The 144,179-nt window shown below is 39.8% G+C and overlaps 1 long non-coding RNA gene and 1 other non-coding gene across 3 annotated transcripts; both read left to right on the top strand.

The window, feature by feature from the left end:
* The first annotated feature begins 38,196 nt into the window (after positions 1-38,196).
* Positions 38,197-134,310, top strand: LOC115601568. Of its 2 annotated transcripts, XR_003989397.1 has the most exons (4): positions 38,197-38,207; positions 49,913-50,054; positions 130,605-130,668; positions 134,222-134,310. It is a non-coding gene; the product is annotated as an uncharacterized LOC115601568 (long non-coding RNA). The 2 variants fall into 2 exon arrangements; XR_003989396.1 differs by lacking the exon at positions 38,197-38,207 and having other exon boundaries at positions 49,874-50,054.
* TRNAI-AAU lies at positions 49,706-49,779 on the top strand. Its single transcript has one exon. It is a non-coding gene; the product is annotated as a tRNA-Ile (tRNA).
* Positions 134,311-144,179: the final 9,869 nt, after the last annotated feature.

The raw sequence follows: 144,179 nt of genomic DNA, 5'->3' as shown, positions 1-144,179 counted from the left end.
TCAAGCTAAAAAAAGTTTTACTGTGCATTATTTTTCCTTTGAACCCTCTCCACTTGCGTTATGACAGGTTTTGTTTTATCCTTTACATATCCCTTCAATAACTGTCATAATGTCATTCACTTTTTGTGTAGGTCTGAACAGACCAGTTGTTTCTCTTAGGATTCTGATCTATAACTTTCTTAAAGTATTCAAAGCAGACAGACACAATATGAAAGCAAAGACTTTACGCAGCACTGAGAAAGTAGTACTTCATGTATTTCACAGACTATCCTCTTGCTTATGTATTGTGGTACCTTGTGTGTCTTTTGTACTAGCTCAACCTTGCTGAATTGCACTTATTTTATAATCCCCTATAATCCTTCTACTTTTTTATGCTGAATCGCTACTTTGGTTTTCTTTACTGGTCAATTTTCAACTCTTTCTATAAGCATCTTCACTATCATTTTTAATGCAAATTTCTGTCCAGCATGGTCAATGAAATCCTTCCTTTCTGTGCATTTTGAATGCATATACTATATTTGATTTCATCCATCTGACTTGGAGGTGGTTTTATGCCTTCTTATTTAGGTCTTCGAGATCTTCAGTTCAATTGACTTTAATAAGCAGGTCTTAAAGCTGACCTGCTCAAAATAAACAGACTGTAATTATGAGCTGGGGTAGTCTCACCTTTAATTTGAGTTTGTTTGACTCATACAGTCCTTTTCTATATGACAATGCCCTTATCATTTAACAGTCTATATTATATTGTCTTTTATTGGTTTGGTGACTGGTCAGTAAGGAAGTTTTTCTGCTGCCAATCTGGTAAGTCTAGGCCATAGAATCTTAGAATCATAGAATATTTAGGGTTGTAAAGGACCTTAAGATCATCTAGTTCCAACCCCCCTGCCATGGGCAAGGGCGCCTCATGCTAGACCATGTCGCCCAAGGCTCTGTCCAACCTGGCCTTGAACATTGCCAGGGATGGAGCATTTACCGCTTCTTTGGGCAACCTGTTCCAGTGCCTCACCACCCTCACAGTAAAGAACTTCTTCCTTACATCTGACCTGAACTTCCCCTGTTTAAGTTTAAACCTGTTATCCCTTGTCCTGTCGCTGCAGTCCCTGATGAAGAATCCCTCTCCGACATCCTTGTAGGCCCCCTTCAGATACTGGAAGGTCCTTCTGTTGACCACAGGGTTTACTTTTTGGCCTACTTTAGGGATTTTCTTGGTTGGGTTTGTGTAACAGTCTGCTGCTACAAGATGTGTTTAGGTAATTGCTGATTTGTAACACCTTCTCTGACACTCCCCACTGAAAATGACAATGTGCTGTAGGTGTGGTCATTGGCTTTGCATTTGGGTTGCTTTTTGCCATGCTTGGGTGAAAGGGAGTCCTAAGGATGGTCAGGCCTGGCTGCAGGGTCTGAGTTGGGTGTCTTGGGGTGCTCCAGGGAATGGGGAATAAAGCAGGGAGGAAGACCCCGTGCTGAGGGCTTGCTCTTGATTTAGAAGCAATTACCATATTCTGGCATTCAGCAGTCACTTTGGGTTCACCTGTAACTGTGGAAGCTGCTGTCCTGGTGGGGCTCAGGAGAGATGCAAATCTCAAGTGAGACAGTAATCTATCAAGTCATCTTTGCTTTTAAAACGATGCTATAGTTTATATTCAGAATATTGCATCTTTTCCAACTTTGAACCTTTCTCTCTCCTCTCCCACCAACTTTTATCACTGGAAAAAAAGAAGGAGAAAGCGTTAATACACCTACAGTAGTGGTGATCAGATTTTTGCTGATACAGCCAACCTTTTGTGCAGCTTTGCAGCTGTCATGAGGAAACTTGGCTATTTGAAATCATCTGGAGAGTGAAATGGGACTTTGTTAGAAAAGAGACACTTAGCCATTGATTTAATCGTCTTTTTTTTTTTTTTCTTTTTTTTAATCAGATACAAGGATACCCAGATATTTTAAATTCCCTTTTATTGAGGAATTGATGTGTAACACTTTGATTTTGCTTGGTCTCTTATTGAATGAAAACTTGCTGGGTCGTATTTACATGAATTGGATAACTTTTGAAAGGGAAAGCTCAGCTTTTGTCTTTTGTGTGTATAAGATCTGATTCTTTGCTTTCTTTTTTTCAGCTCTTTGAGCACTAAAGATTTACATATTCCCTGCTATGTATCTGAAAACTAGCCAGAGATTCTTCTAGATTTTCAAGTTGGTTTTGCGCTGTTTGTAAGATTTTCTTGGAAGAAATCAGACATATCTTGTTTCTTCATTACTTTTTAATATATATTCTTTCAGTATCTCCACATATATTCCTCTGGTTTTGGAGATATGAGGCCATTATCATGCTATTTAAAAATTTCTAAACATAAGATCCTCCAAGATTTTCAGAACAAAGCATGTTCAACTGTGACCCCTTGGATTGGTGAGCTATAGTGCAGCCAGAGCATTGAAATGTCATACAGAAAGAATATATATTGTAAGTTTATTTTCCCTTATGTGTTACTAGCAAATTGAATAACATTTTTCCTACTAAAATATGGCTTCCTCAGTAGGTAGGATTAAGCGCTATTATGAAACACCTATGTTTAGGAGGAGGGGAAACTACTATAAAGCAAAACCAAGCTGAAACAGACCTTGGCCCAGACTGTTTCCTGGGATGCTCTTTGGTGCTTGTGAATTCTGACTCTTCTCCTGGCTGTAATGTGATGCTTCTCTGTTGCGTGACAGCTTCAGCTTTCTGCCTGAATGATCTCATCACACACATGCACAAAGAGCCAAAAATGACAAAATGAAAACCCTCATATTGCTTATCTGCCCATCTTCTTGGTGAGGAGAAACTCATAATGTCTGTGCAGAACTTCAGACATAAAAAATGCTACATAAATGCTTAGCATTATTACGATGAACAGAGAGAAGGCTGAGAATGGGATATGATTGCTATGTATAAATACATTAAGGAAGTAAACTTTATAAAGAGAAGAGATATTTAAGGTAGAGGACAATGCTGGTGCAAGAGGAAACAGATGTAAGAGGGCCATGAATAAATATAGGCTGGAAATGAGAAGAAGGCTTTGCTTAGAGCAATGCAGCAACCTTCAAGACAGAGGCACAAGGTCAAAAGCTTTCCTGGTTTTAAGATGGAGTTTCAGGTGTTAGAATTGTATGCTGTGGTTGCTTGCCCAGAAGGAAACTGAAAGTTTGGGAAATCATTTCCATTGCTCACCTGACAGACCAGAAAAATCTTTGGCTATAACTAGGTATCCTTCAGAAGGTCTCACCCCTCCCGGTCTGGTCACAGCCTGCAATTTTCCTCCCTCTGAAAGAATATAAAGAAATAGAGTGTGAACTTGTTTTGTTTCCCCAAAGAAAACCTGTTCATCCTTGCTTTGGACCAACTTGTACCTTCTATCCAAGGATAGTATCTCTTTGTATCATCTTATCTATAAATATTCTGCAAGAGCCAAGGTATAGCTTGCTGGAGAAGGGTTACGGAAGCATTAGGAAAATTTAATTTACATACCAGTGCAACTTGCTGCTAGAATGCTCATTCCTGTGATCTTAAAACTCCTGGCTTGTGCAGGCAGGGAAATGGGGAAGGAAGGCTATGCAAAGGGCAGACAAATGTAAATGAAGTTTGGCTAAATATTCAAGTCAAAGCAGTTGTTTTGCCTCCAAGTGCAAAGAGTGAGGATGCTGTTCACTCTATGAACCACCTGAGATGACTTGGATTTTTGCATAGGAACTTGGGTTTCTCAAGACCTACAGGAAAAATATAAGACAGTGAACAAAAAGAGCCACATAGCAGTCAGCAGGATATTCCAGTTGGCTGACTTGAGTTATATAGCACAAGTAGCAGAGTGGAGGGGTTGGTTTTTCATCAGTTGAACGAAAAGGTTCTCCAGAGGCAGTTCACAGCAGGAACATAACTCCACTGCTGTAAAAACAGCCCTGTGGGACTACCTAGCCAGGCTGGGAATATAATAGGGCAGAGGCAAAAATTCTCAGAATTTGTTATTTGGAATTTAGAATTTTGATTAAGCCCAACTAATAGTAATTTCAGTGTCTGGAAGTTTCTGTCACCTGTTGTTAAGAAAGGTCTCAAACATTAAAGGTGGAAGTCATCTGCTACAAACTTTACAGCTAAGCACCATTCTGGGCAGTTGGATTAGGGTTGTGTGCTGCATAATATATGTGTAGAAAGGAGACAGAATTACTATTTGTGGAAACATAAGCTTACTGATAATTGCACTCGCTCTATGCTATTAATTAGAAGCTAAACAATGATAATGCTGTTGCCAATGATAGCTAAGTCTACAACCTTGTTTTTCTGGATACTAACATCAGGAAACAGAAGTCTTTCCCATTTGCCATGGTATAGCAAAGGCAGAAAGACTCTGAGACTTGCAGCTCCAAAGAATAAAAATGTGCAAAGAGCCCTGTGTTCAAGTTGGCCTCTAATTTATATTAATGTACTAAGAAGGCCCTGGTGGATAATTTGCCTCCAAAAGGCAGTCATTGATGTCACCTTGTGCCAGAGAGAGAGCAATAAGGCACTGCACTGATCCATATTGGCTGTAGGCTAATACTCAGAGCTTGGTTTTGAGGTGAAAGCAGTCCTAGGATTCCAGTTCTTGGATGATGAATCTCAACTGTTCTTGTGAGACATGTGCCATAACTCAAAGGAAATATTTCTGGCTGTGATCTTCATATTTTGACCATGAAAATGGCACGCTATGTATGTTTCTTTGGTGATAAACTCAGCCTGATGCTTTGTGTTGCTAATGTGCTGGAAAGCAGTTGCAATGATCTGTGGATTGGGGCCAGCACTTCTTGATGGGAATAGAACTACCTGGAGGAAGCCTGGGCCCTCACACATCGTTTAAAAAGTGGATAGCAGATGTCTGTTATGTACAGCCTGCTCTCCTATGTTCAGTATTTCCCTACAGAAAGTAGTTGCTAAAGGTTATTTCAAAGTAACAAGCATGGGTTAGGGAAGGATAGATTTTTTGGTAATATATGAGGAACTTCATGATGTGAAGTTAGAAAACCAATGAATATTGTCATCCTAAATGAGTTTGATCTCTGTCAAACAAAGCCATCTCCCACAAAATTGTGTAATTCTGCAAAAGAAATGGTGCTCTATTAGTTCTCATATTCCACCCTGATCCTGAAAGCTTAACCATTTTCATTTATGGCTCTTCTGTTTCACGTGTATTTTGTCAGATTTCAAATCACAGCTGACTTACTGCTGCCTACATCAATAACAGTGGTGATTTCTGTGGAACAGTATTTCCCAGATCTTTTAAACCTCCCTGAAGTACGTTTCATGAAACACTTTTCTGTGTTTATATAACTGATTGGATCATTATAAAATGGAGAGATGATTAAAAAAGACATGGGAAAAAAACACTGTTTCTGCATCTACGTTTGCAGTGGTGTTTTAACCAGGAAGCACTTGAGCACTGTATCAACTGGGCAATCTCTTCTCAATGCATCATAAATAGTCTTTGGCTAATATATTGCTTCTATTGGTTTCATGTATGTGAATAGCACAGACCATCAGTGGACTGAGAAAGCCCCCAATAAATTAGACAAAAGTAATGAAATGTATCTATATTAGGATACAGAAAGCCAGAGAGGCTAGCACTCAGCTCCCTGCTTGTTTTCATACAGTATCAAGTACAAATTAAACTGTACGTCTATTTCTAGACATGTAATCCTCTGGATAGTAAGGATTATTAGCTTTGGAGATATGTCTACATAAAAAATGGTAGTGTGAGAAGAACACTTTCCTGGTGGTGATTAAACTGGAGTACATGTACCCCGGTCCCTGGCAGGATTACAGTAGCCCTACTGAAGACAATGCTGCCACATCTTCATGCTTCCTGCAACTTATATTAGCTGGGTTAAATCTACCATGTGACATGTTCATAGCCTGTGCCTCAAGCCTGCTTTTGTCAGCTGCAAATAGAGATGCTGTGATTGTAAAACAGGAGGAAACCTTACCAGAAGCAAATGTGTGTCCACCCCCAAAATGGGTTGCCACTGCTGCCCCTTCTTTGCACATCTCATGCAAGGCATGGCCACTGCAAAGACAAATCACTGGTCTTTCCTGAATATCAAGATTGCTTGTCAGATTAAATTTTGTTGGCTGAAAAAAACCCAAACCAATCTCCAGGGGATAAGCTTTTGCTCTGCAGAAATTTGTCCTTTAACTGCCCTTTTTAAGTGGGAGGTTTGGATTACTGCTTCTGTTAGAGGTAACATACAGGACTGGAAAGGAGATTTCATAGTTAATTGAGTGCCATTCCTGGCTAATGCAAGCATTGTATTGCATGATCTCCTTCACTGCAAGACTGTATGTTAAAACCAGCTTTCTTGTCCCTCTTCTTCCCACCAAAAACCTCATCTAATTCTCGAGTCTGTATTTTTCAAGCCCAAGTAATACAATTTAAAGCATGTACTCATTCTTTCTTGGGTGAACTCTTGATTTTAGCCTAACTAATGTAGAGTATAAAAATCATGCTCCTTTCAGCCTTCCTATTTCAAGTCTCTTCCAGACTTTTCACCAAAAATAGGTTCTTCATTCCTTTGATGATCCCTGTAATTCTTCCTTGTACCTCTTCCATTTAAAATTTTATTTCTTCAAATAGCAAGCATCCTTCCCCACCTCTACAAAAGCAGCTCTTGTTTATGCATGCTAGGATGGCATTTGATTTTTTCACAACACACTCATGTTAGTGGCTCATAGCCCTCCTACAATCAGCAAGTGGAGACAAGTCTTCCTCCTTCTTAGCCATTTCCAAGGGAGGAACATTCAGACTATAAGAAAATTTATTGCTGTTAGTCCCAAAGATTGTGATCCTTCAGTTTGTACTTTCAGGTTTCTTTCCATTTTATTAACCTAATCTTCAATGTTATCCATTTCTTTGTGTACTGTAGTCTAGCTTTTATCTGCACAGAAAACACTTTCCATTTGTGAGCTATGTTATTTTTTCATCAATGTTTTCCTAATGTTTATTCCCTGATCACTACTGACTTTTATAAAGTTATACGAAGTTGGGTGAAAGCTGATTCTTGAGGAATCATTTATAATCTCCTTTCAGCCATAAACATTCCCTTTCAAAAAGTACACTTTGTATCTGACTTGAGACAGCTTCTCATCCTCACAATTTCTCTGCTAATCCCCATTTCTTCCTGTTTTACTAATAATTCCCTGTGTGTTATCATAGGCTTCACTGAAGTTAAGACAGATGCGATCAATCACATCCTTTGTCTAGAATGTAGGTTATCTAGCCAAAGAAATGTATGAGGTTAATCTGGTACAATCTACTTTTGTTAAGCCCCTGCTGTATTTTATGCCATTTTCATTTGACCTCTATGTCTTTAATTATCTTTTCCCTTAAAAGCCGTTCTGAAGCTTTGCATACCACTGAAGTCAGAATTCAAGGACTGTGGTTACCCACATTCCTTCTTTCCTGCTGGCTAACCTCTTCCTAAATACAAGCACTATGTTTTCTAGTCATCTGTCTTATGGTAAGTATTGCTAGATAAGCAAGAAGTTGCAGGTTGCAGTAGCGTATTTCTGGTTTGAGCCTTTTATACATTAGGGAATTCTTGCACAAATGAAAAAAAAACCCACAGAAGTGTAGTGAATAAAGGACTAGAAGTAGGACATTTTTCATGCCTCCTTTGGCTGAGAAAAGGAGTGTGGGGAGAGATAGGTGGTGGAACTGCTCCCTGGAAAGTGATTTAGGCTGGTGCATTGCAGCTATGCCAGATCTCACTTTGTTGTTAACTATCTTAATAAGGAAATTACCTGACTGCCCAACCAGGGATGAAGCTAAACCGAGGTAATCTTCCATCCATGACACAGTGGAGGATGCTCTTCAGCAAGGGATGTTGCTGGGCTGCTGACACTGTTAACTAAAAGTACAGAAGAATATTTAAACTAGAACCCAGAAAAGATCATGCAGGTATGGGACTATGGGGACAACCCCCAGAGCATCTCCAAAAACACTGTCAAAATTGCAAAGAATAGGGAAGGCAGATCAGGTTGGTCAAACATCAGCTGATAGGAGAATGAGCAATGATATTTCCAAATATGTGGATGATACAAGGGGTTTTTTTTGGTTAGTCAAAACTGTGCTTATGGTGAGGAATTCGAAAAAGTGCTGCCTACAATATTCAGTAGGTGAAAAAAGTGGCAGATGAGCTTCACTGTAGATAAATGTAGGGTGATGCAGTTAGAGAGAAATAATCTAAACTGCACTTACGCAGTGCTGAGCATTTAACTGGTAGTTACAACTGAGGCAAAAGATCTTGGAGTTGTCCTTGACAGTCCTCTAAAATCACTGTGTGGATGTGCTGGCAGCCAAAGAATCAGCACAATGTTGGGTATCAGTAAGATTGTACTCAGAGCAAACCAGAACACATTATTTTGCTCTTCTATAAAACCTTGATGCATCTTTTGAGTAGTTTGTGTGATTCAGGTCTCCACAACTTAAGAAGGACATAGTGGGTATAGAAAAGATACTAGGAAGAGCAACCAACTAAGAACATGAAGAAACTGCTTTATGGAGAGAAACTCAAAAGACTGGGATTTCCCAGGCTAGATTGAGGACTGAAGGGAATATGATGGTTGTTTGCGATATCACAGATTGATTAAGGTAATGCAAAATCAGGACCAGACCTAGGGGGTTTATTCTGAGGTCTAGGTCTCTTGACTGCTTAGACCAGACCTTGTCTAGAGCAAGACTTGAACAAGGAGTATGCATTAAAACTAGGAGAAATTGGTTTAAAATAGATTAAAGGGAACTAATTTTTATACTTCAGAGAATTAATTTCTGAATCTCTTGAAACAGGAGGCTGTGGAGGCAGATCACGTCAGTGGGCTCAGAAGAGAAATGCACAAATTCATGGACATGTAGTTAGGTCCATAAAGTGATGTAATGAATATAGTCAGGGATGTACCCCCTAACATCTTCAGTTCAAGAGTTGTGGAAGCTGCAGGAGTATGAGGAAAATAAATAGCTAAATAGCGGCTTCTCTTGCTGCTATTGGAGAGCACTGGGCTAGAAGGTCTGACTCAACAGTGCTTCCCCTATGCTCTTTGTGTTGCAGATGCCCCTGACAGCATGGGATGTGGTGCTGTAAGCAGACCTGTGAATGGAAAAACGCTGTCTCTCAAAAGGGTTCACAGTCATCTTCCAAGAGGATTCATCCCTATTCCAGTGAGAACCCTTGAATATTGCCCAGTCCTCTGCCAACATATCTTTCTTGACTTGTTCTTAGCTAAGATTCTGTATTATTTGGCTCTTCCTGGAGATTAGAGCTACTCCTTTTCCAGTTTTCCAGCCTGCATGGGCTATCCCTCTCACCAAGAAGAAAAATGAAACTAAATATATACACACACATATGTGCACACATAAGAAAGGCTAGAAGTGTGTTCATTTAAACTGAATATTTTTGAGTGACTTTGGTTGAGGGTATGTGTAAAGGCAGTTATTTATTTGATTGAAATCCTCATTAACTTAAAAGCTCTCCCTCTTAGTAAGTCCCTCACCTTTATAAACTCCATTAGCTTTGTGTGTTTTGGGTAGTGAGGAATGTTTGCAGAGACAGAGAAATTATAGGTTATTTTCCATTTCCTTTCAATTTGTTTTTACCTGAGGGAGAATCTACCATTATGTGGCCAAGTAAGAAAAGATACAACTGTACATACAAGCTCTTTTCAAGATAACAGGATATTTTGTTTCTTGCTTTTGTCTGACCTCAGTACCAGCCTTTTCCAGTTTGTTCTTAACAAATATCTGTGCATATGAATGCAGAGGGCTGTTGCAATGTCTGTTACGAGCTCACCGATAGAGGCCTCCAGAGATTTCAGCTTTGCACAGAGAAGCATTATTTCTGAACAGGGCAGTGCTGGCAGGGAAACTGGACATGCTGATGCAATTAACAACACTGTAGGATTACGGACAATATTTGTACTGTTCACAAGTATTTGGCCTTAGCAGGAGGTGAAGCCTTTAAGGAAAAAGAAAACCAGGCTGAACTGAACAAGGAGGGGGAAGGATACCTTTGAAGCTGTAACTCAGAGTAAGTGTAAAAACAGAACAGGAATTCTGATAGTCCTAGATAAATAAGATTTGTAGCTTAAATAACTCAAAATATTGAACACCAGTTAAGACATTCCCAGCGGTAAAAAGCAGTGGAACACAAATGTACTAAATTGAGCAAGACAGTAAGGGACATTACACCACTCTCAGATGGAACAACTCAACATCTGCTTTTTCAGGAAGAGGGTGGCCTTTAGTGGAACATCCTGATGAGATGTGTGCTCCTGCCTAGATGAGAGCTTCTAGCAGTCAGTCATCCCCCTCCATGCTTCATTAGCAGCCTAACATGCTGAAAGATCGGAGGCAAGAGACAATGAACCCCTCTCTGGAAGACATATTTTAGTCTTTTTAAAGTCAATTATCTCATTAGCCTCAGAGTATGCAAAACTTACAAGGAGAATTGGGAAAGAGGAGTGCTTCCAGCTCAGCTAATGACTGAATCCTGCCTTTGCCATCAAAGAACACCCAACAAGGTGGCCCTGCTCTGTCTTGCAAGAGGTAGCCTGGAACTGAGTGCTTCTCTGTCCTGTGTTAGGTGCCCAGGCTAACACAGCCTGCAAAGTACCAAACAGTTCAAATTCAGGGAATTATATTCATAAAAGTATTTGTGGTTTACATAGAGTATCTCTCTTTAAATAAAGTACTTATTAAGACACTTTCTTCACCCCTTTGTAGTTACAAAATGTCCCTAACATCTTTAATACAAAGTAAGCAGAACAGCTTGTAATTTAAGATCAAAACTTATATATGAATGAAATGAGTATTTTACAAAAACAACTCCAAACTACCCAGCTTCACTATACTGTAAATTGTAGTATTTGGCACCATTACTTCAGTGCTGTGTTAAAATGATGAAAGGCTTATAAGATCAGAACATGGTGATTGATATGGAATTCAGTTTATCTGCCTTAGAAGATGTGATGAAATGAAGATTTGTATGTGTACAACTTTTGATTTATCTTTGAAATTAGAGGCTTTCCTATGCATATCAGGGTTACATAGCAGACTGGTTTGAATGCAGCGTTCTTAATTGCACTATTGGTCCAGTTGTGTTCTATGTCTGTATTGAATTAGACTGCAAAAAGTAGGGTGTGTGCGTAAGTCTGCAGTAAGATAGATTTGCTCCATTTACTCCTGGGAAACAGGTTTCCCATTTCCCTCCTATCCCACTGTGAAATTAGTTAGTAGATCCCTGAGTATATTGCTGAAAAATATGGACTTCTAGTAGGGATCTGTGCTCCCATGGTTCCAAATCAGTATGTCTTTGATGAGGGGACTGGAAGATGATTAAAAGAAGCTGTGACTGATGTTGTTCCAGGGAATTTTTGTCCTTTTCTTTTGTACTAGGCGCAAGATGATTTTGTGGTGGTAATGAGGCAGACAGGAATATGGATACAGTTGTGTGTACCCCAAAGAGAGAAGTGAGCTGGAGAGAAGTGTTGATTAGCCTCCCAGTGGTCTATAGGCTTGTGTGAAGCAAGGTGGTGCAGTGGCTTTTTACAGTCCCTTTGCACCCCTTTCAAATTCTCTCTGCACTCCATAGAACCATAGATCTGGGAAAGCAGTATTTTGCAGGTTAGGACTGCATCAAGGGAAGAGAAGGGGGATGCACAGAGTTCATAACATTTTTCCCTGCTGAAGTCATAGAGCTCACTGCCATGGTACTCTCTCCCAACAGGACAACTCAGGTCTATGATGCAAAGCCTTTGCTCAAAGCCTCAGGATTCGAAGGTGGTTTTCCAAGACCTTATGACCTTGCATTTGCAGTTTAATCCATAGAATCAGTTGGCTCCTGATGATCAAATTTCTCTATATTCAAAGTATGGGAAAAGGTACACATGAAGATATGTCTGCATTAGAGGACAGCACAATGCAACAGGAACAGATCTGTAGAGTCAGACAGCTGCTCCTGGGTGCCCAAAGTCAGCCTTACATGCCTGTTGGTGACTTTAAACTCAGTCTAGCTCTAGCCTGCCTGTTGATCCAATGTGCATTCATAGATAGGCCATGCCAGATGCACTTCAGGGGTGTACCTTTTGGTTTGGCCTCATCTGTGGGGATCCAGTTTGCAACCTAGAGACCTCTGCAATGTGGGCTCAAATGCAGGAAAGGGAAATATTAGGAAAGGAACTTCAAAGCAATTTTCAACTAAAAACTCTCACTGGGTCCACTTTGAGCAGAAAGCCCAATGCCCATCCCAATCTGCTTTTCTCTTTAGCCTATGCATGCTGTTTGAACTGTGCACTATAGCCAGAACATTTCAGGAGAAGAAATAGGGAGTGGAGTAGAGGCAAAGAACTGATAATTAAATGATTGTCATAAATAAAACATAAGAATGAGCTACTATATTTAAATCTAGACTATTATTTTTCTTCCTGTTAGGAGTCTGGAATGAACTCTGCCAAAATATTAGGATTTCTAACTGACTTGTCATTCCCTCTAAGCCGTCTTTAAAATGGGTCAAAATGTAAATGTAGTATCTTGTACATGTAACGAAGTCTTCCTCCAGCAACTGATTCACTGACAGAAGAGTCTATTGCCTAGTTACAGCTAAAAGAAGATTATTCTGAACTTTCAGGGTAGAAATATATGCTTTCTGGCGCTGAAGACCCTGACTTTAACTCTCAGTGTTTATAACACTGCAAAAGGGGAAGTTGCAAAGTCGAATTTTCTGCTGTATAATCTGGTGCCACTGTACAGATTGACACCAGCTGAGGATAAGGGTCATAGGCTGGCATCATGTTTTGGCAGAAGTAGGGGTGTGGAGCTAACTCTGAGGAAATGAAGAAATTGGGGAGAAGCTGTTGTCACAGTTCATCTACCTGTGCTGCCATTTTGACTTGCACCTCTCTGAGGAACAAAACTGCAGTGATTAGGAATTTTGGTCAATCAGATGGCAATGTCCTTGGCTACTCATTGCACTTACCTTCTGGCATCTCTAAGGAGATGGTTCTGATCATGAGGCTATGGCTAGGGAGCAGAGGAAATACAGGGACCTCGCTTTGGAGAGCTTAGTATGCTTCAGCACAGTAAAGAAACGGAATAGCAGAAGCTTAATATTCTGTTAATTAAGTCTGCCTCCCAAACCAAGCACTCAAGAATTTTAGGGTTTTAGAAAAATGCTTGCACTTGCAACTTTTTTGAAAGCTGATCTTTGAAGACACTTCTTTGGTGGGTACCAGCTAATGCACAGAATTTAACAGAATTATCTCTGAGTATCATCAAGGGTGTCATTTATACTTTATAGGCATTTATACTTTGCACTGTAGTGTTTACCCAATATTCTGAAGATCTAAATAGCCTTAGGCATATTCTAAAATTTGGGCTTCTGATTTTTAGCCATAGATAACCAAGATCTCTTTTCTTCTCTAACCCACAAATGACAGGATTTTCTCCTTCCCCTTTTCTCTTTTGAGTCATCATAGCACATTAGACAGAACCTCTGTCCCATGCAGACCCTCTAGCACAGGTAGGTGACTTAACTGTCTGTAAAAGCTCTTTTTCAGCAGGCTTAAGATTGACGAGGTCACATCTTTGATTTAGTGAGGACTCTACAGTGCATCTGGGAAACTTGAGGCTAGTATCAATCCTACCTTGCCTTCAAAATTAATTGAAAAAGCACTTCACCAGTAGCTCGATGACTACCTTAGAACACACAGACTAAATTAAATGAGCCTGGGTTTCAGTCTGGATAGTCTCTGCCCATAGCTCCCATAAAATTTATGGACAGTAGTCTCAAAAAAAGGCAGTCTTCCTGAACCAACATTCACCTGTCCCTTGACATAATTTTAGCATATCTCTTTCTCTTGAAGTATGTTTAAGTTTGGATGTTTGCCGACACACTGTTGACAATCTTTCATATGCAAAGGGCTTTTGAGAAAGTATTATTGAAGGGTATGTTAAAAATTGCCCAGTGGCCAGAAAGCAGTCAGCTTACTTAAGTCTAAGTGAAACATAAACAGCCAGTTAGGGACTTCTGGAGATGATAAATAGTCTGTTTGGATCATTTTAAGAGATTCACTAAGCAGTGGCTTCTTCTCATAAATGCTAACAGTGCTAAAATCCAAAATGTCATCTGAATAAAATATTGTATATGGCCATCCTATTAGGTTAGCTATTGCCTTTAAGGAAGCCACATACCTCAAGGAGTATTAGAAAAGTCCTTTTTTTGTGTGTGTGTAAAATATGTTAGATCATCTTCAAGCAAAAATAGTTTAGTGATTAATATTCTGTCTTTCTAATTCTAGAGATGAAATCTGAAGCGAGCATTGAAATGGTCCACTGAAATTGTTAATAGCGTGCATGTGAGGAAACGATAGCAACTTTGTGCTAAATGGTACCTCTAAAATATAAAAAAAATAATGTTCTGGGCATAATTGTATTCCATTAGAGTGGATAGATGCCTGGCAACAAAGCTGAACAAATGTATACGTACTGAAAAAATAGTATCTTGATGGAAAAGGCTACTGTAATTTAGCTCAATCTGTGTATGCACAGATTTTGCTGGTGAACACAATGGGAGATGCTGAAGTTGAAACAAATTAAACTAGTTTACAGAAATGCATTTAGAGGAGCTGGGAGTAAGATACTTGACTTTCTGGAAGGTACTGATGCTCCCTTCAGCAAGAACAGCTGAACATATGTTCATAAGAGAGCATTATATGAACACCACTGAATAAAAAAATTATGCTTTGTTACTTTGATGCCCACTGGCAAAATATTAAGATAGGGTTGAGAGTGGGGGGGATTTGTAGGGTTTTTGTTTGGTTTTGATTTTTTTTGAGGTTATTACTTTCCCCTTCCTCCAAAGCATTAACTAAACCTGATAGTGTTCAACATGCCTAAAAAAGCCAGGCAAATGATGTTTCATTTTGGGGCCTTTCAAAATGGAAGCAATCCTTAAAATAGTTAACATGACATGAAATGTCACTGACTGTGGCATGGGCCTGGCTATTTTAACGCACATAACTTGAAATACGTACAAGAGCAAAGTTATGACCATGTGCGTGCAGGCAAAGTGGCAGCTCAACATTGGAGTAGATTCCTCTGTGTGTGCTATATGTGTTACCAAGTTCATGATATACATTGTAGAAGCAACACACTGTTCTGTGTAATAGGTTACAGGTCTCAGTTGCCAGTCTGTGTCCAGTCAACCTGTTGATAGATTTAATGCTGATGAGGAACGAGGCTGTGACAAAATGCTGTAAAAAAAGTGTAAGGACTTCACGCTGCCCCAGACAAAGGGCATGAGTGCTCATGCAGGAAACAAATTGTTAAATACGTCCCCCAACATGTGAGCACATGAAGTGTGAAGCTGTCATGACACACTGAGGCTACATTTCCTGCAAACCAGGGTTTGCCCTGAGGACCAGCACTGGAGGTCCCAGCTCTGTGGTGCAGCTGGAGGAGCAGTGGTGGGCTGGCGAGGGATTCCCCTGGGGACAGTGCCAGGTCCTTCAGTCATCACTTTACTTTAAGCAGATGAGTAACACTGTTCATTTCAATGCTTACAAGTTTAAAGCCAAGTATGTGCTTAATATTGTGTTTAATTAGAGGCTTAAAAGCACAGCTGTCTGCCTGCTTCTTATCTGTGCACACAGAGCATCTTAGCTGTTTAACTTGTGGATCCTGTGGCACAGCAGCCTGAACAGCTTGGTGATACTCTGGGGCTATTGGAGGGATGTGTGTGGCCTCAGATGTACATTCCCCTGGAGCACACAAATACATACTCGTGTGGAGAAATGTATCGCTCCTTCCCAGGCATTAGTTCTTCAATACTAAGATTCTGGATTCTTGTAAATTGCTTCAGATTCGAATGCAAGGGAGCAGAATGCTTAGAAACCTGGGTTACGTTTGCTCTAGGAGGGCCTCTGCGTCTGCACTGAGTAGACGGATGGTGTCCTCAATAAAATATGCTGTATTTCCTCTCATGATTATACAGCATATTTCTTCCTCAGGGGCTTTTCTACTTATGCTTGAAAAATCATTTTGCACAACTAAAGCACAGCTTGCTGCTGAACATTAGCCTCTTTTCAATTACAAGTTTGCTGTCACTGGACAGTTGAAGACAGAGAGGATCAATTCAGAGAACTCCCTATCTAGTTTTTCTGAGGTAGACCAGAGGAAGAAGGAAAAAAAACATCCCAAACCCCAGTCTTCTGGCAGCAGAAAGCAAGCAGAGTTTTGGCTGAATCAAGTTTCAAATGCTATTGATGAGAAATATTTGCATCCACCACAGAAACTTAGCATATTGTATAGTGTTTCAAAGGAATTGGCTGTGGCTTGGTGACCTCCAGAAGTATTTCCCTTCTTTTCTTCATAAGATGTTCTCAGTTTCCTATCTCCAGCTTCACAGCTGTAAGCTGGGTTTTTTTTATATTTCTGGCCAGGGGCTGCAGAGAGGCAAACATGAGACCAAATGTTCCCCAGAGCAAAGCTGTGACTGTGCCAAGTGCAGAGCCTTATGCTTCAGTAACATGGGAGTCCAGCTGAATGGCAGAGGCCAGGGGTGTAAGGGTCTTGAATAAAAGCAATGGCAAGAGGGAAAATTCAAGAAGGAAAAGGAAGAGGTGAGGTCAAGTGTAGCGTAATTAATGCAGAATTCCAAAGAGCTGCGTTTTGGGTTTTTCCCAAAATATTTATGACTCTCCACCCAGGTTTTGTTTTATAGAAATGGCTGAGGAATTGCTCTTCTTGCAAGCAAAATGACTTCTGGATTGATTCAATGTTCGTCCTCTAGTACCTTTCATGTGGCTGGTCCCACACCAAGACGACCAAATAACGCATACTCAAAGCAAAGAGATTGCAAATGTTTCAAGGACTGGAATAAGTGTGTGGAAATGCCTGTAAATAAGATATACAGTCACGGTATTTGGATTGGTTCACAAATTATTTGCAAGCAGGAAAAAAAAAAAGTATGAATATCATCACATAGTTTATTCACAAAATAAATAAATAAATGAAATAAATCATTTGACCGGCTCTGTTTCTCGACATAAGAGCTCAGTGGAAATGAAAGACGACTCTGTAGTTTTCATTGCTGAATTACAATAATTTTTTGAGCTTGACTGTGAAAGGAAAAAGCGAATGCTTAGATGTTGTTTGACCAGCAGCTGATGAATGCACTCTTTAGAATGTAAATAGTTTTTTTCCAACAACCAGAAATGTGTAAAATGTGAATAGACTTTATGTGCAACTTGATTAGACTCCTACTTGATCTCATGAGGTGTGGGGAGACACAATTAAACTAATGTAGTAATTGGATTGCCCCACCACCTTATAGCTCCCATAAGGCCTATTTCATCATGATAACTTTTGAAACTACAAAGACAAGAGAAAAATTATATTTGCTCATTAAGTAGTTGATGATGATTTGAAAGACCAGACCGGTCTACAAGAAATAGTCAATTTTTCAGTTCCCTGTAAAAATAAACACTCTAAAAGTATTTTCTTTAAAAAAAAATCTTTTAATGACAAATATAATCTGAAATAAAGATCAACTATAGACTAAATCTCCTGGAAAGATTTAGACATTTGATAACTCACTAGCATGCCTTGTCAAGCAGTCATTGATTGTGAGCATTAGCCAGAGGTATATAAACACTTATAAATATTGTATGCAGAAGACTAGCTGCACTTAGATTGATGATTAATAGGTCTGCTGTTGGTAATCTATGGCATCACTTTTGCATGAAGAAAGCAATTAGAAACACATTTCCGAATATCCCAGACAGACCTTAGATGATACACAGCATAAAATTGAAATCTTGAAGTACCTGCATACAGGAGTCTAACTTAAATATACAGATACAATCCTAGCATTTCCCATTGTAGTTATTAGGAAACTATCAAAGTTCTTAGGCTGAAAATGCAGTTTAGTTTTATCTTTACTTTCTGCATGATCCCTAAAGGTTGTTGGTGTTTTTTCCACTTTTGTTTCATTTTGATATAATTTTTATATACTATCCTGTGTTAAAAAATTAGAACAAAATCTATGGCACCTGTCTAACATTTGTAAGCAACAATACAATTATAAGCTAGTTATTATGTGGAGCTGGTGAGAACAGCATTGGTTAGGAAATGAACGAAGATTAAAGCAGCACCCTTTAAAGTGGTGAAACTCATCACCTTCTGTCCGCACCAATGTGGTCTGCCACCAGGCAGTTTTCCCCCAGTTCACCCCGAGGGGATCACTTGGGAAGCAAAGGTGCTTCTTCATCTGGAGGCATGCAGTTTTTCACACACCTGAGTGTGGGGTAGAGGCAGCGATGGGAGGGATGGAAGGCCCCCAGATGTGAAGGTACTTAGAGAGGGAAGGTTATACCGGCCAAGGACTCATGTGGCTTGGTAAGTAATATGGAGTTAAGTAATGCAGAGTTGGGTAGTGTGGGGCTGATGTTAAGGCGTGATTTCCTCTTTCAGAAGCCTTCTTAAACATCTTGTTTTCTGGAGTGGCAATGAAGATCAGTGGATTGCTGTCTGTGAGTATGTCAGCCAGCCACCCTCGCACTCTCAAGCTGTCACCTCTTGCTTAATTTTAGTCAAATTTGTCAGATAGGTAGAGACCACAAAATCCCACAAGATGCATGGTCTCGGGGTCACGTGGAGCCTGTGGGACCCACAGGTTCTCCTGCCAGCCAGTGGTCAATGAGGCTCAGGTGGGACATGTGTGCACTCATCCTCCCATGCTCTTTCCCTTGAGAGACCCGTGGGGATAGGGGAGAGCTGAAAGCAGCATCATGGGAGCTCAGGCAGTCCTGAAAGAATGAATGAAACAGGGATGCTTGTGGTGGAGGGAATCAGAGGGTAAGGAAGATGATGTGAATACATGTCTAAAGTAAACAAGGCTTTGCTATTTTCCCATGCATAGAGCTTCCTGACTGTATAAGAGAATTATTTGCATTGGTTTTTTATTTTTGGAAATAGGTGTTCAGGGTTTCTTTTTTTGTTATTTTAAGTTTCTCTTCACACATCTGTAATTTTGTAAAAGAAATTATGACTGCACTGTGACAGCATACTCAGAGATAGCATTTGGTATTATAGTTTTACCTGAGGGAGAATAATTATTAATGCATTTTAATTTTTTTTTTTTAATTAAGGAATTAACCCCTTCATAACTCCTCCAGTGAAGTTTGGGAAGGAAAAATGTATCTAATTTTGAGTTTCTCCATTTAGTTCATTAGAGAATAATGGAGTGCATGATTAAACCATAATTTTACATTAAACCCCAGTTTTGGAATCCTTTTGAAAGTAAGAAGGAAAAATCCTTTTTTCTGTCCTGCATTTTCTCCTGCTGATTGTCAGGCAAGAGGAGGTGTTTTCAGTCTTCATACAGTTTGGTTGTAAAGACTTCGAATTTCTGCATTAACCGCCACGGCATGCTGTCGATAAGGGGTCTGTCTTTGCTTTGTCTTGACACCTTTAAAACACAGGAACATTTGAACTCAGAAAATCTCCAAACTTGGCTAAAGGTCTGATTCAACTTTAGAGCACAAGATAATTCATGTCCAGTATAAAGTCATATCCTTAATCTATTGTACCTACAAATTGAAAGGGTCACCAAACCACCAGGAGATCTTTCGTAGCTGCAGTAGGTGCCACAAGTCCTCAATGCAAACAGTAGGCAAAAGTCTGATGTTAGATACAGAGAGAGAGGTTCAAACTTTCCTCTGAATTTCCTTACTTTTGTGCATCCAAGGTCAGAACCTTAATGTTATCTGAATAAATCATGTTTTGTGATTTAATAAAGCAATGCTAGAGGCTAAAGGTTGCCAATTGAGTTATTTTTAAAATGTCCTTTAACTTTCTGAGACTTTTGAGGATAGACTAACTTTTTTGTATGAGTAAAGTCATCAGGGATAGTGCTGGTCAGGAGATGATAAAACTTAGGATAGCATCTATTCACCCATTTAATTTTGCTGGTGTTCGCAACTGGGGTATGTAAATTAAATCTTCCATGTATTGTTCGGCAACTACTCAGAGCTAAAATGCTTAAAGAGCTCCGCTTCACTCAGACCTCCTGGTCAGCAAAGCCTGGTGGAAATGTCTGTGTAAAATGACAGCTGGGCCTTTCTAGAGCCTCCAAAAGGCAGCATTCCCTCTTTTCCCTTTCTGCAGCTAGTATTAAAAATCACATCAAGTAACAATTTCCCTTAATTTAACTTAGGATTTAAACCACACCTGATTATTAATGCCCTCCAGTTAGGCTCTTAAAGACCCAGGGAAGTAACAGGAACCTGGAAATCTTTCCTGGCTTAGTGTACTGCTGTTTGTGAGGTTGTAAGCCCATTTATTCTAGTTCTGTCGTATATTGGGAGCTCAATTTCCAGTTTTAGCTGTCCCCTCATGTAAGAAGACTGACTGCATTTTCTTTATCTCCATTTTATATTACACCATTGTACTTTATTGCACTATTTATTGCAAGCATCACCTATTCCTTTTGGCCTAGCTGGAGCGGCAGCCTCTTACAGCTGCTGCTACTTGTGCCATTCTTAGTTAAGACTCCACTGATCTCTTGGTTCATTGGCTTGTCCTTCCCAGAGAGTTCCCGTTCACAGTTCCCTGTTGAACAGAAATTGACCTGTGCTCTTTGGTGCCATACTACAATTCATTAGTGCTGAACAGAGATCAGAATCTCAATCTGTAGTTCCTATTCAATGTGTGCTTTAGTATTTTGATGTGATTTTCCATGCATTTGAGGATAATAGAAGTGGTATGGGGGAAAGGGACATAGGTGCTATCTTTCAACTTACGCTGTACTGAAAAGTGCTCTAACCTATTAAACTGTGGCCCATGATCAGAGATTACTTTTCCAGGCATAACAAATGGGAGTTTTATATCTGATTTTAGCCATCTAAAAATGAAGCATCACATCAAAGGTAACTGTTTATACTCTGTCTGTAGTCAATAGAGATAAAATAAAGATCAATTGCTACTGAGAGCAATTAATTCTACTTCCTTAGATAACTATCCTAGAATGATATGAAAATGATGAATCCTCTCAAAGTACCTAATTTTCTTCACATACTGGAGAAGGAACCTAAATACCTAGCTTAGACCAGCTACTCACTTTTGGATAGCTAATATTAAATTATATGAAACCCACTACGGGGTCTAATAACAATAGGATTTGGCAATCAACCTCTTTATTTGTAGAAACTTTTGGAGAGGCTGAATTGGAAATGAGATTCTTTTGTATAGGACAGTTGTTTTCCTATTTTTCAAGCATCCACATATGTGCCTGCTTTGCTCCAGGACATCATTTATTCCCCTACTGTCATGAAGGACTCAATTGGTTGACTTTGCAAAATACCTTTCTCTATGTCTCTCTTTTCTGAAGGTCAACATCTCCATTTATTTCAGTCTGATTTTTAGATCAGAATATGATGATGATATTGGTAATTTCTTTCTGTAGGTTCAACTGCCAGGTCATGACTGCCAGGTCAACTGCTAGGTTGACCTGGCAGTTGACACTCCTTTTGAAATTGAACTGAAAGAAAATAAATGGCCAGTGACTTGTATGCACTGCAGGTTTAAACTCAGCTCAGATTTTTGTCAAAGGTGAAATGTTTGTGCCTAGTGTTAGCTATTAAATCTTTGTCAAGTTTGCATGACTTTTATAACTCATACATTGCAGATGGAAAAATTAATCTTCCTATTTTAGGGAAGTAGGCTGTTTGCCAAGCCCATTTTGACAAAGACATTAAATTGTTTATAGTTGTTTCACCTCATCTGGGCTTTATGTAATGACTTAAAATTTTACACATGTGGACAAAGTCCCAGTCACCTTCTATGCTTGAGTGTAGGTCTGCTATTCAACCTGTGAGATGTAAATCAGTGGTCTCTGGTTTTGACCTTATCATTTTAGGAGGATTCTGACACTTCCTTGGTTGAAAGCATTTGTGGGAAAATTATTTATACATTCCCAGACTTACGGGACTTGAGATTTACAATTTTATGAGAGTATTCTGAGGAGGTCTTCGTGCTAAGTTTCTGAATTCTTACCTTGAGTCATTCATGCTGTTCTGTTTCTGCCATTTTTACATTCTCTCTGGTGGCTTTAGCATCCAACATTTTGAACATTCCTAGCATCTACCTGAAGTAAATAAATGCCTTTGCTATATTTTCTTTTTTCTTTCTTTTTTTTTGTTATTATTATTTTAAGTTATGAGTTAAACCCAAGCTTTTTGCAATCAGTTTTTCTGGGTGTTTTCTCCCAGTTTTAATCACCATCTGATCTCTTATCACGAGCTCAATTACCATGATTGCTAACTGCAATTGCAAGATTAGCTCTTTAGCCTTAAATCAGTCACAAAATCTTCCGGATTTTCACCTTCTGTTTGTTTAAAACTTCTCTCTGAACTATTTCACTTTTATGAGTAGTAACATCCTTCTCAGATTAGCCTCATTTGCCTGAGTTAACTGAAAACTATTAATTATTTTTTCTTTCAGAACTTGCTATTACCATAATTTTTCTTCTGGCTGTCGTCTTTTTGACTGATGCACCCTGTTTGCATGTAGAGAGAATGTAGTGAATTAATACATTTTGATAACTCAGGAAGATATTGAATTGCTTTCTACCAAGTGTGAGCCAAACTTAGAGTAGCCTTATGGCATACGGGCCTTCTCTGAGAGCCATATTGAAGCATAGTCTCCCCACAGTCTCATAGCCTTTTCTCTGATACTTGAGCGTAATTTTTTCATGGTGCAAGAAGAGGTAATCCTAGATAGTCAGCTTCACTGCTGCATGCATGATAACCAGATTACTTTTTTTCCCTTAGCTAGGTGGAGAAGTGTCATGTTACCAGCAGGTTTTGTAAAACTGGCAGAAGATCCCAAAACCTGCTTCAGCCATTAGCTATACTCCATGCATACAAACTTCCTACCTTTTACCATCTTGAGAGACCTGTTTCTATCTGTCCTTTCTTTTCTAATTGGTCTTGGTCTCTTAACCTCCCTTGGCCATCCAGCAACTAATCAGTGCAATTAGCCCCTGCCTCACAATGCTAAGTGTTAATATTGTCCAGCTGAATTCCTCAAAAATACCCGAGGAACCTGCAGAGGGAAAAAATAAAATAAAAATCAAAGACTGCAGTGACAATGGAGTATAAAAAATGGGGCTACAGAAAGACAGGACAGGAAATTTGTCACCACATGTTTATCCATATATCTGTGTGTAAAATGTAATTCCTTTCTACAAGCGATGGAGCAATCTAGCACAGACCAAGCAGAGAACTGAAAGCTTTACCTATGTTGGGATGGGCTTAAAAGCCTGGTAAAGGATTTATCATTACTTTAACAACTTTAAGTAAGGTAATAGCACAAAGGTTTCTCCCTTCTTCTCTTTTAATACTTCTTTGCAATTGCATAAATTTCATTAGCATATCTCCTTTCTATGAGATAAAATGTATAACATGTATGGAGAAACATCACATACATTTGGGAGATAAAGCCCAAGAACATATTACTTCCATTCAGTGCTTTGTGAAACTGAACCCTAACACTTTGAGGACCTTAGGCATGCAAGCTGCAGGAAGGAGCAAGATTTGTCATACACTCAGGACTGCACAATTGTTTTAATTTTCCTTGAAAGTAATAATTACAGTCAAGACAGCCAAACAAGCTCTTTCAAGACCACTTAAATTGAGTCAAGGTGAAAAAATCCAAAGGGGAATAATTCAGCTGGAGAAGGCCTACCACCAAACCCAAAATAACATACAAATTGTCTTAGGAAAGCACAATTGGCAAGTGTTCATTTGCTTATTTCATAAGCAACCTGTTCCAGAAATTCTTCAGTAGTATTTATATTTGAAACACTTGTATTACTTTTTACTTGTTTCCTCTACCTCTCTTTTTTCCATGGAAGTGACAGTATTTTCTTTGTCAAGCTTCAAGCAAAATATCTTAGCATCTGCTGGGACAAAAGGTATCTCAAGGAGCATCAATTCATTCGAGAGTAGACATAGGCTTTCTATTCTCTGTAGCTGATTTTTTATCCTTGTTGCTTATAAAATTTTAATATAGGTGAACAAATTCTGCAATAATTCAGAATAAACACCAAACAGGTTGCCAAATTTCCACATTAACCCTCATCCTGATCCCTCCTCCAGCTTTGACATCAGGTTATCTTCTATTTCTCCACTTTCCTCCTTCCTTACTACTGCTCAATGGGGCCGCGTCCAAGGTCTAGACCTCCTGGAGAAGGGTAAAACTGTAGTGCCATTTGTTTTAGGGGCCTGACAAAAAGTACTGAGCATGGTGACTTTGTACTTAGTAAGTTAAATGGAAGAAGTAGTAACACACGAGGATGCACGGATGGCTCTGTTGCTGTTCTGGGAGACCAGGCAAAATTCCTGTCTTGAATTTCTACTCAGATCTGAATGGAAAGTCAACACCTTAACTCCTTATAGGGTGAAATGAATGGGAAGTAAACACCACAGAGGCTAATACGAACTACCCATTCGGAATGGTGTGTGCATTACTGGGGATTATATTTATGTACCTACTCTTCCAAAGTCTCCCAGAAGTGAACAGAATCATAAAGTCTCCAAAAAGATTTACTGGACCACAAAAAAAGTGGTTGCTTGGCTGTGTCTTCTCATGCACTGAGCATTAATTTGATAGAACTCTGCTGGGGATAGGTGAGGAAGAAGACCAACCGCCTAACAGAGGGAATAAAAAACCATCACAACACTGCAATCACACCTCACTCTGTGTTACTATGCCCTGTGGAAAGAGCTGCAATTTTCTATTGCTCTCAGGTGCACTTGTTAAGGCCCTGAGGGCACTAGTAAGCCTTAATGACCCTAACCAGCCCCTCCTGGTGCTTCAAACCATGCCCAGGAGCCCTATTTAAGCCCAGCTCTGGGGCTTTGCTCTCTGTTTGGGCTTTGCTGGAGGAAGGCTGTTCTTCAGCTCTGTCCGTGTCTGTGGAGTATTTTGATCTGGGTTTTAGCCCATGGACTGACTTCTTGGCTTGACCTTGTCTGTCATTGCAGACCAGCTTGGTAATTGCTGGACCTGATCCTCATGCTGTTTTGTGGACTGGATTGCTACTTGATATCAGGGCTGCTTTATTGTTAGGTGATTGCCTTATGATCTAGACTCCTGGTTGGACTTGGCTGCTGCTGGACCTTCTTTTCATGGATACTTTGAAATTGGGCCTGGTCTGGTAGAGGCCTCTCTTCCAGCTGTGGGATTCCCTAGGTGCCCTGATCTGCTCTTGCTTACCCTGATGTGTGTGGAGATTCCTGCATGGCTTCCAAGCAGCATGGAGGATACTTTTCTGAGGATGAGCCTGTGGTGTGATGCCAGAGAGGGCATGCAGCCAGAAAGCAGTGAGTGTTGCATGTTCTTCCTCACAAATTACCTCGTTCACTGAGAACAGCTAGGCTTTCCTATGGCTTTTTCATGTATTTGTTTGCCTTCAGCAAAACATCTGGCTGCTGACTTATGAACTAACCTCTTACGCCTTTTTGAGGCACTAAAGTGAAGAGCTGGAGGTAAATGCCTGCTGTCTTAGGAACAAATAATGTCTGTTTTCCAAGTGCCGTGAAGTGCTGCCACAAAAGCAACACCACCAGGCAAAGCACATGCAGCTGGTGTGCCCTGTTCTCTGCTATACGTGTGACTTCACTTGGAAATGGCATTTGAATTGTAATGTTTTAGATCAAGCTTGTGGGGGGAGTCTTGCCAAGGCTGAGACAACTCCCAACTTGACTATGAGTTAACCAACTAATTGGATGCACAAGATGTACATTGAAAGAGGATAAGAGGCTTCTAAAACAGGAGGTGGAGAAAGAGCACTCCATTCAAAATCCATTAACAGGAGCTTCAGTCAACCTCAAGCAGTCATTTCTAATGCAGCTAAAGGAAGGTAGAAGTGTTGAGCTTTATCACTTTTGCTGGTAAGACTGTACTTTTTAAAGCAGTATGCTGAACGTATTTAAATGCTTCCATGTATATTTGCAAATATAACTTCTATTGATGCAACTCAAATGCATTTGAAAGCTATTTTGAGTGTCTGTGTGCTCTAGTGTTACTCAGGGTTGCTACCACTACCAAGTGCTAAAAGCCCTTCAGAATAAGACTGATCAGGAACTGAAGGGATACTAAAAGCAAATATTCAGATATTAATCAAACTTTCTACGTCTCAATAACTGAACAAGTACTGCTGTGAGTGCACAGCTACACATTACTGCACTTTCTGGGTTTGGCTTGGAAAAGATATCTTTGTATGGTGTGTGTCACCTTGGCTGAGCTGCAGATCTGCCAGAGCTGGTTGAACCTGTGATGCAGGTGCTACTCCATCTTTCAGCCTGGTGAGGTTTCTGTTACCTTGCTTCAGGGCAGTGAATCAATTTTTTTGTCTGGGAGGCTACAGCTGTGTGTAACCCTGCTTCTGTGCTGGCTGGGGAAGCAATGCCTTTTGGAAAGGAAGTGTATCTGTGTGGTGGTAATGATTACATTGCTAAAGAGGTGCTTAAGACTATATAGCAGTGATGCTAGATTTTATGTATTGAGACCCTTTGTTATATGTATATCATGTACTTAAAAAGCATGTCTTGTGATTATTTGTATATGTACAGTTGTATAAAGTTAGTCCTTGTTATATTAGGCTATTTTGTACTTCTGTATTAGTTCTAGATCACTTGGACCTTCTATTGAATTGATTTTTGGCACAGGTTCACAGGGTTGGTCATAAAACTGAGTTCTTCATAGGACTGGGGCTCCTGAAAATTTTTTTCTGGGTCTTTGTGCCCTCTAAGTGAGTGTAACCTGTACACAGCATGGTATTCGCAGTTTCCAGAACCAAGGGCTATAGGATTAGCCTATCAATTTATGAAGAGGGAGAGGAAAACCATACCCAACTGCTAGCTGTTTCTAGATATGGTTCTAACTGTGCAAGTAATTTGAAATTAACAATTTACTGAGCGCTTTTATTCCCCCCCCTCCTACAAGGGTCAGAAGCAGATTGTAATTTTCTTGAATTTAGTACCTGTCAGAGACTTTTACACAATTCAGTATTTGCTCCTTTTTCAGTCCATGGAGGGAAGCTGAGCAGTTTCCTTGACATTCAGCTTCTGAGCTGCATTTTTCCTTATCAGGAGAAAACCTTTAAATCACTCACAGACTAGTAGAAGATAAACAAATACGGCGTTTTCTTTTAATACTTAACTGTTGCACATATCACTTGAAAAGTTTGTGATCTCACTTTAAGAGACTTGCTAATCTCTCTGGGGGTGGCCGTTTTCCTCCCTGCATGGAGATGTTCCTGTAGGGTGAAAAGAGGGGAAATTCTAATGGGCTACAAAATGATCTCTCTAAATTCTTGATTGCTTTCAATTTTGAGTATGTAATATCTACTAGAGTTATTAATCTTATTTTATTCTCTTGCCATTTCTAGGTCTTCCTTGAAGATAGAGAGCTGAGTTAGAGCTTTTGCAAGATGTCATGCTAACTGTTGGGTGATTGTTTTTCATAAATACGTCTATGAGTTAGCTGAGTGCAAGAGTGGCTGCCTAGTTCCTTCCAGAGGGCAATGCAATGAAGTGCAGTATGTTCTAGGAAGCGTATGTGTAAGATGCGTGGATTTTAATGGCTGCTGCAGGAGAAGAATATGTTGTTGCTGTGGAAATGTGTTGCTGGGTTTCATATTTACTTTGGTGTGTTTTCATCTGGTGCAAGAAGGTTGTATGCTTGGAATAAGAATTTAGCAAAGCTGGAGAGACAGAAGTACAAATTCTAAGTACAAAAAAGCAGAACCTAATGGGTGGTACCTGTCAAATAATCTGTACTGGTCCCAGGTCAGGGTAGTGTGATGGTCAGGGCTCCTATGCATGAGCTTTCTAGAATGTAACATGCTCTATCTATCCTCTCCTGGCAATATGTTCTACTTTGGCTCTTGAAGTCTTAAATAGTTAAATGAGTACCTTTTTGAATTTTTTATCCAGTTATAGTGGATGATTAAATATAAAGCTGTTATCACTCTTCACCAGTCTTGCCTCTCAACACCATTATGGCCACAGCACTGCTATAAAACTTATTCCTTTTCTTTCACACCAGCTTCATGCTGGAGGAGTTACTGTCCCAGAGCCTGTATTAAGTCTATGCACAAAACATTGTCTGAACTGCTAGTACTAGTCACAGAAACTGAAATCATGAACTCTCCCCAGTGATGCTTAATCAAATCTGCCTCAAGGAAGCTGTGGTAGAAAAAACTAATGTTTGAGAGGAAAATTGAACTATGATGGGTTCTGAGGTGTATGGATAGTTTTAAGTTGTGGTTCCTGTAAAATGAAATAAATAAAACTATGTGCGTCATCCTTTCTATAAGGACTGTAATTAGATCCTTGCCTAGTTAATTTAAGTACTTGTGTGCCAAAGCTTTGTTGAGAAATGGGGAGGGGGGAGGTTCTATCTGTGTATCAGACAGTGGCCTTTAACATAAACCCTGCTATTTTGGTATGAATATTGGAGGCAGCAATCTTCAAATTTGCTTTCAGATGACATTTATGAGCTAAACTCAATCATTTATTTGTGGGAAGTTGACACTGAAAGAACTTGTCTTTAAACTAGAGTGGATACTTGGGAGACTTTTTTACATTAGAATACCTTTATAGGACGGATTTAGATGGGGAACCTGACAAGCTGCCCCAGCAGTACAAATCACTGGAATTTTTTGGTCCTTTTGTGCATATCTTATCACTTTAACATCACATCCACAAGTTATTGACTGTAGTAGGAGCCCTTGTTATTTATAAATGTATAGCCACATTTCAAGGGGGAAGGTTTATTATTTCTTTTTTGAAGAAGAAAAGCACTCTGATTTTTGTGTAATTTTGCATGCAGCCAGATCTTGGTATAAACTAGGGAAAAATCTTTTGTTTGAACTTTCTAGTGCTTATATTCAAATTTTTAATTAACTTTTCCTCTGTAATTCTCAATATGTTTCTATTGTAATTCTCAATATGTTTTGATAGCATTCAGGGAACAAAAGGTAAGGCTTACTGTGGCTAATTTAACACCTGTAAATTCCTGCAGATGAGCAAGGAAGGAATGCATAGCCTTTTGGGAGGGGGGGGGGGGGAACATAAGCCTTTTTATATAAAAGCAGTAGTTCAAATGCTGTTTAGATCGATTCATTAATTAGGAGTTGTATTTTCCATCTGTGCAATTATAAACAGATTAATTCATAACATTTTATTAAGGTAAAATACATTTTTTTTTGAAAGTCAAGTAGATAAGGCCAGGATTATTTCTGCACCTTTTCCATGTTCTTGTCTTCCTGTTTTATTTGGGGGATGGAAGAATTCTATCAAGTCTTCTTTTCTCTCTGAAATATTTATGGCCGTAAAAGAATTGTATATAGACCAGTTCAGTGAGGAACTGAAACGGATGTCTTAAATTTATGCACAGTTTCAGTGTCCTATTGAATATTTACTGTCCCATTTTTCCCAATATGGTGTATGAATTTCAAGTTAGTTGACCAAAATTGAATCACGTAGAAACCTGTGCAGAAGCCGGCCTTTGTATTTTGCAGTTTGAAATTTTTTCTTCTAATGGATTGTGCCTTGAAACTGATTTCAGAATGATTCGAACAAAGCTTAGATAATATCATTTTAAAGATATAAAAATCTTGAGAGAAGAAAAACTTGGAGGTTTAACTTCTGGTATGTGCAGGATGATTTTGCCATGAGGAGCAGGCTCTCTAGAAGGCTTGGAAGGACTTCATAAGGAATAGCTTTTGGCTCAGGAGTGGTTAAATAATGCAAACCCATAAAAGGTAAATGACACTGATCTTTCTGCACTGCAAGAATTTCTCTAAACTTAATTTGCTGTAGTTACAGGTGAAGAATCTGAGTATCAAGAGATGAAAGAGTTTAAAGAAGCATTTGGGAAATGAGCTCAGGAGGTTTTTTAGGGACACATGACAGAAGTGACCTGCATAAAGTTGTCTCCATGCCCAAGGTCCCATGTAATTGGTATATAATATTTGATAAATTTGTACATTTTGTATTTTTGTGAAATCTTTTGTTTGTGGTTTTTGCTTTAAATCTAAATGGCACTTTGCCTTGTGCAAGATGTCAGGTCACTAATGTTGCTATTCAAGACTGAAAAGACAGTGGCTGATGCTGCGCTGAAGTGAGACCTACTGGAGTTAGTGGTGGTAAATTGCAACAAGATTGTAGCTTTACAATCCTGATTTTAGGAAAACAGGAACATAGACCTAGCACAGTAACAACAGAGGTGCTAGAACAGAGAGCATTCTCAAGAGTTTCCAAAGATGTTACCAAACTTCCTTCTTTCAGATTTGGTGTTGGGAATGAACCCGCATTGCCTCAAGATAAAACCCCACAGTTTCTGTGCCCCCTGAATCGGGGGGGGAAGGGGGGGAAGTTCTGGTAACTTTATTGTATTGTGTTTTTTAATGGAGTTTACATGTAATTACATTTCTTTGGATGATACATATATAAGACTAGTACGTTCTGAAAGACTGGTGTTTACTGTGCCTTTACTGCTTTCTTTTCTGTCTTCCTGTTATTCATACTCATGCTTTTAAAAGAGAAAGTAAATCAATTGACTTCCGAAATAAGGGTATATTGCTTTAAAGTATCATCTCAGTATTCCCTGTTAGAAGTAACTATCATCTAATAATACTCTAATTTCCTAGCTTTAACTCTGGGCCTTCAGCTGATTTGCCTTGATTTTCCTGAGCATGCCACGAGTAGATAAGCTCTTAATGTATGTTAGGCTGGGGTTTTGCTGAAAGCATTTTTACATGGATGATATATGGGCAGAACCACATTCCTCTGCTTGAAAAGATCAGCTGTGAGACTGCTCCAGCTGGCAGGTCTGTTATCACGGCACTGGCCCAGTGCTCATGCTGGCAGGGTCTGCCACATTGATCCTAGGGCTGCTGCATGAGTGATTTATACAGCTATTGTACGGGAGTAGACATGCAAGTCATGGTGAGGATAGGAGTTCAGGTCATCTCTTTCTCCTTTGAGCAGCTGTTAATGCTGACGAAAAGTGAAAAAGCTTATGTTTGAGCAGTATTTTCAAAATAGGCATTCTTTCACATTTAAAGTGTTAAGAAATCATGTGGTTAGGGGTGTCAAAAAGTACTTCAGTTTTTGGTTGGGTTTTTTTGGTTTTTGTTGTTTTTGTTTTTGGTTTTTTGTGGTGGTATTTTTTTTTTTTTTTTTTTTAAGAAAGATTCTCTGAAGTTTTTCTGCATACTGAATGGCATTTTGAAAAGTCAAGTACAAATTGGAATTCATCAAAATGGGATTTTTTTTGGTTGACAACAAAATTTTATCCCTTATTACTTTCATCACTCTTATAGCTATCGCTTTCAAAAAAAAAAAAACAGGCAAGCTATTTCCAGAATTCCTACCCTGAACAATAAACTTGGTGTTACTGAAGGCAGCATGGCGTGGAAAATTTCCTATTGACACAGGCATTACTCTTCAAGATTATTCTGACACTTTTACTGCTTGTTAAATGTGGGAAGGGTAGGAGAAAGTGGAGAGCTTAGAGTGTGCACGTGTGTATGTATGCATGCATAATGCTATGTGTGACTGAAGTTAGATTTTTATGAGTCTCCAGAAATTTCAGCTCTTATTTTGAACAAAGGATTAGGAAGGTTCATAATTCTTCTGAATTGCGTATCTAAATCATTCACCTAACCTTTTTTAATTAACAAGAAGAGGGCTCCACAGTGTCTAAATCAGAAGGCTGAGTCTTATTTCTGCCAATTACTTGCATATGATTTGGGGGTGCTGTGTATTTTAATTTTTATCTTGCTGTAATACTGTCTTGATTCCCTGGAAGTGTGCTGACTAATCTTGGTAAGAGAAAAGCACTTCATGCCAGATGAGTGCAGGAACAGTTGGTATCAGGCTTTTCTGCACCAAAAATAAGTGATTAAAATGAGATAAGCACTTTTTAATGTATTTTCCATGTTAAAAGGAACAAAATCATAGGCAAATAGAAGTGCAAATTCCTGGGCAAATTAGATATGCTGTAAAACTTGTCTTCTGTGCTTTAACTTCTGTTCATTGTGATTTTTCAAAGTCAAATTGAACTACTTTACAAAAGCCAAACTTATGCTGTTCTAATCTGCACACTGTATGTTTAAACACCCTCTGTGGCTCATTACCCTGTAGGTTTAACAGTCCTGGAATTAATCGTGATGGCTCAGGAAAAAAATTGCCTTTTCCCCATTCCTGTGCCTGGTGCTGCAGCAGCAGCTCTAAAGTAGTGAAGGGACCTATGTGGGGAGGGTGATGCAGGTGATGTAGCTTTGGGGGTGCTGGTGCCAGAGAAAGAGATTACTCCCGCTGTCCTGTTAGACTTGTCAACTCGGCTGCTTGTGAGAGCAGTGCCTTTCTCATTTCAGTTAAAATGCAAAGGTTTGGCTAATCCAGCTTCTGTGCAGTTGAGTGGGCAGCCTGGGGGGGAAATGCTTTTCCAGTGTTCTTAACATTGAGCTCAATAGTTTTCTAGAGCCGTAATTGTTGCCACCACTGGCCTCCCTGGGGACAGACCTTGCATAGATGCTTGCCCATCCTTGCCCTGCTTAGCCAAGGCAGTGTGTGCTTTGGCCATGACTGTGTGGCTACTACTGCAGCATGTGTGCTGGCAATCCCCCTTGCCTGGGGGCTGGCCCTGATGACTGGGGGACAGCTGCGCCCCCTTGCTGCTTGGAGAGGTAATTAATGCCATGAACTTGGCTTGGGTAGGGCATGGACCCGTGACTACTGGGTCTCTCACCTAGTGTCTGGGAAAACTGCAAGTTAAATTCTCCTCTTCACAGTGCATGTGAGGTTGTTCATGTGCCTTGCTGAGGTTTATTTCTTATGAAACAACTGTTTCAAACAAGTCTAATTTACTATAGTTTCTCATTGTTTTGGTTGTGTGAGGTTTTGACAGGCAGAATGTAGTGCGTGCTGCTTCTAATCCTTTGAATGGTTTGATCTCACTTGTGCCCTAGGTCACTGTTGTAAATGCTCTTGCCTGAACCACAGAAATTCCTCATTTGCAGCCCTGTTATTCCAGATAGTCCTAAACCCAGTTTTCAGTACTAAGGCATATGTCACTTTCTGGTTTTGCATCTGCAATATATAGCTTTAATGCAAATTACTAAGCAGTCCCAATGTGCTCATACTCATTCATTAGTGCCATAAAAACCTTGAGATTTATTTAGTAAGTCTTGATATGCAGAATACTTTCATTTAAATGGAATTTAGATATAATTCTGAAATTATATCTAAAACTTTCAGCTATGAGCTTTAGAACTGTGTTTAAAATAACTTTGTCAAAGCATATTTGAGTTTTTATTGCTGTATTAAACCACTTTTTATTGTGTCATAAAACGCATAGGCAATATTTACACTTCCAAATATTTTAAATTTGTAACCAAGGCCTTTAGAAAAGATGAGATATTGGCATCACTCACTTCTGTGAGGTCTTGTTTCATGAGAATGCTGCTGTGTCATCCTCTCATTATCATGTGGATGTGTTTGCTGGAGTATACATAACATCTTGGTTAATGTATCTTCTGTGGGTAGAGAACTTATCTGATAGGCAGCCCCTAATGGAAGGCTTACCACGTGTTGCTGCTGCAGAGAGGCTCTGCTGGCCTACTTGTTGGGCTGGGGAATTGGAAATCAGGAGAGCAGGAGTCTCTTCATAGGGCTGTCAATGAGCTGTTTTTGTCTGACCTTGAATATTCTTGAAGAAGTCACTTAACTCCTCCAAGTTACTGTGCCTTTTTTTGTGAGAACAGGTAACAAGTTGCTTGAAATAACTACTCTTTTAAAAGTGTTTGGATACCTGTAGCTGAAAAATTCTGGCAACATATGCTATTAATGTGTATACTACTTTTCTGTATGATTTAGTTGTCCTTTGCATCAAAGAGGATATTTTTGATCATCGTTTTTTCCAGTAGGCATTGCTTATTAAGAATAATCCTAGGTATATTCCTTAGCAGTGTATAGAAATCCTTTACATGCTAAGAATGACATGCTTGTCTTGCTTGAATACCTGTGAATTGCTTTGGCAGAAGTACAACTTCACATTTTAAAAATATTTATTCCACATTGCCCTATTAATGTACCTTAGCATTGTTCCTCGGGGACTTGTTCTAGTACTGATGGGTAGTAGTCAAATTTCTGTGCTAGTGCAGTCTCTTGCATCAGCTGACTTGCTGACAAGCGTGCTATTTCTACAGGCATTTGACCTTTAAAAACTGGCCTTGGATCACTTAGCTGCTTCACATTCATTCCAAAATTGCTATGACACTTTAATGGGAATGAGCCTAATATTCAGGTTTTATTGTGAAGCCTATATGGAAGTAGGATGCAAAGTGCATATTGCCTACAACCAAATATTGGATGCTATAAGCCTCTCTCTCTGTGTTTACCAGTTGTTTTCGTTGCATTTTTCTTGGACCTTGGTGGATTGTTGCCAAATACAAGTACTGCTGCTTTTAGCAGAATTGTCATCTAGATTGATTGTTGGACCCAAGCTTGGTCAAGAAGTTTTACCTTTATGGGTTTGTTTTTGTTGGAAAGCCGAGTTGAGTTTTGAAACATAGTGAATAACCGTCCTTCCCTCTATCCTTTCCAACTTATCTGAGATCATAAAAGTACTCCTGTTGGAGTTGAAACCAAGTGATTTTTTGTTTTGCCTTTGTATTCTGTTAATTTTTTGTGCATACCTCAAACTGTGGAAGAAAATAGTGAAAGCTGCAATTTTTTTTAATATAAAAGTAAACCAAAATACTTTAATGCTATTGAAGTCCCACTTTCTCCATATAAAATAAATACATTCCTTAGAAATGTGTGAGGTTTTAACAAAATGATGGTTTTGATAGAACTGTTTGTTCAGTTTTTTAACTATTCGAGGGATAGCTTTGCAGGATTTGAACTGCAAGAGTGACTGATTTGAACACAGGTTATCCTGAACAACTGTATTTCAGCTCAGCAGCTCCCCTTGCTTCCCAAAGAGATGAACAAAGTTGATCATAAGGGAGATTCTCTTTTCTAAATAAGAAGAATAAAAAAACCCCCAAACCTCACAACCAAACACCTATGTCCTCTCTCGAGTTCCTAACACAGAAATTAAAGGCTCTTTTATACTAGGCTCCTGAATGAGAGAGCCAATTTCAAAGGCTTTATTTGGAGATTACTTGACAGCAGATTGAAGACTTCACATCTGGAGATAAAGCTTTAAGAAGTTCAGACCATTGACAAGTGCTTTTTGTGTAAATGAGCAAAGTAAATATCTGACTAAAAATGGTGGAAAACTCAGAAAAATTCAAAAAGAAATCAAAACATAAAAACCAGATACTTTTGTGAAGAGTATACTAACATCTGCTACATTGCTATGTTGGAAACAGTCATGTGGAACATCCTCTAGGCTGTCCAACCCTCTGCACAGCTAACATAATCTTCAGCCAAAGACTGTTCTATCCACACATGGGTTTTACAGATGAACAGTGTGTCTATGTGTCCTGGGTTGAAGAGCTGGAGTAAATATGGCACAGAACTTTCCTGAATGTTTCCAGATTTGTACATATTGTATGAGTTTATTAATACCTGAGTCCTCTACAGCACACTGTCATCCACTGTTAATGGCTCTTAAAGGAAGATGCTCTGATGCAGGTAGTGCTTGAGTATTGAGAGGTAATCATCTGCCCAAGGCCTTGAGCCCAGGTCTCTGTGTTTAGAGCTCTGTCAATACAGCTGCACAGCCTGTACCAATGGCATGAATGCTCTCTGCTTGCAAGGAAACATTCTACGAGGTTCACAGAAAACAAATCATTGAATAAGGTTTGAGATTAAAATGTGTAATTGTATGAGTTCCCAATAAGTGCCTGTGCTCAGGGGAGGAGGAGACATGTGCTGTTTGAGCTGGAATTTCCGACAGCGAATAAGAGCAACTATCTATTCAGGCAGAAGGTATGAGTAAATAGTAATTCATGGAGATCATTCCATAGATAATTTCTGAATAACAAAATTTATCTGAAAATCATGAGCTGTTCCTGCTCCATTCTGGCAGGAGGTGGGAAGGAATTCAATGAGTTGCATTATTTATGGCTTATTCATACAGCTCAGCCTGTGCTTCTAATATATATGCTCTGCATCTTTTATAGATGAAGGACTTCCTTCTGCAGGGCTGTGTATTGAGGAACTTTTAAAGCTGCTAAATTTAATTTAGGAATCAGGTGTATGTCTGTGTCCTCCTTTGTCTCTTCAGTCTCCATTAAAGCATACTTGCTTCTTTTTTTATTGCATTGATTGAAGTTTTTCACATAATTGAACAAAATCTGATGAGCTGAAAGGTGCTAAGGCAAGCATGCAGCTAGTGTGGTATGAGCCACATCTAACCAACTTCATCTTGTTTCAGTGGGGAGAAAAGTTTGCCTGGATTTCTCTTTGCAATGAAATATTAAAACTAGATACTTAATCCCACATTAGTGCATACTGTGGCCTTTCAGAAATTTTGTTATCATAACATCTTTGCCAGCTTATTGTCAGCCTACTGTACCCCTCAGCCTATTTCTATTCATAAGGCTAAAGCAGCAATGAAAATCCTAATGTTTTCGTGCTTGCTTATGAAGTAGCATGTTTTTCTTGTTTTAAGCAATTTTTTTCGGAGTAAACAACTATATCCGTTCTACATATGATGATGCAAAGTGAATATTTTTATGCTTATATTTCTTATCAGCATGTGCATATGTGGACTGAATAAAGGCAGGAATTTGCATGTCAAGTTACTGCTGTGCAGCTGTTGCCCTTTTCATGATGCACATGATTATTTTGAAAACACGAGTTCTTTCACAAGTACATCAAAGTTCTCTGCCAAGAAATGGTCACTTTTTTTCCCTCCACAATTAAATCAAGCCCACTGGTACCTGTATCCTGATTTATGTTTTACAAAATTATCCACATCCATTACATTTATATAGATTACTTCCTTCAAGATGCTTGCTTTCCCACTTTAAATCATACATTTGATTGAATTGTAACTAAAATAGAGTCGATTAAAATGCCTGTGATCAGTCAATTGCTCAATTCCCTGAGACGAATCACTTGCACGTCGCACTTCACTGAGCATCTCCTGTTGTTAGTAGATCTCAACTGTTTGAAAATTTTTTTTCTGTTACTTTTTTTTAGTTTGTTTGTTTGTTCCTTATTTTCTTGGGGCCTTTTTTTTCTGGTAAGATAGAACATTTCTATTCTCTTTGCTGAATTTTTTAACTCAAATCTGGCTGTGATAACACAAGCCTCTAGAAGCTGACAGTCCTACTTGTTAAAAATAATGTGCTTTTAAGAGCCTTCAGGTGTCATTCATTTAGAGTTATGCTTTTTTGAGGTTTTTGTTCCTGTAAACTTACAAGCTATTACAAATTTAAGAGCGTGGGCGTGTTGGTTGTTCTTGTCTTCTGATGGTCTCTTAAGCTAAGCGTGAGTCTTGAGAAGAAAATACAACCAGAGAAACAATATGATGGATTCCAGCAGAGACAAAGTCAACTTCATGTTTTGTGGCCTTATGTTTCTGGGAACAAGGTATTTCCATTGTGGATTTAGATGGAAATTATGTAGTTGGCCTCTCTGCTTTAAAAATTGCCACTTTTTATCTCAAATGTTATCTCTCTATAGCTGTGTGACTCCTTAATATCTGAGTAGTTCTCAGTATTCATTCATTTTCATGTTATTGGAGGTGGGGATGAGACATGAGGAAGGTCATACAGGTCCTGGTGATGGATCCACTGCAACATAGCCTTATGTACTTACCGTGTTATCTTTTATTTTCTCTAAATTTGACTCCAATTTTTGTTTCATCCTGTGTCATTGGAGGTGGTTACTTCAGCCCCAAATTATTTGCTGATGCAAACACTGAGATAAGCCTAGTGATGTAGGAACAAGCTTTGGCTACATATGAGTGCTTTAGGATACCCAAATGTGTATCTACTTCAGTGTGTTAGATTGGATGAAGGTGGGGCTTCTGCCAGTGTCTCCCAATTGTCCCTGCTGGAGAATCTATTTAGAAAAAGTGAACCAGCCTCTTGCAAGATGAAACTGAGCGAAGATGCTGGTGGTACACCTAGAGCACTTTAAAAGTTTATGGCTGCTCACTCTGCAAGACCATGCTAGGCATAGCATAAAGTAAAGGTTCTGGAGTTGCTGTAGAGTGGAAATTGCCCTCCAGCTGCTTGGCCTTCAGATCTGCCCCTGCTGTAATACTAGCTAATGAAATCTAAGTCAAGTCTGCCAATCCCTATAAGAGGCCTGCTTTAAAGGCACTTTCATTCTGATTTACTAATATTTCTATAATGCTTTTTTCAGTGAGACTGGGTTATACATGTATATGTTTCTACTCTTTGTGAGCACTAAAATGAACACCAGATTTTGGTTGGTTTGCACAAGGTCTTCAAGCATTTGTTGTTCATAGTGGCTGGAGTATGTTGATGGTCACTTGGTTTTGGTGCCTTTTATTTGGATGTGTTTAGAAGTCCTTACCATATGGAGGAAAGGTTAGTGCACTAGGTTTTCATGACATGGTTTGCTTGGGTCATCAAGCTTAAATGTTGTTCTCCCTCTTTATCTTCACATTTCCAGCTGGATAACAGAAATATTCTGAACAAGCAAGCTTTGACTAGAAAGCGCTTGGGTTCTAAGAAAACTTGCAAGACTTGGAGTTTTCAGACACTGCCCAGGATCCCTGGCACAAATGTAAATGTGAATAACAACTCAGTTGCAGTGAATGAATTCTTGTTAATAAACAGGCCTGGTTTGGGTTTTGTAAAAAACCCTCAGTTTTAGAGAGAGAATTTTACTGAAATGTAGGCAACAAGGGGTAACACTTTCAAAACAAATTTTAGTGCTGTCTGTGCAGGATGCTGCTAAGTACTAGGAAGTCTTAAAATCCCTTCCATTATTTCTCTCCTTCAAATCACTGTTAAATCTCTTAGAAGAAAAATGCCTCCAAATTACAGGGCTGTTGCACAAAGCAATAAGCTAGTTATTACTGTATTATTGTTTGGAGAAAAGAGGGTTACTTTTCTCTTATCCCTGTCTGATACTCCATATCATTAATTTCTGCTAGAAGAAGAAACCAGAAAGTGCCCAGTTCACACTTATCTTTTGTTTTAAATTAATTTGCTCTCTTTATTTTGTTTCAGTAGTTTATTTTCTCTTCATGCTGTTTCCATTAGGTTCCTTTACTACTTTCAGTGGGAGTGAACAGGATACCCAGAGAACTATGGAATTCAGAGGAAAAAATCTATAAAACCCAGGGTGTAGCTGAGCAGCATCAGTATTTTGCTTGATGGCAGTTGAGGAGTTCGTAGGATGCACAGAACTGGTAGCAGTATAGTACCTTGTGCAAAAGATCCTTTGGGAACTGGTATCTGCAAATAAGGCTTGCATGTGAAGTCTCCCTCTTTGAACAATCCTGTATCAGGACAAAGATACGTTAAGCCTACACTTGTGACTAATATAACCCAATCTTATAATACTGTGGTTAGAATAAGATGTATACACCAAGATGTAAACTTTTGCCAGTATCAATTTTTCACATTAGTTTCAAAGTAGGCTGTTAAGTATTTTAAAGCTTCATGCTCTGTCTTGCTCATGTACTTGCACCTATAACAGGTGGCAATTCACCTGGGTGATTTATATAAACGTGGTGGCTCCTGATGCATGAAAGGGGAAGTAAAGCAACACAGTATCTAATGAAACAGGATAGGAGGTGGCAACCTCTATGAACCTACTCCTGGAGTAAGGCTCTCTTTCTGCAGGGGGGGGTGGGGGTAGTTTTGGGGGGAAAAAGAATATAGAGAAATTTGGTCACTGGGAAGGGAGTCCTTGGAATATTATTCTGGGTAAGGGTCAGAGAAAAACTTTTGTTGACTAGTTTTGAAACCCCTAAAAAGCATGTCAAAATGTGCAGAGTCTAAGTCTACCTGTGCAAGAATCTAATGCCTTAGGGAAGAGTAAGGAGGGCAGAAATAAAAGAGAAAAAAAAAAAATCAACCCCAACTCTGCACTAAGCCACTGGAAGGGCCTTCTTTGCTTGAAACTTGATTGATGTAATTACATTTGTATCATTCAGTGCTGACCTGCTTTGCTGCATCAGGGTTTGTTTAAAAGATTTTAGCTTATATCCAGCTCTAAGCCAGTGGGCCCAGTGGTAGAATTGAGGATTATTAACAAAAGCAGACTACTTGGAGATCTGTACCTTTCAAATGAAATTAGAACTGACTACCAGCCTTGAAATGGACTGATTTTTTTTTTTTGATTTTTTTTTTTTTTTTTTTTTTTTTTTTTTTTTTTTTTTTTTTAGGCTTTGCATGTGTCTCAATACCATGTTTTAAAAATAGTTTGTCACCATATTCAGCAATTGCAGCTGAGCCTGGGGCTGGAACTAAATTTACCAATGTGCAGGGATCCATAATGCTGGCTGCTGAGGCTGGAGGGCAGTGCAGCACTTGTTTCTTGGCAAGCAATCATGTAAATAATCAGCAGGGTCCCAGAAGGTCATCCTCCTTCAAGTGTGGCCTAAAAGGCTTTTTGCTCTTTTCCTTTCCTCTGTTTGAATTGATCCTGTCCAACAGGGTCTGGCTTTGTACATAAATCCTTGCTAAGCTTTCAGTCTGCACTCTGGCTGTGCTAAGTTGTCTCATACCTGTTGGGATACGGAACTCAAAAGAGATTACTGGTTGGACAATGCTGATATTTTAGAGCTGTAATCTGAAACCAGGCTGCTCCAATGCTGTACTGACCACCATGTCTGTAACAGCCAGTTCAGGCTCTGCTGTATTGCTCCAGAATAGGAGCTGTAGTGGTTTGGCAGCACAGGGGACACAGATGAAATTTGTGCCTCTAAATTAGTTGGTCATGTCTGAAGAATCCTGCTCTGTTCCCAGTGCCAAATGACATGGAGAAAAGGTGGGCTGCTATGAGTTTGTGCTAGTTAAACTCTCTTCTACGTATTGAAGAATTTTTAAGAGTACATAAAATTCTTCCATGTTCACAAAACTGAAGTATCCTCCTCAAAATTTACCTGCCTGGGAAGATCTGGACCTTGATGTCATACTCTAATGGAAAAGAGCATCTAGGGAACTGGTTCAACTGTAAGTTCTCAGTTTCTTGGATCTTTACAATTTGGTGTATAAGTGGTTCTGTAATCAACAAAACTCAGGGATCCTTTTTCCTTCCCTTCTGTCCTATTAAGAAACCTTGTGTTTGGGTTTGCCAGTGCCTGGTACAGACTCTGGCCTTCCTTTAGTAGGATCAGGGTTAAGGTGTCTCTCTTCTACCTACTGATTAGTTTCGTAATGCATATAAGAAATGGACAACTCTCAGATCTCTATTCATTTGTCAACTTTATTGAAATACAGATGACAGTTTTGAATTTGAGCAAACAGTGAGTTCATAGGCAATGTGGTTATACATATGCTTGTCAGGTGAGCAAAAAATCCTTACAATAAGAATTTTTAATATTTGATCATAGATTAATAAAGGTACTAGGCTTCCTCTTTCACTTGACAAAAGAACTTTACAGTATGTGAAGGAGGAGGAACTACCTGTGTTCTTAAGGACCCTTTCTTAGTTGATTAGGCTTTGAAGAAAAGTGAGAGCTTTTATGTATAGATTTTGAATGGTTAGGTTTGGAAAGCTCTGATGGGCAACAGGAAGACATGTGAAATTCAATACATCATATCATTCTACAAATTGTCTTCCCAGGCCTGAGATGATGAAATGATGTTTATGTGCTTATGTTAATGTGATTTGCCCCCTCTCAACCCCCACTTCAAAGAGCAGTATTTCAAATAACATCTTGCAACTTAAAGCATTGTGTCCCCTCTGGACATGCTGGTTTCTAACTCTGAAACCAGCTAGAGAGAGCCAGGTGCAGCTTTGTGTGATCAGAATTGCTTTTCACTTTGTTCAGAGTAGGCTTTCACAGGATGAATGAATTCTTGACCTACTAATACTGGACGAAGCCTTCTTTTATTTGGGGAAGTAACATGACAACTTTCATATCCACTCAGATTAGATAGGCACTCTTACTCCAAGGTCACATCACAAAGGCATATACAGAATAAACTATGTGGTGTTCAATTTATCTATGTCAGGAGGACAAAAAAGGGAGCTGACCCTACTACAACTTCATCCAGTTATGCTTTCATGCCCAGGAACTGCTGTTCTGGTAATAAGACCCTTGTGCTCCTGACATAACAGCTGTCAGTGTGATTCTTCTCTAACCAGCCCCAAATGCTTTTTTTGAAGAGATGTAATGGCTTGATAGACCCGTATCAGGATGTGAACTGTGGAGTGACAGCATTTTGCTTTGCTTGAATGCCTGATTTTTTCTGAATACCTCCGCTGCTTCCTCTGCATAAATGGATATAGGAGATTTTAATATATGTGGTGGTTGCAAAAATTAATTGCTGTTATATGTAAAAATGGAGAGCCATGACAGTGATATAGACTTTGTGAAGGAAGCTGAGAACCTAGAAAGATAATGTTAGGTTAAAAAAAAAAAAAAAAACAAAAAAAAAACCCCACAACAAAAGCCTGAGAATAGACAGTTTCTACAGCTGCAGCTTTCATGAACAGTGCATGACATTAAGAAAACTAGCACAAAGTACACAAATATTTTGGTAGTTCTTTTTAAACATGTACATGTGACTTCTAGCACTCGGCTTCATAAACACTAACTGTAATTGCAGGTGGTATGTTGAACTGATTCCAAAACTAGTAAAAAACATACCAAAATATTAAAATGTCACCTATGGCAACAACCATGTGCAACTTTTTAGTCGTACAGAGGCATTTTGCATATCAGTGTTTCTTATTTGGAAATAGCTGTCTTCAGCTATGTCTTCAGGACATAGTAAGCTGAGATTACTTCTGTTATTTTTGACGGATTTTAGTGGATTTATTTTTGATGTGCATTCTTCTCTATATGAATGAAAGCTGAAATTCTTGTCTGGGTCCAGAATGGTGTCCTTCTGTTGCATTAACAAATGACAGCCTGATGGAGCGATAAGTAATTTATGAACTTGGGATATTGATTTTTTTTCTTCAGTGCTTATAGGAAATTATACACTTGTGGCTTCAAGAAATAATTGGCTCAATTTAATCGCATAAAAATTATAGTCCTTTTTAATTGTGTTCAAATGGAACTTTAATGACCACTGGGTGTGTTATAGAGCAGAAGAGAGGGTGTCTGCACAGACTGAAGAAAAAGGAGGGTCAAAAATGGTAGGGTTTACAGGTCTAACCAAAAAACCCCGACATTGAATTTTTTAGGTTGCAAAAAACCCATAAGATCATGGAGTCCAACCATCAACCTAGCACTGCCAACTCCACCACTAAACCATGTTCCTAAGCACCACATCTACATGTTTTAAACACCTCCAGGGATGGTGACTCAACCACTTCCCTGGGCAGTCTGCTCCAGTGATTGACAAACCTTTTGGTGAAGAATCTTTTGCTAATCTCCAATCTAAACCTCCCCTGGCACAACTTGAGGCCATTTCCTTGTCCTATCAGCTGTTGCCTGGAAGAAGAGACTAACACCCACCTTGCTACAACATGCTGTCAGGTAATCGTAGAGAGAAACAAGGTCCCCCCCGAGCTTTCTTTTCTCCAGGCCGAACAACCTCAGTTCCCTCAGCTGCTCCTCATAAGACTGCCAGCACACTGCTGGCTCATATTCAGCTGACTGTTAACCAGCAGTCCCAGTTCCCCCTTTTCTGCTGAGCAGCTTCCCAGCCACTCTTCCCCAAGCCTGTAGCCTTGCATGGGGTTGTTGTGACACAGGTGCAGGACCCAGGACTTGGCCTTGTTGACCCTCTTACAACTGGTCTCAGCCTGTTGATCCAGCCTGTCCTGATCCCTCTGCAGAGCCTTCCTACCCTCAAGCAGATCAACCCTCCTGCCCAGTTTGGTGTGGTCTGTAGGTTTACTGAGGGTGCATTCAATTCCCTCACCCAGATCATTGATAAAGGTATTAAACAGAACTGGCCCCAATACTGAGCCCTGGAGAACACCACTTGTGACCAGCCCCAACCGGATTTAACTCCATTTACCACCACTCTTGGGCCCAGCCAGCCAGTTTGTTACCCACTGAAGTATATACTTGTCCAAGCCATGAGCAGCCAGTTTCTCCAGGAGGATGCTGCGGGAAATGGTGTTGAAGGCTTTACTAAAGTCTAGGTAGACAATATCCACAGCCTTTCCCTCCTACGCTAAGCAGCTCATCTTGCTGTAGAAGGAGGCCAGGTTAGTCAAGCAGGACCTTCCTTTCACAAATCTCACAAAGTAGGAGAAAGAAGCAATTTCAGGAACTCCACCAAAAATACATTGGATTTTTATTTTTTTTTTTTTTTTTTTTAGGGAGGGAGAAACACCCTACTTTTTCAGGATATTCCATGGGTTTCTGACTGATTCTAACAGAAATATAAGTACCTTGTGAAACATACCTCCCTGAATATTTAAATTTAGAAGGAGATAAACTGTAAGGTTCTTCGGCACTCATTTCTTAAAAATAAATAAAAAATAATTAAGAATACTCATTGGCAAGCAGGTTTTAGTGAAATTCTATGGTACTCTGGCTTTTTAGCGTTTTAAGTTTTTTAGAAAGCCATTGGAAAACTGGCTTTACAAAGCAGATATTCTAGAGTGAGGTTTCAAGCCACTCTAGAGCAATAGTTAGATTCCATCTTCAAATTGTAAATTAATCCAAAATGTAAATGGATGAGTGTGGTTCGATCTAGCTTAAAGTTGTATTTTTTTAATTTTTTTTGTTTCCTGAATAAAAATGGTGAAAATCAAACTTATTTCTATCTGCAAAACAGTATTGCTTAAAGTGGATGTGAAGCTTATGTAGTATAATGTATTCTGCACATCCATAGCAGGAACAAAACAAATAGGCACTATTTAACAATGGAAAAGCTGCCAACAATTTCAGCACTAATAATGAGATTGTATTCATAATAACTCATACTGGTAATCCCTGTAATGATAACTGTAGGCTTAATGTGGCATGTTAAATGGTAAACTGATGCCTGGTGTTAGCTGGAGGCTGAGAGTTGCAGAGCATCTCAAAACATTTTCCAGGGCAACAAACTAGATCCAGGAACTGTGACACAGGCAAACAAGCAAATGTCTTTACACAGTATCTTCTACCACCAGCCTGGGTGCTGAAACAATGCTAGTAAGGCTTCAAACAAAAGTGCTGCCTGCTGGGGGGGTTAGCTGTATGTGCATAGCTATGCTATCTTAAGGGCATAGCCTGGTAAGGGGATATACTGGAAGTGGGTATTTCTTGGCTATGTGCCATAGAGCACGTCCGGGTTTTCTGAGAAATGTGAAGGACTTCTGGTGCCCATTGTACAGCTTACTCCTATGTCAGATCTGTGATAAATTTGGCCTTAAATAAGCATGTTGACAGCATGCAGACACTGCAAGACCAGCTTTCATAGCTGGTGAAACATTTTAGATAGCTGGAGGGGAGGGTTTTTTATTTTTCCTGAGACTTTGGAGTTTTCCTTGTCTGGTGTCCAACATGAAAGCTGTGAAATAAGTTTTGGTTGTTCTGTTCAAAGCATGACACTGCCACTGCTGCTTACCAGGAACTTATTGTGGTGGTTAATGCTAGATGTAATGTCCTTTTTCTAGTTGTGATTTCTAGATGTGAATCTGGAAGTTTCTAGTTCAAAACACTCATAATGGCTGGACAGGAATGGTCCTCTTGACTGTTTTATTTAAAGCTCACAGTAGCTATTATTAAAAATGCTATAAATATAGAATGCATGTACATCTACACTTCAACACATGTTTTATGACCGTTGAATGTTTACTTTATGATTGGGTAATAATAATTTTATTAAATATGACATTATGGGTGTTCTGTTTTGATGCACAGACATATGCAAATAACTTGCATTAGCATTTTTATGAGTGAGATTTCAATGGCAAGCTTATTAATAAATCCCTGGGTAGTGTTCAGGCTGATAACAGTAGTTCCCTGTACCCTTTTATTTGGGCAGCTAATGAATTTTTTTTTTTTCCCCTGGTTGTCAATTCTGAGTTGATGATATTAGAACAAACAGGACATGGCTGTGGAATGCCTAAAGCTATACTTTATTGTTAAATTGCTGGTTCAGAGCCATTTTGGGCTGGGTAGTGAGCAGTGACTGAAGATCACTTTGTCAGATGCCTTACTGGCCTACATGAAATAAGATCTTAATGGGTCCTGCAGCGCATTCACTCAGGAAGGGGCAGAGTCGGAGGAAGCCCATGAGTGTGCTCTGTTCTACTTTCTTCCTAAACATCTTGTTTTTCCTGGAAGATGATCTTGGTTTTATACACAGGCAAGGTTCATGATGTCACGGCCTGTGGTGCCATGTGCTATGTAATACAGGCTGGAGCACAGTGTGTGGGAGAAGTTGATATAATTTGGTAATACATTGCCAGTAAAAAGGAAAAGACAACACACTGAGGCATAGCTGTTGGGACTGCAGCTCAAAGCACAGCCAGTGCAGGTTGTGCTGGGAGGGCAGCTGGGAGCACAGAGCTGAGGCTGTGTTCTGTTCAGTGTGCTGCTTGCTGCCAATGCCAGTGATGTAACTATAGATGGCAGGGGAGAGGCCAGGGGCAGTGGTGCACTGTGGGGGGTTGCTGGGTGGCTTGTGGCAGGGGGGGAACAGGCAACTGAAGAGAAGATCTGAGGTGGAACTCAAGCACCCGGACCTTGTTCTTTCTTCAGTCTCCTGCTGTCCATGTTTTATTAAATATGAATGCTTTTGAGTCTTTGAAAATATATAATGGTAGGGTCATGAGGGGAATATTGTGGCAGATTTTCTAAATGTGCTGTAAAAGTCTAAAGTTGTTTAGATGTCTAGGTGAGGTCCTGAATTAGCAAACCCCTTAAAGCTGAGATCTGATTTAATGAAGTGCTTGTGAACACAATTCACTAACATCAATAGTGCTGAAAAATGCTTGCAAATGCTTTGCATGCACAATCTCTACATTTCATGATGTTACAGATATCTACTATATAGCCTGGTAGCTGTTTCTTATTCTAGGCTGGTTTGTTTCTTTAGTTTAGAGTATGGATCCCACACACTAGAGATAAACCAGAGTTTACTGTTCAATGAGAAAATTTTGTTTTTGTGGAGGCAGCATTGATCTCCTGGACTGTTACGTTATCTGTCACTGTCTAATCACAGAAAATGTGTTGCTTGTACAGCAGAGCCCAAATGAAACTCTTCTAAAAAGGTAGGATGCTATTCCTGTGTGTAGAAGTGGGTTTCAGAACAACAGGGTTTGGCATTTGGCATGTGGCGGATTAAACTTTGAGGAAAAAGACAAGCCTGCTTAACCTGGCTAGGAGGCAGTAGAAAGAAATACGTGAATGGCATAGAGTTTTTTCATGTCAGCATTGCATAACTGGGACGGATTTGATTACAAACCAGTGGTGGACAGCTGTGAATTAAGAGGCAATGTATTATTGCTTTCAGCTACTTCTGGGGATATTCTGGACAGAAAGACCAGAGAGATGATTAACCATGACCCTTGCTCTGTGGAGCAACTAACAAAAAAAAAATATAGAAATCGGCTGTTTCTTACTGAAAACCAGATTAAGAATCTGTGTGCCAGCCACACAAATGAAGGTCTGCTGTTCCTGTACCTGCCGCTTGTGCTCTATCAGTCGGGATACTACCCAGACTCCATACACATGCCCATGCTGCAGCTTGTTTGGGAATACTTTTCCTTTCTGTCCTTCCACTTTTCAGCTTTGTCTTAAGATTCTACATGTGGCTTTGCTGTTGAATGTTTGAGTGAATTTAGCCTAATGCAGGGTGACATTTCCCAGAAAATATAGTTGTGGTTATCGATATCCCAGAACATATGCGCTTCCTGGCAGTTGGCTGGTTGCTACTTCAAGGAGGTCAAATAGAAAAAGGGAAGGAGAAATGACAGTTTGGAGTCTCCTGCTTTCACACCTCCTCCTGTGCTCCCTTCTCTGCTTGTTTGAGAGCACCCTACAGCCTGAAGGATTTTCCTTGGCTGATGAAACAAGACCCTCAAGAGTGAAAGAGAGGACATAGGCTTTGTGGGAGTCTTCAGAGGTTAGCACTGGGATAATAAAGCTTGTTATCTACTATTTGACTACTGTCGCATATGTACTGTAATCTGGGGCCCCTTATATTTATTTTTTATTTTGTAATACTGTTGCCATTCTGTAGGGGTGAAGAGAAAGATCTCCAAGGTGGATAAAAGATGGTAACATAAACAGGAGATTCAGTTATACAGGGAGCAGCAGCAGCAGCTCCAAATCAAGGGATGGAGCTCAGGTATGCTAATGACTCTGTATATGCTGCTGCAAAAGGCAATGATGGTTGCAGTTACTGGGAGAGGGGAGTAAATGCTCCTCTCTACAGATGGAGACATGACTGAATGTGCTGCCGAGGATGGCAGGACTGGGAGGCAGAGATGTGAGGCTTGGGACAGCTGAAGAGGAATGGCATCTAAAATGATTTGATCGGTTGGCTCCTAGGGGTGAAGAATTTTATGACAAAGCTGAGCAAAGGTCTGGGAAATTTAGTGGATCTTTGAGGAAGGCACTAGTAGCAGATGGGCTAACAGCAATAAAGGTGAACTGATGGTGTGAGTCAAGCGAAAACAAATGTGCACAGGGGCACTGGCCACAAGGATGAGTATAGACTAGAAAAAACATCTCAGTGATCCTGAGTCAGTCTCTTTCATCCCAAGCTGTGATACAGCTAATCCTTAACTTTTGCTCTATAATGAACTGTGCCAAGAAGACCAAGCATTTGAAAAGCTTGATTTTTTTTTTTTTTTTTTTTTTTTTTTTTGTAAATTACAGTCTAAGCCAGGAAAATTAACTGTTTTTAAAACAGAAACGTTTGACTATGTAAGACAAAATAGGGATAAAAAGGGATAGTGAATAATTCTTTCCTGTCTTGTATCCTTCCAGGGAAGGTAAGTGCTTACAGGCTCAGGTTCATTCAACCCTATTGCTGGGTGAATTTCAGTAGATGCTGGTCAATCCTGCCTCGTCCCTGGTTCATCAGAGGACAATGGGTCTGCTCTTAGTCTCACTCCTGCTGCAGGCTGTGCTGAATTTTGCTCAGGTCATGGGATAATTCTGGAAGGAAGGAATTCCGGGAGGTGTCTTGCCCAAAACCCTGTTCAGAGAAGCATCTGCTGTGAGGGCAGGCATGGAGGCTGCTCCGGGCTTGGCCCAGGGTGCCTGGAAAACCTCCAAGGAGCCTGAGTGGCTTCACCCCGAAGCCTGTTCCGTTGCCTCCCTGGCCTTGGTGAGAAAAATTTTAATGCTGGTGTCCCTGCCCCAGGCTGGAAGCTCTGCTCCTCCCAGGCAGCACGAACACGCCCTGGCAGGCAGGGCTCTGTGGGCCTCTGTGACGAAGCATAGCCGGCGCCCCGGGCAGTGCACCCCCGAGCCCCGCGGAAGCGGCACTCGCCCGGAGGGGCAGCGGCATGCTTCTGCCAATAGTGATGGGCCGCGGCCCAGAAAGGATGTGCTCGGCGGGCCGGTTAGCTCAGTTGGTTAGAGCGTGGTGCTAATAACGCCAAGGTCGCGGGTTCGATCCCCGTACGGGCCATTGCTTTTATTTGTTCCGCCCAGAGAGGGAGGTGGCGTGGAGAAGGGCGCAAAAGAGAAACCGGTCCGGACGGGGCCGGGAAGTGAGCGGTGCCGTCGGCACCGGGTGCAGAGCCTCACCCTGGAACTTGCAGCTGCAGAGGCTTCCTGTTGTTTTTCGCCTCCCCTAAGGCGGAGAACAGAGCCCGGCCGGCGGACTGGGGAGAGGAGGGGAGGTGTGCGCCGGGAAAAGGCGAACGAGACGGCAGGAGTGTGTGCACTGGCAGGTGGCTTAAGGTGGGCTTCAGACTTGGGGGTTAGAGCTGAGCTGGGGAAAAACAAGCAACCGTGGGAGGTGGCATCGGTGACAGAGGAGCCGCAGAGGGCAAGGAGAAGGGGTTTGCGGGGAAAGGGCATTGGGGTCTGGGAGGAGGAAAGTGAAATAGTGGAAAATGCTGTGGGGGAAGAGAAAAAAACCAACAAAAAAAACATGTAGGTAGGAAGTGCACTCTGGAACATTTTAAAGTTTTTCATGGGACACCACCAAATATTCAGTGTCTTTTGCCCGAGAGCATCTTCTCATCTTGTGCTTCTTCGGTTAACCAGCATTAGGCCTGCAGAAAGCTTGTGGGATTTTAGATGATCCTCACTTGCCCTTCATCCTCACAGGTAACTAAAATTTCATATCGGGTCTTTAGCTCATTAGATTAGTAAAACTCTTTAATAGGTCTCTATTGTCAGAGGCTGGAACCAGTGATGCTGATGTGAGTGGGTTTTAGTTCTGGGTTTTTTTCATTTGGAGCAGGAGGAGAAGCAGGTCTCTCAATAGCCTGATTTGTCAGAGAATGTTCTGAACTCCTTCTAAGAGATATCCAGGCTTGACAGGCATGCTGCAGTCTGAGATTTAATTTGTATTTATGTGCTGTTTATTCAAGAAAAAAATCCAGGACAAACAGATGTTCTAACAGAGACGAAGGAGCAAGAGTGGCTGAGATGGATCCCTGCTCATTCCACTGTCCAGTATAAGGGTGTTTTGTCTTTAAGAAACTTCTCTTGGAAGTTCAAGACAGGTATTATTTTTGTCCTGTCTACTTCTGAACTGAAATGGGATTTCTCCAGAGGAGGGAAACTTTCTGGTGGAAATGTTTTCCTTGTAGAGACCAGTGGTTTCATTATTGAAGCTGCATACAGACAGACCACAGCTTCTTTAGGAAAACATCTTGAGCTAACAGCATTCTATCGATTTCTTTCACAAATTTGCTAACATGCTCCTTCACTCTCCAGGCTTGTTGCTTGAGGCTTCTTCCAACTGCCGAGTTTGATTCAAAATAAGTGGTAATACTAAAAAAGAAAAAAAGGAAGAAAAGCAGGTGACACCCATGTCAAAGCCAGAGTTTTGACACTGTGCCAACAAGGTACAATAAGGGCACATGAAAAGTGTCATTTCAAAGTCACAATATAATTTTTAAATCATACAGATAGATATTCATGTTATCTGGCATCCAAACTGCTGCCGTGACTCCATCAGATATCAAGGGAGAATAATGTGGCACTGGTTTGATGACCTTCTCTCTTGTTACTCTACTCAATGAGCTTTCTCAACTCCTTTGGGTCCAGTTGTAGTGGTCAGGACTTGACTGCATGTAGTAACATCCATTTTAAATGAAATAAGAGGAGAAACTGCAGAGTGTTACTTTTCAGGGAAAAAAAAAAAAATCTGAGAATAATATTGCTTTGTTTTATGTTTTCCACATTAGGAATCAGAATTTTATTGCAGCTATGTTTTTGTATAACAAAGTCCTTGCTATAAAGCAAGGTGATGAAATAGCTCCTTGGCCACTTTTTCAGTTTGGTTTGAATTGTTTATATTCAGTGTGGGGTTTTTGGTGGCCAGGATTGTATGGGCATATTTTCCCCTAAATTTAATTTCAGCAGATGGTTGTCAGATTGTGAGGGTCAGCCATTGTCCCTAGGAGAGTCGTTGCAGAGCCCATTCTTCAACCTCAAGACTAGTTGGAGAATAAAAGAATAGATTAAACAAACAAACTCATACAGTGGAATAATGCTTTCGTGAGGACTGTGGAGGAATTTCCATTCTGAACGGGCTGCAGTGGCAGATGCTGGGGAATATTCCATGGTTATTCTTTGGTGTTTCATTTAACCTATAATCTGATTGCTTAACATTGAGGCCAGAACGGGTATTGGCTGCTGTGTGCTTAGTGTTGTGTGAAGCGCAGCTCCCTCTCCCCACAGTGGACAATGATGGAGAAGATGAACTTTCTTATTGCCTGTGACAATGCTGAACACTGACAGCTGAGGAGGAACCTTGTAATCCGTTTAGCCAAACCTTTTCCTTCTGTTACTGTTTTGGATGATAAGTATTGCATTTTGGAGTTACACAAACCAGATAAGCTAGTCAGTTTCATATTCTTCACTGAACTGACTGCATTTTCTTTGATGCGTGAAATGCTACTAGGGAGGGTTTTTAAATATTTGAAGCTAGCCAGAAAATGGGTTCACACTGTATTCAGTTCATTCACTAGGTATGTTCTGAAGCATTTTCTTCTCTGGCCACTTCACAGGTTAATTTTATAACTTCTTATACTGTGTTTACTACTAGAGCATCTAAGTGTCTTGCCATCAGAGTTCTTTATTCATTCAGTTTTCCATTAGGGGTCTTAATTATGGTGAAAATGTAAGTGGAAAGGATTCATCTGGTATATCAATAGAGTAATGCAAAGATACTATCCAGAAACATCATTACTGAAATCAAAAGCAGGATGTGGTAGAAGGGTTTTTTTTACTTGTGTTCAGCAAATGCTATTATCATAGATGAAGCTTAGCCTTTGCTTAAAACTGGCGAGTGCAGGATTTACCTTCCATGCACTAGAAAAAATGGCAGCTCCATCAAAAAGCCCAAGTCTGTCAGAACCCTAAACAAAGGTTTTCATTTAATGTTGTTGTAAGTAGAGATGCAGGTGGGAAGGGAAAGAGGAAATGCCATGGAAACAGACCCAGGAAGGAGCTGCCAGCCAAGAATGTGGCTGAATGGGCACAGGCAGCCCAGTGCTGCTGAGCCCAGGATCTGGCTAAAAGGAGCTGGGAGCTGTAAGCAAAAGCCCAACAACCAGCCCCCTGTTTGGGTCCTCTAGCATCTCAGAAACAGGTTATTCAGGAAAGGGGACTGCATGAGAGGGATGCTGGCTTCCAGGTTTTTTGTTTGCAACTGAAATAACAAGAACCCTGATTTTTCTTGTTTTGCAGTTCACATCAAAATGGGGTAACTATGCTTACTGCTGAAGCTGGAGAAATATTTTCTTCAAATTTGTATGTTCTTAGAGAGCAATCATTAAAATGAAGTATAAGCAAATCCAAATAATGTTTTAAACCGCAAGAAAGTGTGATAGGCTGGAGTGGAACAGGAATCAAGTCTTTGCTCTTGAGATAGTGTATAAAACAATTAAGTAACTTTGTAAATAAAGTACCTGGCAATTTCTCCCCCAGTTTTGAAGCAATGCCTGTCTGTAGAGTTACTAAGTTTATATAGCCAGTCTTTTTTTTTTTTTTTTTTTTTTTTTTTTTTTAGATTTTGAAAGATTTCAGCAGCAATGCCTGTAGCACAACAGGGCCCTGTGGAGGTCACTGAATTCTCATTTAAGCTTGTACCATGTAGAACCAGGTGGAAGATAAGCATAAAAAATATCTGGCTCCTGGTGTGTATTTGTACTTGTTTTACAAAGAATAAACAAACCTCCTACTAGATTAGCAGGGGAGTAGCTATAGCTATACACCAGTTGTGTGTAAGGCTTCTTTCCTTCTGGTGAGGTACAGGAAGTGTTCAGTTTAATCAGTATCTAGTCACTGTTTTATAGGAAAAGTAAGCTAGAGATAATATAACCTTTTATGTTATTCTCTCAAAACTTGAAATATGTTTTGAAGTCTTAGTGTGAATTTTCTTATTTTTGGAGATGAGGAGAAATAGATTTTTAGAGACAAATAATATGGATATATTATGCTGTGTAATTTTTCCCATTAACCAATAATGTAAGGAACAGTGAAGGGCAATGAGGGTAGTCTGGAGTTTGGCGTCCTCAGACTTGCATAGAAAAAATGTTGTGCTACTCCAAAGGGGACAGCAACTGACAGGCCCCTAATGTCTGGTAAGACCAAGGCTGATCACACCTTCTCATGTTCCTGAACAGACAGTACAGTTGTTAAACTTTGTCTTTGAGGCTTATCTCAGTCACAGCTGACTAACATCTTTTACACCTTTTGGAAGCAAATAATTTGCTTTTCTATTAAATGGTTAAAACGTTACATAGGAATGAAGACTGAAGCACCCTCTGACTTGTCTTTCTAATACTTTGGGGCTGGGGGGATTCTGCCTTGTTCTAGGCTTAAATCTAAACCAGAGGGGGGAAAGAAAATGGTGCGATCCTGACGTTGGCTCCCTAATGGTAATCAGCAGTTCATACTCCTTCTTGTATGTGCTGACTGTTAAAGCAGTCTTGAAAGCAAAGAGCAAGCAGGCAAAGCAGGACAGCACATCTTCTGTATGCCAGCCCACAAGGTTGGCAAACTGTCATGGCAGACTTCACAGAAAGCAACTCTGGCACTGAGCTAGGGGGTTGCAACTCATGCTGTTGAGGTGTGCGACTAACTCTCAAGGTTGGGTTAGTTTTAAAAAAAGGAGCATCTGGCATTCTACCCTTGAATCGCTTCCCAAAATGGCCTTCAGCTATAGTTTCTGCTGCTTGCAGTATATTGCAGAGAGGTTGTTCTAGTCTGCAAAGTGCAGCAGAGGTTTCACTGAGGGTTCAAAACTAGGCACAAAAAAGTATGTTTCAGTGTCTGTGGCTTTCCTCCTTGGCCTCAGAGGATTCAAATATCTGGTCAGTCCAAAGTCATAAAGACAGGTATCAGTGTCATGTCTTCCCATTTCTGCTTGAAAGCCACTTTCTTTTCAGCTAGAGCAGGTTTTATGTTTCTTTGGCTTTGTGGAGAATTCTCTGAAGGTCAGGGATAGGACAAGTTGAATGAGAGAGTTGAGGAAAATATGGTTCAAGGAGCAATTTATCTGATGCATAGAGTGAAAGGCACAGAAAACTGTCACATGCCCAATTAAGTTTCACTAGCTTGTTAAAACATGCTATCATCACTTTCAGTAAGAAAAGCTTTTTGGTGGTGAACTCTCTGCTCTTGAATTATTAAAACTATTTCTTAATGAGAAAATATTCCAGCATCCCACTTAAGTATGACTTTTCTGGTTTTACCCTTATATATACAAACTGAATAAAAACAAAACAAATATAATTCTATATCTTGCCACAAAATATTTCATTTCAGCAAAACCAGGGCTGTGTGGTCTCAGCATCTGACTAAGAATTAAAGGACAAATGAATATGCAGCTTCTTAATTCTGCTTTTTACTCCATACCTAGGCCTTCAATTCTTTGTGTCTGTCTTTCCTCATCTGTACAGAAAGGTAAAATGCATATTCTAATTAAGAAGCACTCTTGAAAATCCACAGAGAAGTACTGTGAAATATCTTTCTACAAAAAGAGGTGGTTACCTTACTGTATCCTAGCTGTCGAACAACAGCTTGTTGAGCTCATCTGCACAAATTAAAAAAAAATAAGCCATTAGAAACTGTTTAAAATATTAATCTATTTCTGCTAGATAGAAAGCATGCTGAGGCTTCCCTATGGTGATATAACTTTTTAAAGTGGTGGCTTCTGCTTAATATTAGTTTTAATGAGGAGATTGGATTTTTCACCTTTCATATGTATATATTCTCTTCTCCAGCTTTATTCTCTAATAGATTTGAAATAACTCTGCCAGCAATGTGAAGGGCAGGTTTGCTTATAAGCAGCTGAGGCTCTAAGCAACAGATGTTGAGGTAGCAGATAAAGGATATATTTTTGAGGTGTGTTTTGGTTGATACACTGATCAAGGTCTTCCTGCTTTGTAAGGAATTAATCTGATGTACTGTAACTCTGCCTTTTTGTGGGCAACAAGGATAAGAAAAATTTCACTGCCTGCATACACCTTTTCATCTTATTTTGTCTCCTTTTAGATAGCTATTCTGGGAACAAGCTGCTGAAGGCAAGCTGGCTGAAGTTTAATTTTTTAATGAGGAAAGACTCTGCAGAGATTAATAACTCTTCAGCTCTTGGATTATGTTTCTAGCTCACATGATGGTTTGTTGTTTTTCCTCCTGCCACCCTGCTGATGTCACCTGGTCCTAAAAAGCAAAGTTATATTGTGTAAATCATGAATGTAAATGATTCTCCAGTTACTTCTTGTCATATCTGGCAATTTTGCTGATGGTGGGCAGAATCCTTTTTGGTCTTTGACAGATGTTGTGGATCTGCAAGAAAAAAAATGGTACTTCAGTTTTGTCAGAAGTTCAGCGAGACTTACAAGAGTACAAGGATGAGCTTTGTAGAATGAGAATATGCCTTCTTGGCCAGTTTTGTTTTCTGACTACAGTTGTACTTTTATTTCCTCCTCCACAATCAAAGGCAAAAACTGATTGTAGATTTGGGCCATTGCCTGCCAGTCTGTAAGAAATCTCAGGGAAGTGTCATGTTATATCCCTCACATAATGATTAGTGAGGGAAGGAAGGTTAGCAGAGGGTGTCAGGAATGCAGAATAGAATCGGCCGTTATCATGCTTCTTCCATTCACTGCATATAAAACTCTGGCTGTAACCCAGCACTCATCTAATGGAAAGCATGATGAAAAAATATCTTATTTCTCCCCAGATACTGATTGGAGGTGCTGGCAGTTGGTGTCTTAAATGTATTGTTCGGAGAAGATCTGCTGGCCAGGGCGATTAGCCAGAAGCCTTAGGGTCTTCTCTGCTGCAATGTTGTGCAATGGTCTCCTGCGTTTGAGCTGTACCAAAAAAGCCATAAACCTATCAGGTGATCAGAAATCACTGCCCATGACAGAAGGGTTGGAACTAGATGGTCTTAAGGTCCTTTCCAACCCTAACTATTCTATGATTCTATGTCTAAACTCAGGGAAGCTCCAGGAAAGATGGGAGAAGAAAGGAAAGGTGTAAAATTCTACAAAGACAAAACTGTTCAGGCTCCCAGAAACTTCTGATGTCACTAAGTGTCTACAAGTGAGATGCCAGCCTCTTTACCTAGTTGAATTTGCTTCTGGCTCTTCTGAAGAGACAGCCCTGTCCAAGACTCCATGCTCTAAATTCCCCTTGAAGCCAAAAGCACCAATAAGGAAAATCTTGGCACTTGAAAAATAAAAATACATATATTTCAGTCAGTGGAAATGCACTCCTTTTTCAGCAGTAGGGAATTGCTCTGATTTCCCCATGTTAACTTTGGATATTTGGGATCTTTCCTGTCCTGAGTCAGAGCAAGTGATTGATCTTAAAAGTAATCACATGTAAACCCCAAATTTGGGTCAGGTCAATCTGTTTTGATTTGTACTGAAATACTAGTGCAAAATCACTCTGTCCAAATTTCCGAATTGTTGAGATGCTTGAGTGTATTTCACAAATATGAAATAGAAATTTTATTTACACTATGGGTATTTTAATGAACGTGCATTTTCAAAATTATTTTTTGATTGAGAAATTCCTGGTTGGAGTATTCTCCAGCAGCAGGTAAGCTTGAACGAAAAGACATCTCTGGCTTTTTAGATTAGTGGTACTTATGAAACAGTTAAATGTCTAAGTATTACAACATTTTTGGGTCACATCTAGGTGTTGATGGAAACAGCCCTACTGAGCACCTATATATGTTTTTCATCACCTCTAGACTGACTTTAATTCTTTCTCAGAAGTATTGACTTCCTGACTAATCACTTTAGAGTGTTCTTTAGCTGCACTTGAATTATCTGCACATTCTGCAATTGCTTAGCCTCATCCTATTTCTCACAGATCTTGTATCATCTTAAACAATTATTTTCTTTTGGGTTTATGATTTTGAAATGCTTGATCCCCTATAGCTTGCACTAATGTTCTTTTTCAGTCTGAAACACAGCAATCTTCAACGCCCAAATTGTACTTGTCCTCTCTGTTTGCAGTTGCTTTAATATATGTATAGTGCCTCTCCCAGCATGTGTGCTGTCACTGATACACTGCCTTGAGTTCCTGAGCCCTACCCGTGTAGTTAGGTGTACATATTTGACAGCTGCAATCATGCTCTGATCAACATTGATCTCTCCATCCTATTAGTCAACTCTGCTAGATGCTAGTTCTAATTTTAAAATCCTTTCCTGACACTGAGGTCTATGTTAGTGGTATCAAACTTCATTTGGTGACTTAAGTAGGCACTGATGGCCATGAGCTACAGTACTGCTAAAAAACAGACTTAGTATCCCACACTAAAAAGAACTTCAGCATGTCCATCATATGGGAGAGAATTACTGCTGCTTTCCTTTATAATTAGTGTACATAATTAGATATATTAAAACTGTCTTGATATCTAGCCATTCAATTCTGCTCACTAGGGGGCTTAATTTTCAGTAATGGTCCATTTCTTCTGGGCTCCTAGTGCAGGTAGAAACAGCCTCCTTTTGCTTCAAAGACAAAAATGGTTTACTTCTAGGTTCTCAGGCAGATGTGGGTCTACACTGTGGTGCTGTACAGGCACTCCCTGCTTTACAAAACCTTTACCATGGCATAATTAGAAGTATCTATGAATTAGAGAAGCCTCTAATTCCAGTTAGAGGTTGGTCTCTGTGGGTGAGCAGTAATGATTTATATTCCCCTTGTTTCTCCTCTTAACACTTGAGTCTGGAGTATCTATGGTACATTGTGCCATTTTTTCTTCTCTGAAACACATGGCTCTTCAGCCCAAGATTGTCCTCTCTATTTACAGTTACTGTACTGCATGTATGGTGCTTCTTCCAACACATGTACTACCACCATGGTATACTAAATTGCATGTCAGGAGTCCAGTGCCTGTTCTGAGGCTATCTTTGGTTCATTGCCCCTTTGAAAAAGCAGCTATGTGTGTATGTCTGTTTATTTTGTACTGTGATATTTTCACTTTTCTTGTTTTGTTTCTGAATCTAAATCAGCCTGGGCTCCTAGGATTTCATCTCTCTATGAATTTTTGCCTGAGCACTTTGCCCTCCTTTTGCTTGGCTCTACAAATTCCAACCTTAAACCTAGGTTTCCCTCAAATGTATAAGTATATTCCTTTATTGTGGAAGATACTTTGGTTTGCAAAGATGAATACATATTTGAATGCCAAAATGTTGACTTTGAATTCTTTGTGTTAAACATTTAAACTTTGACACTGATTCTGTCCAACTGTGCAGGCTTTGTAGCTGTTACTTCTGTGTAGATCAACTGTTTTCTTTCCTATCTTTTCTTCCGTGTTGAAATGTGTTACAACTGTTCTGTTTCATTGAAGTATATCCCATACCTAGGGCAGGTTCAAACCTGAGGGACTCTGAAGTGGAAAGTCTTGTATTATCAATCTCCCAAGGCAGTTGCTAGCTGCAGTGTGTTTTGTCTGTGGCTGGTTTGCAGTTCTTTCCATCTGACCAGTCTAAAAGCCTTTATGCTAGAAATAGCAGAAGAAAGAATTATATTCTACTTATAACATCTGAAAAGGGGGAAAAAGACTTACATCTGTGAAGTTTTTAGAAATTCCTCATACACTGTAGGTATAGTTCAAATGATGATGTTGCCTAAATATTCTAACACAAAATTAAAAAAAGAATGAGAACTTTCTTCCAGACTGAATTTCCGCCCCCCAAGCAAGATAGTAACTGTTACAGAAAAGTGAGTATATATAACATCTTTCTTACGTACATAATTGTTCAAGGAACAGAATATTAATGGGACATCATAAGATCTCTGTTTGGGAGGGGAGGAAAGGGGTAAACAAATTCAGAGAAATTCTGTTCTTCTGCTCCCCATGTCAGCGCAACTCCACATTACAATTCAGCGCACACCATTCATACCTAAAAGCCTGTGTTCTGAGGTTCTACAGTTTTCATCAACTGCCCAGACAGAGCACTGTAAACCTCTGCAAACTTGCACTCGGTAGGCTGGCAGCAGTCCAAATGCTAGCAGAAGCACTTGCACAAACACAAAGTGTTAGCTTTTTCTTCTCTTTATTTTCTGCCAGACACAATTCAGCAGCATTCCAGATGACACACCTTCTGTTAAGTAAGGGGAAAGGAGTGATGAATGCATTCAGAAGGGAAATCATGGTGTGGTTCAGCATAGTCTTCCTCTCTGGTTAGTTCTAGCCCCACCTAGTTCTACTTGTCTTCCTAATTTTGGTCAAAGATGATTGAGCCTATCCTGTTGGCTCATAGCCACAAGGCCTTTTAAGATAAATCCCAAGTCACTTCAGTGATACAAATGCAACTCACTGTTGACAGATCAAGCCAAATATGGGGTGCATTCTCACAAAGCACATGCTTAAAGTGCTCCAGGAAGTACTGCAATTTACATGGTCACAAAAGTTATTGGATCAATTCAAAAGTCTGTTCAGGGTTTTTAAATGCGAAAGTCCTGGGCAGCCCAGGAGGTCCCTGGGTTGAAGGTTGTTGCGTAGAGGGGAAGGGTAGCATTGCAGAAGCATCCCTGCTTGCTCGTTCAGTTCCCAAGGCTCTGCTGCTTCTGCAGGTGGGCAGAAGACACTGGGCTGGATGGAACTTTGGTCTGTGTGCTCTTCTCACAAAACCCTGTATCAGACTGTGGGGTGTTTGGGCCATGTTTTGCTTTGGAGGAGAGGAAGCAGCAGAGACAAATGCCTTCTGTGGTCAAAGTCTGTCCTGTTATTTGCTAATTGATTTTTTTTTTTTTTTTTTTTTTTTCCCCAATGACTTAATAGATCTGTTCTATCCTTTTTCTTTTATATAATACATAAATTTTTATGCTCTTTAGATGGTGATAATCTGGTTTAAGGAAAGCCTTTATTTTTCGCAAATGTTTTGCCTGTCCTATGTATGTATATATATTTATGTCAACTTCAAAAATCAATTGTTTTTTAACCGCTCTGCTATGATGGGAGCAACATCAGGTATGTTTACATATGCTGAAGGGTGATGAGTTAAAACTTTGACAACTTGATCCTTGTTTTTTCTTAGACAAGTTGTTCTGAAAATTCTGGGAATTTCACAATATGCACCACTCAGGCTTTGCATGAGTTACTGCTGTGTTTGCAAAGGCAAGGCAAGTATCTCAAGGGTAGCTACCTTAGAAAGCAGATTAATAATGTTTGCAAAAGAAGTAGGGATGAAGAATGCTGAAGTTAATGTAAGAATCAACCTGATAGATGGTCTAGGACAAGCTTTCTGCATTTCTGTGGTTTCACAGTGAATCTGGTTGTCTACATGCTAACTTCAGGGTGTAGGAACATAGGACTGGAGAAGGCATGGATAATTAAGTCCATTCTTCTATTGCAGGCAACAGCATCAATTAATCATATCTTAAATGTATTAAAACCACATTTCCTCTGGCTTCACACTATCCAGCAAAGCTGATTTATACTCTCTTGAGTAGCTGAGCTGCATTTGTTGCCTGCCAGTTGCCTGCACTTGAGAGAGAGAGGATTTGTAGCAAGTGATCAAGAAGATCTTCATCATTATTAAAGAATAAAATCACAGTTCACTAGGGAGAAAAACAAAACACCATAGAAAAAGAAGACAGGTGAGGTGTGTTAATAAGTTGAAAGCGAACACTGAGATCAACATTTCAGACATCCTCTGATTAAAAGCAGGGGCAGCTTTCAAAGGACAGTTGAGTAAAGCAGAGGGACTTCGTTTGTCTAGTCTTTGGATCACGTACTGCAACTCATATTCAAGTACTATATGTGGATTTTAGTGCCTGGCTTTGCATATTCACATTTGAAGATTGTACTTTGTTTGTTCCCAAACTCATTGTTTTAAGAGCTAAAAGTCGGAATGTAACAAATTATTTTTTTGTTTGCATTAGACCTTGAATAGAAAAAGTTAAAAGACCTCAGAGAAAAAAAAGATACGTTTTGTAGTTGTGTGATTTACAATAGCAGCCTGTCTCATCTGTATCATCACTATATGATGAAAGAGAAAAATGTGAGAAGCAACAAGACTAGATCATCATAACAGCAACAGTGTTCTCTATCATTTTGGACTTGTCACTCTTGGAATGATTAGGTGCTTGTCCAATATATAGTAGGTAGTATGTTTCCAAAATGAGTTAATGAATTTGATGTTTTGAGATTCAAGCAGAAATTTTAAAAGGTATTCCATGAAGGTTTTTTCAGTTTTGATAAATGACTTGAAAGCTATTAGATTTTTCTTATTCCACATTTCTTTTTCTGCTGATGTCAGTAATTTTTTCAACCTGACCTTTAGTACATTTCTGTGGCATTTCCTCCTGTAATTGGGTTATGCTTCTTTTCCCATTTACTGGCTAGTTAACTGGCTGTTAACATAAAGATGTTAACAGGCAAGGCATTCCCTCCTCTTTTGTCCTTTCTACTGCCTTTCTTCATCCCTGTCTCTTCACACTGCTAAGAGGAGTGCTAATATTCAAAATGGATGAAATGTTGTTTCAAAATCGAAAATTCAGCTCCATGTGTTATTAGTTGAGTATAAATCTCTTTGATAACGTTGTTTGTTCTTTTAGTAACAAATCTTCATCAATGCTGGATGCTGTGTCAGACAGAACCAGGGGTTATGACCGTGTGCCTTTTTTACTGTAGCATAACCATATTCTGTACGTAGTCCAGACCCATGCCCCTAAACAGCCTGTATTCTCACAAGAATGATCTTACCAGATTAAAGTCCATTTATCTTCGCATCCCGTCTCTGATAATGGTCAGGAATAAATAGCAGAGGGTATGGGAGCAGGTCTGGCATTTGGCAGTGTTTTCTCAGAGTGCTCTCCCACACAGAGCAATTTGTGACATGGGGGCATCCTGAACCAAAACTGGTGATTTGTAGTAGTAGCACTCAGCAGACGTTTCTTTCATAACTGTGTCCAGTTTCTTTCTGACCTACAGAAATGTACCCACAATGTTCTGAGGCAAAGAGCCTTGTAGCCTAACTTCATGTTATCTAAAGAAACACCTTGGGGTTTGGTACTCCTACCTCTCAGTTTCTCTCAATGCTGTACATCTACTTGCCCCATAGTTCTTTATTTGGAAGCTAGTAATCATTTTGGCTTTATACTCAGTATCCACAGATTTATAGTTTGTTATTGTACCTGCCCTTAGTTGCCTCTTTCCCAACTCTGCCCTCACTTGAAGCTTTTCTGGGTGAACTCTGACATCATAGAATCATAGAACGTTTCGGGTTGGAAAGGACTTGAAGATCATCTAGTTCCAACCCCCCTGCCATGGGCAGGGATGCCTCACACTAGACCATGTCGCTCAAGGCTCTGTCCAGCCTGACCTTGAACACTGCCAGGGATTGGGCATTCGCCACTTCCTTGGGCAACCTGTTCCAGTGCCTCACCACCCTCACTGTAAAAAGAACTGCTTTATATCTGACCTGAACTTCCCCTGTTTAAGTTTAAACCCATTACCACTTGTCCTATCACTACAGTCCCTGATGAAGAGTCCCTCTCTGGCATCCTTATCAGTCTTAATGATTTCCTTCTGACCCTTTTCCAAAGGGAAGGAAAAACTTGACTCAGCCTGTTAAATGTTGTGAGGTTGATACAGAGAGTAAAGCAGGCGTTATCCCTGCTCTAAAAGCTTGAGTGGTATCACTCCTTGATGTTGCAGCAGTGGAACATGCAGCTACTGCTCCCCAGGTATCAGGGCTGGTGCTTGCTGGACTGACTGGAATTTTCACTTGTTTTGGACCTGATCTGTTTTTTCCCTCAGAGGAGGTTAGTGCTCAGCATCTCCTTTGGAGTGAAGAGAGGGCTCAACAGGTATGAAAATCAGGCCATTAATACCTGGTTACTGGAGCCTCTGAACTTCACTCTTTGGCGATGTTTCCCTACTCTTCTATTTTTGTGAAATGCATCTCCTGAAGTTGCTTTTCATAGCTGGGTAGAAGTGTTTTCATGAACCGCAGGCAATCAAGATACTTTGTTTTTGCCTGTGCAAGAGTTGCTGCTACTTCCTGACAGCTGAACTGAGCATTTTGAGACCTTAGGTATAGAAATAGGACATTAAGAACTAGGTCATGCTTTTCCAAGAAAGAAGACTAGCTTCCTTTGGACTGATCAGTACTGATAATTGTGCAAATATGCTCTTGTGAGAGAGAGGCAGGTTAAAGTTATATTTCTTTACTAAGCTGGTTTGAGGCAAAAAGAGGACTCCAAAGAGAAAAAGCTTTCTCCAAATTGCCCTTATTGGTATTCTGTTAAGACAATAAAAGCTGCAGAGCTGTTTATTTAACCACTTTCTTCTCTTTCATGTTTCCCGAGGAACACTGGTAAATGTAGAGACCTGCACTTGGAAAGGAAAGATAATTGGCTGGCCTCCTTCAGCAGAAGGTATAGAAGAATACCCTTCAATGATCTGTATTTGCGCTGTGTGCAATTGTGATTTCAGCTCTGCTCTTGAAACGCAGATTAAGCAGTGCTGCCAACTTGTATTCTTCTGTCAAACATTTCACTGGCGTTGGAGTCTGTACACAGCTTACACTGTATGTCCTCTGCCAGGGTTACTGCAGTCTGGTGCTTGGTTATGGTTTGGTTTGGTTTTTTTTTCCCTGTTGAGCAGAGGATGCAGCTCAGGTACTAGTTTGTCTGCTCCTGAGATAACATGCTTCCACGTATTTGCTGATTTGAATATTCCAGATTTGTGTTGTTGCTGCTGAGGAATTCACTGACTATGAAATAAAGTTGCTCCTGCGTGGGAAGTGTAGGGGAAGGTATCATCCTGCACAACATCTTCCTGTTTCTTTCCTATAATGCTTTGCCTTTTAGGCAGCCAGCCTTAGCTTGCTCTTCCGGGCCCCTTTCCATGTAGCTTGCTCTTTTCTTTCCAAACAGCATTTTGACAACAAAGCTGCAGGCATGTTTGCTTACGTGTTCTCTTGTAACCAATGTGCTCTTTTTTGAGAGAAATTCACTTACTTATAAATATGCTTGCCTCTTTCTTAGGGTTTGCCTCTTCAGGGCCAGCCAAACCAGTGGCTGCTACAGAAACACAACATTATTTAAAAGCTTGATTTTGTACACATAATTTGAGATGTTCTTAAGGAATGGGCAGGTTCTTGGGTGTGTTGACCTTTTTCATCACCAAAGTACTTGTGGACAGTTGCTCTGAAGTTTCTCTATTTTGTCCATTTCTTTTTTTATCCTGTAATGTTTTAAAATGGGCCAGTAGATCATTCACAAACTCCAGAGTTGTGGCATTTACTTTCTGATGAGGCTCTCTGGCTTGACTTCTGATTCTGAAGTGGAAGTACAATTGTAGGAGTGTTTGCCTCTTGAAGGTAGAAGAGCCACCATGTTTGGTGTTGTGCTACATGTGCCTGCACCCTTCCAGAGCTCCTGTGGAGTAAAGCATTGGTGTTGGGTGGCAGAAATGACGTGCAAGGCCTGAGATGTAGCAAATGTTACAGTGTTATCTATCTCTGGAGAATCCACTTATAAATTGGTACCTCCACTAGTTTCAAGCCTTCTATTAGTATAAATATGCTGTCAAGAAAGGACCACACTAATCTTTTGGTGATATATCCTATGCAGTAATTCCAGCAGGATGGAGAATGCCAGGTAACAAAACCTGGGAACACCTGCTGAGTTGTGGTTGTAGGTAAAATTCATTTATAGCTTTTATGGATGGAGTTCTCTTTTGTCTGGAAGCAAAATGATTGTTGACTCAGTTTTCTGAGAAAAGCCACTGATTTTAGACCTGTTTTTTTTTTGTTGGTGGTGTGGTTTTTTGGTGGTTTTTTTTTTTCTTCTTCTTTTAGGAATATTAGTTATGATATTATGGCTTTGAGGAGATGCAGTTCTTCTATGCATTGTTTCTGTAGCTTAAGGATGGACTGCTTTTTGGAGAAGAGGCATTACACTTTTTGTGAAAACAGAGTTTTGCTGCATTTTTTTCTGATTGGAGAAAGAAGCAGAGAAAACCAAAACTGCTAGGGTTTGCTTAGGATTTAAATCTGAACAAAGTGAGCAAAAATGTCCCTTTTTTTAATGTAAGAAGGAAACTGGGATATCTCTTCCATTCCCTACCCCGCCTTGCTACTCTCTCCTAAAAAAGTATCTTCCTTGTATGTGCCACACTTGTGCGCTACTGGCACCTTGTCAATCTTTATTAAGAAACTTGGGAAACATCTGCTGCATTTTCTCAGCCAGTAAAAACACTCATTTAAGAAACAGAAAGGAAACCAAAATGAAATAAAACAGGAAACTGATTTATGATGATTGTGTGTGTGCTTCTCATTACTTTTTTTTCCTCCCCTTCCATTTGGTTAATCTGTTTTTCTGCAAAAAAAGTATTTTATTTTCTTGTTGGATGCCTTGCACTATACATGTGAGCTATCCCTGTGAATCTGGATGCTGAACTCCACCCTCCCTAACTACTGGTTTCTAAACAGTACTGCATGCAATTTCTACCGTTGAGCTGAGGGCATGAGGAGAGTCAGGAAAGCAGGCCAAGGTAATTTCACCTAAAAGTATCTACTGTGAAGAGCAGGACATGGGTGCAGGGAGAGCGCTGACAGTGTAATTTCACAGGATTTAGTCTGGAGTGCCTTATGTCTTGTAGGATCAAATTATTAAGGGATGGGGGAGAAATGAGAGTCCTTGGTGCATTGGTGCTTTCACTAGCGAAGTGAGCATCTGGTCAGGGCTTTGGCTCTCTTGATGACAGATTGTTTCTCTAGGACTCAGCCCTGTGTAGTGGGATTCTTGTGACAGTGATACCTCCTCTCCACAGCCCTTAGTTTGTTGAACTTGAGAACTGCAGGGGTATGCAGTTACTTACATGAATAATAAACTCCAGCTAAGCAGACTCAGAACAAAGCTTAGAGCAGGGCACCAGGGGCTAGAAACCAATGTGGTTGCTCAGCAGTGTAGTGATTTTTTTTAAAAAATTATTATTTGTAATTTAAACTCTTGATCAATCTTGTTCTTGCAAAACTTGAGTCTTGTGTAGCCTTTCAGCTCTTAGGAGACTTAATTTTCCCTCAGTTTGGATGCAGTCCTTTTCTTCAGGTTGAATTTATTGCAGGATTGACTGGAGGGGTTACATTCATTCAAAGCTGCCTTCTGAATTTTTTCCAGAATTTACATAGTGGAAATTAAAATTCTCCTAGCTGTTATTTAACAGCCTAACTAGAAAGCCTTTGCTTCCTTATTCCACAAATCCAGATGTAAATATATATACATATAATCTGTATACCTACATTTGCCTGATTTATCTCATTACAGAAGTAATATAAACAGCCTATTGTTAAGCTGGAAGGTGCTACAGCTGGCAGCTGGAGGTGGTAGATTTCTCTATAAAGAGCCTGAAAAAATAACCTTTTAATGACTCCAGAGAAGTAAAAAAGCAGTAACAAAACCAGCTGTGGATAAAGACAGCCTAAGGTGGTATGTACCTGTAGCAGGTACATCCAAGATATAGGCACTAAGGGATAGCTTTGGTGGCAATAACCAGGCATGGTTTTTTGTTTGGAGGCTCTGTATATAGAAAGAGCAAGCAAGAGATTTTTACTTTGACAGAAGCTGAAGTAGCTTCTCCAAAGAGAGCTTATAATTGATGCTTGAGGTTTCTGAGGTAGGAAACTGCGAACTCTTTACTGCTGATGTACTTGAAAGATGGGTGGATGTTTTGAGCATGTTGATAGTTAATAAAAAATTTGCAGTTGTTAATTTGTTTTCAGGGATTGAATTGTGTTCTAATGGATGTAGAACTCTGAATATCAGCCAACTACTTGGGCCAAGAGTCACAGACATCAGATTTTTTGGATTATCTGGATGCTGATATGTGAAAATCACATATGTATCTTTGTCCCCCTGTCCCGCATATTGATGAGAGGAAGGCTTGCAGTCTTTTTGGTGGGTGTGATGAGCCCATGGGCAGGCCATGCCTCCCCAGGCATGTGGTGGACAGTGTGCCAGGGATCCTGTGTTCCATCAGGGGCCCACTGGGTGTCAGGACCTCCATTGATAGTATTGCTTTTGCTGTTGCCGGCTTCTCTCCGCGCTCCAGCAGCAAGTATGACCTGGAGTACAGCTGCAGACAGCTGATAAGTGAGCAGGAGGTGTCCTTGATTATGAGACTTGACAAGTTCAATAAGTGCTTTTCACAGGCAAACAAAGCAAGCTCCTGTTTAAACTTTTGCCAGTCATAACCTTTCTAGTTCTAAACAGCCTATAATGAAGTTGCTTAACATGTGGCACAGCATTAAGTTGTCACAACTTTTATTTACACTGATCTTTGGTGTTTTACCTTTGATAATATCTTTTGGTATTTTTTTTATTTCAGAAGTGTGCAAATCAAGCTTGGAGAGATAGTGAAGCAAAGTTTGACATTTCTAACTTTAATGAAATAAGCTGCAATTAGAGAGTAAAGTATGGCAGGTCAGATACCAAAGTGAGAAATAGCAAGGGTTTCTCAAGGATCAGGCAGTAAAGTCTCACTCAGTAATTTAGGAAGAGCGCTGTTGAATAGCTTAAAAGTATGAAGAGAGCCTCCCCTTGCCTCGGGTCAGAAAAAGGAGTGTGACTTCTGGCTGCCGAGACCCCAGTTCTCAGTTGCTCTCTTTGAACCAGAATGTAAGGTAACAAGAAAGAAGGATAGCTGCTATCCACCTTTGTATTCTGGGACAACTGACAGCTCTTGGGTATAATATTAGAGCTTTTAGAAGGGTGATGTAAAGGTCTTCTACTAGTACATCAGTAACAAAAGGAAGCCAAAGGAAAGCATGGACCTGCTGCTCGATGTGGCAGAGGCTCTGATGACAAAGGACACCAGAAAGGCTGAAGGAACTCAGTATCTTCTTCAGCTTGGTCTTTAATGGTAAGATTTACCTTTTAGGAGTCTCAGGTCCCTGAGACCAGAAGGAAAGTCTGTAGCAAGGAAGACTTACTCGTGGTGGTAGGGGATCAGGTTAGGGAACACTTAAATTGGTCATATGCAAGTCCGTGGGATAGGATGCCCCATGCATGCTGAGGGAGTTGAGTGATGTGATAGCACGGCCACTCTCGGTTACCTTTAAAAAATCATAGTGACTGGGAGGTGACTAGTGACTGGAAGACAGCAAATATCACACCCTTCAAGAGGGCAAGAAGGAGTATCTAGGGAAGTACAGACGGTCAGTTTCACCTCTGTCCTTGGGAAGATGATGGAACAACTAATCCTGGAAACCATTTCTAGACACATAAATGACAAAAGGGTAATCAGGAGTAATCAGCATAGATTTATGAAGGGGAAGTCATGCTTAACCAGCTTGATAGCCTTCTGTGAAGAAACGAGTGGCCTGGTGGAGGAGGGAAGAGCAATGGATGTTGTTTAATCTGTCTTTAGTAAGATATTTGACAGTCGTTGACAACATCCTCATAAGAAAACTGATGATATATAGGCTATATAAATGGACAATGAAGTGAATTGAAAACCAGCTGAACTGCTGCTCAGATGGTTGTGATCAGTGGCACAAAATATAGCTGGAAGCTAATCACTAATGAAGTACCCCAAGTGTTGATATTAGTTCCAATGCTGTTTATCCTCTTCATTAATCATCTGGATGATGAGACAGAGGAATTTGGGACTTACATCATCTTTGGAAGGAGTGGCTGACATGCCAGAGGGCTATGTTGCCATTCAGAAGGTCCTGCACAGGCTGGAGGACCGGGCAGAGAGAAATGTCAATAAAGGGAAATGCAAAGTCCTGCAATCAGAGAACCTCTCACACAAGTACCAAAGCTTTCCTTCCCACATGCACACAATCTCACCCAAAGCTGTGCCCAGGTGAAGCTTCTCTTTCTGTTCAGCTGCATACTACTGTTCTTAAAACTGCTGCAATTTGATTCCTGTTGATGAGGTCTACCAAACTGTAAATATGATTAATATGGAGATAAACTTACAGCTATGGAGTTGCCTAACTTAGATTGAGCTTCCTTTAAAAGGGTTAGCAAACCATAATTGCATTCTTTAGTAATTGTGTTAAAACATATTCTTTACATTGATCATTCTAGTGGTGCTTCAATTGTTTTTGAATTGATCATGAAGAAACTGACTGTATTTTGGCTGGTTATCTTCAGAGTTGAACATGAAATAATCAAACTCACTTTGTGAAAACTTCAGTATAATTTTTAATTTTCTGGCAAAATGTCTCTAAATTGAACACTTCTACACTTAAACTTCTTCAAAATAGGAAATCCCAGTCAGTTGCAAAACATGTATGGGTCATCGGGGGGCTGCAAAATTGGAAATATCTCAGGAAAGAAAAATATGATCTCTTTAAGTATCAAGACAGTATTTTGCAGGAGATAAGGTATTGATCTTGGTTAAGTAAATTTAGGTTATACCCTTCCTCTATCCTTGTTCTACCTAATGCAACACATGGAAACTCCATGGGTTTCAGGATCATCAATTCTGTGAGTGGTAATAATTAAACTTCTTTCACTTTAAAATTAAAAAATAATATTGAAAAAAAAAAAAAGTCTTAGCTGCTTACTATCTCTTTGACCTAATAAAGAAGCTGAATAATATGATGTGAAAATTTGAAGAAGACAAAAAAAAAATTAAATTCTCGTCACTTCTAATTAATTCTTCCTTCTCTCCCCCACCAAGTGTTTAATAGCAAAAGAATAAAATTGCTATCTGATTGCCTGTCCTCCTTTCTACAACATTTCTGGGAACTCTTAGCTAGGTGCAGAGATAACATAGTCTTGACAAAGAAGAAATGTTGAGCTTGTCAGAATGGAAAGTGAGTTGCTGGTTGGTGACTATCACCAAGCTACTTGGTTCCCCTCCCACTCTCCTTGTCTCCTAACATACCTCTTTTGCTCTGTTAAAATGAGATTTAGTGCCATATTTGGAAAAGGAAGGCAAAGTAGGGCATTGGTTTGGATGTATGAAATATATGCAGTGCCACAACTGAAGGCATGAAGACTGCAGGAATTTTAAAGTGAGACTATTTTGTAGAAATCCTAAGAGAAGGGGTTTTTATCTCGAAATTTAGTCTCACCTCACATGTAGGACATGCTGATGATGATTTCACAAAATCAGTTCTACTTCACAATCATAATTTCTTCTTGGGTTGTTGTAGCTTACACCAACCTTAAGCATCGGTATTTCAATCGGGTAAAATGCACAAGATCTGAGGGCAGGGGCAGGCATCACAAGTGACAATGTCTGATGTGTCTGGTATCTGATGAAGCAGGAGCTTCCAGCCGCAGGCTTCTGTTGTAGACTTGGCTGGTTGGTAGACTTTCTTTAAGTGTAGGGAGCTACTAGGTAAAAATATGTCCCCAGGTGCTACCTCTCTTCTTGCAATCCTGTGCAGCAGCAGCATCTGGACAGCAAATCAACCCAGCAGTTGCACTAGTAGGTACAGCCACGAACTACTGCAAAAGGTCAGGTCACAGGGGAGCATGACAATCTTGTCATGTTCTGCTTTGCTTTTGGTATTTAACACTCAACAGGTGTATATTTTTTGTAGTGTCTTACTTTACATTTCCTTTTCCTAAAAGAATGGTAAAAGGCTTAGTGGCTACTCTGGTGGAGTTGTTGAAGCTGTGGAAAAACACCCAAAGCAGAATCAAATTTGAGCTATCTGTACCTGACACTCTCTACAATGAGTTTGCTTTAGTTTTTGTCCCTGAAGCTTTTCCTGCATCTGTGATCAGCTGCATTCAAGTTAATGTGGTGGTTCAATATGTACAAACAGGCTACTGCAAGCAGAATTTATTTCTTCTGCGTCTGTGTTCTGAGCAGTGATGTATGGCTTGCTGTCCGCTTTTTACTTGGGATTGCTGTGTCAGAGTTGGCTTCTCTCTAAGGGATCAAACAAAACAAAAGGAGGAAATGTATGTTTGGGTGCTTATCCCTACCCCTTGCTGATGCAGCAAAAAGACTTCAGGTTTGCTTGCCGCGTGGAACTTTTTCCCCTCTCTCTCCTAATACTGTGCTTCACACGTAGCTAAAGGCCTAATGTTGCTGACACAACTGTACTCGTTTAATTTTATCCGATTGACTGTGCCACTTAGTGTGCTTAGCCATCTGCTAAAAATCCTTTTGTTAAAATCAGGAACCAAACAATACTGAGTATTTGATCCTATCTACTTACGCATGGCTAACATCATTTACTTTTATATTTAGCTTGCTGCTATGAAAATAATGAAATATTTATTCAGCTGTTAAGGAGTAGAGGTTTTCCTTCTCTCACAATTAGATGATCTTTAGAGGATGTTCCTTAGAGAAAGGCTGTGGCATTCTCCAGCACTGCTGTTAGGAGAAGGCTGTATGCTGAGATAGGGCATGTATTGTTATTTTGATAGGCTAGACTTTTTCGCTTAAAGGAACTGTGGTCAAAGCCTTTGAATTTCTGCTTGTCTTTTGAAGTCACAGGTGTCTTGCCGTGGTCAGCCTGATTCCTGATCATCTGTTAAATGCTGAATTTCTTAGGTGTTGGGGTGCTCTGTAGCTTGTCTTTTTGTGTTAGGTTTCATACAATTTAAATCAACATGGCTGATGTTACAATGCACGATGCTGTATCACTATAAAAATCAGCGAGCACTGAGTCGTATTCAGATTTCTAGGACTAATCAGGAAGGAGAATTTCTTTTTTTCCTTTCCCCACTTTCTGGGTTATGCGGTAACTTTCATCTGGGGGTTTCTACCTTATCAACTCAATGCTGGGTATTCTCAGCATTTCACCTGGGGGTACATTCCTGTACAGATGAACCCTGCTAAGAAAAATCTTCAATATATTTGGCTTATCGTATGTTTTCAGAAACCTCTTGTCCTGGAATGAACATTCTTAAAATTAAGCTTACTAGGAGGCTAGCATCTATTTGTTTAGTTGTCAAGACCTAGAGTGTGCTTAGACAAGAGACAGTAAATGGTGGAGATGAGGGAAGGAGAAAATATAATTAAATGACCTCTGCTTTTCTCCTCAACAGTCATACACCCACATACCCTAAAGAATCATAAGTTTCTTGACGCTGTATGGTTTTCTTATTTCCATTAGATTAAACATTTCCTGCAAGGATACAGGAATCTCAGGCTGAACTTCAGGCTGAAGTGTAGTTTTTATATCATTGAAAAGCTCAGCCAACTTAATCTGTTTCTGACAATAATGCCAGTGGCAAATAAAAGAAGGAGGGGCGGGGGGAGCATTTTATCAGCTTTGTCTGTGGCTCTAATATGTCCAGGCCTTGAAGAAGGGACTTGAAAGAGGGTGACTTTTCTGTTAAGCCTCTGTCAATTCTATGAAACATTACTGAAGTGCACCTAAGCAAGAAGCATATGGAAAATATATCACAGTTTTTCATGTCTTAGCAGTTTATGTTGTAATTGTTGGATAAGTTTTTAAAATATTCTGTGTGGAGGTGTGTTTGTTGTTGTTGTTTAACCTCTTTCACTGCTTCCATGTGGGATGGCGCTTCAGTAACAGAGCATCCACATCTGCAATGTAATCACTGAGAGCAGTAGCATCATCATCATCTTTTTTTCATGAAAGTTTGTGTACGAGCAGAGTATCGGTATCCAAAGCTGGGCTAGTCTCCTTGTCTCAGAGGAATCAGGTATACCCTCATGTGCACAGGGATAGGAAGTGAACATCCTTTTTCATAAGGATTGGTAGGTAAGGTTGCAGATGTGCACAGAGCTAAGCCTCATGGTTTTCTTAGCAACAGCAATTGAAATTTATATGAATGTGTTGGATCATGTGCAAGAAAGAAAGCTGGGAAGAAATCTCAGGGTTTTAGGAAGATTTTTCCTGTTACTATCTGAGTATAATTTGTTATAAAACCTTGCTGGCTAGCACTGAGTCCTCCCTGTTGGCATTTGGTGTGTATCTGCAGGACTTTGAAAGGATTGCTCACTGGTGTTCATTTTGGGGGTGGGATAGGTCTTGCATTTTGTCTAGCAGCAGCAAAATAAGGCACCTGGACACAAAGTGGAAGAGTGCAGGTGCTCTCTTTTGAGAGGGAGAGGGAGTCAGGCCTCAAGCTGATCACCCATTAGGGTGCTAAAGCCAGCCTGCTGTTGCTGCTAGTTTAGGCCATGGAGCCCACCCTCTCTTACTTCAGAAGAAAGAAGCCTCATCTTAAGGGTTAGCATTTGGAAGGAAAAAAGCGAAAAAGGGAGCTTGTCACTAAAACTCAACCTTGAGTTTTAGGCAGTTCTTGATCATCTGCCTTCATTTAGTCATGACAACTCAGAATACTGAAAGCCCAAGTGAATGCATCTAAAGCAGGAGGAGAAGTATCTCAGCTTCTCTTCTAAAAGGGTTCCAGAGCCTAGCAGATATCCTCCAAAAGCCACAATCAGTATGTTCTCTCTAGGTGATGAAGAATAAAGGTTTCAAGTGCAGGATGTGGCTCGCGGCTGCCATAGAAATTGAATGGAGTTTGGAGCATGATATTCTTGTATTACCCTAGTGGTCTGGAGCTGAAGGAAAGATGGGGTTGTAGGAACAGGTTGAGCTGTAGGGAAACGAGGTTTCTCTAGAAGTGCTGGAGTTCAGGTGGAACATGCTTAGACTTAGGGGTAAGCTCGGGGGGGAATGGATTTCTTTGGGGTAGTGTGGGAGTTTGACACTCTGCTATTTTATTTATTTACAGTTCTGAGAATGCTAAAAATGGCTCCTACAATTCTCCAGGTACTTTTGACATCTGTTGAAATACATGACAAAAATACCTTTAGTGCAGAAGTACAAATGAATATTTCAAGGAAAATGACAGTGAAATGAATTTAGGGTTGAGAGTTCACATTAATAATGCAGGCTTATCTACAGCGCCTTCATTTTTCATCTGTAAAATGGGGATAATGATGCTGACCTGGTTTGTAAATGAGCCCTGAGATCATCTGATGAAAAGCATCACCAACAGGAAGTGGTAGTGGTAGAAACTGGTGTTAGAGATGTGGTATAACTGTTTCAAACTAGAATTTTACAAGTAGTGGGACAGAAATTAAAGAAATCCAAATATTTTTAAGAGTGGAAGTGCTCTCACAAGGTATATGAATACTTCTGCTGAGCAGTAATGCCATATGGTAACCATGCAATTACAAGCAATGTGGGTTTTTTATAGTCATGGATCAAACTGATCTTTTTAAGGAAACATAAATGTTCTTGACTTGGCTCCTTTTGCCATCTGTCTGTCACTCATTGACTCCACATCACAGGCTGTTTCTCACCACCTTCCTCTTTCACTAATTCCTACTTCTAAGGACCTTTGGCCAGCAGTAAACCACTGCTGAGCACTTTATTCCTTCTGCAGTGTTTTTGGTTCATGTGCATAGGCAGTCTCTGTCATCATTTTCCTAAATGCTTGTCTTAATACTCTACTGTTCCCTCCATCCAACCTTTTTACTTGTGCTTTGGTATGCTGAGAAAGCCCTTTTGTCCCAGTTTCTTTGCTTTCAATACAGATCTGAGTTCTGTCCTCTACTTGTCAAATATGTCTACATCTGGCTCCCCCACCCATCCTTCACCTCCACACACAAACCCCTTAGCTAATTTGTCCATCGTCCTCCTTACATGGTCAGTCTGTTTTTTGTTGTATCCTAAATTTAGCTTCAGTCTCCTCTCTTGTTCCCAGCGCTTTGACCTGGGACCTGTAACTGCCTTCCCTTTCATCCTGTCTGTGCTGCCAGCTGCTTCTTTGCCCCTTTGGTTTTGCAATAACAACAATAAAGAGAAAAATCTATGCAAATCCTGACCAAAAAAAACCCCAAACTATTAAAAATAGATCACTTAAAAAATATAAACGTTAGACTCTCCAGGTATAGTCACTTGTCTAGAAAAAGACACTGTACTTCATTTTACTAATGTGCTTTATTGACCTTGCTTATATTAAAAAAATCCCAAAACCAACCAAAACCAAACCTTGGCTTCTGATCCTAGCCATACATATTTAATTTTGAGTGTGCAGTATATTCCTTTAGATTCCAAGATAAGCAAGTGAACAAGCATTTCCTAGATCAGAGTATTGGAAGGCAAAAAACAAAGTGTGAAGCTGTGGCAGAAGAGGTGTTGAAATAAATAGCGGTGGGTTGGTGTTCACATGCTTCCCTTTAAGTATTCTCCAAGGTTTCTTCCTTGTGTTTGGTTCTGATGTGTAGCATGATTGCAAAGGATGTAAAGAAAACACATTTTTCTCCATTATTTCTGGCTGTTAATTTCTCAGACTGCTAAAACTTCAAATGCTAGAAGCTGTACCAGGGCTGATGGCCTTTATGGTCTGTTTGTATTTGTGTGCCTGAGACTGGAACAGGACTGACCTTATGCTAATAGAAAGATGGGTTGGTTGAAAATTCAGCTAATAATGGAAAACTGCCTTCCACTGTAGCTGTGCAGCAGGCACTCTGTAATAATAAATCTGTCAGGCTTTCTTTCTTCATGGTGTTACAAATGTTTGCAGACTTTTTAGCAGAGAACATTTTTATAAAGATAAGGAAGAAAGTTTATATGATTTCTTTTCTGTCTGATATGCAAGTTTGGTAAAATGTTATGTGTAGCTTTTGTAACTTTGAATCTATGGGGATTTGAGGACTGCTACTCCGTGTTTTTTGACGATGCTATTTGACAGATTAAGAAATAAAATGCTAAAGTAATCTTGAGTCTGAAAACAAAGATGGAAATAGAGCAGATGTCATTTTGCAAATGGGGAGTAAAAAGGTTTTTGTGTTTGCCAGCATGCACAGTTTAGAATAATTTCAGTGCATCAGGAAATGAGCTTTAAATTATTCTAAAGTGGTTGATAAGTGGGAGCAACACAGTTAAATTTATTAAAGCTTTTTTTGTAAATAATTGATATAATGTTGCAATAAGTACATTATACATTATAAAATGCTACATTATGTAAATAGATGTAGCACACTTTTCCTTCAGCTTGGTACTAGTTTCTACATTCTGAAGAATTGTGAAGGTGCTCAGTCAGTTTTTTTTTCTCCAAGAGTCACGAGTATTTAAACCGTAGAAAATTGGCAGGTGTGTTATTTAAATTACTTTCTTCATCTCCATACAGCTTTCAGATTAATTTAAAAATAAAATAATAATAATAATTAAAAAATCATCCCTGGAGGAGAAGATAGGCCAGCCTGCTTACTACAAGTGGTGGCAGTTAAAAATGGGAACTTGACATTTCCCCCAGTGCCACCTGAATGTTGTTCAGAGACCTATTGCTCTGGGTGATTTGCTGCTGTTGAACTCGTGAGCTCTTCTATGCCTAATCCGAACACTGGTTTGAATACAGTCTTGATTATCTCTGACTGTGAGGAGTAGTATATTTGTGTTTTCATTAAGGCAGCAAGATTATTAATGGTAAAACAGACTGTTACTTTCAGATTTTCAAGAAGTCAGGTTTAAGGTAGAGGGACTCTTAGGAATTCTCATTTGACAGGGCACACCCCATACCATGCCTCAGCAAGACCTCTGTAATAGCTGCGATGTGAGAATCTCTTTTTGCCGTTAGTGGATCGCAAAATTTTTTCATGCTTACTGTTAGGAATGAGACTTGTGTTGAGACCAGCATTTGTGTGGGCACCTTGTATATAAAAGCTCTGCTCAAAGGTTTAGGAAAGCTTTACTAAATGTTGAACAAACATATGGAGCATAAGTATAAAACAGCTATTATGTCTTCTGCTAGTAAGTTGTGGTGGGTTGACCCTGGCTGGGTGCCAGGTGCCCACCAAAGCTGCTCTTATCACTCCTTTCCTCAGCTGGACAGGGGAGACAAAATACAGTATAATGCTCATGGGTTGAAATAAGGACAGGGAGAGGTCATTCACCAATTACTGTCACAGGCAAAACAGACTTGACTTGGGAAATTAGTTTAATTTATTCAGGATAATAAGAAATAAAAACTAAATCTTAAAACTCTTTACCCACACTCCTCCCTTCTTCCCAGGCTTTACTCTACCTCTTCCCCTCAAGTGGCATAGGGGAGTGGGAATGGGGATTGCAGTCAGTTGTCTCTGCTGCTCCTTTCTCCTCAGGGGGAGGACTCCTCACACTCTTCCCCTGCTCCAGTCTGGGGTCCCTCCCACGGGCCTTCAGGAATAGGCTGCTCCAGTGTGGGTCCCTGTGGAATCACCAGTCCTGCAGCAAACCTGCTCCAGTGTGGGCTCCTCTCTCCACAGGGCCACAGGTCCTGCCAGGAACCTGCTCCAGTGTGGGCTTCCCAAGGGGTCACAGCCTCCTTCGGGCATCCCCATGCTCTGGTGTGGGGTCCTCCATGGGCTGGAGGTGGAGATATTCTCCAATCCCAAGTTACCCTTTACCAATGAGGTGTTGATGAAATCTTTATTTAGAATATGACCAGACTCTCTCTCCCAGTTTTGTGGGTTTTGTTTTTTTTTTTTTTTTTTCTTCTGAGGAAGAAAACTAGGAATATTTTGGGACATGAAAATGTGCTAACTGTGTGCTAAACTGGGTAAAGCTCACTATCTCACTTAGTGACTAAAGTCTCATGACACCATTCTTGTATGCCAATATAAACTTAATCATAAGTACCATGCCCAATCCATGCAGAGTCTCTCAGAAAAACTGTCCAGGATTCTGTGGCATTAGAGTATTACAGCAATGCTTCATGATTATGTGCCTCTATTTTTCTCTTGAATTTAAAACACTCTTTTAAAACACAACAATGTCACATCTGTCTGATCTCTCCAGACAGGTGAAGTAATTTTGATAGAACTACTAGGAATGGCAGTGAACTTTACAGCCGACTTCAATCTCCACACTCTTCCTGATCTGTATTTACTAAGGCCTTGAGGTGGTATGTAAATAAATATCTATGCAGATGAGTAATGGGTAATATATCTCCTGTCACCCCAGATGTTGTCAAGACATTGCCAGAAGCTTGGAAGGGATATTAAGGATTTACTTACTGCAGTGATGCAGCAGTGTCGTGGTCAGCACTATAACAACTACGTACTTATAGAAAAGAACTGCATATGTAACTATCAGAAATCAAGTATTTTTGAAATATCCACATTTTCCAATGAGAAGTCAGAACTGCCTCCTTAGCATGAGGCAGACACAATAGTGTTTGATCTTGTTGCAAAGAGTGAATAGGGAAGCACCCTCTCTTCCCTTCCTCTCTCTTCCTGCTTCCCTTTCTGCCTTGCTGTGTGATACAAATTTGGCTTGTGGCTATAGTGGTATAGACCCAAGAAACATCACTTGAAATAAATGGATTTTCTGCTGGTATGACTCAAAGCAAGTTTTTTTACTCTCTTCAGAGTCTTTATCTAAGCCTGCTGGCATTAGTAAAAGAAGAGAAATAGTTATACAATAGCAGTATGGAAAAACTGCTTCAATTTTACTAAATACATCAAGATATTTGTTACATCCAATTCAAATTAGAAATATACACAAGAAGGGACTGTGGAGTTTTAAACATGGAATGAAACTTGCTGTGTTATCTCCACCTCTTTTCTTCCTGTGACATTTGCTCACTTGTTTCTTTTTGCCTCTGCTCTTTCTAGGTGCAAGCTCCTTCCTTGAGGAGCATGACAGTCACAGTGTAACTACACCAGTGTCTGCTCAGCTTAGTTTGATCTGAAGAATTAATGGAAATTGTGTTCGTTATATTTGTATCATAGGTTAATTCTTCTCAGAGCTGTACCTTTGCTTTGCCGCGATCACCCCAATTACCCCTTCATGTCAGAGTTCTCCTCCAACATCCGCACCTTCCAGGCTTGTCGCATGGCAATATTTTGCACCACTCCTTTTCTCCCATCTTTCTCTGACTGGTTCACTGCAGTGCCTTTAAATTGGATGACTCTGCTCCTTTAAGATTGTCTGAATAGAAGGCAGTTAGGAACAAAGCACTATGTATTCTGGTAAAAGTCAGGCAAGGGATGGGGGAAAAACCCATGCTGAGGGAAATGACCCAAAACCTCATTGTCTGCCTGCAGTGTCTGCCAAGAGATGGGAGCTCATGGCATGTGTAGTAGTGGGAGGGGGACCCACTAGACTGGGGGGGAGGGTTTGCTCAGTAGAGGACATACCAAACCTGTCAGAGGTGGGATGTCTGGAACTCAAAGTGGTGAAAATGGAGGTAATAAAGAACAAAGAACTGAGGGCTGTTATGAAGCATTTCTGGAGTGCTCGTTGAACCTGTTCCTCAGTAGCAAGAAATAAATACGACCTTTTTACAGGACTTAAATTGAATCAGATAAAGAGTGACCCATTTGGCCGGGTTTTTGTCTGGGGTTTCTGAACCCAGTTACTACTGCTTTTAATCAAAGTCTTCTCTGAGCTCTGTCTGTGCTCCCATCTTCGATGTTGTTTTGTTTCCTCTCCTGTTTTCTCTGACATGTTTCTCCCTGAACCTACGGTTCAGTTGTGCTTTCGGTCCTTCCGCTGCCTTACTGACTACTTGTAGACTTTGAAGTGGAAGGCAAAGTGAAAGGAATAAGTGCACCCTGCAATGGGTTGTGTGGCAGCGGGGGGAGTGACCTCTGAGGATCAGCTCTCTAACAGGGCTTGTGAAGACAAGGGGAAAATACAGAATTAATGGGGCAGGCTGTAAAAATTGTGTTGCTTGTTTTCAGGAGCTGTGCTCCTCCAGTTCAAACCAAGTACTTAAGCACCTAGGAAGGGTGAGGGAGCACATTTGAAGGTACAGGGGGCATTGAAACAATTAAGATGATGTTCCTGGTTTGGATTAGTAGATACTTTCCCCTTTCAGCTGTTCTATCCTCGGTGCTGGTTTTCTGTCTCTTCTTGCTAGCTGCTGGCACTTCTGACCATTGTCTGGCAGCTTGTCGGGGTGGCCTTTTGTGTAAGGATTGCCATGGGATGGTGCTTTGTTCAGGAAGAGATATTATCTGTTGATCAGGTACAATACCCATCGGCTTTTATCGTGTCTTAATTCACCTTAATGCAATCTGATTTCTTAGCAAAAGAGTCCTTTTTAATATATCGGATGGTAGGATATCCCTTCTAAGGAGGAGTGGATTAGTGTGTTTTTGAATAATTGGGTTCGACAGTGTTGTGGCAAAAATTTTGTGGAAGGAAAAGCATTTTGGAGTAACCTTGATAATTTGCTATATCTTCAACCCTGGAGCCCAAGCAGAGGTCATGGGGTACTTCTGTTTTCTTCCCTGCTCTTTCAACCTTGTTAGCCCCATGCCGTAAAGTGTTCTGGATAAATCCCCATAGGAGCTGTCAGAAATAAATGTTTGCTGTTGGCTAGGTTTCCTAGAGCTGGAATTACGCTTGGAGAGAGTTGTGCAAGTTATTAGGAGGAGGAAGCTTAGTCATCCTTGGAGGTGGGCTAGATGGAAGCAGATCTCCTGCTTCCAGCTCTGACAGCTGATTTCCAGTGCAGGCGTTAAAGCAGTAACTGCATGTAACAACACTCAACTTATTCTTTGGTTTTGTGTTTTCTAAATTCTTTATCCTCCTGCATTATCCAGAATTGAACTGAACTGCATTTCCCCAAGTCCTTTGTGTGTGTGGTCTGGATGGAACCGGACTAATCAGCAGGAAACAGGCTGTAGATAGACTGAGATACAGAGGCAGGTCAGGCTTAGTGATGGAGTGCCAAGTGCTTTGCTTCATGATGCTTGGTGGTTTGTTAGAGGCACTCTCTTCTCTGCTGGTGGGCTGAGCCTGTTTGCACTCCTGATGCTTATCTGTGATAACCTGGTCTGATCTATCTCTGCCCTAGGCAGGAGAGACAGCCTGACAGGTAGACGCATAAGAGAACAGAGGAAACATGTTGAAGTGTAAACAGCAAGTGAGAGCACAGTTCCTTCACTGCAGCATGCCTGAGCATATGTGAAACACCTGTGTGAAATGACAAGCAGTAATGACAACAGTCATGTCAATGAATTTTGGTGTGGAACCATCCTTAAGAATAGCTTATTGAAAGTTTCTCCCCTGGAGTTTTCAGTGTAATGGGGCAACACAATAAAGGAAGCAGGAAAATACCATCTTGGGGAAGGACATCCAGCTTTGGTTATCTACTATGCTTTTCCATTTTAAAAATTGCAGTGTGGTTTTTCCACCGCTACCACCTCTTATGTCTGCTATTGTGTGAACGATGGTTTTGTTGCTTTGTGTTTTTTGGTTTGTTTTTTTTTTTTAAATTCACATGATAATAGCTAATTATCTATGCTAGCTAATACTATATACTGCTTAGTAGAATACTAATACTCATCCCTCACCATTCTGCAAGTTCTCTGTGACTTACTGAGTGAGTTATTTACTGATTCATGCCTTCATTGGCTGTTTCTCTGATGACCAGATTGATCTGAGTATAACTGAGTGCATGCAGTACTTATTTTTAAGGAGGTCACCTTAAAAGTTGCAAGCATTTAATGTTGTAAAACTGTCCAGTGCTTGGCCTCTTCATCAATAGGTGGTGCCCTTTGCATTTTGCGACCTGCAGGCTGTGTTTTGGGAGTGTTCTTGCCAGTTACAGCTTCAGCTGCATCATGTTGTTATTAGAGTTGGAAGTCCAGTCATGCTGCACAGCTCTCTCCAAGCTTGAAGTCCATGGGCACTCATTTATATTGGGATGACAACTGCCCAGTGGCTTCCTATTTTCCAAACTGGACACTTCATCTGTACTGTACATAGCTGCTCTCGGGACCATGAGAATGGCAAGATCACTGCTGTGTCTCTGTTTATAATGTTTCCTCTCCAGCAGTTCATGTGCCATGGCAAGTCTTCACCTAGAAGCTCAAACTCATGAGTTTACAAATTCCAGCAGTAGCGGACCATTAATCTCCCCAGGATAATAACTGGAGGATCAAAAGAAAAATTCACTATAGGCGTCTATGCTTGTTGCTTCACAGGCAAGTGAATGTTAGCTGATACTTAGGAGGGTAAAATTGAAGTAATTGATAAATCCCCAGTTTACTACTGTGGGACCAAATTGACCCTCAGGGTTTTGTAGATGGTTCTTAACTAGTCACCCAATAGAGAGGCTGATCTTTATCACTTTTAAAGAGGCTTCTCTTCTCCAAGACTTCGAGCTTATTAAAGACTGCTTAAATAAGCTGTTTGTAATCACTGCTGATTATTTTCCTCTGTTTATTTAACAGACTAAATATATTTATAAAATCTGTTTCTGCTCCCCTGTGACTAGCATTAATGCATTTGGTTATTATACTTTCCTTATCACTGTCACAGAACTCTGAACAGACTAAGATGTATTGTAGTCTGCTGTTTTCTAATTTTGCACATTTCATTTTTACCCTCATATCTTTGAGCAGACTCTCTCAAAACCACATTAACCAAACCTTGTGCCTTGCATTTTTCTCTTTTGGCTAATTTGTAGATTAGAGATTTGCAGCACACAAAAGCCTTCTCCCTGCTGGCAATCCTTGTACTTTATACTGCATTCTTTTTTTTTTTTTTTTTCCCCACAGTGTTTGTGTACCTGTAGAGTAAAATATGGAAGGGCAACGAGGAACATTTTTTCAAGAGGGCTTTTGCCTGTGTTATTTAATATTCCATATAATTCCATCAGGAGGAGGGTAGCCATTGGTCGGTTTCAGAGGCTGCAACTATTGCTACCAGTTTTGAGTATTGGCTATCTTTATACAATGATTGGTATACCAGGGAGAAGAGATCTAGAACTTCATGGATCTTTTGATTGTTTATGTGATAATACAGCAAACAAATACAGCAGGACAAATAGTAAAACAAGGATTGGTGGATATTTATGCACGTTATGCTAACTTTTAATGACCAGCTCTGGTAGCTCACATTTGAGTGATGTGCATTCCCCTATCATTTTTGACACTTAAAAAAATCCTTCAGTGATATTGTCTTCAAAACTTCTGGGGTCTAATGAATTTTCACAGCAATGAAGGCAGCATGTGAAGGGACGCCCATGGATCTATAGGGCAGACTCAACAGGAATCAGCTGTAAGCTGCTGGTCTCTAGTTCTGAAGAGAGGTTTTTGCTTCTGAATCAGAGAATGTGGGGTTCCCTGAAGCCTCTTTAGGGAAAATACTCTTTGTTTTTTCTCCTCTTTGGGACACCGTTTTCCCAAGGAACAGCCATTCCCTTGGAACTGCCAGTTATCCAAAATTACAATGAAATGTTAACTGCTTGCTGTGAAAATGGGACCAAATCCAAACAAATCTCAAACATCTTCCTACCAACTACATTTCAGATTACCAGCTCTGTTCCCAAACTGTAGCTTTTGCAGTGTTGTAAGGATAGTCCTTTAAAATTTTCAAAACTGTAATTTTATGCCTTAAACATAGGCTCTATATTTTTCCAAGTTGAACTTTCTACGTTCCTGCTGAGATGAGCTGAAAATTCCTCCTCTTGAAGAGCGTCAACACCCAGATTTCAGAAGAGCTGTGAGAAATATTAGACATAAATCTGTTCTGGGATCATGAAAAAACAAGGGTTATTACAGTAAGACTAACAGCTTTGGAAGGGATGTCTTCCAAAAATACTGGAAAAGCTTTTGCTTCTGAAGACTACCCATGTTTCTGGAGTCCTACACAGATTATGTTCATGTGTATAGCAGAAAATCTTCCATGAAGCCAACCAAGAGCCACAAGGATATATTGATTTGTTAGCCAATGACTATAGTTCTGATCTTGTCTGGGACTTCCGAAGTTCCTAAACATCACATTATTTCTGTTTGTCCTGGTGCTGCATGGTTGTACGGCAAAAGTGCTTCATGATCATCCTCTTAGATGTGTAATACAAGAAGAAGAGTCATTCTAAGTTACAGAACAAGAGCTAAGCGGTGCAGGGCTTGCCCTTCAGCGTGTATGGATTTGTTGATTAAGAAAATATCTTGAAACTGCCTCCTTCTGGGCTCGTTTGATCTTTTCTGCCCTCTCATTTTCTCTTGACTGTTTCTTTGCTTTCCTGGTGTATTTAGGGGCTCCTAGAGTTTTCATATTCAAACAACTAAGGGATATGCCATCTGTCTAGCAGGCACGCAGATGCCCTGAAAATGATCTAGTTCAGCAAGTGCATAATATAACACCAGCCTTTCCTTTGTGATGGGAGCAAGGATTCTGAATAGAACTGTGAAATTAACATCTTTATTTTACGGTGAAAAGAAAAATCCCAATTACGAGCAGTGTCTGAAGAAATTCATGCTGGGCTAGGCCACTGGGCCACCTCACACAGTGTTGCTAGCTCCGTTTTCAGAGGGATTTGGCTGCATAGTGCTCAAGACCTTCAACATAATAATTTTTTCCTTTTGGTTCTTCTCTCTCTTTTTTTTTTTCTCTCTCTCCCCTTAACAAAACTGCTCCCACTGATTGATATGTTTTTAATGATTACCCTCACCATAGACTCCATACTATGGTGATTTACAGTCTTTAAGATCCTTTTTTATTTGACAGCTCCTTCCTACTCATTTTTTTTGTCTCTGCGTGGCAGATACTGCAGTGATATTGTAGTACTGACAAAATGGGAATTACAAAGAAGCACTTACCAACCTAATGAAGCTGAGGAGGGAGAAGGGGAAGAGAGACAGTGTGTTTAAAACCACTTGCTGTTTAAATCATCCACCTGAGCAATCAGTGTTCGCATTGAATGGCCTTGTTCAAAAAAACCCCACCCTGAAACAACCCAGAACAAAACAAAACGACCAAAACCAGTTGTCTTGAAGGATGTTGGTCTGGTCATTTAATGAGAATGGCACTCGATCTAGGGCATCTCACAAAGATCTCCTCAGGCAGAGACCCTTTGTATTTCTTTAAAAGCATTTTTCTTCCCCACAGCACTGATACTGTTCTCAATTGCTGAGATGGTGGCCGTGATATCCAGAGGACAGAAATGGAGCCCTAGGGGCTTGTGCACTTGTGTGTTAGTCTGAGAAGACAGAAATGCCAAACAGAAAGAAAAGTTTCCTGGGACCTAAACATTCTTAGCTCATTACTGAAAAATAAATTGTTTTGGCTTTTACTGTTTCCTATTAAGTGATCATAATCTCTCATTTTTGTCATTCCAGCTCTGTTTTGCTTGGTAGAGAGCAGCCTTCTGAGAACTCCCTCCCAGGGAAAAGAGATGTTTTCTGATTGAACCTGCTGCCTGCCCCCTCCCCCCCCCACCCCCCCAAAAAAAATACTCAATTCATTTAAATGAACAGGATTTGTATCTCCCTTCAGCTTAACTGTTTCCTATTTCCCACAAGACACCCTGCCACTGAGCTACTTAAGCCGTATGAACAGCACAGCAACAACACAAGCAAATCAAGGCTTTGTTTATAGCATTTTACTGGGTCTTTATGGTCTCACTGTATTGTAGGTGGTATTGTTTCTGAACTGGAGCTGGCGAAAAATCTATCTGAAGCAAACAGCTAATGAATATCGTCATTTTATTCAGATAATGGATTATCTGTGTAGAAACTCGCATGAACAGAAGCCTTTGTTTCTAAAAAATTATCATGAGAATAGTTTAGACAGAACACATTTTGGCTGACCGTCTGGCTAGATGCATGTAGGTAGCATAATAACTATTACTTTAGTTATTTCCTATACCTAACTTGCTACTTGCTCTTTGTGACTGATGTCCTGTGTCAGGTAGTATTGCTTTTTTTTATCCTGTGTCTGACTCCCAAACCCACAGAGGAGCTATCAAATACTTGAGAAACGCATGTTCCCTCCATAGATTTGGCTGTTCTGACAAACAAGAATGTACCTGTGCTATAGTATTTGTGTAAAGTGGGTCAACAGAATAGGAAAGCAATAGAGGAGAATTTACATTTGGACAAGGGTTTACAAGTAGCTGATTTGCGTTATTTGCCCAGCTCATGCATGAACAAAACTGATTTAAGTACTTTCCTTGTTCACAGAGAGCACATAAATTGTAAATACAGAACTACTGTGCTCTCTACATAGCTGGATGTTGTTTCTTTTAAAGTCTCCTTGCATTTTTTTTTATAGCAGTTTATCTATTTTAGCTGCTTCTGTCTCCCCTATTACGATAGTATCTGAACATCTCATCACCCTTAATGTATCTGTTCTCATAACATCTCTCAAAGAAAGGGAGGCCCTCTTATCTTCTTTGTTTTTATGGGTCTCTTACTTATGGTCCCATTCCTTCAAGATTGAAGATAAGTTGACTTGAAGAGGTAAAATCCTGTGTTATATACCACCCTGATCTCCCCTACCAAGTCACCATTGAAAGTAATGGTTCCCACCCAACAGCCAGCCTGTCTGTGTGAGGAATTCCCTAATGCATTTTGGGCAAAATGAATGGAGGAAGCACTGTTTAATTTGCTGAAATAATCTGACTCTTTCTGACTGACATCAGGACTTTTGACATCATGTGAACAGCCGAGGTGAAAGGTGTGAGGTGACAGTGGCCAGAGCACAGGAGCTCAGGCAGGATGAAGGTCACAGGAGGAGGAGTTGGATGCCAGCTCTGAAGAGTGTACTGTGGTAGTGCCACTATGCCAAACTGCTTGTAAGCTGCCTGTGAAAAGGAAGATTCAGTTCAAATGTCCTCTCTGTGTGCTATCACCATTTCTCTTGTGCCAGCGCTGCCTGATGGCGCTGTATACTGTCTTAAGGACCCTAAACCAAAGGAAAGTTAACACCGCAACAAAGGATTGAGTAGTTTTCGGCAGGGATTTCTCCCTCCTCAGCTTGCAGTGGTCAGGTAAACATCTGTGCTGGAGCAAGGAAGTAAACAGAATAGCGCCACAGGTGGCTGTTGTTGAAGAATGGCAGAATGTCCCCTATTTCAGCAGAGACTGTGTCATGAAACTTCACCCCTGACAGATCGTCTCAGACACACTGCACTACAAAACTGGATGGGAAATGATTGGCCAGGGTCATGCAAAGTCTGTAGGAGAGCAGAGGCTTCTGCCCATGTTTTCCTGGTCCTTGGCTACAGGCTGACTTTGTCCATCTGTGAGCTAGTTTAGTTCTTTTGGTCTCATCTACTTGCATCTGTTTCTGTGTTGTCTAATCCTAAATGTGGTGGTTATAGTTTTTTAAAGTCTTTCACATGGATTAGCAAAGGATTTATAGTGTGAAATAATCTCATGCTTAGTATTCAGGGTTATGCTAAAATTTCTTTTATTAAGTAGTATTTCCATACTTTTTTTTTTTTTTCCTTTGCAGCGGGATGTGTTGCTAATTTTAATGCTAGCCCTCAGAATTTGTTTGCACTACATGTGAGTTTTTAGTAGGCGTGTATGATCTGTCTCTGGTTTCATGTTACCTGAGTTACTATCTAGCAATTTCAATTTGAGAAATTGTTTTAGTAAAGAAAGATCTAAAAAACATTTGCATTTTCATTTTCCCCTTTTCAGGAGGAAGTTTAAAAAACTAAAATGAAGACGTGAGCTGCTTATACTGAGCATATCAGAACAAATACAAAACAATATATTGAAATGAAACACTTTAGTGTAAGAGAGTGTATTTTTATACTTGGTATCCCCTCCATCTGACTTTGTAAGGAATCTTGAAATTTTATTTAAACTTTTATAATTGTAAAGCTTGTTAAATGATGGGAAGTCTAGCTCTAATCAATTCTCCATGTCGATGCCTTGAAAACTGGGAAAAAATCAATCTGTTTCTTAACAGATTTGGCAATAGTTTATATAATTTTTGGAAGCAATTCGGACCAAAGTTTTATTTCTCTGTACCCTATCAAACAGAAAACACTGCTAATAAGTGTTTTAAAACAAGCTGTCTATAAAATAAAAAAATACTGCAGTAAGCAGGAGGTAATAAGTGTAACATTAGCTGCAAGAAACAGGGAGAGTAGAAATATTAAAAAACCCAACAGAATAGAAGAGCACAATGAAAGCCAGATTTGACTGCTGTTCTGTTAATATACCCTTGTGTTTTAATTAGGAATGAGCAAATCTTATCTCATGGCAGAGTTTGTAAACAAGTCTATCTGAAGTTCCTAGGCTGCATACTTTTCTGACTTAGAAGTTTAATTGCAAAGAGAGTTAACAGGGGAGAATGTCCCTAACAAGTCTGCTAGAGTTTCTTACAATGCTTTAGTTTTCTAAACTACTTACGGATTTTTAGGAGAATGGGCTGCTTTTTTGTCAGTTTGGTATTCTCAGGTTCAAATATAGAAAGTCTTCCTTGTATCACTTCCAAGCCTTTCTTGTGGACTTGTTAATGACTCTAGTTCCAAGCCAAATTCAGCATCAACAAAACCTGTTTCGCACCTTGAGACTGTAAGAAAATGTTTCACTATTGTTATGTAGCAAATTGTGGGGAGTTTATAGGAGGGGAAGATGATTTTATTTTAAAACAATACTGATTTCAGTTGTTTGTACTTCTTCATCTAGCTGCTTGTAAGTGTAAGTGTAGAGGAGTGTGAGACCAAGTAGTCCGTTCAGCTGTCTGGGCCCAGGATGCATGTGTGTCACTTCTCTCAGTAGGATTTTGTGCAATGATACTTAATACAGGGGAAGGCAATTACTGGACCCTCAGAGGGCACCTCCTCCAGGCTGGTGGCCATGTGATGGTTTTGGGTGCAGCTTTTTTGTGTCGTGAGGAGCTTGTAGTTGAGAAGCCTGTAGGAGACAGGAAATCTCTCCATCCTGTGCCACCTGTGTGGGTCATTGAGATTGTGGCCCGTCGTTTGTATTGCAACCTGCGTGTCTGGAGAAGCTGCACAGAGATGTGTGCTGGGGTTGTGTTGACTACCTAATCTGAGAGCTCCCAGTGCTCACCCATCATACAGTCCTGCTCCTGCCGTTCCCCATTTCCAGTCATTCTCCAGGCCTATCAGTCCTAAAATTTCTCTGCAGGGGAGATGAGTGGTAGTAGCTGTGGGTAAGCAGTAGGGCTGTGTATTATTCTCTGGGCATCAGTCACAAGCCTCCCTTCTCTCTTGGTCTTCCTAATTGTATTGAGAAGCACGAAACAAAAAAATATTGATTGAACATTCTAGAACAATGGACAAATAAAGTAAAATCACATTTTGAGCAAACTGGTGGGTTGCATCTGACTGCATCCAAATTTGTTTACAACTTAGCCAATGAAAAACTGCTGCCATTTTTAGGAGAATTATTTTGGGTATTATGTATTACATTGCTGAAAGAGCTGTTCAAATCAAGTTTTATGCTAGGGCAATTTTGTTTGGTGATGGTTTGGTACAATAGTGAAATTAAAAAAGGATTGTTTTAGTAGTATCCTCTGTGAAGCTTCATCTCCCTCTGTTATTGGTTCCAAAGATTTCAAACCAGAAAGAATCCTACTGTCATCAAGGCTGACACATGTATGTAACAAAACAAGAACCAAAACACAGTTTATCCTGTAGTTCTTCCTGTAGTCCTTTAATTTCTGCAGAGCTAAAGCATAAAGAAGTTATTGTAGAGGTGTCAGGTTCTCTGTGCAGTAACTCTCCTGTCTACTTTGTTGATTAGTTTGCAGCTTAAATTAGAAGTTACTGAAAGACCATGTCTTCAGAATATTGTTTTGCCCAATGTGAAATACATTAGTGAGCTAGATCGGGTTTTGAATAAGTCATTAATGGGGGAAAAATAATCAGGAGGAACCTATGATTTGTCTAACTACTGTTAGAATGATCATCAGAGCATGCAGAGCTGAAGGAAGCATAGTCACTTCTATAAGGCCATTGTGTAAATGTTTCTGTGTGAGCTGGCTCATAAGAAATGCTGTTGTACTTAGTGTGGAAGTAAGAGGTTTGCAGCCTCCTATTTTCTGTTAATGTACGACATGAGTATCTAGAAAAGAAATAAAAGTTGTTGATTAAAAATGTCATAAATTTAGGTATGCATCACTGGTATGTAATATGCAGGCTTTCTAACCTACAGCCAGTATTTTTTTATCTTCCAGTGCTTAAATCGCTTTACCATCTGGGATATGTTAGCATTATATGAAGCAGTCTGTTGCAAAAATTAGCAAGAATGACATTAATGTCAGAATTCACCTCGGGTTAAAAAAAAAATATATATGCACACACACATACACACATGTGTGCATGTATATATACAGACAGAAAATTCCAAATGCCCTTAGTTTTCTTAATCTACATCTGGTTTCTTGTCTAGATTATGTTTTAATATATGAACAGAATTATTGGCCAAATATTCAATATTATGCCACTAAAAGTAATGTGAAATAGTTAAAATGTAAATCAAAACGTCAGTAATATTAATTTGTTTTCTGTTTTCTGTGTTTATATAGCATCTTCCTGGTTTTGTTTGCAGTCATGAGATCTGGAATTATAACGCCATCTTAATGAAACCCGGAGTGTGACAAAACACATAACAGCATGAGGTTTTAGAAGTAATCCATTAAGTATTGCAAGTTTAAATAATAGTATCAAAATGGCAAAATCTTGACAGAACAGAATTTTTAACAGGTGGGGAAATGTGCAAATTGTGATTTGGGTTTTCTTTCTGTCTTTGTTCTTTGCTTTCTGTGTCTTGATGTCTATATTTTGGTAGTCTTTAAGTGTTTATTTAAAAAACAATAGCCAGTTTCTACAAGTACGCGTGCAGTTGAATTGGGCCATACAGTCTGTACCACTTAAATTTTTCATGTGTGTGCTGCTTTTGTCTGGGATAAAGTTAATATTTTCCATATTAGTTTGTGTGGAGCTATGTTTTGGATTTGTGCTGACAATTATATATAGTGTTGATAATTCAGGGATGTTTAGTTACCATTGAGCAGTGCTTGCACAGAGTCAAGGCCCCTTCTGCCTCTTACCTCAGCCCACCAGTGCGTGGCTAGGGGTGCACAAGAAGCTGGGATGGGACACAGCTGGGATAGCTGACCGCAACTGATCCAAGGGGTATTCCAGACCATATGGCATCATGCTCAGGATGTAGAGCTGGGGGAAGGAGTAGGAGGATGTTCAGAGTGATGGTGTTTGTCTTCCTGAGTCACTGTTACACGTGATGGAGCCCTGCTTTCCTGGAGATGCCTGAACACCAGCCTGCCAATGGGAAGTGGGGAATTAATTCCTTGTTTTGCTTTGCTTGCATGCATGGCTTTTCTCAACCCACGAGTTTTGTTACTTCTACCCTTCCAATTCTCATCCCCACCCCACTGGCAAGGGGGAAGGGAGTGTGAGCAAGAGGCTGTGCAGTGCTTAGCTGCCAGCTGGGGTTAAAGCACAACATGTAAAAGGTTTTGATAGATTGGCACCTATATTTTTCTCCATTGCCAAATGGTAGCTGTGACAGAAAAATGAGATGTGTGGGGTTTTTCTTGCTAACTTAATCTTTGAGAAGATTGTTTGCAACAAACATGATTATTCTGGTCGTTAACTTTCCCTCCTAATATATTCATTTTTATGGTATATGAAAAACAAAACTGATGAGGTGTGTATTTAAATATTGGTTTGCTTTTGTGTAAAATTCATCTTGGAAGGTGCTATGCATTTACAATGTAACCAAAAAGGTACAGTACAGCTCGGTGTTGCTGAAGCACATGTGAATGGTGTTGCAGCATGTCAGATCCTGTGAAGTGGTGCAAATGTCTCTGTCCCAAGCTCTGCAAAGTGAAACAAGAGAGAAGATGGGGCTGTAACTTTAATGGAAGGACACTGCTTTTTCTCGTTGCAGCATTTGCCACTGTTATGTTAATCTTTAGTAGTCATACACGTGCTTTAATTTTTATTGCAATGATGGGGGAGAAGAAGAGGGAGGGTTAGGGTATGGAGAGGAGTGGTGCACACATGCCTTTGTATGCTGTGGTTCATGATGCATGTTGACCACAGCTCCTTGACTAGCAGAACTGAGATATTCTGGATGCTCCACCTGAAAGTGGAGGAGGTTAATGCCATGTCATCTTTTCTCTTACTGGATCAATTTCACAATTTTCGTGGACAACTCTTTATGTGGTGAGGCCTTTAGGAAGGACACTCTTGTTCTCTCTGTATTATATCTATTGCCCCCAGGGGGCTCTGACTGAAGGTGGACTCTCTCTGCTAACAGTAATGGACTTTCTGCCTCAAGATGGTTTTACCTTTAATCCTCACGGTATAACTGTCCCTTGATCTTTTATGACAGAAATGTAGTGGCACACATAGACTAATTTTTAATTTGGGGTTAAAAAAGAGATTAGTGTGCATGCACAGTATGGCCAAGTTCAGATCCCTAAAGTCAGACTACTATTTTTAACCATGCAAAGTAGAACTATGTTAACATATGCAGGGAGTGGGTTTTTTGTCTTTAATATCACAATCATTAGCTACAGATCATTATAGAATTCACTTTAATTCAGACTTTTCCCATCTGTCAAGGAGCTGTAAAATTAGGACACATCCCATCCATCAATTAGTGAGGTGCAGAAGTGGAGGGCTGCGCTCTGCATGGAGGTTTACTGCAGGTGGTTTGTGGCAATGTCACCAAACAGGAGGATTTATAGATCAAAACGGTGCTGAGAACAAATTATGCAAGGTGTCTGTATTTTTAGGGATGTTTGCCTCAGACTGCTTTCAACTTGAACCCATGCACTGAATGGCCATCTGCAGATGCCAGAGCATTAGGTATGATGCTGGTGTGTGTCTTCCAGGTAAATTTTGTTTGGAAGAGATCTTGCCAAGAGCACCATCAGCCCTGACTGTCCCTTGCCCGGCACCCCCAAGGGCTCCTGCTACCCTGCTCTCTTCAGGACCCCATGTCAGCGTACCAGAGCATCCCGTGTCCCATGGAGGGATCCCATGCCAGCCCCCTGGGGCCATCAGGCCTTAGCAACACTGATGAGGGGCTGGTCTCCAGCTCCTCCCTGCCCTGCTGAGATATGAGTTCTGATGAGCTAAACCTGCATACCAGCTTGGCCTGCCCCATCCCCAGGGAGGTGCCTGAGGCTGTCCTGGTGCCAGCGGCTGCCTTGCTCCTGGCTGGGGTGGGACAGGCCCTGCCTATTCCCTGGGTCACCACTGCTCCCCCCCCCTGGAATGCCCTAATGGAAAGTTTTGGGGTTTATTTGTTAAGGTCTTGTGTGTGTTAGGGGGCAGGGATTTGTGCATTTGGACTCCCAAAAAACACCTTTGGTCCTTTCTTATTGAGGAGGACCTATGTGAAAAGCAGATTCTGGAACATAAGGTTGCTCTTGGTTTCAGTGCTGGAATGCAGATTTATGTCCTAGATTATTCAAAGTATTTTGGTGCTCTATTACTTTGCCTTGTAACAACAATGTTGGCTTGTTTTATGTTTGAAAAACGTTGTTTTTTTACCTCCTGGTGTGCTCATTTCCTCACTTCTGCTCCCAGTTACTGAGATACTGCAGGCAGATTCTGTGCAGCTTGGTTTCAGGTGGCAGACATGGTACTGGAGGAGAGGAGTGTTAGAGCTGTGTATTTTGTGGTATTCAAGTATTGTTGGTTTTCTCCTCCTGCTCCTCTGAAAAAGGGTATGCTGTCCCTGAGAACTGCAGGGAGACAGCTTTGGGCTGAGGGAAGTCAAAGGGGAAAGATGAGCCAGTCCTTCTCATGAGTGTGCTTTCTCTTCGCTGCCTCTTGGTTTTCTGTGGATCTTGAGTTAGCTTTTGCTATATGGTGTGCTGGCCTTATTTTGTGTATATTTTTGAGAAGCTGTGCATCTTTCAGTTTGTTTGCCAAAATGTTTGGGATAAATCTGATTCTTAACCAACTCTTCCACTTGCACTGATGAAAAGAGAGCACAGAGGGATTCTGAATTAGAAAATCGCAATACATCCATTTTGCCCTTCAGCTTGAAGCCATACTGTTCCAAAAACATGAAACAGTGGTATGACCTCTGTTTTACACGTTCTAAACCAACATTAACATTAGCTGATGTGGAGTGAATTTAAGGAAGCAGATATTCTTCCAGCATGGAGGCTGGAAATCAAGTATCTAATCCATGGAAGCAAGTTTTCTACCCTGGGAGTACTGACATTCTCAATTACAGGGGCAACATCAAAGCTTTCTGCATGAAGCTTTAGCCAGCCCTTGAAACATATGGTAGAATATTTTTGTGCTGCTGCTGCTCTACTATGGTATATTGGATTTGCGCTTGCATCATTTTCTTCCATTAGTTAGGCTCACCCTACTTCACCTTTCCAATTTATTGGAACTTAACTGTTCATTGTCAGTGTACTCAGGAATGCAGAGCCACACTCCGTAGCCAGCATATGGCCTGAAGTTAATAAATTTGAATGCATGAAATTGAATAAATTAGAACTAGTGTGTTAATGTTGATAGCCTTTACTGCAAAACTCATATTACATCTGTCTCAAAGGTTTTCATTTTTTTTCTTTCAGATGTTCTTCATGCACATCATATCGTACATGTGCATGGTATCACAACTCTTTTTTTTAACTTACAGGGGCCTAATGAGAAAACATGACTTTTTTTGTACAAATAAAAGCTGTGCATTCACTGAAATGGAAATGATACAATTTAATCTTCTAGTAAAGACCTTTGCTGACATTCTCGTAAACAGTAACATGTTGGGATATGGCTGAGAGAAAAGCTCCTTCCTTAGAATTTTTTCTCTCTCCCTCTCCCTTCATACTGGCAAAATATACAGGTAGTAGTAATATGTCCAGACAAACCTTTCCTAAGTTAACATCTGTTTAGGCTCATGGGGAAAAAAAGGTCTCAGACCTGAGTGTGCTTTCACTATGTATGTTCATTTTATTTGTGTATAAATGTGAGAAGCCCAGTTGCCTACAGGTACGTTGACTAAATTTATTGGCCTCTCCTTAGGTTGGCTTGGAAAGAATATTGTTATTGTCCCTATGGCATTGGCTGATGGGTTGAGGATGCAATTTTTTTACTACTGCAATCTAAAGATAGCTATTAATTTAACTCCAAATTTCACTTTCCAAATTTCTCCTTTAAAAACGGGTAAATTTTAATATTTCTGCCATCCAGCAATGGCAGGGTACTTTGGTTACTTCCTGTAGGAAGCCCTGAGCCTCTCCTGATCGGTATTAAGATTTCACTTCCCTTTCCTCAAAGTAACAAAACAGCCATCATTGTATCTCATTTTTCCTGATTTTTATTGATGTCACTTACCAGGGCTGCTGTTGACTTTAACAAGAGCAGGACAAGCACCTTAGCTCTGATCCTCTTTTCTGTTCTGCAGCGATCAGGTATCAATATTTTATTATGTTCTGGAGATGAAGAAGACTGCAGTGGCACCCATTCCATGGGAAGAGTGGGAATACTAGTGTGGGGTTGGTGATCTGAGGTCAGCTGAAAGACTACATTGTTTTTTTTCTTTTCTTTCTCCCTCATAAGATGCCAAAATGACAGGCTGAGAGTTGACACCCTTGAGGCCTCGACAGGTGCTCTCTCTCCTGTGGGTCTCTGTTGGACATCTTAGCCCAGAGGGCAGGTTTTGGGGTGGCCCTCAGCCTGATGTGCCCTAAGTCTTGCTTCTGCTTTCCTGTGCAGCAGGCACTCTGCCAAGGACAGAGGTCAGGCAGTGGGGTGCAACCGTGCCCGCGGGCAGACCCAGGAGCCAGAGTAGCTGCACAGTCACCCTTCATGTGCAAGCGAAGCGGCACTGGGAGAGATGCATGTGCCCAGGGCTCTCAGGCCACACCAGTGTTTTCCTGCAGGCTCTAGTCCCTTCATGATGCTGGTGGGTCTCTTGTGGTACTACCTTTTAATCTCTACCCTGGCACACCTGCATTGGTGCAATTTTTGTATCAGGTATGTGGAAAATCAACCAGTTTGTTTTGTAAATAGCTATTGAGCACTGAGGGGAAGAGGAAAAAAAAGCTTGGCCCTTGGAGATCTGCTGGCGTCTTTCTTCAGCTCCATTACACCTCTCTTCTCAATCCCATGCCAAGATCCCCCATCTACTCTGCCAAGCCCTGGAAACAGGGGAGGGGAAGACAAGATGGAGAAGATATGGTAGCTGAAGTAGAGATTAAGGCTTTACACGGTCCTGAAAAAAAAACCAACCTCCGTATGCTTTGGCAGCAGCTCACTTGTATTGCATCTCAAGATTAAATGGCTGGATATCATGAGGCCATTGCATGTGGCGGTGCTCCATAATTTCTGAGGGTTGTTCAGTTGTTTGAATTCCCACATACAAGGAACTGGCCAAACACAGTTTTTGTGGATAAATGTCTCATTATACTTCATGTTGGAAAACAAAAGAACTGACAGTGATTAAGTATAGATATACATAGATGGCAGAAAAAGCTTTTATGAAATGCTACAGGATGAAGTAGTCAGAACCAATATACCAGTCATTCTGCTGTTAATTATTCATGTCAGCCAGGAAAACAGTTTGGATTGTAAGGGCATACTGTCCTGTCTCTGTAAGAGGAAAACTAAGTAGTGGAGAGGTTAAATACCTTCTCTGAAGTTATCCAGCTTTGTGTTCTGTATGTCTCTCTTTCTCCACCTGCATTGTGCCTTAGTCCCCAAAGCCTTATATTTTCTCCTGTTACATATTTTCCTGATATGTTATAAAAAATAAAACCCCCAAACATTATAAAAGCAGGAAAATGTTGTAATATATGATCATGTGAACTACAGTGTTACAGTTTTAGGTGGTTGTTTTTTGCTTGTTTTTCTTTTTAAGGTCAGGCAATTTGCCTGATAAATTTAAAACCAAATAGGTAAAAAAAAAAACCAAAAACACCCTTTTTCAGACTGACTTCTCTCTTTGGACTGCAGTCCCCAATAATTTTACACAAAAGTAAACACTCTTTCATGGAAATTTTGAAGAAAAGCAAAGGAAGTCTTCACTAGCAAATGCTCTGACCGCACCACTCAAGTCTTGGAAAGCAGATGAAGGGACTGTGAGAATGAAGACCTTAGGCCCACTGTAGGAGAGGATCAGGTTCGAGACCATCTGAAGAACCTGAACATGCGCAAGTCCATGGGACCTGATGAAATCCATCCACAGGTCCTGAAGGAGCTGGCGAATGAAGTTGCTAAGCCAGTGTCCATCATGTTTGAAAAATCATGGCAGTCAGGTGAAGTTCCTGATGACTGGAAGAAGGGTAATATAACCCCCATTTTCAAGAAGGGGAAGGTGGAAGACCTGGTGAACTACAGACCAGTCAGTCTCACCTCTGTGCCTGGCAAAATCTTGGAGCAGATTCTCCTGGAAAGCATGCCAGGGCACATGAAAAACAATGAGGTGGTTGGTGACAGCCAACAGGGTTTCACTAAGGGGAAATCCTGCCTGACCAATTTGGTGGCCTTCTATGATGGGGCCACGGAACTGATGGACAGTGGCAGAGCAGTTGACATCATCTACCTTGGACTTGTGCAAAGCGTTTCGACACTGTCCCGCATGACATCCTTGTCTCTAAACTGGAGAGACATCAATTTGGTAGATGGACCACTCGGTGAATAAGGAACTGGCTCGATGGCCACATGCGAAGAGTTGTGGTAAATGGCTCAATGTCCAGTTGGAAAGCTGTAACGAGTGGTGTCCCTCAGGGATCGGTGTTGGCTACTCCTTCCCAAATAGAGTCAAGTCCCTGTTAGCTGGTTCCCCAGTTTCCATCTGTTGCCCATTCCTTTCATAGGTTTTGGTGGGCACTTGCAAGTAGTAAATATACAACTAACTTGCAAAAGTTATCACATTGTTAAAGGTAAGATTGCTGGAGAAGTATTTGTTCAAATGGCTTTGGCTTGAAGTCTAGGTTCTGCAAGACTGATTCCTTGGACAGTATTATGGGCCCCGTGGGGGTTTGAGCGTATTTGCATGTTTAGATATCTTCTGCTGCAATGAAAGTTTTTGCATTACACTTGACTTTCATAGTAAGTAGGCACTTCTATAACATAACGTAAACAAGGAGGTAATAACTAGATTCTTTTTAGTATCATTTTAGACTAGTCTAAAACGCATTAGTTGAAAAAAAGAGATAATGTGTCTCCTGTGATTTCTATCATTGTCGCCCTTCTACAACGTCTGTTGCGTCAACAAAAATAATCTAATTTATGAAATGCGAAATTATGCATATGCTGACACTAAATGTAAAAAACCCTGCACAAGAAGAACTTAAGTAGAAGCAGAGAGATTTTCTTGTTTGTGTTCAGATACATGGCTTTGATTCATACAGACACCTGTTGAGTTTTAATGCCATGCTTCAGTCTTATTGGTTCGTATGTGTTTTCTCCTATGTTTAAACTGCTTTTGCTCTGAAAATTCTTCAGATGCTGTCTTCAGGTAGATGTAAACACAGAGCCCTGAAATGTTCTAGGAGAACCCTTAGATGCCTGTGAACATCAATGCAAGCTTGGATAAGAGCAGTACACAGGAATTTTGTGACTTTAAATTCCCGCAAATCTGAGGATTAAATCTCTTTTGCATTTGATACTGTGCATTTCACTTTGCAAAATGAAAGTATGTAAATTTGAGGCATAAAGATGTACAGAAGAAAACTGTTTTTTCTCATGAGAGAACTCCATTTCTATTTTATGTTGCAGACTCTGCAATGTGCAGTATCTGGTATACCTTAAGGACAACCTATGTAAAGGTAGTGGAGGTGCGCTGTCAGCTCCCTGCAGTGTCAAGGTTCTCTGCATTGTGTGGGCAGGAATGGTTCTAACAATGATATAAAATGATAGATTTCCCTGGAGTTTTTCATCATTACTTTTTTCCCTCTCTTGTGACACAGATCAAGACTCTTGTAAAATCATTCACTTTTGCTTCTTATTTACTGGTTGCACGCACTTTAAAAATATTTTTCAAACACCTTTTATAAGATCAGAGCAGACTGCCAGCTTGTTAGAAACTGTTTAAGTAAAACCTCAGTGAAATATTAGATGTGTGAAGAAGCAGCACTCTTCAACCCCAAATACCTTTCTTCTTTTCTTTTGTGTTCTTAGTACTGAAGCGAGATTAAGAAACATTTATTTATTAGATGTTGATATCTGCTTAGTTTGTTATTGTATCTTCTGAAGCAGCTGTGGCTCCTGGATATTCTCATCTGGATATTCTGAGCAATGGTATTGGATACTCTACAGGAGCTATGCATTTAGTCAGCATTGGTGTTTAAGTATAAATTCCTCCTATTGTTTTAGTTCCCACTAGTAATTTATAGGGGAATCCGTGCACAGAGGGGTGAAACCTGCTGTGCTATCCCTGTGGGCTGAGGCTGATGTCACTGGGGCAGTGACCAGGCCATTGAGGTGGTGACCAGGCCTTGGTGAGGCCCCTTGCATGGCAGGAACCCATGGGGCTGAGTGATGACTGTGCTTCTTGCTCCAGCTGCCTGCTGCTCTCAGAATGGCATAAGTTAAAATTATGCCAGATACGTGAAATCTGCTCAGGGCTAATTATAAACCAGTTCTAAAAGTAGGGCTCTGCCAGATGGGACCTGCCTTTGCATTTCTCCCTGTCAGTTGTGGGCGTCAGGAAAATAAATCCCTTCCCCCAGCCCATCGCTTTGTGATAACAGTTCTAGAAAGACAGCAAAAAACCCCAAATCCCCCAACACAGGCAGTGAAGGAGAGCTGCTGTAAGACACCCTTAGGCCACTGCTGTCCCTTCCCAGCAGGTAGAGGTTGTGAGGTGGCCACACTTGGGTGCTCCAGGGCTGCGAGTGGCGTGAATGGTGATCCCATAAGAGTGGGGAGAGGTGGGGGAAGAGGGGCTTAACTTATTTAATTCTTTGCAAGTCTGTGCATAATAAGTTGAGAATTTTGTTTTGAGGCTCGTCATGATCTGACCAGTTGATATCCCTTACCTTGCTTGAATTTATTCCCCTGCCCACCATCTCCTTCATTCTGTGTCTCCCTTTCCCCCTCCGCTTCCCTTCCTTTCTTTGTAAAAAAAGGTAAAGTTTAGTTTTGAATGAAGTGAGCCTAAAAGATTGCTGCTATTACCAAATACCCTGTCTGTCTGGTAGGATGAAGTACAGTACAGGATTTTAAGTTTGTTTTAATGACCATCAAAGACAGTTTTTGATCTCTGAAAGGGTTTTTCTATGGATTCCCTCCCCCCTCCTGCCTAGCATCTCCCTCATTTGTGTGAGACCCTCCCCCCTCCTGCCTAGCATCTCCCTCATTTGTGTGAGACTCCAGATATTCAGGGACAGATCCAAACTGTAGTTTCTTTCTTGATTTGTTTCATTGTTCTGTTCCCACTTACTACAAAATAACTCAGAAGAACTCCATTACGTGCAGCAGAACTAAAGCAGTGGAGAAAGTACTTGATAAGTGAAATGGGGCCAAGGACATCTTTATGACAGCAGAGCAAATGCTTTAATCTGAAAGATGGCTAATCTGGTGTAAGATTAAGAATTACAACTTGTTTTACCTTTGGAAAAGAGTCTAATAAAAACATCTGTGAGGAAATAGTGTGACACCTGAAATACTTGCACACTAAAAGAGTTGAAAGTATTTTTGTTACTACAGATTCAGAGTACCTTTCTTATCCAGGGGGTTTCCTTTGAAGATGTCTAAGAGAAAGGAAAATAAAAAATAGCCAAGTCCCTTTTCATCTCCTCTCCCAACCTTTTACAGTCATAATAATCTGCTACTTTTAAAGTTTAGTTTTGTGGCTCATTGGAGAAACACAAATGCTTCTTTTTAGAGGTGTGAAGAATACATTAGTGAATAGGTAGAGAGAAGTTTGCTGTCCAAAAGCTTTTTCCCCACTTAAAAAATAAAAAACAACAACAACAACAACAAAAACTTATATATATATATATATTTATATATTTGATCAGCATCTTCTTTCTATCTGGAATTATCCGGGAGGTTTCTTTGCCTGCATCCAGCTGGCAAATCTGTAACTAATCTGTAAATAATTGTCAGAGGATAAGATGGCAAAGGGGACACAAAAGAACAGCTGTATGGCTGCCCCCATCACATATAGCTCATCTGGTCAAGCTTGGCAGGAGCTTTGCTCTGCTGGAGCTTGCAAATCCATGCTGCCCAAAGCCTGCAGAAACTGTTTTGTTTGATTTGCACTTTAGTGACGCTACAGTGTAGCCCAAGAGTGGAATTCCCACATCTTCCCTCACTTATAGGAGGAAGTGTTATTTTTCTAATCCTGAATCTGCTGGAATTTGATTGTAGGCCCATGATTAATGTGCTGAGGAAAACAAATGCAGTATACTCTGCTCCAAAGAAAGTGCACTGACTTCTCTTGTGAAAAACAAGTCCAAAGGAGAATACACGAGGTGCGGCATGTGGCTACACCTTCCTGGAAGGTATGGCACAGAAGAAAAAGCTCTACATTCAAAGAAACAAGCAAACAAAAATTCATGAAGCAATTTTTATGTAATTTCATTTTTAATAGATGGACATTTACAACAGTGGCAGACTGGAAGGAAACAACAATTGAGAAGAGCCAAAGGAGGGCATTGCTAGATAATTACTGTACAATTTAAATGCATGTTCAATTCTTTCTGTGCAGGATTTCACTAGCTTCTCATGGTATATGGAGAAGTTACAGCTGAGAGTGACAGCCAGGAATATAGCAAAGTACAGACCTTAATCTGTGGTTTGCTCTCTAGAGCAAGACCACAAGGTCTTGGTTGCAAATAAAAAGATACCTTGGTGACCTTCCTCAAACCAGAAATAATTTGCAGATCAGGTGTACAAAAGAAAGGAGGCATGTAAACTCTGAAGTAGGACATGAGAATAGTGAGTGTGAGAGAGGGTGAATGAAAGTGTGGGAGTTGATTCTTGCTTTTTTCTGACCTTAAATGGAGACTACTATAATATTCTTTACTGTCACTTCAGGTACTCCCTTTATAAAAATCTTGATGATACAATATCTAGAACCTTTTTCAAATGGTGAACAAGTTTCCACCAGAAATCTGCCTCTGTGCTAAAGCCTCAGTGCCTGAGCAATTAGAAAAACATAAATCAAACCTGAATTTTAAATTGTTCTGGGGTTTTAGCCTGGGTTTGTTTGCCCTGTGTTTCTTCTCTTTGTGTATTTTTTCCAACAAGTACTTTCAGCTTTCTGCAAGTACACAGATGTGTCACATTAAAGAGTGGATGGAGTTGGGCTTGTTGTACCCACTTGCTAAAAAGGAAACAGAAGGGGGGGGGGGGGAAATCTCCTTTCTGAAAAGAGCACAGTACGTATAATCACCACTCAGTCTGTGATTTAAAAACACCTTTTGAATAAAGAATTGATTTCAGCAGCGTATTCGTTCTCTCTGCCTTGTAGGGCTTACTTGAGAGAGGGGCTAGATTACCTGTATCTTTAATATCTGCTAGGCTCTTAATTGCTGCTCTTCTAACAGGTGTCTAGCTCGATTGCTTCTCCAATTCTTTGGTGCAAACCTGCAGAAAAGGAGTATTTTGTGAGACTTTGTGGCATTGTCGAAGGTCAATTGAATTTTTAAGTTCTGTGAAGAGGGAGGTGGGTTATAGTACAGAAGTGTGTATGGCTGAATGCAGCCCGTTAGTTTTCATCCATGTGTGTGAAGGGAAAATGGACAAAAGAAAGCCTTAGGAATGTGTTTGCTATATTTGGGGACATGTGTTTCTTGCTCTTGGAGCAAGCTGGATCACATTTATTAGTGAAAACAGACACAGGCTTTGTATTATACTCTTATTTATTGTGTACATTATTAAGGAGTCCTTCGCCAGCTGTGTTCCAGAGGGTCTCTGTTTTACATAAACATAAAGCTGGCAAACAAAAAACGTGTGGAAAATTTATGGAAAATATGGAAAATTTATGAAAAATAACTAAGTATGTTGGCCTTGTGACCTAAGCTTTGGTTTGGTTTAGTTCCTTCTACATAGGAGACCTATATGAAATGATCCTGGTGTGAACCTGCCTGCAAAGAGAAGGGAGAAGACCAGGACATCTTACCCTTGGCCTGCAAAGAAGGGAAATAGTAGGGTTTTTGCTGGCTGAGAACTGTCTCCTGGCATCTCTAGACTGGATTCTGTCATTCTGTATCGTCTTTGGAATAGGCAGCTGTTTTCTTCTCATTCTTGCTGTTTCTCAGGTGTTGAGGCAGGGCTGCTGCAGCCCCAGAAGGCATGAGCAGCCCTAGCCCAGGTAAGAGGAAGGTGCCCTGTTCCTCCTTGCTCCTGCCAGCCCTCACTGTGTCAAGGCTTGCAGGACTAAAGGCCCTGGGCCTGCTGCTGCTTGTGGTCAGAGAGCTTCTTTTATTTTTCTTTTTTTCAATGAAGCTATCTTGGTAGTATGTGCAATTTCAAGAATAAGCCTGGCATAAGCAAAGTTTGTTGCTATTAAGACACTTCAGAAGAGGACATCTCCCTCTGTTTTCCAGGACAAGGTCTTGTGGTTGAATGGTGTCCATAACGGCATGATAACAGCATGTTGAGGTGGTGCACGGGGGTGTTTTCTGGTCTCGTCTTGCTGGTGTTGCTCCAGCAGTGACACTTGCAGAAGAACAGATGGATTCTTTTACCACTTCAATTAGGTCTCTGCATTTGTAAGCTAGTGCCAAGGAACTTGAATTGCTGATGTTGTTCAAGGGAAGATTAAAAAAAAGAGGCCTTTCGTAACTACAGCTGTTAGTCTAGCTGTTCTAGCCTTTGTTTTGAGTAACTTAAATTTTCTCTCCTAGTTTCAAACAAGAGACGTGTGGTTGAGATTTTCTTCCAGAATGAAAGGGATTAGGAGATACTCCTCAGAAATATTATTATTAAATATAGGTCATTAAAGAAAAATAGAATGAAGCAGCCCCATGAATGAGTCCAGATTAGCTTCCTCTACTGTGATTCATGGTTTTATTTCCTACTTCTTTGGTATTGTCTTTTACATTCTAAGGTTGATATACTTGCCTGTATAGCTGTAGTGTCAGCACTGTCTAGCAAAAGCACTTTATACCTGCCAAAACCAGTACTATTAAAGTCATTTACATTGGATTGCTAAACAAAAGCAGTTATGTCATCAAAAGCTCAGTTAGATTGCTGTAACTGCGTCTAAACAAGAGTTGTTGACGATGTAGGAATATTGCCAAAAATTTTATCTAACACTGGTACATAGACAGAAATTTTCCAAAGTTGCCTTGAACTGAAAGACTCCCCTATATGCATGTGTCTGCATGTCTGTCTATCTCCATGTATGTAGTTCTGGGAGTAAGTCGCATTATCATTTGCCTTAGGAAGACTAGCTATGCATTTGAAAGTGTTTCCCTGTTAACTTATAGAAGGAACCCAAAGAACTGTTTAATGGCTAATATCAATTAACTTTCTAATTAATTCAGTGGATGTAAAGAATAAGGAGACCTTGAGCTAATGCAAACTTATCATTGAATGGGAAGGAGTCCGGTTGGCAGGCTGCAGGGACTGGGAGCCAGGCTCCTGTGAGCTGCTCCTCAGCTGCCGGGAGTGGAGTGGCTGCTTGGTGTATACTGAGGCTTTCTGTGCTCTACTGCCATGGGTGGTGTGCACTGCTATGAAATGGGTCATAAACCTGCCCCTTGTCCTTCATGATCCAGTGCCTGTTCAAATGCCCAGTGCTTTTGTTTGCTGTGCTTTCCCCCTTTTGGAGGAAGGAGCCTATCTCTGCAAGCCTCCAGTTCCTGCGAAGGAGCCAAGCAGCCTGTATCTTTTCTGTTGTTGGGACCTGCTTCCTCCTGAAGTCACTGAAAATCTACTTATTCCTTAAAATCCTGCAGCACTGGTAGTAGATCCAGCAGCCAGTTGAAAGCTATCTTCAAGCTTTGGGTCACACTGGGTCTCTATTAACTAGCAAAAACCCCACTTTGAGTGTTTGGTCTCTGTTTCATTTACTGGTTTAAAGTCTGTGGTGCTTTGTACTTTCTCAGAAGGTGTGACAGTGACTCATGAATGACTATCTTCTTGTGCAGCACCTCGTTCTGTGAGCTTCAAAGCCTTTGCAACGAGAGTCTTTACACTTCTTTGTGCCATAGCTGTGAAGATTGTGAATTTAGGAACATTTTGTTCAAAGGCCAGGGCACATGCTATCTCCACAGAAGTTAGGTTTAAAAGCACAGTGTTTGTTACACCAGGCACTGAAAGGAATTGTGTGTCCTCATGGGATTTTGTGTTAGCTGATTTTTATCAGATTTCACAAATACCTGCTAATTTTTCCCCACTATGTTAGCCTTAGAGTTTGGGAATGATTTTGCTTTGTTTTGCTTTTTTTCTTGATAGAAGACCTATAGCTCAGATAAAGATAGGGACAGCCAAATGATGAACAGAAGATTAGTGCAAGCTGTCTTAATCAATTGATGAAATTATCTGCGAATGCGTATTTTCACTATTTGACCAGTTTTAGATATGGCTCAATAATATTTATCACAGAAAAATCTCTCCTGTTCCCTCTTGTCAGCTGCTAAATAAATTACTTGGGAATAATTTTTTGCCACTTTGACAGTTCTGTACTGAACAGGAGTGTCTGGATTCTGCTGTCATTAAGTAGTCCATTTTGTAGCTTTGCATCCAGTGTATGTGCATGTTCCTGAATGTTGAAAGAATCCCATGTCTTTGATTTAAGTTCCTCTGCAGGCTCAGAAAGATCTGTTTGCTTCTGCTTGTTTTTCCATCTTCTTCAAAAATTTAGTATAATTTTGACACCCCCTTTTCCAGTCTCCCAGCTGACTGCTATGGCCTCAGCCCTGTGACATTCTTAGAGACCTGAGATCAGTTCTTAATGAAAATCGCTGGTTTGTTGCAGTACCAGGGCTATCTCAGAACATCTGAAAATTAGGGGGAAAAATAAGTTTTTCTGCTAGTGCAGTGAGACAAAACCGGATTCGTTTGTCCTCTGCTGCAGGTGGTGAAATTCAGTTTTGTGCTGGCAGTGGAGTGATTCCTCTGGGTGCTGGCTTCTTTGTTTATCTCTTAGGTTTCAGTGGCAAGGATAAGGGATGTGTCTGGCAAACTCTGGCCTTCTTTTCCCCACCCTGAATTGCATGCAAAACGCACCAGATAGCATCATCATGTGAGGTGCACAGATGCTAAAGCTATCAGTGCCCATCACTGATTCCAGGAACTTGCTTGGTCTCAGTCAAAGCTGCTGAAGGGTGGTGATAGGGTGGATGCTGCGGAGACAAAGAAAGCTGGGCCGCATAGGAGAACTAGGAGATGATTCTCAATTGATCAAGGCTATAGTTAAGGAGTAATTTGACATATGTAAACCTTATTGGTGATCAGCAAATGGAGTTAAGTGAAATTCTGTGAGCTTGTTGTACGGTGTGTATCAATCCTATGAATTATGTATTGGTTTTAGGATTAGACAATGGAACCATGAAAGCCAACTTTGCTGAGCCACATTTTCTCAGCCATGCTGGCTCTGGAAGGTAATTGTAAAGTAACTATTATTTATAGTAATTTCCTCTACTCAATTCCTTTCACAAAGTGGAAAGTTGAGTAAAGTAATTTCTGGCTTTACTTAATATTACAAAGAGAGAAAATCTGTCTCTCTAGAAAATTCCATTTTAAAATAACGCAGGAACTTAAGATAAATCAGACAACAGACAATTTCAACATCTTTTGAAAATATAATACAAGAGAAAATAGTTTCTAAATGCACAGTATATGAATATGTTGAGGGTTGATTAAAATACTTTCAAAGAAATGTTGCTAGACAAACATACTATACTAGCCACAGTTTGTGAAATCTGTATTATAATGTTTTTATAAAATGGGCTTTGAGGTATAACACATTATACTCCTGCCAGTGGTCAGAAATCTCAAGAAACTCCAAGGATTAGATAGTTCAAGTGAATGAATGCATAAAACAAGTTCTTAGCTTTCAAATCCTGGCTATTTGATATTCAGACATAACTGCTTTGTAACTAAAAATGCAAAAGGAGAAGTGAAAAGCTCTGGACCTGCACAGGATTTTAGGTATGTACTCATAACTGGATATTTTGGATCATCTTAAAAACCAATAAAATATGTATATAGTCTGATATTCTGCATCTTCTGTGAAATATTATATGCATGCTTTGTTCTCTCTCTTCCCAATATCAGTTATAATCCATATAAAATAGTTATGGGCAGGGTTATAAAAAAAAAATCCAATTTATGGTTGAATTTCTTGGTAATACTGTCATAAAATTACTTACAATGTTTTAAAGAGAGTATTTTGTAGGGGGCATATGTTTGGCATACTGGCTGCATATGATATGAAGAACACTGTATTCAGTCACAAGGTGGCAGGTAACCATGCTATACTCAAGGGCAGAAGAAGGGCAATATATTTGGTTGGTAATTATTGTCCTTGACAAATTTGTATCCTTTATCCAAGGGGAATGCATTGACCATAAAGCCCCACAAAAGTAAAACTCAAGCGGTTTGTTCATGCCACCAGAATTCCAAGATAAATGTTATAAAAGAGATCAGCCATCATGTATTATCTATCTACAGACAGTGCACATTTTTCTCTCACTGTACTTAAGGACTGAGACTTGTCTAGATGACAGTTATGGAAAATCTGAAGTTCCTAGAATGTGCAAAAATAGAAAGTTACAAATGTCTTTAATAAAACTTTAATTTGTGAGTTATATTAGCATAGAAATATTTCACTGATGGGTGAAGTCCAAAGGTGCATCAGTTCAGACAAAGTTCTTGATATAAACTTTTTAAAGATTTCAGTCTTTCTTGTGTTGTGGGCTTTATATCACTTTAATTCCTCCTTCCTTACCCTGTTCCTCTTTATTTTTTTAATGTTTAAATTAACCTGCTTGTTTACAACAAATCTTAACACACCTTCTTTCTCATTAGTGTTTCAGTTTATCTTTTATACCAGCATGCTCTGGGGCTGTAAAATGTTGTGGTTTTTTTCCCTCCTGTCTTTCCCTTTTGGCAAGGGTGTCCTGTACAGATCTCATGTCTTCCTCTGACTCTATTGTTATATTTTGAGGTCTTTATTCCTCAGACTTTCTCTTCTCTGTGCAGGTTTTTATCACAGTGGTTTTGCAGACCTGCCAGGACTCAGCATGAACTTCTGCAGGTTTTGGCTTGTCCTTCTCTCACAGTAGGGAAATCATACACGTCACTAATCAACCCCAAGTCTTGGTGATCAGTGTAGGGTTTTTACAGGTTTGCAAACCTCGAACAAAACCCGTTCATATAAAGAACACACTGTGGTTTGTGTGGTTCCCTAGCTTATCTCAAAAGCTCCCACAGCAGTGACCATTGTGCATAGACAAGCAGAACCAAATTGTGGTGAGTAGAGAGCTGCAAGCAGGTACTGGAGAGGAAAGTGAGAGATTACTATTACAGTAGCATTCTAAAGATAAATAACAAGCAAATTGGAACTGAATGAAGAAACAGATTTGGTTTTGGTGGTTTTTTTTTTGTTGTTCCCCCCCATGTACCCATTGTCCTGTATCCATCATTAAAAAAAGGAATTTTTGCCTTTTTTCTTTCCTTTTCTAATGCAGATAATGCAGTGCTTTTGTATTTCTTTTTTCATGTTATTTAGCTTTAGAGGTGTTCTGCAAGGGATAGGATTGTGAATAGATTGCTTGTAAGTAACAGCTAAAGGTACTATTATTTCTAAGCTCAACAGGAAACATTCCCTTGTTATTTCTTCAAGTTGTGATTGAAGAGCCATAGACAGAGCTGCTGCTTGCTAAAAGAGCATTGTATTAGCTCTGGTGACAGCAGCAAATCACCTTCTAAGAGAGGCAGTTTCTCCTCCTGTTGGACCTGATTTTGTTGTTTGCTCTGGTGTAAATCAGGAGTAACCTACAGAAGTGTGTCCATTTGCACTGAATATGAAAGTAGCACAAGTAAGAACTGTGTTTGCTGGATCTGAGAAAGTAATTCTCTGGCCTCAGGTACTACTTATTTCTTGTCAGATTTCATTATAATTGGTCAAGACAAGTGTTGGGACAGCACAGTGCTACCTGTTCAAAGCCATGCCTGTCTCAGATCACAACTGACACAATATATATACACGTGTAAGCAGCAGTGTCTGCTGAGACTCTCCAGTCATCTCTGCTAACTGTACCTTAAGAAAAATTAAATCAGCTCTTCAAGGCTCTTAAAAACTGTTGGACTTGCTCTAGAATCCAGGACTTAATTCCACTCCAGCGCAAATGTGGCCTGATATAATTCCCAGGAGGTAAAAGGCAGTATGCTCATGAGGCAGGCTGTACTAATGTGGTGAAGTTAAAAGTGAAGGCAGTAAGTAGGAAGTAAAATTTTGTGTGGGGACTGACAAGATAAGGGAAATGCAACTCTATTGGCAGGTGTATGAAAAGATGAGAAATCAGACCAGGAGAAGGTGGTGTGGCAGGAGGTGGTGAAGGATGAGGGAGCCCTCACCACAGGAGCTGGAAGCGCTTCTACTGAGAAAGTGGCTAAACCGTGGACCTCCATGGTGCCTGGGCGGACATAGTGATTCAGATCTAGATGATGTGAGGAGGAGGTGAATAAGAAAGAAGGGGAGGTGATTAGCCCCAGGCAGTGGGTTCTTCTGTTTGTCTCCCTAGAACAGGTGCCAGCAGTAGGTGCCTTTGAAACATGATCATTGCTAACTCAATATTCAGAGATTTGCCTTCCTCATGCAACTAGAAAATGTTGATGCTTGTCATGGTATGTTATGGACAGGGACTTGCAAATCTTTTCATATACACTGCTAAGATCTCCTGTATGGCTGTATTTTTTCATGTCTCATGCAATTTGGAAGAAGCTTCGTCTCTCCTGGGTTTCCTCTGCTTATCACACTCTTTCTAGTCTCACTTGCCTGTCTTGGAACTCTACATGTCAGCTGGCCTGGGAAAGCAGGCATTTGAGAGTGAAAAAAGAGCAAATGCAGCATAAGAGTGAGAGGGAGAAAGAGCGCAGAGAATCAGTATTGTTCACGAGGAAATACAAGGCAGGGAATTTCACTGTATAAAAAAAAGCTAGAATACATCCTTGATGCATTGTGTCAAGGGGAAAATAACTAATTGAAAGTCACTTTCACAGTGTTTCAAGAGATGGAGTCAGGGATGAATGGTACAAAAGAAAGCTATTTATGTAAAAAGTACCTCTCGGGGAAAAAAAACCTCAAACACTGGGAAACTGGCGAGGTAGAGGGACAGCTTGGAGGTGTACTTGAACTTTTCTAATGTTTTTGGAATATTGCTTGATTATTTTCTCTACCTTTGATTGATGGAAAAAAGATCTGAAGCATAGGAATTATTTGGTAGAATGGCTTCTAAAGGTCTGATAAAAACAGCAACCCTGTAACTAACTCTCTGATTGTTCAGATTGTCTACTCCTGATGTGTTGAAAATTTGCCCCTTGACAATTACCTTTTTCTGCTCTGACTTTACTTTGTTTCCTTGCTACCCTAGCGTGTGGACTTGCTGACAGAAATGGTTGAGGATCCACACCATTGTGTGGGTAGTTTGCACCAGGTTACTGCCATGAAGAAAGATTTTCCTGGGATAGTATCGAGCCAAAGCAAATTGTTGGGGTTTTTTTAGCCTAGGACTTTCGATGGGGTGCACTCTAGCTCTCTAGGCTCTGCCTCTTCCATCCACATTTCTGAATCTGTTGTTGATGTCTAAAGGAAACTCTCAAAAGTAAATACAGTCCAAATAATTCTTCTAGCTACACTGTAAGATTTTTTTCAATGCATGGTGGATCTAGGATTAGCAGGTTGTCCAAGCATTTTCATCTGAAATCCTCTCTGTTCCAAGGACAGTTATGTTGAATACAAGCTGCCTGCTGGGCTTCCCCTTTTGAAATGGTAGCATTGTCTGTATGCTGATGAACTGGATCTATGTTTGTTTGATAGTTTGGGTTTTTTCTTGTTCTTTAAGGCCTGACTAGACCTGTTGTTAAATTCTGCGATCTTTACCGCTTTGATCATTCACGAGGGAAGCCTTTGGGCAAGAAAGAAAATGATAAAGCTGGATGTTTATGGCATATTGAAGCCTGGACTTCTAAGAAGTGTTTCTCTACAGATGGTGCCGTGAGAAAACCTTAGAGAGGTTTTCATATGTGCAGGTGAATGCGTTCGAGAACTACCAGGTCATATAAAAAGTGTCAAAGTACATGGTGAAATATCACAAACTATTTTAAAATGCTGTGGAGCTTTTTCTGGCTATTGCTGGCAATACAGAAAACTACTGTACAGGAAAAAAGAACTTTGTTATTTGATAACATGTGGATAGATGTTGATACGAAGGCTTACAGATTTATGTATACCTGAAGAATTATATATATATATTATTCATGTCTTTCAACTGAATAAGAAATCATATTTTTCAGGCTATATACTGCAATATTAAGATAAATACTTCTTTTCCTTCATATTCCAGCAAAGTGGAATATGCTGTTCTCCTCAAAGATCATTGCGCCCCAGAAGTTCACAATGTTGCATAAAATACACAGCACAGATACTAAAATTAATAGACTTTGCAAATCTTCTTTTGAAATCCATCCTGACAATAGGTATTTTACAAGGGAAAATTGTTAAGAACTTGAGGAACTGAACTTTTCTCAAAAGCTTTTGACATGCTACTGAGTTTTATGTCTAAGAGGTTTTTAAAAAGTGGGGTGGGAATAGAGGTGGGCTGTTTGAAACATCCGTAAGGACTGGATGTTCTGAAAGCCCTCTTATGTGACCTTTTAGTGTGGAGCAAAGGTGTTGACAAGTTGTGAAAGATTCACTCACAGATACAGAGCAATATATATGCCTGGATGCTCTACTGGCAAGGATTTGAGTTATTTTCTTTTAATAGATAGTTTTCATTTCAAGCATATATTTTCTCCTCCTGATTCAGTGCAGGGTACTTTTCTAGCAACTAGAGATGAATGCTAAAAATGAAGTAGTTCTTTAATCGACCAATCCTATTGATTGCCACACACTCAGTACTGGCACCTTCCTTGTCTTTGAGGTGTCTGAAGAGGTATAGAGGCAAGATGAGAGTCAGAGACGAATCTGTATGCTTGCCCTCAGACTAATGCTCCCAAAACACAATGCCAGACTTTATAACAATATGCTTCCTATGAATAATGAACAGGTCTGGCTTTATGAAAAATACCTGGATTCAAAAAACAATTTAAAAAATGACATAATAATTCTTATTCACTGTAGTCTCCCAGCTAACAAAACAAAAAGATAGGAGCATAATATAAAGTTCTATTTGCTGACAACTAAATCAAAAAATGTCATCCCACTGGGCACACAAGTACATGGTTTGGAGGAAAATATACAGATGAGGGCTGTACATGTTATCCTGTTCCTTTCCACAAATGGAGCTGAGTGTATTTAAGGGCCTCATCTTTGTAAGTTAGTAGTGTTGTGGGCAGAAATGGGTGAAATGATGCAAAGCACTGTTTATGATCTCCGTCTCGGTTTCAAATGGTGGTTAGTTTCTGTGGCCGTGTTGGCTTATTTAGACAGCGTTTCTGCTTCTTCACTGCACAGATGGGTATAATGACCCTTTCTGAGCAAATACGCATTGTTTTCCATTAGCAAAATGATGCTGTTTGTGATAACTGGGTGGGGGGAGCAGATATATCCCAAACTCCCCTGAGACCCTGTCAGATACTTTTAATGAACTGTGTGGGTTTTAGTCTTCTATTGCGAGCTCCCTAAGGAGGCCTTGTTATGAGTAATCTTTGGAGAATTAAGTATGCAAATAAGTAACCTTTGGAGACCTAGCACAAAAACCTCCAAATCTGAAATCATGAGTGTCTGCACCAGACAGCCCGGGTTAGTGGATCAGTGCAGAAGCCTGGTGATGATGATAGATTATACTCTCAATGAGCATAACTCCCCCAAGGGTGCAGAGGCGGGCTGTATGACACACATATAGGGCACTTATACCATGCTGACTGTGATTTCATATACAATTTCTGCCCCCCCTCCCCCCCCTCCCCAAATCCTGCCTGTAACTGAAACCCTTGTTTTGTGTGAACATTCATAGCAGCTATATGTGTGAGCTGTAAAGTTGAAAGCATTTGCTAAAAGAAAAAGAAATTTGCATGTGGGGAAACTGTGTATTGATAACAATTGGAAATAAAATGGCAGATGAAAACTAATGTTATAATTCGTCCCTAGAAGTTGCTTACATTTCCAGAGGGCAGTGAATGAAAATAAACATGAAATTCATATCGGTGTTCATTATACTATAGCTAGCACAGCACAAATGGTCAAAGACAATAAGAAGTGTGTATTGGATCACTGAAGAAATTAGGTGATGATTTTGTCTTCTGTTGAAAGAGTGTTTTTTTCATTTTTTGGATTTTTTTTTTTAATGGGGACCAAGGTTTTTATGAGATTGTTGATATTCCTTTTGTCTTTAGACAGTGCTGAAGATATGAAGCCCTTCAGAAACCAGTTTTAATTCAAAATGAAACTATTGTCTCTGAAAGCATTAGCTCAAGAGCAAACAAAGTTAGTCAAAATAATGTGACACTTCCTATTTCTCCACTCTTGTTAAAACCTAAATTGAGAATTTATCTCCTCAGTGACCTATCACTTTTCAAACACATACAGCCTCAGTTCCCTGCCTAACTATTCCACATTACAAGTTATGGCTGAAATCGTTACTTTTGTAGTAAAATGTTCTTGAAAACTAAGTGTCTTGCCTGGCTGCTATGTCTAGGGAAGCATGAAAATTGTAATAATAAAAAGATTTGCTTTGTATTCTTTACATTTACACTTTCATATTCCAATTACAAAAATGGACATTGGTAAAATATAAACAAACATCAAGTTATCTGCAGTGTCTTGTACAACTTCAGTGACAAATTACTTTTTAAAAAAACATAGTTTCTCAAGCCTTGGAAGCTTTACTCAGTGTGAAAAAGTAAATACTGAGTAAGTGCTTGTGATGCAGAAGGGTAGGTTTGCTTCTAAAAGGGCTTGCCTCTGCTTTTCCAGTTGCTCAACCACATGTATTTTAACAGAACTGGAGTAGCAACTATAGGACAGAAGAATGTGATTTGGGAAGCTTGAAAAGTAGCAGATTGGCAGTTCAATTTAGGCAAAATTTAAACTTTCTTCTGTCTGTCTCCTCCTTGGTCTTAGTTATGTGTAACTTCATGGGGATTGCTGGGTATTTTTTGGAATCTCTAAATGTGGGTTGGCTTGGATCACTGAGTTTTTTCCTTCTGTCCTTACCAATCCTGAGGTGACTAAGACCTCATTTCTGCAATTGGCATTCTTTCTCAAACAGTAATATGATGCACCCACCAGAAGCCTTCTGTAATTTAGTGGCATATGCAACATATTTTGTGCCTGCAGGATTCCTGTTGTTTGCTTTTTTAATACATGTGAAACCATCATGTGGGCACATTTGTCATCTTCTAGTGTTCGCAGACTGTACTCAAGATGATAGCACTTTCTACCTGTCAGGAGAAGTGAGTTTGCTTTTCACAAGTTTTTTTTTTCTAGTTTTTTATCTGAAGGACATATCAGGACATAATTATTCAGGGAAAATATGGAATTGTGGTGAAACAACATCCTTTTCTTGCACTATTTCTAGTAATGCAGGAATGAATCATAGAGAGTGAACACATTGAAGAGCTAATGCCAACAACTGGCAAAAGAGGAAAGATGAGAACAGACTAGTAATGACAAAGACAAGGAGCCAAGTTTAGGCACAGTGTGTGACTCAGCAGGAATGCATTCAGACACTCTTACAACAGAAACTACAATGCAGCATGATGTTACAGTGAAATAAAGCTCTTAGAGTGGTGCAAGTAATGGATTTTTCAGGCTAGTGGCCAGCCTTAAGCATCGTGTATGTATGAAAGCTCATGTTAAGTTGATGTGCAAAGTTCTGATGATCTGAAGAATGTCCTTCTGTTCAGTTACATATGCTATGGCTGTAGAAAACGGTACAAAACTCAGTTATCTTTTGAAAGTATTTAAACCTTTAAAAATGAGGTTAGTTTCAAAATGGATGTGCTGTTCTATTTTTAAAATGTCAAAATGCTTCCATTTCCCCCCTCTATCCACCTTCCTTCCTGCTTGAAAGTATTTATCAAGCCTCGTCAAATTTGTGGATTCTTATCTTGGGGTACATTAGAGGGCAGAAAAAGGAAAAAAGGCTTTTATGTAAATTCACTAAATGAATAGTTCATTATATTTATACCCAATTGCTTTTGTGTATATACCATCTTTTCCCCCAGAAAGTTTGATGATACATTGCAATTAAATCATCAAACACTTGATAAAAAAATTTTTGTTTAAAAAAAAAAAAAGGTATTTCACAAAAAACTTGTGATGATTATGTTGAACTTGTAATAGTTTGGATTTTCCATTTGAAACATCCAAGAATTCCTCTCCAAAGATGCATTTTTCAGTTCAACATGAAAGAGGCTTATGATGACTGCAAGTATAAATTTACTTTTTCTAAGCATGTGTCTTCATGGGCAAAATTTGTCTAATTACATGAATACACAGAAGCAGGGAGTGTTCTGTAATGCAACTGTAACATATGAGGAACAACACATGCGTTCTTGAATGCGCAGTTTTTTTAAGGTGGGGTAAGTATTTCTGATCATGTAACTAATAAGGTTCACATTAAGATTCCCAAACTAGTTCCTTTCTAGGTAGTACTTTAGGAGCAGAGAGGGTTTTGCAGCTTCTTGCTCTCTCCAGGCACCCCAGGCTTGTTACAGCTGCTCTGGGATTTTCTGTGTTTTCTTAGCAGAGAATATGTGTTGCCACTGTGGCAGCAGTTTGAACTTGGGCTAATGATGCTCATGTATTAATATTTTTGATACACTGAGAAAGGCAAGCAAGGCAAGGTTTAATAGATTCGGAAGTCTTGAAGCATTTCTTATTACAGCACTGAAGAGAGCTCTGAGACTGTCTTGGGGATGGGGAGGAAGGCAGCATGACATTGTAACAGAAAAGGGTCGTACTTATCAAAGAACTGTTTTCTTTACCGTAGAGCTATATAACTATCAGGCTTCTTGTCTCTGAATGTTTGTCTTGGACCAGGAAACTGCAGGTAATGGGAAGGTGTGATGCAGCAGCTTTGCTGTGATGATTGTTTTCATCTCTATTTGCAGTCACCAGCTGCCAGACCATAGTAACATCAGAATATTGTTATAAGCACAGGAGCTTTCACCTGGAACACTTACACTCTGTACTCTGTCTTTATATTGTCAAAACAGCCTCTTGAAACTATTTTCCCTTACAGATGTCTTACTTGGTATTTATAATAATCTGTGACGTTTGGGCACATTTTTGTATTTAGCCCTGGAAAAAAAATATCTGGCCTCTTTGGGGTTGGTTGCCTTTAGCTATGTTCTTACCTTCTTAGAAATGTATTGAAGTGGGGAAAATATTGCATCTGTGTTGTCTAGCTGGGTTCAGGTCTGGTATTTTAGGAAACGTGCAAGAGGGACATAATCTGTTGATTTTGTGTGCGTGGAATTTGGAAGATGACAATGTTTTCTTTCAATATGAAATGTGATTCTTTAAAATACTTCTCAAAGTTGTTATTTTCCCTTTAACAGTGATGTGGAGCTTACCTCCCAGGTACAATAAAGAAGGATCAAACCTGTAAGTACTATAAAAATAAATTAAAATAAACTAAAGGAAAAATCACTTTTCAGTAGCCTGGAATTTCATGTCAAATGGGTTCAACAGGGTGTTGAACAAAGTAAATTGATACTATGAGTTGGAATGAGAATTCTGGGTTCCTAGCTCTGGCTCCAATATAATTTAATTTCTTACGCAGCAAAAGAGTTTGACTCCTTTTTCTTGTCAAAGAAAATACTGCTAGGCTACAGCAGAAAAAAAAAGGAAAGGATTGTTGAGCAATCTTACGTCAGTGCATTCTTTGTGATGAAGTATGTACTGCATTGATGCTTTGTAGGTTTAAAAGTATAGGTGTCCTGTGGAGATGTCCTCACAGTATCTTCAGATAACTACTGCCTTTTTTTTTTTTTTTTTGCCCTTTTTTTTTTTTTTTAGGGGGGAGAGGAATTTTTGGTTTAATTTTGCATAATTTTAAAATGTCATATACACCATGTGCTAAGTGGTTGAACTATAGGTTGATTCGCATTAGTATTAAGCAGGATTAATTTTCTTTATGAAAATAAAAGACCAATTTTAAAATTCATTTTGGTACACTTCTTAACCTGGTCTTCACTTAAACTATGTATTTTGTAAAATCATTTAATTTGGAGCGACATTAATTCTCTCCAAACCATGCACCTCGCTGTTGTGAACCAGTATGCATCACGCACATCTGAGATGAATTTCTACAGAGCATTGGTGCAAATATGCGAACATTTAAAAGTTAAATACAAATGGATCCAGATGAAAGCTAATCACAGAGGTCCCCATCTGTCAGATATCTATGTGCTTAACTTTATGCACATGTATATTAACAATGAATTTAACTGGATTATTTATGTAAAATTAAGCACATATGCTGAAGCCTATTTGTGCAATTTCCTTTTCACTAAGGACGTGAAAATGAATATTAATAAACTCTGCAGAAGAGTCTTGCAAAGATGTCTATATGTAGGCAGGTGCTTAATTTTTAAGGTCTAGGAGTCGAAGTATTTGTGTCTGTAAAATGTAAACACGTGCAGAAGACTTGGCAGAATCAGCCCATGTGTCTAAGCAGGTGTATTTTTAGTATCAAACCACACTGGTTTACCCAGAATAAAGCCATTATTTGAGTGACTTTTCAAGCTGAAAAGGCTCTGGGAATTTGGAATGACAATGAAGTTCTAAGTATTATTAAAAGAAAAATAGTCTTGTACCAGCTTCCTATTAATTTTAATTGTATTACACATCAAATGAGCTAAACTCATCACTGGCTGTAAATCCATAGGGTGTTTATTTTCAATCATATTTTCTCCCATGAAATGTATTATTAGTACATCATATTTGAGTCTTTGCTTATTGCAGATAAGTCCTTTTTCCATTCAGCGATAATTTCATATTCAAATAGTGTATACATTAGCAACGTGATTTAATTCTTCAACTTATTTATGTTGAAAGGCTAATGTTTTCCAAACCACAATTTAAGGGTGCAATGTAGCAAGGCAAATTACAGGTTCCCAAGTGAGTAGAGTTGTGTAAATTGTTAGTTTGCATTGATATGCCAAGGAAAGTTCTAAGCTGTCATAAGTTACGTATTGTGGGGCTAGACAAGAAAAGCAAGTCAAGTCAAAAAGGAATTTGCCCAGCAGGAATTCCCTACAGAGCAGGTAAAATTGCAAGACTTGTTTAAAACACTGCAGAGAGAATGGAAAAAACAGATTGTAGTTATTTATCCTCATAACTTTTCCCTCATCCAAAGAAGAAATTCTGTAAGCTTTCTATTTGAGGGGAAGATAGTGGCACTTAGGTCCCTGCCGTAAATTGGGTGATCTATAGCTGTATCTCATCAAGAGCAATTCAGCTCCTTTCTGCCAATGCAGGCAGCACTGTGCATATAAAGATCTCCAGCAGAGGTGCTACTAATATTTTACCAAGGCTTTCTGTGAAAGCACCTTTCCTAGATAAATTTTTCATATTAAGACTCCTCGCCATGAATATTTATTGGGCCCTGGAAAATACAGGGACCAGTCTGACCTCTGTAAGGCACAGGTGTGCTTGTGAGAGATGCCATCAACTCAAATTAGCATAAATAAGCTTGCAGTGACTAGAGCACATTGGCAGTATAGAAATGGGTTGACTTGAATGGTATGTTCTTAATCATAGAATCATAGAATCGTAAGGGTTGGAAAGGACCTTAAGATCATCTAGTTCCAACCCCCCTGCCATGGGCAGGGACACCTTGCCCTAAACCACGTGGCTCAAGGCTTTGTCCAACCTGGCCTTGAACACCGCCAGGGATGGAGCATCCACAACCTCCCTGGGCAACCCATTCCAGTGCTTCACCACCCTCACTGTAAAGAACTTCTTCCTTATATCTAGTCTAAACTTCCCCTGTTTAAGTTTGAACCCATTACCCCTCGTCCTACCACTACAGTCCCTAAGGAAGAGTCCCTCCCCAGCATCCATGTAGACCCCCTTCAGATACTGGAAGGCTGCTATGAGGTCACCACGCAGCCTTCTCTTCTCCAGGCTGAACAGCCCCAACTCTCTCAGCCTGTCTTCATATGGGAGGTGCTCCAGCCCTCTTATCATCCTCGTGGCCCTCCTCTGGACTCGCTCCAACAGCTCCATGTCCTTCTTATGTTGAGGACACCAGAACTGTACACAGTACTCCAAGTGAGGTCTCACAAGAGCAGAGTAGAGGGGCAGGATCACCTCCTTCGACCTGCTGGTCACGCTTCTTTTGATGCAGCCCAGGATACGGTTGGCTTTCTGGGCTGCAAGCGCACACTGCCGGCTCATGTTAAGCTTCTCATCAACCAACACCCCCAAGTCCTTTTCTGCAGGGCTGCTCTGAATCTCTTCTCTGCCCAGCCTGTAGCAGTGCCTGGGATTGCCCCTACCCAGGTGTAGGACCTTACACTTGGCTTGGTTAAACTTCATAAGGTTGGCATCGGCCCACCTCACAAGCGTGTCAAGGTCCCTCTGGATGGCATCCCTTCCCTCCAGCGTATCAACCGAACCACACAGCTTGGTGTCGTCGGCAAACTTGCTGAGGGTGCACTCAATCCCACTGTCCATGTCGCCGACAAAGATGTTGAACAGGACCGGTCCCAACACCGATCCCTGAGGGACACCACTCGTTACAGGTTTCCAACTGGACATCGAGCCATTTACCACAACTCTTTGCATGCGGCCATTGAGCCAGTTTTTTATCCACCGAGTGGTCCATCTATCAAATTGATGTCTCTCCAATTTAGAGACAAGGATGTCGTGCGGGACAGTGTCGAACGCTTTGCACAAGTCCAGGTAGATGACATCAACTGCTCTGCCGCTGTCCATCAGTTCCGTGGCCCCGTCATAGAAGGCCACCAAACTGGTCAGGCAGCATTTCCCCTTAGTGAAGCCATGTTGGCTGTCACCAACCACCTCGTTGTTTTTCATGTGCCTTAGCATGTTTTCCAGGAGAAACTGTTCCAAGATTTTGCCAGGCACAGAGGTGAGGCTGACTGGTCTGTAGTTCCCCGGGTCTTTCACCTTCCCCTTCTTGAAAATGGGGGTTATATTGCCCTTCTTCCAGTCATCGGGAACTTCACCTGACTGCCAGGATTTTTCGAATATGACGGACAGTGGCTTAGCAACTTCATTCGCCAGCTCCTTCAGGACCCGTGGATGGATTTCATCAGGTCCCATGGACTTGTGCACGTTCAGGTTCTTAAGATGGTCTCGAACCTGATCCGCTCCTACAGTGGGCCTAAGGTCTTTGTTCTCACAGTCCCTGCATTTGCTTTCCAAGACTTGGGTTGTGTGGTCAGAGCATTTGCTGGTGAAGACTGAGGCAAAGAAGTCATTAAGAACCTCAGCCTTCTCCAAATCCATGGTAGTCAGTTCTCCTGATAGCTTCTGGAGAGGGCCTACATTGTCCCTAGTCTGTCTTTTATTTGCTACGTATCTATAGAATCCTTTCCTGTTATCTTTTACATCCCTTGTCAAACTTAATTCTAGCTGGGCCTTAGCTTTCCTAACCTGGTCCCTAGCTTCTCGGGCAATGCTCCTATATTCTTCCCAGGTGGCCTGTCCTCGCTTCCACCTTCTATACACTTCTTTCTTCCCTCTAAGTTTCCTCAGCAGCTCCTTGTCCATCCATGGAGGTCTCCTGGCCCTCCTGCTGCACTTTCTTCTAGTCGGGATGCAACACTCTTGAGCACGTAGCAGGTGATCCTTGAATACCGACCAGCAGTCTTGGGCCCCTCTGCCCTCTAGGACTGTATCCCATGAAACCTTACTAAGGAGGTTCCCGAAGAGGCCAAAGTCTGCTTTCTTGAAGTCCAGGGCAGTGAGCTTGCTGCACGCTCTTCTCACCGTCCTGAGGATCTCAAACTCAACCATCTCGTGATCACTAGAGCCAAGGCTGCCCTGGAGCGTTACATTTCCAACCAGTCCCTCCCTGTCGGTGAGCACAAGGTCCAGCATGGCACCTCTCCTCGTTGGCTCCTCTATTGCTTGAAAGAGGAAGTTGTCTTCCACACAATCGAGGAACCTCCTGGATTGCTTGTGCCGGGCCGTACCGTCCCTCCAACAGATGTCAGGATAGTTGAAGTCCCCCATGAGGACAAGGGCCTGCGAGCGTGAGGCTGCTCCTGTCTGTCTGTAGAGCGCTTCATCCACAGAGTCCTCTTGATCAGGCGGCCTGTAACAGATCCCCACCATAATGCTTGGGGGTAGACTGACTAGTAGCTTCAGGGATTTCTAACCGTGATTATCTTGGAACCTTCTACTCATTTCTCAGCCTTACTTTGTTTAGAGAGCCTTGGAAAAATTTTGAAAGGTGCATATGGGCACAGCAATGCACTAATTTGAAGCTGGTGGAGAGTTTCTAGTACCCTGTGATATCACTTTGATTCTATGCCTTCTTATCGGCTTAGGCAACCCTGGCAGGGTGCAAGATCATCATATTATTGTATCACTTCCCAACTAAAGCAATTCTTACTACATGCTGTCAGTTGCTTTCAGAAGTGAAAATGATGATGGCCAGCAGCACTTGGAAGCTGATAATTACTTGACGTTAGGACTAGCAGAGGAGGGCAGGACATTCTTCAATTAAATATTTAATTGAATTTAAACTTTTTTTTTTTTTTTTTTTTTTTTTTTCAACTCTGTTCATTCCTCACTGGTTCATTCCTCCTGTGAACACTTGGGTAGTTGATCCTGACTGACATGGAAACTTAACTGGATGGCTGATGTGCTTTTTGAAGAAGTTGTTGTCAAAGGGATGTTTTTTTAGCTTTTAAAAAATTGTCAAGGACTAGAAATTGCAATGGCAAAGTATGAATCTTACTTGATTGGCTACTTTAGAAAAATAACAAAAAAAAAAAAAAACCAACCCCAAAACCCAAACACAATAAAATGAAATATTGGGCACATCTCTACATCCCTGAGTGCCAAAACACCTCTATGGCCAGAAACAGTTGAGTTGCATTGCTAGGAACAATTCTACAATGTGAAAGGCCTGTTTGTATATTCAGTTCAATTGGAGAATGGAGACAAGATGATGTGGCTTCACTCATCTGTTGCAGTGAACACTCAACCCCAGGCATCACAGACTTGCAGAAAACTACTTTGTAATAACAGTATAACCCATTGATTCTTTATCACATATATGAAATTCTGAATGCATTAATTCAGAATACAATTTTACAAGATACAATTTTAATCTAAACTTGTTGAAGAAGTTGATTTTACTTTGCTCATCTGCATAGTAAGCGTTGGTCTTCAGGGGAATGTTTATTTCTTACAGACTTGCTTTAGGTGAAATAACATTTTTTTTTTTTTTTCCTGTGGTCCTTACCTTCTCATTGTCTTCCTCTCATTCATGGCTCACCTGAAAAGTTATCACTCCTCCTAGTGTGAGCCATGGTATGGGACTAAGCTAGATAAATTCATAAGGTAATTTTGTTTTCTGATACTTAAGAATGGGACTGAATAGATTGATGCTGTTCCTTGATGATAGATTTCTGTTATGGTGGGAGCAAGAAGAAACGAAGTTTCTTCGCTTCTTCCTTGTTGTGTGTAAAATTGCCTGGTTAGCGCCTATCCTGTAGTACTGTGTGATTTCTGACATCCCCTCACCACCTTTTTTTATCACATTATCCCAACTTTAATGTCAGTGCTCTCCATTATCTTTCTAGATTGCATTTACTCCATGGTAAAGATTGGATCTTTACCAGGGAGTGACATTAATAAATCTCTCAAAAAGCTTGCTTTTATGTTGATCAGATCTTTTCTTGTGATGTGGCTAAAGTCTAATCCTAACTGAAAGATATTGCCTGGGCTTTCGCGTTCAGTGTCTTCATTATTACGGCTACTACAGAACTACAGCTTTCTATCAGTTCAGTAAGTGTCGTTTCAACTATAGTGTAGTCTTGCCATCACATGCAATTTAATATGGCCTCACTGAACTTAATTAAAATAAATTCTACCATTTTGGGAATGCTTCCTGATGTGAGTCACACTTAACATACATACCTGCATGCATATTCCTTATCTTGTATACTTCATTATTTCATATCACATTAAAATGTCCAACTATGCTGTGGAAAAAAAAAAGGCAGAATGAAAATAAAACATCAATCTGAATTGTGGACTTCAAAGAGAAATGCCGCTTGCAATGGGATTAGCTTAATTTCTACAGCAGGATTTTAACATGGGTGAGGGAGGGATCTGGGCTCTTGCAACTGAAATAGTAAGTACTGTCTCCCTCTAAATTTTGAACTATATTCCATGTTTTAGTCCTTCCACCACTACGTGTGCACAGCACTACACAGGCCTTGGGAGGGTGAAGTAAAGGGCTTGTGATAATCCCAGATTTAAAGGCACGGGACAGATGATCCTGCACCTCAGGTCTGAATGTGACCTGTAACAAAATATCGATAATGAGAGCCACGCTGCTTAGATGGGAGAACTTGCCGAGTCCACTTCTTAATTTGCGGAGGTTGCTTTTGACTTTTGATGCTGATAGTTCAGTTTCTGGTTCAGTACTATTGAAGCAGACATTCAGCGAGTATATCTTACTACACGTGACAAAAGAACTCTTTCATATCCTTTGTCTAGCAAACCAATTCTTTAAGTGTGGTGTCAGTAGCCTGCAGATGGCTTCCACCAAATTACAGGCATTTTAGAACTGTTTTAAAAGCACCAAATCAGACTGCCCTCCTGTAAAATGTCTAGTATATTATGCTGTGGTTTTCTTTGATGGAAGTAGCATGGAGATAGCACCTTTTGCTAAGCTGCAAAGTAGAATCTTCTTGCCTGGGAAGCCTTTAGCATATTCAGAAATAGGTGCATCCAAAATAGGCATGGGGATGTAGTAGAATAACATCATTTGAAGCTTTTTTGAACCAGCAAATTCAATTGTAAGAAAATCAATATTGTTAAGTCGGTTTTAACCACAAACAGGGCAAAGGGGAAAAGAAAATAAACCAGAAGTATTAGGGAGGAGGAGAAGGGGTGGACTTTGCAGAATATTGCAAGTCAGGTGAAATAATAGCTGGCAGCAGTACATCAGAGTGTCCTAGCACAAGGAAGTGAATATGCTGTTCTTCCCTGAGAAACCTAAGGAGTACCTTAGCACCTAGGCAGTGCTAAGCCCTCAACATCACAAGTATTTTTCTGAAATATATGTGGGCACTCATTTTGCTTAGTGAAGCTGCTATTTTGCTGGAATACACTGAAGATTAGTCTTATGTCCACTAAAGTCAAAGGAAGGATGTGTGCTAACTTAAAATGGGATCAAAGTTTTTCTGAATCATTTCAACAGTTGTTTATTACAGGCAAGTAATAGTAATATTTGCTATGGATTGAGGTGAGGTTTTAGAAATGTTTGGGATGCTATTGAAAACCCTGCCATTAAATAATTAATCTTTAGACTGATGAGGCTACATGTAGTCCAGAAGGATGGGAATGGGCAGGTTTTGTTGAATGCTAAAATTACAGGGCAGTGTGGGTAGTGCAGGAGTGGGCTAAGCTACATTCTAGGAAAAAAATATTCCTGAATGATTGGTAATTGAGTAACTCTTGGTCCTTTGATAGACAATCAGCCTTTAGTTTTTCTGTACGGGGAGGCTATCATACAGTAAGCTGTGGTGGGTGTTTACAGTATCCTATCTAGATCTCACTAAATCCTTGTGTAGGTACACCCAAAGCACATGAAGTGTGGCCACAGTTGCTATGAGTATCCCGTAGGAATGTCTATCCTGATCAGCTGGACTAACTTCCTGGTTCTAGCTACTCCTTGCCTGAGTAGACACACAGTCCAAGTAGCCCCAGAGACTGCTTCCTCACTGGTGTCTTTACGGTTTGGCTTGTTTAAGCTTGTGATTTACCTTTAAACTCATCTTTCAAATGTTTAACTTTGAGGACTCTCCTAACTTTGCTCTTCTTTCTATCCCAGGGTTTCAGATTCCTACCATGTGCTTGTAGCCACTTTATTGTGGTAAGTTTTGACCAAATGAATGCATGGCTTTATGCATTTGCTTTTGTATTAAAATATTTGGGAAAACAGCATCCCTAATTACGAACTTTGCTTTGTCTTCCTTCATCTTGAATGTCTTGGTAATTATATTTTTGAGATGGGAGATGTTATTCCCTTTGTTGAGATCAGCCATATGCTCTTTTCCTCTGATTATAATTACTTTCCTTTTATAAATTGCCATGGTGTTATTGAATGTGCATTAGTGAGGGAATTTGCACTTTGGCTGGCAGGGAAAATGTTACAGGTGTGAACTCTGCTCTGTAATAATCTTCACAAGAGCCAGCTGGTTTTTGTTGTTTTTTTTTTTTTTTTGACAGTTTTTCATCAAAACTGTACTCTTACCGAAGTTGAAATGATGGAGGAAATGGATTATTCTGACAAAATCTGATAGGAAAAAAGTTGAAACATTAAATTTTGACAACTGAGTTGTTTTCTCTTGACTTGAAATTTTAATATCAGCTATTGGTATACTTATTATCATATGCACATATAATTTGCATTTAAGCTTGTGTTCATCTTGTTCTAATCTCTCTGCTCTAAGGCAAGGTTAACTAAAACTTTGCCATTCCTGGCAGATGTTGCTCAAACTATTCTTAAACTTCTCGAGACTATTACCTCCATGAGTGATCTATTCTAGAGTTTTCTTTTTTTTTTCCCCCCTCCCCAATCCAGAACAAAAATAAACGTGCAATATTCAGTTTCACAGTGGAAAAGAGTTTAGCTGTGGACCAACTCAACAACAATAGCTTGTCCTCCCATTTTGGGCAGTGATTTCTTCATGTTGTGCAAGCCAAGTAGAGGCAGGTCTAGGGTCTATGAAGGTCAGATTTTGCTAAGCTGATAAAAAAAAACCCAAACTGAAAAAAAACAACCCCCCAAAAAGATATTTTTGTTTTGCGGAGTTCTTTGTTAAAATTAGGCTCATTTATATGTTTGAAATTATCACTGATGTGCTACCAGTCATTCAAAATTTGAATCAAGATTTAGTTTTTCCAGTTTTCTCCAGTGGGGTATAAAACTGACTGTGCATTTCAGTTTCCTGTCATTTAGTTACCATCATAAATTGTTCCAATTACATTCTATTGTCTTCTGCTTGAATCTGGTTAGAACACTTCCTTTCCCTTATTCTTTGTGCTGCCTTGCAGAACTACTGCAAGATCATTCCTTTTGGAAATCAGTGAAATTGTTTTGTTTTTCTTACATGAAAAATTCTAATTAGAAAAACAGCACCCATCAAAACCTAGACTTGCTCAGTTGCAGCTTTGGGAAACCTGATTCTGAATCAGCCTTGCAGATTGAGGTCTCCTGAAGCTCTGGGAGTATGCTGGAGGCTCTACCAAGGGAGTGGAGTGAATGAACATGAAATTTACCCCTGCGGCTTAAATTCCGAGTCTGCAATGAGACATCTGAAATGCTGATCTGAAAATTTAAGAAAAGAATCATGTAAGAGAAATATTAGTACCACTGTGTGGCTGTTTTCTACCTATTTCCCATTGGGGTAAGACTGCAGAAGTCCTCTTTCACGTTGTAGTTGGCCCATGTGTGTGTAAGTCATAGATTTACTTTGAGGTAAGCATATGGGCATGGATATTTGATTACAAAGTGCACGTTGTGTTCTAAGTTTGTGAGGCAGCAGATTTCTTCATAGTTTGTTACATAGCAATCAGTCATAACAGCTGACCCCAAATTACTTCTAACAGACTTCTTAAGTTGCACCTCTGCGAGCTGGAAATAGAGGTTTCCTTAGCTTATACTACGTAAGGTGAATCATAGAATAGTAAGGGTCAGTGCAACTCTGATGTTATCTTGCAGGTTTTAAAAATATGGAGATAATGTCCACCTAGTTGCCAATCTTCTGTATTTTCATTGGTTATTTTTTCTGAGGTATAGTATATAACATTTTACAAGTGTTGGTAGTTATCTCTATCTGTATATTCATTATATTTATATCAGACTGCATGATGATTAAATCTAGATTGGATAGCCCTACGCATACAGGATGCAAATACATGTGCACTCTTACTTTAAAATAAAGTAAATGGTGGTCACATATAAAGACTCAGGGGGAAAAAATAAATAAAAAATTAAATTATGTCAGAATGAAATTCACCAGAAGCAACAGACTGATTGTTTTAAATTTGCAGCTACAGACAAAAGAAAAATCCAGTACATGACAATTTGTTTTCTAATAACTGTGCTTCATTTTTCTAAGGCAAAAATTAAATCAAACAGCTTTTTTGAATATGTACATGTAGTAGCAGACATGTTTTTGTGTTTTCATATAGAAAATAGCTAGCATTTTTAAGGCTGTTGAAGAGCTATAGTCTATATGTAAAATGAGAATGAATGCATATTCTAATCCCCAATATGGCTTTGAAATACCAAAGAGCATTTATTAAGTGGAGAAATGCAAACATAAGGTCCCATTTCTTGTTCCGCAGGTGTTAATAAACAGGTGTTAGATCAAACTGGGAAAACAATTTCTGACCATGAAAGAGAGGAAACAGTTATACTTTTGTTTTCACACTAGCTAAAATTGGGCTAACTTGTCCTGATGAAATGCTTCTGGTTTGGGAAAAAAGATGGTTGAATTTATTCAGATTCTTTTAGGGCATGCGTCTCTCTCTCCCAGTTGCTGCTGAAGAATGATGAAGATAATTGTTTGGACTTCATCATTTGCCTTTTTAGTGCAAATAATATTATGCTTAATAGTACATCAAGACGACCTGGCAGTTATATATTCTGGTTGAACTGAATATATTCGATTATATATTCCCATTCATTCAGATGAAAGGGAGATAAAACACTGCAGTGAGGTAAAACCAAAAACTCATTTTGATTGACTTGCAATTAAACCATTTTATTAAGAAAAAAATGTAGCTAGGAACTTCAAATTTTATCCACCCCCCCCCCGCCAAGGAACAAAATTTCTTTAAACTCTCCTGTTCTGGATTCTAACTGGATATGTTCTGCTTTTTATGGCTGGGTATTAACACGGACTATTGCTGTTTTATTTGGTAGTATTAGGAGAAAGCTATGCTGGTGATCAGTAAATATTAATGACAAAATATTGTCTGTTCACAAATTCAGTGTTTTGTATGTTAGAGGTTTACAGAGAAACATTCGCTAAAGTGTAATATAATGAAGCAAAATATAAAAGTTGAAATAATAGATTATAGTGGATTTTTAAAAGTATTTTTGTTTCAGGTAATCTCTAAACTTGTGCATCTGTTCTGATTTCGAACGTATCTAATTTTGAAATGTTGTAATACCTGCAAGTGTAGTTCCCAAGCACTCCAGTTCATTTTCTTGTCACTGCAGGAGACATTTGTTATTGGCAATCTCAGAGGAAAGCTATAGTCTTGAGTGGGGAATGAAAAAGGTAATTTTCATTAAAATACAACAACTAACTTGCATGAAAATTTCAGACTACAGCCAATTCAGCCATGTAAATAAAACAGATGTTTTCTTGTGATAAAATTGAGAAAAACGTGGCAGAGAAATAAAAAACCCCTGACTTTTTATGCTTGCTTGAATGATTACACAGATAGCAGCCCAGTGAAATAACAGATCCAGAGGAAATTCTTACTAATTCTTCAAACTTTCCCTCTATGTTGGGGTCTTTAAATGGGCTTTCCAATCCATAAGAGGCATCTAATCTTTCTCCCATTAGAAATGATGATCCATCTACAGTTAATGACAGGCAATGACGTCCATCAGAAATGTGAATGGGGTGGCACAAGGTATTCAGAACTCATTCCTAGGAAACATCTGGGTGGCATTTAGAAGCCTAAATACTTCTGATTTCAGGTGATTGGCCTTTTGAAGAAAAAAATCAGTGAAGGCAGATACCTTTCAAAACTAATTAAACTGTTTTGAAAAAGACATTTTGAAAATTTTCTCAAAAATCTTTGAAGACTAGATTTTTCCATCAAACTCTCTTAGGGGATACTTTGAAGCAGCATTGCTCAATAGATGGATTGATTGATTCCCAAGGACTCTGTGTGAAGGATATGACAACATTCTCAAAACACATTGAAGTATGAAGTGCTGCTCAGAAGGGAAGAGACCTGGCTAACGCCTTGCCTTCTCCTGACAAGCAAGGGACTTGGTTGCCCTTGAGTTGCACAGCTCTGTCCTTCCTGAACTGAAATAGAGCCATTACTGGTGGGGGAACCATTGGGGAGGCCTCAGCAGCAAGATTTGCTGAGCATTAACTTTTAGAAATGACTTATCAACTGTGAGGGTCAAAGCAAATCAAGACAGAGCACTATTAAGAAGGGAAAGTGGGGGATGAGCTGGATAAGCTGGCATGCAGTGGCAATAGTGCCTGGGCGAGGGCTTCAGCTCTATTTCTTGGGAAGTTCGCCACTGATGGCAACCCTGCCTCTGCCTGGAGGGAGCTCTTGCTGTATCTGGAAAGCCACCTTGCGCTGCTGAAACCACTTCCCAGTGTTTAGGGGTCTATGTGCATTGGGCACATAAACCTAAGGTACCTGGAAGCTGGGACCTCAAATCTGCCCCCACTCTCCAGGCCTGGGAGTGCCATTTCATCTCAGAGGGGCCCACAGGCCTGCTGGACCCTGCTGGCTTCTGAAAGGAGAGGGACGAGCCTTCCCACCTGCCCCACTGCAAAGGCAGCCTCATGGTATTGGCCAAGTATGGGGATGCACATGCCAGCAAAAAGGACAATGGGGTGATTTTGAAGAAAATAGGATAGCAAGATGCGATGTGTATTATTCTTGAAATGAAAGCCAGTATTTTATCCATGTGGACTCACTGATTTTGATTAAAATTAAAACACTGATAGTAGTGGAAGAGAGAACATGTATTGTCCCACAGAAAGCAAAAGCTGAACTTAGAGACTGCAATAAATAACGCAGTCACATGTGTTCTTGAAGGCTATTCCCTAGATACTTTATCACAGTCTTTAACCTGACTCCTTTTTTCTGTTAATTTTTAGGACCAGCTGTGCTGACAGTTCAACAAAATGAGAAAACCAAAATCTTCAGGCAGATTATGTTCATGTGAGTATTTGATTTCATTGCTGCACTTACTGGGGCCTATAACAGGTCTATAATACAGTATTGGTGAACTGTGTGTTAGAAATACCAGGTATTCATGACAATAAGCTGTTTTAACTGATGTTAACAGCACCTCACAAATCTGAAAAAACCATGCTACTTAAGCATGTTTTGCCCATGTCATTTAAGGATTTTGGTGTACATAGGTAAAATATTAAGAAAACCTCCAAAAGATTAACAGAAAAAGATTTCGTTTTCAGTGTTGTCAGTCACATTTGTTTCTATTGCATAATGATAGTAGCTTTACCTTCTTCCCTTGATATATTTTCTTGAGAATAGAAGTGGTGGCTTGCAGCTGGAACAATTGAAAATCAATTAGTCTAAAACTAAACTTCAAATATTTTCTATTTCATTATCAACAGTAACAACAACTGCTCAGTATTATGTTGCCCTTTGGAATAAATGCATTTAGAAAAACTAGCTGCATGTCTGACTGGTGAAAAGACAAAAAAAGGGAAAGTTTAGTTTGTTTTCACTTCTAGAAAACTTGGAAATTAAAGGCTTATTTAACCGCTACCACCATCACCAGTACAATACAGTTTGTCAGATTGTTCTCTTGGGTAAAGTATGATAAAGGTTGTCCTGTAAATAGAATATTTTAATATGGGTTAAAAATTCTTTCAGATATATAGTCTTAACTAAAAACAGTTTATGGATTTTCCTTGAAAGCTTACAAAACACTTGCCATTATTGATATTAATGGTTTTTGCAGTATTCCGAGTCTGTTCTATGTGGGTGATTTTAAATGTGGAGATAGTGTTTTTTAACTCTGTTCACCAAGCATGAGCTTTCAAAATGTATTTCACTTAGTTTGGGGGGGGGAGGGAAGCCTAGGTTGAAAATGTGACTATCTATGTGAAAGGAAAATCTTTGAGAGGACTTTGGAGCTTCAGAGTATTTTGTTGACACTTAGTTTCAGACTGATATGTTTTTTCTTTGCATTCTTTGTGCTATATTATAAAAGCTATACATACGTCATATTTTATGTAATAGATAACTAATACTTACTTACTAGTGTCCCAACACTATTATATTTGAAAGTTTTACCATGTTGAGTGTCATATTTAATTTTTAGATGTTTTGTCCTCTCATAACCACCACTTGCTTGTTATTAAATGGAGGTGGTGAAATGGCTTCACTAACTAGGGGTATGAATAGAAAACCAAATACTTATTCAAATACTTATTTTGGAGTAGCATTTTGGAAGGGCTCTCTTACTCTGATTTATAAGAAGATGGCACTGACACTGTGAAACAAAAATTCCCAGTGCTTTGCTCCAGATCAGTTGTTTCTGCTTTGAAATGTATTCTTAAGAAGAGTAAGACAGCCCCCAATACTCAGTCTTGAATCATAGTTATTTCCGAACCACAGTTATTCCTGAATAAGTCAGTTTGTAGACAAGTTGTGAGAATAAGAGATATCAGAAAAACATTTTACTCTGCTAGGGAATGTTGCAGTGAAAGTAATGGGAAAAACAGAGGTCTAAAAATCAAATTATGGCAGATAAATAAAAAAGAGATTACTGGTATTTAAAGAAATGTGTGAAGTGTATGTAATTATCTTTGAAAGAGATTTGTTACTGAGGCAGAGCAAGAGGGCAAACTGTTGGCTTTGAATGTCAGTGTATAAGAAGAATTGCTGCAAATTGAAGTAGACACAGCTGCTATTAATGTCTGAATTTGTTTTTCCCCCCGATGCTTTTTTTTTTTCTTTTTTTTACCAGCAGTGGGACAAAGCATTGTCTGTCTTTTTTTTTTTTTTTTTAAATGTGTGCTTGAAAATGGCACAGAGGAGGGAAAAATAATCTGAATTTGATACTGAGGTTTGAATAGGGTTTCAAAGTTGAGTTCTTTGTTTTTTCATGTATGGAGTATTGTACACCTCTCTTGCCATATACCACCACTGAAATGTGATCATTGTAAAATCTGTATGATAAAATGCATAATCATAGCATCATAGAATGGTTTGGGTTGGAAGTGACCTTAAAGCTCATCTAGTCACAACCCCCATGCCATGGGCAGGGGCATCTTCCGCTAGATCAGGTTGCTCAAACCTCTGTCCAACCTGGCCTTGAACACTTAAAAAAACCCAAAAAATCAGTGTTTTGTATTACTGTTCATTATTGCTTTATTTTTTATTTACATGGGACTAAAACAGGTAGACTGTATTTTTATATAATATATTCTATAAGTATTATATATAAAAGAATAAGGTCTTTATCTTTGAGATACAGCAATCTCTGTAAAAATTACACACACATCACCTGCTACTGGAGTTCCGGTTGCTCTTCCGACACTCCTGTCTCCTAAAATACCTGTCACTCTTTTGGAATAAAGGATATTTGCTTTTAGCAGTTTTGCTTTTCTCTGTCAGGATTAAGAGTTGCAAGCAACAATAGCTGTATGTTAAAGCCTTTATTGTGTGTAAGACATTTGGATACTCTTGCTTTACCATGGCAACATATTGGCATTGAATAGTATTATTGGCTGCTGCCAGTAATAAAGAGTCATATTCATAAATTACCAGGACTAGCAATATTACTGACTGCTCTTGTAATCTAGAGTGTTGAGGGGAACTGAAAGCAAATGACAACAGTGATGTCAAGCAGCACTGGCTGATGAAGTATTGAGCAAGTAGAGTTTGAAGCTACTGGCATAGCCTTGATTTGTGGGGGTGTTTTTGAGCATCATCCGTTCATCGCTTTAGGTTGGTGGTATAAGGAGACAGTGTTACAGAGCAATGACAATTGTAGCTGAAAAGACCACTGAAATTTCTATTGCTAACATAGGAAAGAAAAAGATTCTCAGGCCAGTTATCACAAAAATACAGAGATTCTGGACTTTGTAAAGTGTCTGTCTGGATCTGAGACTTACCAGTGCAACCTATGTGGTTTAGTTACGTGAAATGAGAAATCATTCAACGGCTCTTCCCACCTGGTGATCCAGGTTATGTTGGCAATCCTTATTTAGGTCTCAGTGTGAGCTTTGAATCTGTATAAGAAAAAACAGGCTGGGCAACAGCTTTGGCCTTTGCAATGAATATTTTACACAGAAATTTGAAATAGATTCATTTTTTGCAGTGTGTTATGTTAAGCACAAAGCAGAAATCAAAGAATGTTTACTAGGACACTGGCCAAAAAGCCCACATCTGTGGACTTACTGCTGGACTTCTAAATTCATATTTAGGCACTGAGATCTAAACAACCTAATTTTAGAAGTACTGAACAACCCCATGCACCATGGAACTTATGGTTTGCAAAGGGGAAAGTGATTGGAAACATAAATTTGGACCCCAGTCTTTTCAAAGCAAAGGTTGTGTGTGCATCCTCGTGATTCCACAAACGTAACGTTCTGACAACTGTGCAGACTTTTGGAAGAAACTTGTGTTTTATAAATGTTTGATATGAGTTTTAAATCCTCTAAATAGAAATATTGGCTCATTGGGAATATTGATGTTCACGATTATGCATATTCTCCTTATTTTCTGTTCCCCAAAGGAGTTTACCCTGGGGCTGACAGATGTGCAACGTTAAGATTGCCAGTCGTAAGTTCTTGCATTTATTGTTGTTCATTAAGGCTACTTAGTCTACTTGCTTCATCAGAGTTTGAATCAAGTAAATCTTTCTTTTCTTTTCCTTCTTTCCCTCATTTTTTATTTTAGGTATACTTTTAGAGAAATAATTATATCTTATGCATAATCTTTTTCAAAGTGGTGGGTTTTTCTGTTTCCGTTTTTGATTGGGGTTTTTTTGTTGTGGGGTTTTTTTTTTTTTTGTTTGTTTGTTTTTTTTTTTTGTTTTTGTTATACCAGCTCTCTCACCCTGTATTTCAGTTTACTAAAATAAAAAGACTTATTTCTGAAATTTGGGGTTTGACCAACACTTCAATAAATATTAGTATAGTTGGTTATTTCGATAGATATTACAATGTTGACTTTAATTCACACATTTTATATAGTATGTACTTTTGGCTTTTCAAAATTTGCAAGTAAAATCACCTATATTGACAGAGACTGATGTTCTTTTCCTTAGCAAGTAAAAATGTGAGGCTAAAACAGCTTAAATGGTATGTCAAAAAGTATTTTGAATTGGGTTTTATGGCATCTCAATTCATTGTCCTACTTTTTTTTTTTTTTAACAGTTGTCTTTGCAAAACCTCTAACTAGGCAACTTATTTGTGGAAAATTGAGACTATTGCTGGGTAATGTAAACACAAAATACATGTTTGAGTTTTTTAAAATATGTGAGCTAAAATTCCTAAGCTTAGGTTTCTATTTGTTAAGCTTTATGGAGGAGAATTTAAAAAATGTGGATTTGCATGGCGATCCAAATAAGTGCCTGTTAGGATTGCTAAGACAGTTTCAGTTATAAGTCAGCTAAAGCTACAAAATAGAAACCAAATTAGGGATAATTAATGTTGGTGTCTTATGCTGCTGAAATATCTACTCTCTTTTCTGTGTCCAGAAAAAGTTTTCACTGCTGTAAGCTTGTTTGGTGTATAGGATATTCCAGACTCATATGTGTCCTAAACCCAGGTAATTTAGGCAACTTGTCTACCTTATATGCTCTTGCAAAACTCCTATATGACTTTTTATTTTTATTTTTATTTTATTTCTTCATTCTTGGTTATCTAGAAAGCTTTGAAAAATATTTGTCTGTGTTGGAGTTTTGACATAGTCACCAAGTGACATTATGGATTAAACTGCTGAGGAATTGAAAGGTGGCTCTATTTACAAAAGGTAGGAAACTAAAATGGCAAATTCTCTTTGGTCTTGGCAGTACAGAGGAGTGAACTGACATGATGAATGCAAACAAACAAAGCCCATGTTTTATGTTTTCTTCACTACTGGTTACTCTTGTTAGTACAATGGACAGTTGATAAATGTCTTCAGCAGTAAATTGCAGTCTATCCTCTGGTGCACTTTCACCAGATTTGCTGGCTGGGTTTGTTCAAGTGCCTTAAACCAGGGTAAACCAAGACTCCACAGTGAAGGTGTCTAAAGATGGAATACATCCAAACTGTCTGTGATGTGGTTTTTACCCATCATTCAGCCTTTATTCACGTTCCTTTAAATGTCAGGAGATGAAGGTTTTGCACTTGTTCACTAACATGGTTGGAAGTCTGTTAAGAGGCAATTGTTGCAGTTGTTGTTCAAAGAAGCCTTTTCTTAGACTCTCTGCAGGTGTCATTTTAATACTTTCCCATGGCTTAACCCTGGGGTATTCTGTGATTTAGAAAATTCAACAGCCTTAATCTTCTGGCCTGAGTGGCTCTGTAAGACATTCTGGAGCTGTATCTTGAAGTGAAAAGTAGCATTAGGATCAAAAAAAGGATGAGGTTCTGCTTTTGTTTGAATTTACTAGGGTGGTTTTTTGTTGGCTTCAGGCCAAGAATTCCATGAGCCAATCTGAATGCTGAAGAGACAGTTTGAATATCTAAATGTACATATTCTGTGAAATTTGGTTACTCTGTCTTACCCACCCATGCACGTATATCTATATCAAGGGAATTACTTTTTTATTTGCATTGTCCGTAACAAAGTGTGGTATGATACTTGCCTGGGGCTTTTGAATAGTATCATAATTCAAAAAAATGAGTAAATATCCCGTTTGATTTAACAGTTCTAGCATTTGCTTATGAAAGGTTTGCAGTATATTTCCATTTGGATTTTATAAAAAAAGCCCCACTAACTGCATGAATTATTAATGATTTTCAAAACTTAAAGCTTCCAGAACTTGAAGCACAGAAGTACTTTATATGCAATGTGTTATTAGAAACTTCTTCTATTCCACAGAATTTATCCAGCATTTCGTTGTTAACTAATATGACAGACTGAATGACTAATATTATTTGATGGACTGAATTTATTTCATTGATGTGTCATGAGAAAATGTAACTTTCTGTGGATAGGCACATTGGCTTTGTCAGTGATTTGTCACATTGGTAAACTATTAGTACCTAGACAGTAGTACAGGTGATGAAAACATCCAGGATAAGTATCAGGTAATTAATGTAGGGATTATTCTCTTGTTTTCTGATTTCTCAACTTTGTATGGTTTAGACCAGGCAAGCTGTTGTCAGTAGTTGTAGCTCAGGTTATTAAAGAGAAGCACAGAAATTCTATGGAATATATGCCTTAACCTTGTGTGTCCTGCTGTGCCTCCCGAATACCATCTTGCCCAAACCAATTGCACTTCATTCATGGTATAATAAATTCTTTTTATCCTTCTGCAAGGAAAATTGGATAAAGGGAGATACTTCTGTAATCTGCCTTACAAACTATGAAAAAAAAAAATGTCCAGAACAGAGAAGAATGTGAGACTGTAAGATGTACTGTATAACACTGTGTGTGTCTGTGTGTGTGTGTGCGCGTTCGGCAATCTACATGCAAAATTTATGACATACTTTGCTTTACCAGTATTAAGATCCACATTTCTGGTGTTTGTAATGAGACACTTCTACATGTCTGTGCAGGCTTCTGAGCATTAGTGTGTTTTGTCGTGAGGTCAGAGAGAGGTCAGAGAGAGACTAAATTCAGGACAGAGCAACAAGAACCCAGGAGTGTAAAATGATGTGGATGGAAGGGCTGCAGATGGAGCACCACTGGGAAAGCTGGCTTCAGATATGAAGGACATGTCCACCCTGCAGTGCAGAGTCTTGATTAAAGCTCATCTACATACAGCTGAGTTGTTTTTAAACTGGGTCAAGACAACAGGGAAGCTGCAGTGCTTTCACCATGATATAGAGTATTCTTCACTGTGAGGCTACCTATGCTGCACTTAACACCTTAATTTAAGCAATAATAATAACAACATTTGCCTAAACAGGGTGGTGATAGCTCTTAAATGGAATGCCAGCATTTGTTTCATTGGTGTTAATTTCACTAGTATCTCCCCTTGTATTCACAGGTTTTTTTGACTTATAAGCAGGATCCAAACTGAGACTGTGAATGATGACACCTCCCAGAGTGTCAAACACCCATATTGGCCCTTTCATGTACTCTGGCTGCAGATCAGCTGATCCTTACCAGGACTTCTGCCTTTCCATGTTGACCACTAGCTGCAGGCTCATGTCAGCATCTGTGTAACCGCTCTTGGAAATGGTCTTGTGGGTTTCTTGTCTTGAGCAGCACAGCCAAATTGGACACTGCAGAATGACTGGAATGAGATCTGGAAAGGCATGAAGGCAAATATGTTGTAATCCCTATGGAGTACTCGAGCAGCCTTGAGCAGTGCATGCATTAAATTGGGAATTGTTGAAGCATGAGGCTCACACAAGTATTTCACTCAGTCTGAGAGGAATCCCTGCAAATCAGGATGTGCTGCTCTGGAGTCTCAGCCTTATCTAATCTGTCCATAGCTAGTGCATTAATAAAGAAGGCCAATTCCTTCTCCTGGAAACATCCAGGAAAGCTTATATCTTCACTTTTATGCCTTACATCTCTTAGGGGAAAAAAGCAGTCTTTCAGCTGCCACGTGCAGTGTTCTCATGCAATGCAGAGTTATTTGACATGCAATTGAAAATGGAGGATGAGAATGTAAAAGAAAGGTTAGGCCAAATATAAATGTGGTGTGTCCAGATACAACAGCAAGCATGTTGTAAGCTGGTAAATCAAAAATAAAGGTGGGTCAAATTCAAAATGAAAAATCTTGCATCACAGACCTCTTCTTGTGGCTTGGTTCCTGGGCTGCCAGATTTCCTCAAGTTCAGAATTAACATAGGAAGCTGGTTTGGTGTAAGCGCAATAGAGAGTGCTGGTATCTCTAAGCTCCTGTGTCACTTCCCTCTGGTGATTGCATCATTCTTTTCACCCTCTTGTGCCTTTATACTCAATTATGCAGTTTTTTTGCTGATCACTGTAGACTTCTGCTACTGCTTCTAAAAGTCATACATGACTTCCTCAGAAAGCAGTTTTGGAAGGATGTTTTGGACCATTAGCCAAGGTTTTTATGGGTGATTATAGGGTAGTGGATGCCCTATGTTTCATACACAGAACTGAGATACCTGAAAGGAGCTTGATATTACTAAGAAATTACTCAGTACTGATCTCCAACATTCAAGTCACAGCATCCTAGGCTAGACATTGCATGTCATCAGTCACCTGTAAAAGTCTACCTGTTCCCAGCTCCCAACCATATCTCAAAGCACAGGTTTTAATGTGCTCTACTTCCTGTTTGTCCCAAGTGTGTTCATGCAGGCTCTTCTGAATTTACAGAATGTTTTCTGAATATGAAGAGTTTAGTATGCTTCCTCTGTTATCCTGTAATAGAAGTCAGAAGAGGTTTTGTGATTATCAAGAGTTACCTGTCAAAATTCTGCCCTGAGATTTGTGTACTCTTTAGGTGGCACAAGTACTTTGCCATCCCCACTGTAAAAATCACCCACGTGAAAAGCAATTAGATCTTATATTTCACTGAGCTTTAAAATATAATTTGTGGGAAAACTGAAATAAAATACTGTACTCTTTCCCTTATTTAAGCTGAATAGAAATTGTTTCATTCTTTTAACAGAAAGGCTCCCTCCCCAAGCACTTGCTTGCATGCATCCTGAGACACGTGGAGTGGCCTAAGGATTAGGCACAGAGGAGGGGTGTAGTGGCATCTGTTTCCTATCCCCTTCCGGAAAACTCAGTTTGCTTTGACATGGTTTTCAGAAAAATTGGTTTGAGGAAACAAATTTTCTTCTCCCTCTTTTTTTTTTTTTTTTTTTTTCCCCCTTTCTTCTATTTGGGACAAAATCAGAAGCTGAAATGTTGCGATCTTCTGTCACATAAAGATTTTAAATCACTTGTATTTGTACTGCATGCTAATAAGTGCTAAAACCATTTGCAAACAAATTGAAGAAAACCTATGAGGATCATACAGACAAACCTGATTGACATGATTAATGGTCTATTGTTTGTAACATAATGGAATGTACAAAACCATAAACCAGTAATAATTAAAAAAACTGTGTATCGGAGACCTTAAAAGTGTTGCAAGACAGAAATAAGAACAGAAGTGTCCTGGCAAAAGTATTAAAATGAATCTGAGAAGTTAACGTATTGAAGTGTTTGAAGAAGAGTGGGATGCTGGAATAGTGATTTTGAGGAAAAAAATAGAAGCAGGTTGAATACATGAGGACAGGCTGTATTCCAGTATTAAACAGGGTGTCCTACTTTCTAGGCGTTTTGTAATAAAGACTTGTACAGAAAAAAAACAACAGGAATATTCAATGCAGAGAACATTTTGTGATGTCGGATACAGTCTTTCATAAGAAACCCAAATTCTGTAAATGACTTTAAACTTGTACTTAACTTTTTAGACACATTTAAGTCTTTGAGATTGATGGGGCCTCGTAATATGTCATAATGTTGAAGAAAACATTTAACTACTTTCCAGCAGGGAGGGAGGGAGGGACACTTTAAAAACTGACTTTTGGAAAAGTAGGTTATGAAATAATGTTTTAAAGATTACCAAATAAGGATATGTGACAAAAATATATTGGCTATATTGAACCTTGAGGATTGATAGTGTGTCAGTCCTGCCATGTTTTGATAAATTACGTCGTGTGTTGCTTTACTGGCAAAGAAACAGAAATAATTTGTTAAATATAATAGGAAATATTTTGTCTTTTTTCACATTTTTCTTTGGGTTTGCTTATCTGTCAGCTACTTTTATGGCTTCCAGGACTCTCCAGCCAGTGAAATAGTGATTTAAGTTCAAAACAACTGTATTTACCTGATGTTCTTTTTTTTTAATTATTTTATAGTTAATGCCAGAATACTGTTAGATACATAATGCTAGAAAAGCAATTGCTTGCTTGTTCGATTATATGTGCCATTAGGATTACTTGGATGTGTGCAGTTTATTTGTCCCTGGAAAACATAGATCTACATGTTTTTAAGTTTGAATTTTTATTTCCGTATGCTCTTATATTTATGTGCTCCTATACCACAGAAGAGATACAGGAATATGTCTGTAATCCTGTGTTGCAGTTGAGATTCTGGAGTATGTTGATCTACACTGGATCCAGTAATCAGAACTGAATATGATAATCAAATCGTAATATTTTAAGTCCTATGAGCAAAGGCAATGTTGCCTTTCAGCTTCACATATGGAATCATAGAATCAACCAGGTTGGAAAAGACCTTTAAGATCATCAAGTCCAACTATGCCCCAGCACTGTCAAGGCCACCACTTACCCATGTCCTTAAGAATGCATTCATCTTTTTAACCCTGTGAAAAATTAGAAATGTATTTGAATGTTCTTGGTTAACACAGGTTTGGGGTTTTTTTGGGGGGGGGGAGGGAGGGGGTCTTGAAAGGAGAAAATAACCCTTCAGTGATACAAAATAGGTAAAGAACATAAATTATTTCTGGGTGTTCTGCTTAAAATAAAATTGAAAACTATTCCTTCCAAAAGAGACCTGTGTGCAAGGAGATGCACCATGAAACTGTAAAGCTCAGGATTAAAATCCAAAACAGAAACAAAACCCCAAAATGAACAAAAATTGTTTTACTCAGCTGGTCTCTAGAACTTACTGATATAATACTATTTGTCTGGGAAGGAGGAATTTCAGATTTTCAAAAAAGAAACTAAAGAAACGCAGAATTGGTGTGTGGACCACTTACTGAAAACATCAAGAATACGTGTTACTGCAATGTCAGGGATGGGAGCTTAAAAAAAATCCCATAAATTTCAGTGGAGCATATACTCTCATGCTTCAAAAACAGTACATCCCACCACCCCCCAGAAAACAACAACAACGAAAATCCAAACCAAGTCAACTCAACCTTAGCTCAGCCTCCTTCACAGGGACAGGAGAAGTTCTCCTGTTCAGAGAGAACAAGTGTTACTTGCAGAACTTTTAATGATAATTAGCAGTGGAAGAGAGATTTAGTTTTCTGCAAATAAAAAACTTCAGATAAGTTTTGACTTCCCCCCTCCCCCCCCCCCAAAATGGGCTTGAAGAAAGTGGATGATTACAGCTGAATGAATTATATGTATATCATTATCATATATGATATGATATCATATAGTCCCTTTTAGTGACTTTTGTGATGACTATGAAGTTATGGTACTTAGCTCCCAGGGGTATGTAGCTGGCTTATTTAATGAGTTATCATATAATCCCATTTTATTTTGCACCTGTCACTTTAGGTTACATTCTTGAATAAATGCAAACTTGTGAGTCCAGGTTAGTCCTTGGAGTAAACTTCATCCGAAGATCAGGCTTCATTTCTGACCCATAATTGGATTTGTGTGTTTGATCATGACTTGGAATATGACTTTCAAAGGATCTGTTGATCTGCTACATAATGAGTCAATTCAAATTGGTATAAAACAAAAAGTTTGTTTCATACTATAATTTCAGAAATGGTATAAGCTTGTTGTCACAGAAGAGGATATTAATTCTGTTAATTCTTTTGTGGAGTTTGCATTGCACAAATGAGAGACTTTTCTTCAAGTGCTAAAGTCCAAAGCTCTGAGATTAGTGACTGTGAGTGTGCTGAACATCTGACAGGATCTCTCTCTTAATTATGTTAACATTTGTCGCACTTGAAAATCATGCAAGTGACTGGCTGTCTTCTAGTTCTGCCTCCAGTTTGGTGTAAGATGGAAAGTCTTTTTTACTAAGTAAATGTGTAAAAGTGCCTTTTTGTGTTAGATTTTTTGGAGCTGAACATGCAAATAATGTTCTTGAATGTTTTTTTATTGCTAGAATGATCATTGTTACAGTTGGATTCACAGAACAAATTCATTCCCTTGTCCCAAAAGCACATAAGACAGGCTGCTGCTGGGAGCAGCTGTCAGAGGATTTTTACTGCCTGGGTTCTGTTCCCAACTCAGTCATCCTGAGGAAAGTCACTGAAGCACCCTGGGCCTCCCTTTTAGTGACTTTTGTGATGACTATGAAGTTATGGTACTTAGCTCCCAGGGGTATGTAGCTGGCTTATTTAATGAGTTGGTAATGTGCTTTGAGATCCACTGATCTGTTATTCCAGCCTGTACTAACAAAGCACTTGTCCCTGTCCTTACCTGTGTGCAAACTGATTACAGCTGTCTCCTCTTGCTGTCTCCTAAGCATGTCATCTCAAGTCTGTTTGCTGTGCTTCTGCTTGACTTGTCCGTCTGGCCACCTTTTTTGACCATTTTATTCCTCTACTGTTTTTGCTTTCTCCATTGCATTGAGCACAGCCATCTTTATTGTCACCTGAATAGCTGCTGAGTCTCACTGAACTTTCAGGTTGAATTTTTTATAGCAAAATAACCCCAACTCTCTCTTCTGAGACTTTGCAGCCTTAAGCATATTTCTCTCTACAAGCATTTTAATTTTTTGTCATGTTATCCCTTGTACTTTGGAAGGGTCTATCTGTGCACTGCCCAGCTCCTGCTCCCTATCCTTTCCACTTTGTCCTCTCCTGGGGTTCAGTTCTGTCAGATGCTGTCATCATCTCCAGAACTCACCGAAGACTTATGCGTGGGAGTTGTTGCACTGATACCTGAGTTGTGCATGTACTAAAGGACTTAGTAGTAGTATATTCAACCTACTATAGATATTAACACTTAAATCTTCACTGGAAAACCTAACCTGGTTAGGATCTTGCAGTTGCCTTGCTGATATCTACCATTGTTTAACTGAGTGTAGTCATTACTACAGCAGAGCAATTGCATCTCCTCAGATAGCTTCTCCTCTGCTTACCTACTTACTCATTAGCTTAGTGTGAACCTAAGTTTGTTTTGTTACTTTAAAAATTCCTCCAACTCCAATAAGTTGTAGGATAAGGAAGAATGGTCTTAGAACTAACACAGTAATCATCTTCAACTCCCAGAATCTGGGAGATTCTGTAAGGAAGTAAAAGAAAGAATCAGTTTCCAAGGTTTGTTACATATTTCTTGTGTGTGCATATGTGTGTGTGCATACATATATGAACTTTTATGAAAATGTGCTTAGAGAAAGAAATAATTTAAAGTTTTATTTTCAAATGTCACTACAGCAAATAAAATCTTCTTGAAAGATAGGAAGTGATATAGCAAAAACATTTTTCTACAGAACACTCTAAGTCAAATCATACTGCCTGTGATTCTACACGTTTTATCAAGCCTTGATTTTTTTGTACTGTAATGAACTCAGGGCAAAATCATTTGGCCTGTGTAAATGTACCTGTTTTGATTAATGCTCCTTGCTGTTCCAAAGAATTAGTTCTACCTGTCCAGTGCAGAAATGTAGCATCACAGGATGATGGACACCTCAAAAAGAACATTCACATGTAATGGAAAGAAGGAAAGAGAGAGAGATACATTAAACATCTGGATGAAGCTGGAGGAGTAAGTTAGAAAATATCCAGCATGATGGTGAAGCCAAGCTGGCAGAATATGAGAAGTGAAAGTATCTGTAAAACATTTATGAGAATTTGCAAAAGGTAAAGAAAAGAGAGATCCTGTGCTTCAGTACTGATGAGGTTGACAGAC

The sequence above is a fragment of the Strigops habroptila genome, chromosome 2, assembly GCF_004027225.2.
Source record: "Strigops habroptila isolate Jane chromosome 2, bStrHab1.2.pri, whole genome shotgun sequence".
Taxonomy (NCBI): Eukaryota; Metazoa; Chordata; class Aves; order Psittaciformes; family Psittacidae; genus Strigops; species Strigops habroptila.
The sequence above is the reverse complement of the archived record's forward strand: the minus strand, read 5'-3'. Positions and strand labels throughout refer to the sequence as shown.